General features: G+C 37.6%; 3 protein-coding genes and 2 long non-coding RNA genes across 6 annotated transcripts; 4 read left to right on the top strand and 1 right to left on the bottom strand.

The window, feature by feature from the left end:
* Positions 1-3764: 3764 nt before the first annotated feature.
* Positions 3765-41026, top strand: angpt4 (angiopoietin 4). Its single transcript, XM_079629505.1, has 9 exons — positions 3765-4486; positions 26704-26853; positions 27383-27504; positions 30038-30270; positions 34288-34400; positions 34526-34627; positions 35547-35713; positions 35830-35960; positions 38854-41026. The coding sequence occupies exons 1-9, from the start codon at positions 4181-4183 to the stop codon at positions 39012-39014; spliced, it is 1485 nt and encodes a 494-aa protein (XP_079485631.1). The 5' UTR covers positions 3765-4180; the 3' UTR covers positions 39015-41026.
* A 3057-nt stretch (positions 41027-44083) lies between these two features.
* On the top strand, positions 44084-48448 carry LOC307006581. Its single transcript, XR_013799495.1, has 3 exons — positions 44084-44187; positions 47721-47842; positions 48314-48448. It is a non-coding gene; the product is annotated as an uncharacterized lncRNA (long non-coding RNA).
* Positions 48449-56551: 8103 nt separating this feature from the next.
* On the top strand, positions 56552-61935 carry abraa (actin binding Rho activating protein a). The gene is made up of 2 exons (XM_079627682.1): positions 56552-57560; positions 60635-61935. Exons 1-2 carry the CDS (start codon positions 56958-56960, stop codon positions 61070-61072), a joined length of 1041 nt encoding a protein of 346 aa, XP_079483808.1. The 5' UTR covers positions 56552-56957; the 3' UTR covers positions 61073-61935.
* Positions 61936-66097: 4162 nt separating this feature from the next.
* On the top strand, positions 66098-77643 carry LOC307006580. Its single transcript, XR_013799494.1, has 3 exons — positions 66098-66176; positions 69371-69572; positions 74858-77643. It is a non-coding gene; the product is annotated as an uncharacterized lncRNA (long non-coding RNA).
* Positions 66163-114001, bottom strand: rims4 (regulating synaptic membrane exocytosis 4). 2 transcript variants are annotated; one of them, XM_079627684.1, is made up of 7 exons: positions 113925-114001; positions 104417-104518; positions 79041-79179; positions 70326-70438; positions 69414-69515; positions 68846-68985; positions 66163-67267 (listed from the first exon to the last, which is right to left on the bottom strand). In XM_079627684.1, exons 2-7 carry the CDS (start codon positions 104424-104426, stop codon positions 67049-67051), a joined length of 723 nt encoding a protein of 240 aa, XP_079483810.1. In that variant the 5' UTR covers positions 104427-104518; positions 113925-114001; the 3' UTR covers positions 66163-67048. The 2 variants fall into 2 exon arrangements, with proteins under 2 accessions (XP_079483810.1, XP_079483809.1); XM_079627683.1 differs by lacking the exons at positions 104417-104518; positions 113925-114001 and adding an exon at positions 100883-101574.
* Between the last annotated feature and the right edge of the window lie 6555 nt (positions 114002-120556).

The following is a 120556-nucleotide window of genomic DNA, read 5'->3' as shown; positions in this document are numbered from 1 at the left end:
ACCGTATAGGGGACAAAAGAAATATGTCCGAATTCACAGACTCATAAAAGAGTAGGGAATAAGTATCCTATTTAAAGGCAAAAATTGCATATGTTACATATGTCTTAAGATTTTAGATTTAAATTAATCATTTTTATTTCATTTATTAAATTAATTAATTAAATTGCAATTTAGAATACAAATAAATTATTAATTTGAAATAAAATTAAATGAAATTCTATTTAATTCATATAACTGCAGTACGTGTAGTTTTAAATCATACATTTCAAATGGGGAATTTCTTACCCATTAAATGATCTCAGTAATCAATATTTGTTTAAATGCCAAATGTAAAGTTGTCAATCTTCTGAAAATAACTTTATGTAAAGCAGAACAGCTTACATCCTCATCTGAACAATGCAGGGCCAGAGATCCTTCAGTCAGCAGAGACGCCAACCAATCACAGGACTCGATCATTGTTTGACAAATTGCTTTTGAGACATTTCATCACATTCTTGACCTGTATATCAACCCACTGAATTGACTTAATTGAATTTACTTGAATATATTTTCTGGGTGCGAAACACCAAATTAGGTTTATTTCTAAAAAAAATCTGGTTTCTATGTTTAATTTACCTTATATAACCACTCACAAATCACAAACCATTTACACAATTAATGCAATTAAATCATACAGTTTGAGGGATGACAGGGGCTCCATAAAAGGACAACACTGGAACTGTCCTGAAAGATGACCTTGAGTGAATTTTCAGGGCAGATGATTTCTGACAGGGAGCTGTTTTTCTCTGCCCTGGTCATTTCTGGTCTGAATTAGTCACTTTCTTTTGTTGTAAAACAAAAATTCTACATTAGGTAACTAAATCCAGTCTGGCCCTTACAAACCCGGCGGCCTTGACCGAATCAGGCCGACAGCCAAAGCAATGCTCACAGACACGGCTGTTGTTTTGTATAATGTGACATTTCCTGATTGAAGGGTAAGTGGGCGGCTGACACATAACATTAACTTTTGTTCAACATCAAGATTTTAGGTAAAAGTCATTTGAATGTGTAAGAGAAGATATATAATTTACATGATCTGTAATCTGGTTGTTCACAGGTGCCATTTGTGCTGTCTATGACTTATTAGTGATGCAATCAACAGGACACTGAATACTCGCATTATTTGATTATTGGTAGTTTAGTGTGAAAGGCAGAATTAAAAAAAGAAGAAAAAAAAAGCGTAATGTTAAGAGATTTATGGCGACACCAGAAATGGAAAATGGTAAACTTGTTATACATTTTGGCCGTTCATTTACACAACAACGGCATTTTGGGGCCCTGAAAATGCAATCTTTTGAAAACGGGTTTAAAAGTGCACGTTTTTGAAAACGGTACCGGTATCGTCTCTGTGTAAACTACAGAAACACAAATTTGTAAAAACGGTGACGTCATGTGCATGCATAATACTTGTTCAGTCAATAGAGCCTTTTACAAGCCCACGTGATCAAATAGTTGCGCGCGCATTTTGGCAACGGAAGTGGTGTTGTTTCCCACTGGCTCTAATGTGTTAGCAACTCCAAAAGTTTATCAAAACGGTTTCCCAGCATCAAAATGTCTGGTTGTTGCGTTTACGGTTGCACTAATCAATATTCCACCAAGGGGCTTAAGTTTTATAGGATTCCGACAGGATCACGGCCGTTTCAGAAGAACCGGCAGCGCCTGTGGCTGCTGGCGATTAAACGTGTTGATTGGAGCGAGGACATAATAAATTGGAGGGGTGCATAATAAAGCACCCACTTGACACTCTGCTGATTCTCGCCATACTTCCGTTGCCAATATGCGCGCGTATACGTTGCTACGTCATCATTGTGTACAAACAGTAAAAGGGTCTATAGACACCTGGTTTGTCTTTACAAAGTGACATCGCCAACTACTGGCCTGGCATGAATAATACAACATCTTTAATCGTTTTTGCGGATCTGTGTGAACGGGGATCGTTTTGACAACATTGTCGCCTGTAAAAAAACAAATAATTTATGTTATTAGTACATTGTTGTCGTGTAAACGTACCCTTATTTTAAATGTTTGGTTTTCATTGGCTTACCAGACAATTTTGCATTAGCAAATTAAAAAGCCATGCTTTTAGTGTCTATATGTATATATTTTTTCTAAAATGCTTTTCTAAAAAATGTTTGACCACATGGTTCAAACTTTCTTATATGACACTGAAAAGCCCATTTTCGATGATTGATAATAATAACAAAATAATTTTGTCCTTAATTTTCTGGCATGTTTACTTCAAACTTTTTTCAGTTTACCTAAATATTCCTGTGCTGTAACAAATAAATGACCCAATACTCTCAATCAATACAGCATGATCTAAAAGCTGCATGCATAAAATTATAAAACGATTTAAACAAAATATTTTTAATAGTTTTACATGGCATATAACATGTTACTCGGCATCCCAACCACCCAGTTTACTCTTATTAAACTACATAGCATTTAAAGGAGATTAAAATGTAGTCAATCCATCACAATTAAAAAAGGTCAGGATTACATACTGGAAATTGTACAAAAACCCTGATCCATACCTTAAAAAAGCCGTGTCAATCTTGCCAAGCACCTCACATAAAACTGAGTTGGAGGCTCAATAAAACACAGCTATCCTTGAGTGGAGGAGAGCTATGCGCAATGTGTGAAAACAAACATCAGATCAATCCGGCTGTGGTATTCCCAAAGGAAAGGTGAATAGCTACGTGTAAAGTTTCACCTTCAAAAAAGGGCCCTTAAGTTTCAGTAATTGTGAGGAGCATTCTGGCATTGGCCCTCTCTCTCTCTCGAGTGTTTCCCATGAGAATGATTTCAGTCGGGGCAAAGAGTCACTCAGTTTGACCTCTATCCCCGAGAGCACAGCCTCACCACAAACTGAACCAAAATAAGAATTATGTAAAAATAAACAAGTGGGTAAGGGGCATAGTGCATTAAAAAGTCTCATGAAAAGTAACATCAATCTGCGGACTGAAAAAAGCTTGCAAAACATTTTTATGTAATCAAAAAATGAAGTTGTGCTTGTACAACCACTTAAAATGACAAATTGCCGTTTCTGCTTCAGAATCCCATCTTTAAATATTGAAAATGTTATTCTGAATGACGGCAGATCAACTTACTGTTAAAGATTTTGGCTTAACTGTGAACCTTTTTAAACGTGCATCACTCATCTTCAAAGCCGGATTGTGCAAAATTCAGATTTAAAGAACTGGATCCCTTTCTATCTATCTATCTATCTATCTATCTATCTATCTATCTATCTATCTATCTATCTATCTATCTATCTATCTATCTATCTATCTATCTATCTATCTATCTATCTATCCATCTATCTATCTGTCTGTCAGCAAAGTTTTTTTTTATTTTATTCTTTGAAATTCACTTCTTTTTAATTACTTCCTAACATTTCGATTTTAATTGCACATCTGCATCTCTTTTGCTGCCTTTATTTATTTTCCGGAATTGAATTCGAATTCCAGGTCCATTTTTGAATGGTGCACAACTAGACCTCAAAATAATACTTTAGAAAGAATTTAGTTGTTAATGAGCAAAATCTGACCTATAATTAATTTTAGAACAGGGAGAAAAAAACTGTCTCTATCCTTCAGGCCGTGGGGGTGAGAAAATGCTGCGGAGGAGACGAGAGACAGAACGTGTGTTAATAGACCTCCCTCAGCCTCCCCCCTCTCCTCTACACACTCCCTCGCTCCCAGATAAGAGGACAGAACTCTCTCACTCCGGTCATTTCACACACCGCTCTGGGATAGGAAGGAAAGTTCTCCTCTTTTGTTTACTTTTCTCTCGTGTTAAGAGCCTACAGATTGGGAGACTCATTTAGACGGGCTGTCACCGTTTCTCCTTGAATTCTTTCATTGCCTTCTTATCAATCTGTTAGAGTCTGTTGTAGTTACTCAAGGGTCAGTGCCTGTGCCCAGTTCCTCGGGGGAAACCTCGTGGAAACCAGGAACTTCTCCAGCATCAAAGGTCCTGCAGCAAAGAACAAAGTCCGACTGTGAAGAAAAGAAGAGAAAAGAGTCAAAAAGCCTCTTCATCTCCATCCAACCATGTTTTCCTTCATCAAAAGAGCGTGAACTACAGAGTTGGCGCTTTCTCTTGACCGCAGGTGGCCTTTCCTTTTGCTCTCGCTGCCATGAGGCTTGCCAGAGGTGGTTGGCATTTGGCTCTGCTGCTGGCGTCGATTGGCCTGGTGAGTTCCGGAAACGGGAACGGTCAGGGGAGACGCGGAGGAGGCGAGAGGAGGAGAAAGCTTCACCGCGTGCAGCAGGGCCAGTGCAGCTACACCTTTATCCTTCCAGAGATGGAGAGCTGTCAGGGTGGAGCGGACCAGACCAGCGTGGTTCAGCGGGACTCTCCACCGGCGGACGGCGAATGGTCCTCTCAGAAGCTGCAGCATCTGGAGACGGCCATGGAAAACAACACGCAGTGGCTACAGAAGGTGAGAATGACTTCATAATGAGACACAGGTGCCATTACGTCCTTTACTTCCTCAAACCTGGCAGTATTTCAGTAGAGGTGTAATTCTGCCTTCAAGTCATTTTGGGAATGGTTGTATTTACGAGTTGCACGCATTTTTTAAAGCCTCAGGTATGAAGCATGCTGATTACAAAATCATGGCAGAAGCAATCGGTATTCATCATGATTACGTTTAAATTGTTAATGTTGTTTGTGCAATTTAGTTCACAGTTTGGCATTCTGACGATATAGAATAGTGGAAAACTTTGCAAGAAGTTTTTGAAGCGACAGGCTTGTGCAACAAAACTACACTTCCCAATCCCATCATTCTCTGTGGCAGCACTAGAACACTAAAATTCAAGATAATACATAAATTACTCTCCTCTGCTGGACTAGTGCCAAAAAAAGCTTCCTGTCTTTTAGGAAAAGGCAAAAACAAATATGAAGTAGACCAATATTATAAATCTTTTCAGACCTTGAACATCATAATTATGATTTTTAAACTCATAAGGGAACTTGGAGAACTTAAAGGCTGCATAAAACTGCATTGATGCATTGCAATCTGACAAGGAAAATTCAATGCATCAGAATGCAATGATTGATTATAATTAACAATATACAATGAATTCTGCATTCATTTCTTATCCAAAAATACAATTACGGAGCCTATCATTTATTGTTTAAAATGAAAAGTTAATTGTCTAAATAAAATAGTTTGAAAAGTAAATTAAAAAAGGTAAAAGGCAATTATCCCCTTAGTTGAATGTGTGTTTTCAGCATAATGAAATAATGACCAAGGTGCAGATTTCATGATGCATTGCATCATTTAATAAATGATCATAATCAAAATGAATACCGGTCAGAGCAAACATTTACACCCCTTCTTCAGATGTAAAATCCCGAAGCTCATTTATATTTAGATGGGTGAACTGTTAGGGTGCAGATGCTGGCCAAATGGCCAGATGTAGATGTTGGCCGAGTTGGTTTGAGAAGCTGAGCGATGCAAATACATTTATCAAAATAGAATGGAAAGAAAGATCTGCTTGAATACTCAATATTGTGCCGTTTCCAAAAACACAACCTGTTGAAAGCGACTCAGTCATTGGATTCCAAGACCTCCATTGCTTTTGGAACTGCCATGTGTGATTTCCATTAACAGTACTCTATTTGTAAATTCAGCTAAGTGCATTGACTAAGCACCGTTTCAAACATCAAAGTGAGCTTGCAAGAACTTTCACATCTGAATAAATAGATGAAACACTCATTTCGCTAATAATAGAGAAGTGGCAATTAAACAGGAGCCAGATGACAAAATCAGAGAAGCATTTGATCTGCATAAGTGACTGCCGAATGATGTATTACTCCATTCAAATGTGAAGAATGCAAGTCTTGATTGGCACTTCAAGGGAACTTTGCTCAGTGACATTAATTGAGCTAATGAATAGATGAAGTGCTGCGATGTAGAGTGAAAGTTTGCCAAGTGTGTGCATGTTTTGCATCTGTGTCTATGTGTTCAGTCCACCACCCAAGTTGACAATCAATACGGCTCAAAGGAAGACAGCTTGCACCTCTACAGGAAAGAGACGCGACCCTTGACTCTGTTTAAGAAGAGGTCAGATTGCGATAAGAGTCATTTAATTATAAACACTGGCTGCTTTCAGTGCATTCAAGCCTTTATGGATTAAATTGGTGGTAAATAACAAGGAGCATGAAATGCTTAAAAGCAGGCCTATATAATCAACTCAATAAAGCTCTCTTTTAATTCTCTCAAGATGCGAGTATAAAAATTATAACCAAATTTGCCAATTATGCATTTACACAGAGTGAGGTCTAAAAGTCTTAAGCAGAAAAAAATTGATAATTATGAAAGCTGTGAAATTCATGTTAATTTTTCACTGTAATATGTAATGGAGAAAATAATTCTAGCAGAAATATGCAAAAGAAGAGTTTTGACCCCACTGTATATAACTTAAATTTGAATGTAGAAATGTGCACACATGTAAATATGAATACTTACAGTAAAACTCTTTGTTAATGATCTATTTAAACAGGCCCCTCAATGTGCTGACTTGAGTGTTAGGTATTCTGCAAGCTTGTTATATCCTTTGAGGGCCTGGTACATGTGTTGTATAATTGGGCAAAATGTTTATGGAGGAGGAGTGTTTAGTTTACAGGCAAATGACTGAAACTAAACGGATATGCTCTCTTAGATTGCTCTTGCTGCTCACCCCTTACCTGATAACTGCATTCACAAGCAATGGGAGACATGCCATGTAGCCTATTTGACTCCATTAACTAGAAGGAGAGGGGAGGGCTGGTATATAGACTATAGGAGTATATGGAAAGCATGAGGAGCCATTTGAAGTCTTTGCTTATTTTTTGTGTAATGGCCGTGGACCAAAGATCTCCCTGGAAAAGAGTTCTTCAAAGGCCAAGGGATTAGCGATAGTACGTCCCATTTAGAGCAGCTTGAGATATGGCAAAACCCCAGACCCCTGTGAGTGGGAGCCGCACTGGATGCGGAATAACAAGAAAAAAACATTCTCAACTTCAATTCACAACTTTTTGACTTAATGCTTTGATTGGTATAGAAGAAGAAAAAAAGTTGTAAAAGAAATAGTTAATGTGAAGCTGAGAAAAACATCTTCATATAACAACATTTGTAAAATCATATGCACTTGTTTATTTGATCTAATTATGTGCATTAGGGGTGGAGATTTTGAGTGACTTATTCTGCATGTTACATCGCTATACCAGTAGGTGGCGACAAGCTGACTTGTTATCTTTCTGCCTTATCAGGCAATGACTTTGTAGGCGGCGTTTGTGCAAAAAGGTACCCCACGAAACTGATTTCAGACAGACTTCTGAGGCATCGTAACGGTTGAATGACCTACAGCAAAATAGAGCGAGTTTTGGTGATAACTAAGCAAATGTTTAATAACTACATTAGTAATTTCTCGCTGGAAATGACATCAGAAGTGGAAAACATTGGTCAAAAATGAACGTCTACACAAACTGACCACCAACGCAACTTTCAGACTCCATCTTTATTTCTTTAGCTGGAAGGATACGAAGCGAAGGATACATGCTGCCTTCAAAAATCAATCAGATGAAGGTATCTCAGGAGACAGGAAGTGAAGCTTAGCTAACATTGGATTCGGACGTGCCTTAATGCCTTTCTACCTTGGAATGCATCCTCTGAAGGCAGCCATTTTAAGCCCATGAGAGACCCAACTAATTCATTCAAAAACACAGATTCTTCTTTTAGAAACGTAACACTGCTGTGTGTTGCTAAGATGCTTTCTTCTGCTGGTTTGTTTAGAACTACATTCGTTGGAGGAGAAAAAATAAATGAATATAGTACTGAAATTAGTACTTTATTTTGGTAAGGATGCATTAAATTGATCAAAAGTAAATTTTTTGATAATAATAAGAAATGTTTCTTGAGCAGCTAATCAGCATATTAGAATGATTTCTGAAGGATCATGTATATAGTTTATATAGTTTTATGCTTAAATCAAATGCTTAAATCCCAACTCTCCTCAATGAGCTGCACGGTTTGAGGTATCATTCATGTCTGTAGCGCAAATTGTGCAGGACAAGTACGCACCAAAGTTTAATACTTATTGTTAGGGTTTGTTCAAATCCCTAACCCTAAGTTTGAGCAATAATAATTATGATGCTTGCCTAATTATTGGCAATACAACACGATGCCAATGGTCAGCAGGCCTCAGAACTGAAACAAGACCTGCAATTTGGTAATGGCTGTGCATTCATCACTCTGCAATCTATGCTCTTTTCCAAGGACGCTGAAAAAACAACATTTAGAGCCAAATGTACTTTAAACTGTTTGAGCAAAGGTGGCTCAATTATTACTTTGTAAAAGAGCCACTTAGAAAATGAAAGTTAGAAAGTAAATACTAAAAGAACGAAGACAACAACAGTAAAACTTCTCGGCATGTGACTGGCTTTAGTACGTGCTGTTCCTCCTAATGCAACACCACATTAACAAGCCTCCAGCGTCTTGGCTAATGTTTTTTTGTTTTGTTCTCTGGCCTATTGTGCATATCATTCCTCTACGGAGAACTGAGAGAGATCGACGGAGTGAAGGATCGCTGGAGGAGAGGATGGGAAAACACAAATCCTGCTGAGTTTATAATGTCTGGGCACTGTCTTTAATGATCCCGTAAAACACGGTTGCAGGGCTTCCTTGGGAGTCGAGCGAGGGCTGGACTGGTGATTACTCCCTCTATCAACGTGCCGAATCTGAGCCGTACACATCAAACGCTCACTCAGCACACATTATCCTGCGAAGAATGTTCTCGGAGAGCTCGAAATGAAAGTCTTACCCTTGCGGGAGACTCACAAATATGTTAGGGAATCTGATTGTTGCATTGATTGTGACCTAACTTTTAGTCCGCACTGAATTTAATGCCATTTTCGATTGGTTGTACGTTCACTCGAGTCTGCTGTAAAAATCTATGAACATTTTTGACAGCTATGAATGATTCCTCAAGCCAAATGCCTTCAAATTGCATACAAGTGTTTTAATATCCTCTTTGAACTCTAAACGTTCTGGATCTCTGCAGAAGTCCAGTGGCACAGTAAGACATTGAGTTCGGATAATGCGCACAACGGGAGTGATGTGTTAAATGTGTGTGTTCTTGTCTCTTATAAATGTCGTCTCTGTTTATGCATGCTCGTATATTGAGTTTGGCTCAGATCACAGCAGAAGGCTTCGCTTTGTTAAACAAACATTGTGCTCGTGTTTATCATTCTTGGGGAAGTGTCTTTGAGAGCAAAGAGAGATGCCGGGCTTGGAGAAGAGCTGGACGTGGGCTCGCTTGTGTTGCTTTCACTGACATCAGTCAACATTAGGAGATCTCCCCTGGAGCCAGAACTCCTACAGAGCGACAACAGCCTCGCTGATAGCGCTGAACTTTAACTTTACAGACGCTTTGGCAGTGGCATTGTATGCAGTCCATCTACTGAACACATTCAGCTGTCAGTATCAGTGACATGCTGCTACGATTGGAAAGCTTAGATTATAGTTTTGCTCCCTAATTGAAGCAACTAAGTAGATGTTTGCAGTTTCTATGAAATTGCGAGTGGTGTTTGCTTGATGCTATAGGGAGTTGCTATGCAGTTGTTATAGTATTTTCATCATAACAGTAACACTGGAAAATATAGTGACATTTACAAGAAATAAACTTGCAATTATGAGACATGAAACAAAATTAAAAAAAGTTAATTGTGACTTTTTTTTATATTGTTTCATGTCTCATAATTGCAAGTTTATTTCTTGTAAATGTCACTATATTTTCCAGAGCTTCCACAGGGTTTAATTGTCTGTAAGTAAACAGGACAAATAGCATGTTATTCAAAAAAGTTACTTGTTACTTTCAAGTAAATTCTTAAAGGGGTGGTTGAGTTGAGTATGATTTTACTTTTCTAACTTTAGTTAGCGTGTAATGTTTGAGCATAAACAACATCTGCAAAGTTACAACGCTCAAAGTTCAAAGCAAAGGAAGATATTTGCTTTTAAAGAAAAGGACTACAACAAACGGCTGGTAGCGACTACACAACATTCCTTCCGGGTTAGTGACATCAGCAACCCTAAAATGTACATAAGCCCCCCCGCCCCCGGGAACACGCAGTCCATGTTGAGAAGAGGAAGAGTTGTTGTATAAGAGTACATTTGTGAGTCAGCTCAAACTTTAGCATCCATCTTTTCTCATGCAGTAGAAAGTCACTCTGTGTGCATCTCACAACAGTTCCTATACGAGCGATTTATAGATTATCATGACAGAATATCCTAATTGAAGATCGTTAACTCCACATCAGTAACATAAACTCATCAACTAACCATTCAGAGACGTCCTGTTGCTTTTACATGTTGTCACTTCTTCTTGAGTCTCTCCATCATTGAATGACTCTGTTTTAACATTAAAGACAGAACAGTTTCTGTCATTTTAGTGTGTGTCTGCGTGAGGTAATCGCAGCTGCTAACACACACTAGCTCTTGAAACCCCGCCCTCTGCAGAAGCTCATTTGCATTTAAAGGGCCAGGCACAAAACGGTGCGTTTTTGCAAACCCTCGAAAAGTGACAACTTTAACATGCTATATTAAAATATCTTTGGGGTATTTTGTGCTAAAACTTCACACACACTCTGGGGACATCCGAGATTTATTTTACATCTTGTGAAAAGGGCATTTTACCACCCCTTTAACAACTGATAGACATGTTCTTATGATAAGATAATGTTAAATGTGTTTGGTGTTGCATTTGTAAGTGTGTGTGTGGTTTGAACTAGTGCGAGTCTCCTGGCTAAATTATGGAATATGGAAGCAAACAACAGCATAAGTGAAAAACAGTTCTTGGCTTGGCCGTCAGTCCTTGAATGTATCTTTACTATTCCCTTTTGCACAGCAGATGCCTTTCAGTGCAAAACAAGCCCTTCATCAAATAAAAAACTCATGTTTAAACTATGAATCATCTTTTGGCCTGTTCATCTTCTAAAACATCTTCTTAATCGATTATATTCTATTATGTTTTGAAGGCAAAACCATGGAACAGCGATAATTAGAACATACAGCAATTATTTCCTCGACATACTTTGATAAATTTTGTATCGCATGGATTTTGCTATGTGAATATTGAAATTATTATTCTACTTCATGGATTTTGTCATGGCATTTAATTACACAATCATGCTATAATATCATAATCTTAGGTCCTAATCACGCTTATATCCTGGAGTTTGTCTCAGTAATGATAAGGGACCGAAAGCAAACATTGTTGAAGTAAGCATGTTCTTTGTCTAGCATCACAAGTGTCCTGAGACATGAGGTTATGGGTTCTTGAGTCAGCACTTCTCATTCTTTGCTCTTGTGCATGCATCTAGATTCAACATTAAGCTACTCATGTAAAAGCTAAAAAAAAAAAAACGTATTTTTGCAGTTTTGGTTGGTAACACTAGACACACAAAAACTGAACACATAAAGCCAGGTGTACAGGGTAAGATTTTTGCTGGCGATTGTTGAGAACTTGTAATGTGTGCAAAGGCTCACAACTCCCAAGTGTCTAAACTCGCACAGTGTACACCTGGCTTAAGATGTACATGCAATGTAAAAAAGCCTGAGACTGCATTAAAAGTAAATATGTTACATAATAAAGTAACATGTTATGAATTAGAACTAATGCATTCTTTCATTTTAACCTGTTATAGTTAAAGGCTTTCCAGTAAGACTGAACCTCAAAAAACAGTTTCCATCCCACACCTGGAACTATAGCGGACTCTAATTCCAGAGCCGTGGCTCATTGGTCTTCTTTCAGTTCTGCAGATTACAGATGAGTGATTAGAGTCTTGTGGTTTGCTGTTTGTTCTTATGTGGCACAGGGTTTTGTCTTGGGTTGATCAAAGGCATTTTTTCTAAGTCAACTCATACTAACTGGTAGCAGCAATTTACCCCCACCACCACTGCATATGCAGTAGACTAAAACTGTGATAACTGTCTTCCTCAATTTACTTTAAAAACCTAAAAAGGCATACTAATAATAACAAAAGCACAAGATAATAAATGTGCATCCTGTTTTAGGGTCAAACATGGAGATAGATGCTTTCAACCTATTCTGTCCCCACTTGAGAACCCATTAGTGTTGCAACCCTCAACAAGCCCCTCCAAAAAAAGGAAAACCCTCAAGTACTGGACCATCTGTTGAGCTTTTCCTTGTGCTGAGTTACAGCTCTGTTCTTTTACACTGTCTTGTTACACTTCTGGGGGGTTTTTTCGTGTCGATGTGAAGGACTTTCATATAAAATTTCAGTTTGGGCAGGTTCAGCCAGAATTTCCAACGCCACATTACACAATTGCAATAATCCATTATATGGAATAAAATTGATGCTTTTACAAGAGATGCTACAGATGGGACTCTTATACCATTACTTTCTCCAAATATAGTTAAAAAAAACTCATACGTTTCCATGGCTGCTCATCAATAATAAACAAATGTGTAGATGGCTTTTCCATCTATCTACATCTATCTATCTATCTATCTATCTATCTATCTATCTATCTATCTATCTATCTATCTATCTATCTATCTATCTATCTATCTATCTATCTATCTATCTATCTATCTATCTATCTATCTATCTATCTATCTATCTATCTATCTATCTATCTATCTATCTATCTATCTTGCAAACGTACAAGACCACACTTAAAATCTGGAAATCTACTTTAAACCTTGAAATTAATGATGTAATTATGCTGGAAAAAAATATATAACATATATGTATATATAAAATCATATTAGTTTTTTTTATCACAATTAAAAAAATAATAAATTATTTGTATTACTTTGGTTTGAGCTGATTTATAAATACATTTATATAATTTATGAAATTATTGTATACAATGCTAAATTATACATGTATAATTATAAATTATTTTCATTTCTTTAATCAAAATGTAAAAAAAACCCATATTTTCATCAATATCAATTTCCACCCTATTTTTTGCTAATGACATACTCTTCTGTGACAACATATTAGAGGGAAATCAGCACAGCAAAATTCACAAACATAGTAAGTATTGGATCTGATAAATCCTGTGATGTTTTGTATTAGATGGTTTGTGTGTGCCACTCTAAAATAAAAGCCTATCTTGTTTCAATTCAGAAATCAGTTAAAAAAATATGGTGCCATCATATATATATATATATGATAACTGTCAATCCCTTCATCTCTTCAATTCCATCCTTGAACAAATCCAGTTAGTCTAGATGTTTAGACCAAATGACGCACATTTCTTAGCCATTTACCCAATCGGCCTTCAGTCTCGTGTCGTCCATGTGGATGTTCCTCGGCCCTGAGCATTAGCCCTGCGTTTGTTTGTTTATGCTAGCTCAGAGAAAGAGGAACCCCAGTCCTCGCTGCACAGCTGCACTCCCGTCTGCCACAGGGTCAACAGACACTCTCTGATTGGCTGCAGCTCCGTCTGAATTGCAAAGAAAACACGGTTGTCTTCCAGATGAGCATTTACTTTGATAAGCATAATTGATGGTAGAGTCTGGCTCAATCAAATATATTCTTAACCCTTCCACCTCAGAGTAATCATAGGCCTGAGATTAGAAAATACAAATTAAGCAGCAGTTTTTGGAGAGGCTTGTTTATAGCATTAGAAATTTGAATAGAATTGCATGATATGCTGATTAAATTAACGGAGTGTCTATTTACACTAAGTGCAAATAACCCGCCTTGTTGGCAGAGGCTATACACACTTCACCCACTGACGTCTGGTTGGGCCAGACAAAATTACGGAAGACGCTGGATCATCATTAGTAGCAATAGTGTAAGGGTAATGTGGGTAATGTGGCAGAAAGTTTTGACGTAAATCAACCCGAGTCCAATCCGCCTTTTGCCGAACTTGCTTTACTCATTTTTCCCCATCACATATCAGATCCGAAAGGCATTTCTTTTCAATAAAAATGAAGAAAATATTTGAAAAGTGGAAATAAAGTATCTAACGTGTTTAATAATAAAGTGTTTATCGGTTAGGGGTACTAAAACTAAACTGAAATAAATACAAAAAACCTAAAAATGAAACTCCAATAAAATTTTAATTTAAAAATGAAAAATAGAGGCTAATCTACAATATAAATAATACTAAAGTAACACTGGTCCATTGTGCTGTGGCAATTTGTGTGTCCATGATGATGCAAAGTGGGCTTTTGCACAAACAGAGCTTCATTTGTTTAGCTGAACATCATGCACTTCACACTCACATGATGAATTATTGCTTAAGCTATTAAAACAAACAAGTTCTCATCAATAGTAACTAACTTTAATGATTCAAACACTAACATTTCAATAACATTACACAAACAAACGTAAACTGAAAATACACTTTTCCTTGAATATAACAGAAACAATTGCACAACAGTCTGATAACAAGCATTAACAATGAACTAAGAATTTATTGCATCATAATCCACTGCCACAGTCCAATTTGTTAATGAATCGTTTCAATGAATCAGTTGATTCAGTTAAGAGACGTGAATGATTCATTCAAATAAGCAGTTCTCGGTTTTCAACCTTGTCTGATTGCATTACCAGAAATGGTGACTATACAATAAAAGTGTAAAATATGACATGATATGATATCCTCTAATTCCCTTTCTTGTATTCTAGTGAGTATGATGGATTACTTTCTTCCCTAAAGGTCTCATTGGTAGATCGCATTATCAGACTGTGTTGTAAAACATACATTAACTTTGACAGGCAAATCGTATATTTCACATCTTTTAGCACAACTCTGGATTTTGTATTTGCTTTCCATAATCTTTAAAGCCTCACCATCTGTGATGGGTTTACAGATAATAAAGCCATAACCAAATCCCTGTAATCGTAAATTTGGCTTACCACAAGCACTTTTTTGGCTTATTTATGAACTATAGTCCGAAGACGGAAGTTAATTCTGGTGTTTAATCCAAGAGGGAACAATTTCGCTATATGGGGAAGGAAATGTGAAAAAGAAAAAATATTGCTTTTTTCATGAGCTACATCATCTTCCACAACATATATCATATAATCCGTGTGGGGATTCTTTTTCAGTGACTCATCAATAGGGACTGTATTTATGAATCTCAATATTCAAGGCATATTTTGGCTGTGCCAGAAATCGCCCCCTATCTCCTTAAATAGGGCACTATTTTTGTAGTGGTGTCTCAAAGTGGCTGTAATCGAGTGCACTCATTCAATCCCATAACGCACCACAATAACAAGTGTACAAGTGATGTATGCTCATTGGCTAGAAAAAATACCCATTTTGCACTGTGAGGGTCGTGTCGAATGAATTTCGCCAGAAGATGAATCATCCATCCATCCAGTTTACAAATCGCTGGTCCAATGTGGGTACAGCATAATATAAGGTATGAATGATTTTTTAATTGATTATTAAAATGTTTAGTTAAGATTTATACATGCTAGTTTCCATAACAGAGTTCAAGATAAAACTTTTCACTACTACAGGAATGATTAGTAAACGGCAAGCACAAACTATGCAAAAGCGGCAGGCTTCCCAGCGCACTCACTGTCCGAATTCACTCTTTTTTATTCACTGCTTCAAGTGAACTATATTAGTGGAGTAGTGTAGAAAATAGTGAATGCGATTTCGAACACAGCTTTATTCTGTGACTGACTCACTTCATGAGTAAGTCATTGAATCGTTCTTTCAACTGATTCGTTCAAAATGATTCAGGAACAGAGTGCCCCTACCGTTTTTTGCTTATAGATGTGTAACGATTCAGGTTTATTTTAAACTAGTGTAGGCAGAGAAAAAACAGACAAAAATAACTGCCGATATTATGTGTAATATGTACTCAATTACCCAACTTGGTTATTGATATTACAGATAATGTGACCCGGGATTTGTCCCGGGATCGTTTGATTTTGGTTCATTCACACTGCCAGTGATTTTCCAGGATCTGTGAGTGCGTTCACACACACATCCCGGTAAGATCCCGTAAAGACACGTGACGTCAGGATGAGACGTGTAACGTACGTGTCGAAAACATGTACACTAACGCATCGCATACCGTTCCACAAAGCTGGCGAACGATCTCAGCTTCAGCGCGGATAGTAGGAGCTCCTGGTCTCTGCTTCGTTCCAGTTTGCAGACATTTTTCCGTTCTTTCTTTGTTAATGACGAACACAAACTTTCTAGAGTCGCGCGATTGCACGTCATCACTACGACGCACCGCTTACGGCATTGATCCTGGCTTTTGTTCACACAGGGCACGTTCCGGGACTGATCCCGGCAATGTTACTAGGTCCCCAACCTGGGATCGATCCCGGCATCAATCCCGGGACGTGTTTGCGTTCACACAGAAGGCACTCTAGCAATTTCGTGCCTATTTCCCTGGATCAACGCACTGTGTGAAAGGGGCTTTAGTAGACTGTCAGTAGACTGTCAGGTTAGGGTTAGGGTTAGTAGAATAAGTTGACGTGTAGTTGCCAAGTTACTTATAGTCAGTAGAATATCTGTTGGGGGACCAACAAAATAAAGTGTTAGAAAATATTAAGCAGACAGTCTACTAATAATCTAATGAGAGTTACCGTAGTTGACATGTAGCTGCAAAGTTACTTATAGTTAGTAGAATGTCTAAAGTGGACTATCGAAATAAAGTGTTACACTCAACTTTATTAACAGAAAAAAAAAATGCAATTAGACTTTTGATTTAAAACCTACTTCTCCTTCTCCATGTGACAACTAGCCCGTCTCTTTATACAGTATCAATTTGTAAATATTGTTTAGTCATCATGGTATCGGGTCGAGTATGTGTCAGGGAAGAATCTGTGCAAACGTCAGTGTTGTTGAAGTCTCCAGTGGCTGTGACAGTGGGGCGGCTCTCTGTAGCCATGCTGATTGAATTAGCAATAGGATGTTCTCAGACCCCGGGCTATTTTTGGAGCATTCAGTCCTGGAGAATAGAGGCAGGATCTTTGTTCTTTAAAAGCCTCTCTGTGTTTTCTGTTTGTGTAATTGGGTTGTAGTGTAAAGGGAAAATTGGAGATTTTCCAGACATATGTGTATGAACATACACACACAAACTCAACAGGGTTCCCCTTTGACATTAAGCCAAACACTTTAGCTATTGAGGGACATAACATCCCACTCTTTCCTTTTCTGAGTATCCGGTCTCTCTCTGGACGCTGCCTGTGTGATGAATGTTAATCATAATCCATACATGGTACAAAAACACGGTGCATTATTAATGACGAATGAGTATTGCTGTCGTCTGAGGAAACAACTTGTTGTCACATCATCACATGGTTTTGAGAGTATGTTAATACTGTTCACAAATGAATTGAGCATATTTAGCTGTCAGAAGGACAAGCTAGAAATATTCCTGTCCAGTCTGTTTGCTATGTGCACATTCCTGTCCCGTCACAGCACACTGTCATAATGGATTAGTGGCTCAATGCCACCATACACAGCCCGACCATCAACACAGTCATTCTTATGCACTGTTAATTCCCCATTTACAATAAACTGACACTCTGAGACCCTTTTGAAAAGATCTAGTCAAAGATGCCTATTGGAATTTCTATCATAATTTGGAACCAATCCTAAAGGGATTTCTCTTGCAGAATTTCAATGCAGCACACAACAAAACTAGGTCATTTAGGACACATAGTTCCCAATAGGAGTATTACATTTTGAATAGGATAAAATATTCCTGTAAAACATTACAAAACAATCTTTTATGATTTTAAAAGCTATGCATTCTCATGCATTTTTATGAACTTTAACAGTAAAGTTAGTAAAGTGTTAAATCAACCTAAAATGTGTGTGTGTACGGTAAATTACAACATTTATTTGATATTTTTTTTGTAATACTATTACAATTTAAAACAACAATTTTCTATTTGAATGTATTTGAAAATATCATGTATAATGTAAAGCTGAATTTTCAGCATCATTCCTCCAGTCTTCAGTGTCACATGATTCTTCAGAAATCAGTATAATATGATGATTTGCTGCTCAAGAAACATTTCTGATTTATTATCAATGTTGAAAACAGTTGTGCTGCTTAATGGTTTTGTGGAAACTGTGATACATTTTTTGATGAATAAAAAGATAAAAATGTATTTATTTGAAATAGACAAGTCTTTACTGTCACTTTTGATCAATTTAATGTGTCTTAAGTTAAAAAAAAGTATTAAGTTTATAAAAATATATATATTGAATGGTAGTGCATTAGCATTTGGCATACGTTTTTACTCACAGTGACTGCACACATTCAGTGTGTTTCTTCAGAATCGAACCTATATCATATCATAAATTAAGCTACAAAGGCCAGTATAGGATTTATTTGATTCTTAGAGGATTCAATCTCATTAGGATCATTAAGGATAATAGAAATTCCGCAAAGAATCCTGTCCTTCTAATTAAGACGTTTTTCAGACATCTGTGAGTAACGTTGCCTGATACCTCTCCAGTAACAGACCGTATGGACTCTGATGTGGATTGCATATGTGGCATAAAGAGAACAGTACGTGACCGTCTCAGACAGGTCAGTGGTGGGAAACCTGGGAAATGGGATGTACTCCAAATGCAAATCTGCTCAATTCATTGGGTCTCACTCTCATTTACTAATAATTGCATACAAGTGTTATTAATTATGTGCAATTTCAGTTTTCACAACAGGTGCATGCTGAATTATTTCAAGTGAGGGAGTCTGTGCTCTAATTGGGAGCAAGATCTCGGAGTAATTCAAGTGTACCATTCTCAAAATCAACAGAAACACAACAATCACCTTTTAAACCAGGGGTCAGAGGACCCCAGGGGCCACATGGGTGTTCTAGAGGCTCTGTGGAAAGGTCTAAAGAAAAACAGTGTAAAAATAAATAATATGATTAAATAACTATTTAGTTTAGATTAACTAAAGAAGATAAATAAATGGATTAAAAAATAAATAACAATACATCTAAATAACTGATACATCTACAGTACAGCAATATAGTCATAACTAAATATAATATAATAATAGTAATATAATAATAGTATAAGTGGGAAAAAAAACATAATAATATAACAAACTCAAAAAAATATTTCAGCCTGTTTTAAAGATTTACAAAAATCAATTGTAAAAAACAACTATGGACCAGAATGGACCATTTCACATTTATGTTATTTGTATTCATAAATTTAAAAATGATTACATTTATTAATACGAATCACATAAACTAAATGGTCCATTCCCTAGTTCCATTAAAATTGTATACAAAATGTTTTAATGAGCTCTAGTTTTTTACACTTATTTAAAATTCAAATTAATTCATAATATAAAAAATATTGAAAGGATTATTCATAATATGAATAATATGAAAACGATTATTCAATTCAATTTGATGGAATTTTACTATACAATTGGAATTCGTAAATCTTTAAAAAGGCTTTTTGTGTGTGTGTGTAGAAACGAGGAATAAGACCCGAATTCACGTGCCATGTCTGTATCAATTTAAATGATCAATGACTGACATTTGTGACATTATTTAGCTTTTGTACGGTGAGTGGGTGGAAAAATCAATATGCCTTTTTACTGAAGAGGCAAAATGTGAAGAGCGAGGCTCAACAGCGCAGACTTTGTTCATCTGTTTTTAGTTTAAAAGCGAGGTGTGTGTGAGGATTGTTGCAGGAATGATTGTTGCAGGAATGAACCCTGCGGGTTCTGCTCGTCTCGTTCAAGCCACTATTTAGTTCACTTGGTCCAAGTATTAACACAAACCTTCCACTCAGGAAGTCCTTGTGACTAAAGCAGTCCTGCTAAATTGAGCTCAAATCTAGTCATGTTAATCATGTTAGTCATGTTATTTGTTGCGCTCTTTGACCCTGAGTTTCTGTCTTAACACACAATGTCACACTAAGGCATGAAAGGTCACGTTTGTCCAGTCATGTTTGCGAGCAGTGAGGCATGCTGGGGTCTTAAAGTAGAAAGATAACATGATAAAAATTGAACCAGGCAGCACACAGGGGTCTGTATAAATATCTCCTCTTCCGAGCAATATTTCTCACACCTACAGATTTACTGAATCAGATCCATAAAAGGATGTTCAAAACTCTGTATCCCGGAATATTAATAAATTAAAAAAAAAAGCTCTGTAAGGAATATTTTCAGTTTTTCCCCAATAAAGCCTAGCAGGCTTTTTTTGTTGTTTTTTTGGATGGGATGTTGAGCAACTATGGCGGATATTAAAGCTTAGAAAGTGTCATATTATTTGTACAGAAACACAAATACTGATTATGGTATTAATAGCCTTTGTAAATTGTTGTCACGTGGTCTGATTTAGTTATAGTTAATTCAGCGAAAGGCTGAACTAATTATCATCTTTTAAATAATTTAGCATTTTTAGATCCAACACTAAAAAAAAAAGTGGTTCTTCAGCGGATCTTCAGGGGTTCTTTGCAGTGCTTATGGTGATATAGCACCACTAAGAACCTGTTAAGCCCAGTTTGGTTCTTCAGCGGTTCTTCAGCGGTTCTTTGGGGTGGTTAAGGTGCTCTTATGGTTCTACATAGCACCATTTGACAAAGGTGAGGTGCTATATGGCACTTAAAGTGGTTCCCCTATGTGATTACAAGCCGATGAACCACTTTTAGTGCTATTTAGCACCATTTTTGTTTAGAGTGAATTTTTGAATAATGTTTTGAATTGCATATTATTACACACCACTCCACACTCCATACATACACACCACACGGTGTCTGTGTCTACTATGCAAATGTTCTGTCTATAGAATATCTTAATTAAATTTGGCAAAATATACTGTATCCCACAGGACAATGTTTTCACTTTAACATTCCAGTTTATGATTGAACTGGAATCAGCCATTTTAATATATTTTTTCTTGACTCATTATTGGATTGGGCTTTCAAAAGTTTTTAGGATAACACTTTACAATTTCATTAGTTAACATTTAGTTATGAACGAAGAATGTACATACTTCTACAGCATTTTATTCATCTTAATTAATGATATATTCAACATCTAATTAAAATCAAATGTATTTGTTAACATTAGTTACAGTAATGCACTGTGAACTAACATGAACAATCAATGAACAGCTGGATTGTTATTAACTAACATGAACAAAGATTAACAAACACTGTAACAAATGTATTTCCATTGTTAGTTCTTCTTAGTTAATACATTAACTAATGTTAACAAATGAGACCTTATTGTAAAGTGTTACCATTTTAAAATAAAATTTTATTAAAATGCAAATTAATCATATTTATTGTCGATGTGATATCTATTCCAAAAGCTACAATTATTTGATTTAATTTATTTGATTTTAATTTATTCATTAAATTAATTAGATTCATTAAATTAATTTTGATTCATTAAATTAAATGTATTATTGGATACTACATTTAGTTTTACATACTTTTTACAGTAGGCAGTATACAGTGTGCTGTGTGTGTAAGTGAACACTGCACATACTGTACTAGCCTGTGTGTATGTATATGCATTCCGAAAATGTGCATACTGTGCACAATATCTATTGCAAAAGTAGCTAACAAAGCTCTCCAGTAAATATGTATAAGAACGTCACAGCTGAAGACAGACCCTTGACCACCTGTGCTTGAATCTGAGGTTTTCTGCTTGTCAAAACAGACAGTAAATTTACATATTTTTTATATATAAGACCGGAAAACCCTTCTTGTATAGACCACACAGATTTTATGGAAAAGATTCCAAGAGGACCCTTGACAGAACCGGCACTTTTCTCGACACGGCCTGTCAAAAATGTTTCTATATACAGTGTTCCACCGAATATCCTGCTAAAACGCATACAGAAGATCAGTATCACTATTATTATATAAAAGATGAAAATAATCAAGATTCACATTCCCGTTCACCCTCACAAAGAAAAACAGTTTCCCTCTGCAGGTCGTCTACACTGTCAGACCTAATTTGACATGATTTGTTGTCAAATCTGGTGCGGTGACCCCTAAAAGCACTTAAGTGAACAGTATGCACTACAGTTAAGGGTGAACAAAGGCTCTTCCTTTTTGAAATCCTCTGCCAAAATTAATAAAGCAAAAAACTGTAAAAAATATTTGATCTGTGTCAGACTTGTAGCTGAAACTTCACTGTGTAACTCGTCCTGCACCATTTGTGAATGATTCCTCAAATTGTGTGACTTCTTGTTTCTTTTCAAAGCGACCATGCAGGTCTAGTGTTTTTGCCTGGCAGATGATAAACTGCATGAAAATATCTTGCAAGATGGCACTCGAGCAATATCACATACTCTTTTGACTTGGACCAGTATGCAATCAACTATAGCAACAGCCTAGAAACTGCATAGCAACACCCTGGTAACCAGCCTCAACACTTTAGTATAGAGTTGACATCTTTTACAGGAAAATGCACCGCTCATTTTCTTCATTGTTGTGTTTTCACTGCATGGAAACAAAATGCACTTATTAAATGAATTAAAGATACATTCTATGAAAACAAGTTTTAATATTTGATGCAGTGTTGCTTCTCAAGTAAAGTTACCTCTACGACCTCTGACCCGACATATTGACGAATGCGGAATGCGAGACGTGGAATCCAGAGGATAAAACAAAACAAAACACCGGTCACAAATTAGAGGTCTAAAACTTGTGGGAGAAATGTGGGAGGAGCTTGAGTTTGTTGCCCAGCCCTATTTATTTGAACCTCTGTGAACCTATTTTTTTATATAATGTAATTGGCTGAAAGAAGAAAGTCATAAAGCCTACACCTAGGATGTTTTGATTATGGGATCATTTTCATGTTTGGGTGAACTAACCCTTTAAGGATATTAGGATTAAAAACAATCTTTGGGCTATTCAGGCCTATAGTAGTGGATGTCCAAGCGAATCCTGACAGGATCGGACTAAAATCTGATTGACATGCAGAATGCAGAATGACACTGGCTATTTCTGACTGTATTAAACCCTATTTATAATGACAGCAAAAAAACATGACACAATAAAACTAGAACATTCCCATTATAATTCATGAGGCTGTCTACACTACAGAGCGCTTTCTCACCGTAAACATGCGGTAAATCTCGGATTCCAAGAACGTTTGATGAGTGAACGCAATCAAATGTGTTAAAAAGGCTAAACATTGACAGCAATTTTCCAGTGTATTTGTGGTTTTAGTCTGTTACAGACAGTTACATGAAAGGGACATTTCAAAAAAAGGAAAATTATGTCATCATTTACGCACCCTCATGTCGTTCCAAAACCGCATGTCTCGAAAAAAGGAGAAATTTATAGCTCAATGTTCAACTGGTGAAAGTGAACGGTGACCACAGTGTCAAGCTAAACTTTCACTGAAAAATATCAGTCTATTCCTCACACAAAGCTGTCGTATGACTTCAGAAGACCTGAAATATAGTTCACACATCATACACCCTCAGAAAAAATGGTGTAAAAGCTGTCACTTACCCTATAAAAATGTTCTAATACTATTTAGTTCCCCATCAGTCGCTCACGTTCGACGTTACATACGCAACGGTAAAATGTACACTTTTGGTACCAATTAGGTACATTTGAGGTATACTAATATGACAGCTTTTGTACCTTTTGTCTTAGTGTATGGGTGTTTTTTATGATTCTTTTTGAAGTTTGCCATTCACTTTTTGAAGTGGCCATTCACTTGCATCGTGTAAAGAGCAGTGTGAACATTCTTCAAAAGCATTTTATTTCATGTCAGAAGAAAAAAGGTTTGAAATTGACATTATAGTGAGTAAATGGAGACGAAAATCTTCCTTTTTGGCTGAGCTATTTAGAAATATAAATTTCTAGCTTTTAATCACATTTTGGCTTTTGAGCATTTCTACAGTATCTTTTGAACGTGAACTACAGCAAATTTGTATGGTCCATTAGTTTTAACCAAACATTTTTCTTAGCATATTTCCATCTCTGTTTAGAAAGAGATTTGAGAATCCTCCTGTCTGTTATGCTCAATAATCCTCGTTAGGAAATGAATACCTTACAATAACCCACTGCATTCCACCAGCCAGCCATAAATAAATGATGTCGCTCGTGTCCTGGCTGGGAGGCTTTAGCGTGTCTATATAATAATAGCCATGCGGGAGGAAAAAGAAGAGAAGATTGAAAACGATACTAAACAGAATCAGAAGAAAGGAAGGTGTGAGGAAGCTGCTGATTGTTTGGACGAGGGGTCCGAGATGGCAGAGTCCGGATTAGAGGAGATTTAGTGGATGTGGAGGTGCAGACGTCCTGCAGGGAGAGATCTACATGCTCACATGTTTGCTTTGCTACTGCTTTAATGAGAAGGTTAATCTCTCTGTGTTCCTGTCATTCTCACTTTCTGAGATGTTCTGGTGGTAGAGATTGTGCGTTTAAACTGGTTCTTTGTTTTAGAAAGACAACAGAAAACAGACTTCACAACTCATTTTACTTCTATAATGATAAGAATTAATTTTGTCCATTAGGAATGGATTGCATCATGAAAAGTGGTGGCAGACCTGAACGTGATTGCCGAGGACTTTGACGTCACGCCGAAAAGGAAAGTTGTTTCAGAGGCAAAGCAAGTTATTACATTTTGATGAAAGATTACAAAGACAAACATTTTTTTTCTTTAAAATAACGTGCACTGATGAATCTTACGCAATAAGGCCAGGAACATGTTTAAGAAAGTAAATATAGAGTTTATTTTGACTTCATGTTGACCTAAGAGTGTAGCGTCTCTTGTTCTGTTGGTGAAAAGAAATTCTGAACAATGTTTATTTTGCTTATAAAACAGATATTGATACAATGTATCATTTATTATCAGTTATTCACTCAATTATTTAATCATTAAATAATAATTTAACGATATACTTTCTTTATTTATAGGTGAACAGTCAAACAAAAATACTTATTTTCATTATAAGAGGTTGTGAGTAAATACTTACTGGAATTTATGCTGTAATAATTTTTTTGGGAAATTATGCATTCTGTGTGAATCTTTAGAATATATCAAATCATGCAATATCATATGATAATCCTTTGTAATTTTTAGTTTTTGTGCTCAAGAAACATTTCTTATTATCAAAGTTGAAAACAGTTGTGCTGCTTAATATGTTTGTGGTACCTTAAAAGTTACTTAGAAAATCAATATTGATGGATTTATATGTAACACAAAACTATGACCCCCTTTTTCAAGGCTTGTAATTCAGTAGCCATTTGTCCTTGTGTAACCCATAATATATTCTAGAGGCTCAAAATCTGTTCTGTTAACAGAAAAGTTATAGGTTCAAACCCTCCAAGGGTTGATCCATGAACTGTTACCAATGTTCCCTTGAGCAAAACACTTAACCCCAGGTTGCTCCGTGAGTGTACTGTAAATCACTTTGTCAGCTAAATGACAAAATATACTTACTAGTTTTAAAGCAAACCGATGATTCATTGTCATTGTGAGAGGCCATCACGAAACACTTACTGGAATTCATGCTGTTGTTTTTGAAAATGATGTAATCTACATGAATCTTTATGAAGCAAACAACCCAACACAGTCTTTCTGAAATGATCACTTGTAAACATCTGCGGTGCGTATGAATGATCGTCCGTGTCGGGACTTCATGCAGATTGTCATGACTCAAACGCTAGTCAGCAAAAAGCAGCTCCAAAACGCTTTACCTTCACATTGGTGGTGACTTACAGAACATCCCAGGAAGCTCCAGTCAGAATGAGATGAAACATCTGGTTTTGGTTAATGCCTGTAAAGCTGATCCAACTGAATCCAGATCAGTGTTCCCAAGCTGGACTTGTCCTATGTGATTTTAATCCAAGGCAGGAAGCTCGGGTCAATTAATCGGTCAGGGCACACTGCGTCCCTGGGGAGTCAACAGCAACAGAAGAAAACCCAACCTTTTGCATTCTTGTTTACGTTAATTCATTTTTCTAAGCCAACCATCATGTCTTAATTATGACAATAACAAACAGAAGCATAAATGCCAGGGCATCGAGTGTGCTTTGGAGCGCTTGAAATTGAAATATCACAGTTTCTAACAGACAGTCTCATCGTTATTCTGACAGACCACATCAAGCACATGACTTTCCCTCAGGGTTTAACCTGTTTATTTCCATTGTGATAAAATGATCCTTCATTAGTCCTTCTCTCAGGGTCCATGCGGTCTTGGTGATTCCATATTTATTTGTGCAGAGCTCAGAGTCTTTTGGGACTTAGAGGGTCACTATACCGCACCTTTGCTTGGCACTGGATCTTCTCCCCGAGGAATTAAAACCCACTGGCTAGGGGGAAAAACACTGTGTTTGATAAACTCCAGCTCTTGAGTCCACACTGTGTGTGAGTGCTTCACAAAAGGGAGCATCGAGGACACATCACAGCCACAAAAGAGGGCCTCGTAAGCACCCTTCTCAAATCATGATATGACAAATGCAACTTTACGGTTACATGCAAACGAAGGCCATGACACTGGAAATCCACATGATACAGTGTGACTAGGCTATATGCAGAAGGATATAGCCTTGTTCATTCTTCTATTCACCGTACACATGGGAGCCGATGAAGTTTATGCATGTTTTCCTCCTCATTCTGTCAAGAACTTCTGACATGTATTGTGCTTTTAGGGTCAATCCAAAATTTTCTTTAAAAAATTTTTTTTTCCTTTGCTCAACAGTTAGAAAACGACATCCAGCAGAAGACGGGGATGGTGCATATTCAAGCGGATGCTGTCCATAACCAGACGGCCACTATGCTGGAGATCGGCACCAATCTGCTCACCCAGACCGCTGAGCAAACCAGAAAACTCACTGTGGTTGAGGCCAAGGTAACCACATTTCACATCGGAGAAATGCAGTAATGCACACTTCTTCAGTGTTATTAAATACAATGAGTGCATACATATACATACAACTAACTTTCAAAAGTTTGGAGTCAGTAGGATTAGTAGTATTAAGCAAGAATGAATTAAACTGATCAAAAGCGACAGTTAAGACGATTACAAAGTTACAAAAGTTTTACATTTCAAACAAATGCTTTTCTTTTGAAACTTCTATTTGTCGTCAAAGAATCCTGAAGAAAACTGTATAATGGATTCCACAAAAATATGAATCAGCACAACTGTTTTCAACATTGATAATAATTAAGAATGATTTCTGAAGGATCATGTGACACATTCAGCTTTGCATCACAGGAATAAATTAGATTTTAATAAAATATATTCAAACAGAAAACAGTTTTAAATTGTACTAAAATTTTCCAATATATTACTGTTGTATAAAAACACACATATATATATATTGTATATACGGTATATACTTTTCTGTTATTTTCCATTATTCTTTTCATCATTCCAGGTTTTGAACCAGACTTCAAGAATTGCAATTCAGTTATTAGAGAATTCATTGTCAACAAACAAACTGGAGAAGGAGCTCTTAACGCAGATTTCAGAAATCTCAAAACTTCGAGACAAGAACAGGTAAGACTTTAATTAATATATTTGTTTATTTCTCTTATTTCTTTCTTTCTGTTTCACAAAGCCCAAGAGCAATCTACACTAAAAAATGTAAATTAAATATTTTAGTCAAGTTAAAGAGATTATTTAAAGTTGCATTACGTAACTTTTTGGGGTTAAAAATTATCCAAAATATTTTTTTGAGCAAATACATAACCAGCCAGTGTTAAAAACTATCTGCTTGCCTTAGCTTGATTCAAAACGGTAAGCTTGTAATAATGTTTTTAATTCTAGTGGTACTGGTTGATTTCCGCGGGAAATTTGAGCATGTCTTTGCGTCATTACGTCACATCTGTACACATAAAGAAGGAGTCTAGGCCTGTAGGCTATATTGCGTGTGGGGATGTTGGAGGTGGAGATTTATAGCCTTTTCTCACAGCACTTGATATAATTAAACTTCAACTTTAAATTTAGTTGATCAGAACAAAAGTGGATGTTACTCACTTGTTCAATGACATTTTCTGGTGAATATTCTTATGTTGGTCATACTTCCAAAAAGTATAATCTGTGATTGGGAATGACAAAATCCACACCGGCGCGGTGACTGACAGCCGCACATTCCCCTCAAAACATTGGATTCATCCGCGCAGTGCCGTGCCGTGGCACAACCCATGTAAAATTGATAATTCTGCGAATAATTGCAGATTTCGAACAGAGATGGCGACAAAGAGGAAAAACTACGGACTGCAGCTTTAATGTGACTGCTTCAACCTAAACAATATACTGTATGTCAGTTGTTGCTCCTAAAAAGCAATGAGATGAAGAGAAATTAATGTATAGCTCTATACTCCTACTCTGTCAACAAGACACTATTTTATTTCTCCCGTGATATTGTAGTAGGAGAAACATCAAAGAAAAAATCCTTGAATGAATCATAACTGAGGACTTCATTATGTAATTGTGCTCATTACAACTCTAAACAATCACAGAGCAATAAGATCTTCCAGTGCAAGTCATTTTTAAGGGTCAGATTGCATCTGCAACTCCACGTTCGCACAGCGTAGAGCAACTTTTGTCTCGCTTGTTGTTCTCAAAACTATATTTTCCCATAGTCGGCCAGCTCTGAATGCACAGCAGGGGGAAAGGCTTTGTAAAAGGAAATAATCAGCCACTTAATTGATTGTTTGTAATGTTTAATAACTACGGAGTAAGCACAGCACACAAAGCAGACCCCAGGCAAGTTTCCTCTGCACACTTCCAGAGCGAGACAAAGGGTTTTCCCAGAAAGCTTTGTACTTGGCTCTCGCTAGATTAAACAGATAACGCTTGTTGTCATTCAACTTTGACGACTAATTGAACTGTGTTGCGAGTGATGTTTTGGTAGCTGCATGGGGGCATCAGACGTAATTATAGTGGACCGCTACGTTACAGACGAGCCAGAGCTATTCAATTCTTCATGTTTGCCAGTATGAGTGAGAACAGAGAGTTTTCGACCTTTCCAAGGCGACTTACAACTGTGCAAGTGAAAGTGTTCATAATTGCTCCCAGAATTGATGTGGGTTTAGCGAGGGTCAGCTTCATAGTATAATAGCAGCAAACAATTGTTTAGCATTGTGTACACATTACAAACCCTGGCAAGGGATTTCAACAGTCCTTGCCAATCGATTGTGCGAAAACTATTTGTGTAATCAATCATGAACAATTTATAAACATATAAGCATTGAGAACCACTAGCAACAAAAGCATGTTTAATGACTATATCTACTGTAATTTAACAAAGCAAGCGTTCAGTTACATGGCTCGATGGAGTTTTGATTTGCTTTCCAGTTATTTTCGGCCTCAAACCCTCGGGTGATGTGTTTTTTTTTTTTCAGCGTTCACACACTCACTCACTAAATCACTCACAGATTGAAGTCGGCAGGATTTTGCGGCGCTTTTGTAGCAGTGGCTCATTGTTGTGCGGCTGTAAATTGTTTTGACAGCAGGCTTGATCGATTCATGCATCTCCTCTGATCCAGACACTAAATCATGAATCTACATAAAGCTCAGCTAAGCACTGATGGAAATCTGTATCTCCATTTCCCAAAGGCCCAAAGTTCAGTAGACTTATTTCAGATGACACTGCAATCCGCTAGACAGTGGCAAGCACACCGCTAGAGTAACAATCTAACAATAGTTGGCCATTTCAAGATGATAATATCACACGCATGATATCATAATATAATCTTTTTTTTTTTTCAGACATTTCGCTAGGGTATTCTAAAAGTAATAGTTCTTATAGAAAAACTTCTTCTCACCAAAGCAAATGTTTTATGGTCAAGTTCATGTCTGTATGGGTTAAAGGCCAAAGTGTAATACTTAGATGTAAATGCTTCAAACAAACCCCTAATGGTAGCAAACACCATTCATTAGTTCAGAAATGTCCATCCTAATGTGAAAGTCCCAAGACATTCATTCCTGCTCTCTGTAGGAATTTTTCAGAAACATCTGGAGATACTTTAAAAAGGTTTCTATTGTGACTGAAGGTTTTTTAAGAATACATTATTGTTTTGACCAGTCGTTTGGAGAGCAAGGTCTTAGTCCTGGAGTCGCAGCAGAGGACAGAGTTGGAGGACATAAGGGAGGAGAAAGAGCGACTGCAGGACCTGGTGAAGAGACAGACAGCCGCCATTACGGCTCTGGAGAGACAGCTGAGAGCGTCCAGCAGCAACAACTCGGCCCTGCAAAGACAGCATCAGCAGCTCATGAAGTCCGTACACACACTTATTGGCATGGTGTCTTCTGGGACAGGTAAGAATCCACACCTTTAACAATATACTTTAACACATCATATGTAACTTTGATGTTTGTATTTGATTATCATCATAAATTGTGGAATATTATCTCATTATGTTAGTCTAGATTGTCTAGAGAAGTGCTGTTGGTTGGTTGTAGGCCTGTTTCATTTGAAAGTATGTCATAATACGGAAGCTAAAATGCATTTCGGAAACCATTTCATGTCGATTTTAATGTTTTGATTATCTAGTTTGTGGCATAGCTGGAGCATTTCTCTGACTGTGAGGAAAGGAAAACACTCGGTTAGAGTATAGAGAAGAGCTGCACGATTCTGGATAAATTGAGAATCACAATTTTTTTGCTTCAAACTGAGATCACGATTCTGAACAGACAATTAAACAAAATTACAAAAGTTCTGACAAAATATGAATTGCTTCAGTTTATTTAAAGGGGAGGTTGAATATGATTTCACTTTTCTAACTTTAGTTAGTGTGTAATGTTGCTGTTTGAGCATAAACAACATCTGCAAAGTTACAACGCTCAAAGTTCAAAGCAAAGGGAGATATTTGCTTTTAAAGAAATAGTTTAAGGACTACAACAAATGGCTGGTAGGGACTACACGACATTCCTCCCGGATTAGTGACATCACCAACCCTAAAATTAACATAAATCCCGCCCACAGGAACGAGATTTACAAATTATCAAGACAGAATATGCTAATCAATGACTAGAAGATAACTACACATAAGCTACACAAATTCATCAACTAACCATTCAGAAATGTTGTCACTTCTTGAGTCTCTCCATCTTTCTGAGTCCGGTTTGAACATAAAAGGCTAAAAGTTTTTGAAATTTTCAGTGCATGTCTGTGTGAGGTAAAAGGACACGAGCTGTTGAAGCTCCGCCCCCTGTGCCGGAAGCAGCAGCTCAATTTGCATTTAAAGGAACAGACACAAAACCGGTGTGTTTTTGCTCACCCTCAAAAAGGTACAACTTTAACATGCTAAAATATCTGTGGGGTATTTTGAGCTAAAACTTCACATACACACTCTGGGGACATAAGAGACTTATTTTACATCTTATGAAAAGGGCATTATACCACCCCTTTACTGTAATATGTTTAATCTGAATGAATTCTTTTGTTTTAAATGGTTTGAATGAATGATCCAATGACTCCCTCAAATTAATACTTCACTTGTTTCATTGATGAATCAGCGTTTTTAAACAAATCTCTTGAGTGAATGATTCAACATTTTGTACTTTGCCACCTACTGGTGTAACGATGTAATCAATACAATCTTTATTTTAAGCATCAAGTAACTTTCAAATAAGGGATGCTCTATTTTGATAGATACTGTAAACATCAGTGTTTATATCCGAACTATAAACTTTTATCCCAGTACTTCTGTGATAATATGAATATTTGTAACACAGAAATAATGATACCGTGTGGTTGAAAAGACTGTTTGGGAAGCTGTTTCATAAACATGACCACTGCTCTCTCTGGTCAGCGGCAGCGCCAACACAGATCTGAATGTTCTCTGTGATTTTGTCAAAGGTTTAATAGACACAGGCGGATCGTTGTCATTTAGGAATGAGATTGTGTGGGTGTTTGAATTGAGATCAAGCTCTAATGCAGCTCTAATGTAAGGTTAGTTGTCTGAGAATGATGGTCATGTCTGAATCTTGGGCTTACAACGGCTTTTAAATCTGGTGGCAGAATCTTAACATGACCTGAAAGTTCTGGTTAATTAACTGAGACACTAATGATAAATCGAGCAGCCGTGATTCATGGAGAGAGAGAGGATAAGCTCTCGCTAGTGATGTCTTTGGCAGCGTTCTCTCGTGTCTTGGATGAAGCTCACATGCGTCACAACACGCACTGATAAGCTAAATCAAGACTGCAGCATTTTATACGGACAGAATACATGTCAGTTTATAAATGTCTGTGGAGGTTCACTCGAAGAACCACATGTACCGAATTTTAAAAATAAACTCTCTCAGATGAACAAAAACATTGCGTTTAATGTTTAAATGACTCATCCCAAAACTTGACCACAATGGACTTTCTATTTGAAAAGTTGAGGTCATGTAATGAATATCAATCTGGTTCTTTTGACAAGAGAAACCACATCGTTTTATTGTGTCACACTGTGTGGCGAATCCACAAAACAACTTTGGCATGTGAATGATGTTCCAGCACCAAAACCCGCATCATACTTTATGACTACTAATCATCAGTAGTTCAACTTGACCAGGCGCTGAATGTGCTGGTTTAACGCAGCACTACACAGATTTACTGTTATTTAAAGTTATAGCCACCTTCTTTCTATGCTAATGAGGTCAATTTCAAATCAGTGTTATTTTACTATTTTATCATTAATATACTATTATACTATTATAGTATTTATTAATGTTTTCATTTTTGTATTTTTTTTGTGTGTGTTTGTCATTTTTATTCGTTTTTTACACATTTCTATTAATGTTTATTTCAGTTAAAGTTTTAGTACGTCCACTTAAACTGAACAGAAATGTATAAAGTTGTCTTAGCTACTAACTGCAATAAAATAAGTTATTTCAGTTAAAGGGTTATTTCACCCAAAATTAAACTACTGTCATTATTCACTCACCCTCATGTCGTTCCAAACCCATAAGACTTTCGTTCATCTTTGTAACACAAATGAAGATTTTTTTTTACGTAATCTGATTTCTGTCCCTCCATTGACAGCTTTGCAACTACCACTTTGCCGCTTTAAAAAGTTCATAAAGAGATCATAAAACTCATCCATATGAATTGAGCAGTTTAGTCCAAATATTTCCGAAGACACTCGATCGCTTTATATGATGAACAGATTTAATTTAGACAGATTTTATTAATGTATTCACATTTAAACATTGATTAGTGGACATAAACAGAAGCTCAACAGAACCTGCTTGACGTACAAGAACAAACCTCATTGGTTCTCGCACGTCAAGCGAACATGCTTGAGCTTCTGTTTGACACAACTGATGTGTGAGTTGATGAATGTTTATATGTGAATAAAAGCCTAAATTAAATCCGTTCATTATAAAGCGATTGAGTCTCTTTAGAAAATTTGGACTAAACTTCTAAATTCATAGAATTAGTTTTACGATCTCTTTGTGTCAAAGTGGTAGTTGTCAAAGGAGGGACATCCTGTAAAGATCTCAGATTTCATTGAAAAGATCTTCATTTGTGTTTAGAAGATGAACGAAAGTCTTACGGGTTTTGACATATTATTATATATTCATTTTTGGGTGAACTGTCCCTTTAATGTTTATTTTGTTTCAGTCACCGTAAGTGCAAAACACACACAAACATTTTTTTTAAGGCCTTGTCCACACGAACACGGGTATTTTTATAACCGTGACTTTTTGTACGCGGTTCGCCCATTCGTCCACACGGAAACGCAGTATCAGGTCACTGAAACCGAACATTTTTGAAAACCCCTGACAGGGTGAGGATTTTCAGAAACGCCGGTTGCACTGTTGTCGTGTAGACAGTAAAACCGGAGTTTTTGCCTTGGACGTCAAAGTGTGCGCCGTTATCCGCTGTGTTTGACGTCAGATTGTGCGTCGCTGACGGCTTCTGATTGGCCAACGTGGCTTTACGGTAAGGGTTATATCGCCGCCTGCTGGTGTGGAATGCTCTTGACGGCGCTTGATAGCGTGTTTTTGCGTTTTCATGTAGACGGAGATTTTTTCAAAAACGCAAGAGGAAAAACTCCGGTTATAAAAATACCCGTGTCCGTGTAGACATGGCCTAAATATATTTTTAATTTTAGTTAACGATAATAACATTGAAAACTGTTTTATGGGGCACAATCTCAGTAATCAGTAAATATTTTAGTTTATTATACTAAATATTGTATAGATGACACATGCAGGATTTACACAAGACTGTCCCATTTTGTCTATAATGGCTACGCCATAATGGCCTTTTGTTGGATGATTATCTTTCCTACCTTTAAATCAAATTCTGAACCCCAGTGTCACTGTATTTTTCCTTTACAGGCTTCTCGCCAAACGAGCAGCGCTTCCGAGACTGTGCCGAGGCCTATAAATCTGGTCACAACGCCAGCGGAGTCTATCACATTTACATCGGAGACATGACGGAGCCAACCAAGGTGTGGGATGCGTTCTTTCACAAGTATGGGGAATCAGTGTGATATATCTTGGCTGTGACATACAGAACGAGGAACAGTGCACATGTAAGAGAGTGAGACTGAGATGTATCATATGCTTCTGACAGGTCTTTTGTGATATGGTGACAAGTGGAGGTGGCTGGACAGTATTCCAACACAGAGCTAATGGAAGTGTGAACTTCCAGAAAAGCTGGAAAGAGTACAAACTGGTGAGTGGACATAAAGCCAAAAATCACATAACGTTTACATGTGACTGTAAAAACCTGTCAAGCAACCATACATTAGCAACCACCCAACACGCTAGCATCATGCCAGTACAGACAAATGTTACTCCTTACATTTGTAGACAATGAGGAAAATCTTTATTGATTGTGTTTAAAGAATATGATGATATTTAAGAAATGTTTTACTGCCTGTGCTGGGAAGACTTGATTAAAAGCTTGACATAATTCTGATGACACAGACTCAAAAACTGGCCAAAGCACAATGAAGCACAGAGTCTAAAATTGTACGTGACAGATTGGCGTCATTGGCAGTAGCCTTAATGTTTGGTGCATTGTGTATTTAATAGCGGCACATTTCGCTGATATTTTAAGTGCTTAAATATGCTGAAATGGATTTAAAACTGGCAGGTCTGTGAGACTGCAGTAGTGGAAATCAATACAGCAATTTTCTATCTTTATTGTTAATCTTGTGCCAAATGACCTCTATTTAAAAAGCTGGAAAGGATAAGTTCCTTTTCTGGGAAGCACGTAATAATAAAAGACTGACAGTGTACTGATTTATTTCTAGAAAACAAAACTGCCGACTTGTGTCTAATGCAGTGTTTGATTTAAAGTTGGATGTGTGATATTACTACTTGATATCTAACCATTAAGTGTTGTCCAATGATAAGAAGAGGAAGTGCAGAGAAGCAAAATGGCAACAGAGATGATCATTTACTTTTTGCGCAAGAAACTTTTACTCTTTGATGCATTTTACTTGCTTAAAGTGTTTATCATGAATTTGAATCATAGGCTGGAATTTTTTTGTGCAGTTAGTCCAGTTTTATTGCTTTCCCAAATAGGAAGTTTGGAATCCCAACTTTATAAGATGAATGATCAGTTTGGTTATATGTTGTTCCCACAGGGATTTGGTGATCTTAACGGAGAGCACTGGTTGGGTAATGAGGCTGTTCACCTGATCACCAGTCAAGCCCAGTATTCCCTCCGAGTGGAACTTAAGGACTGGGAGGAGAACGGTGCCTATGCACTGTATGACAAATTTCAGCTGGCCAGTGAAAAACAGCAGTACAGGTATCACCTGAATACTGTAACAATTCAGACTCATTTTAATGAGATATTTCAGATAATGTGATAATGTTCGGCAACATGTCTTAATCGTAATCTTGAACGTTTTTCTCTTTCTCCAGACTCTTGCTAGGGGGCTACAGCGGAACATCGGGACAGCAAAGTAGCTTAGCGTCAAACGGCACAGGCTTCAGCACTCGTGACGCTGACAATGACAAGTGCGTTTGCAAGTGCGCCCTCATGATGACCGGAGGTGAACTACTGCACATTATCTTACTCAAAAAAATAGATTTAAAATATTAAAGGGGTCATGAACTGGCTTTTTAAAAAAAAATGATATTGTTGTCTGAGGTCAACTTATGACGCTTAGTTTTTACATTCAAAAACATCAAAATGAATAAGTAATAAGCTATTTTCTACCCTGGTTTTGAGTCTAGCTCCTGAAACGCTCGGTTTTTATGGACGTGCCGCATTGGAGACTTAGAAGTATACGCCCACTGCTGTGATTGGATAACAGTTTTGCATATTATAATGAGTTTCATGTAATGTGCGAATCGGTGGGCGGGGGTAAACAGGCGGTGTTGAAGTAGCTGTCGATCTTCTTCTGCGGAGGTGGTGTTTGATACCCTTTGAAGTCATAGATCCCCATTTTGAAAAACCTGTCGTTCGCTGTGCCTGGTGTCAATAAATTATTTTTTCGACTAACAAGGAAGTTTTCAGTTCTGAAACTTACAGGATATTCTTATAGTACGATGACCTCTTATATGGCAAAAGCTCAAGGAAAATTTGATTTCTCAGTTCATCACCCCTTTAAATATGAACAGCATTATTGAATGCACTGATGCAATGTTGAGGAGTACTTATCAATCGATGTAGATCATTGATAATTAACCAGCTACCAGGCTGTAAGGACCTTTGAAATAACTGAAATAATTTGGCGAAGTGATATGTAACTGTAATGCGGTCAAGACCTGCCTGGAACTACTTTAGCCGTGCGTTTCCCTGAAAATAATGGTACACCTTAGAACGTTCAGTATGAATAAATAAAAAAGAACAGAGACTCTGCTTTTAAACAACAACATCAACAAAAACATTTTATTCTAGCTTCATGCATAATTTTTTCATCAACACTTGAATGTGGGTAAGCAACATTTCTAACAAAAAGCTGAGAAAATCGTTTTAGTCTGACGCTGGCTGCGTCCGAAATCGCATACTCTCTTGATAAGGTACTTATTTTGAATAAGTATTGACTTCGCGACCGCTAAAAAAGTACATTCTATATAGAATGAGTGCGTGTCGTATGAATGTAATCCAGATGTACTACATTCGCCATGTTGTCATTATCATGTGACCAACCAGCGTCAGTTATGTCGCTTCACTGCCATTCACAAATCTTCTCCCGTGGCCTCATGGGAAAGTAAAGTGTGCATGGTGTGCTGCACTCTTCAGAATCTCACTGGATGAAGTAGGTCATCCGAATACTTTTTGCCTACACTTTTATGAGTACTGTGTATTCAATACTTCTTTTGTCACACACTGTAGGGAAGTATGCGGTTTTGGATGCAATCCGAATCAGATTCAGAACGATGATCAAAACATTCAGTTGATCGAGTAGATCGAGTCATCAACACCCCAAAAGCTTCCTCAGTCATATACCTATTTGTGGGTTAGACATTTTTCTCAGGCAGTTTTGATTTATATGCTGCTGAATGTTTGATGATCACAAATTCTGGTTAACGCAGATATTCTTCTTCAACGGAAAAACTCATCAATGGCGAGGAAAGAGTTCATTTTCATTCATCGATTTGATGAAAACATCACCAGAATTGAACCAAGACCTTGATCTTAGATTATAAACAGTCATTTGACTTAAAATACTTGTTACATAAAGACTAATCTGATTGTAGATGGACACTCACCAGCGCTTTACATTCATATCTTCTCACTTCTCACATTTCTTCAATTGTGGCCTGGCTGGATCCCTCTGATCCTCTGCTAATCGAAGAAAACGCAACCCCGTCGCAATCTCGGAGAATTATGTAAAACACGTCCAGAGTTCAGACCTGCTTTCAACGCCCGCTATCCAAACAATTTACTCTATGGCTGCACTCGACTACAGATCCCACACCTCTGGGCTCCAAGATAAACAGCTTTTTAATAGCATGCATTGCGATTGATTTTGAAAGTTGTTGGAGTTAATTACAGTCGAACCGGCTGGAGACCTTCGAGTGACCTTTATGTTTGCATTTCAAATGGTAATCAAAAGATCGAAGATCTGTGCGGACGCTCCAAACTAAACATGCGTTGAGGGAGGCGATACTGATTTAATCAGGGTTAGATAGACAGTGTCCTCTCTGAAGAGTGAAAGTCTGGTTTTTATTGAAGAATCACAGTTTGCTTTGACAGGTCTTGCTGAGACATCGACCGCACAATGGGAATAACATAGTCTTTGAAACACTGACAGACTGCAGAGAGAAAAATAAAAAGACGTAATATAGAGGAGAGGAATGGGTCAGAGGGTTTGGTTGTTTTGAGATGTCATTTTTAAGCCTGTCATCATTTGCTCACCCTCATGCATTCCAAAACCCGTATGAGTTTCCTTCTTCTGTGGAATGCAAAATCAAATATTTTGTATAATCTCCAGGTTGCTTTTTTCATTAAGTGAAGGCATATTGTAAGTCTGTCAAGCTCCAAAAAGCAGCGTAAAAGTACTATAAAAATAGTCAAATCATGTACCTAAGACTTCTGAAGCCATTTGATTAATGTGAAAATTATAACAAAAACAGTTTTTAAATATTAAAAAAATGTATAGGCTTCATAAACAAAATTCCCAGGAGAATAAAACATGAATGTAAAATTAAGTAAATTAAGCCCCCTGATATTTTAGTATTATATCAATATTTTAAAAGTTTTATTAAGATTTTGTATTAGATTTTGTATTATTATTTTTTATTATAACATTTAGTCATTTGTTGTGAGCTTTTGAGATTATTTTAAACTAAACTAAACATTTAAGTTTTAATAGGCTTAATTTCAATACCAATGATAACCCTGATTATAAGACCCGTCTAAGCATTAAATTCAAAAATATTATACATTTGTTTAAAGTATTTATCTCAATCTCTTCTCATTTGTCATTCATTCAGGCTGGTGGTTTGATGCTTGTGGTCTGTCCAACCTTAATGGGATCTACTACACCGTGGGTCACAACATCCGCAAGCTCAATGGCATTAAGTGGCATCACTTCCGAGGACCCAGCTATTCACTCCAGTCTACTTCCATGATGATCCGGCCAGCTGATTTCTGACGTGAATGAAGCTTGTCATGGTGTCTGAATGACAGGACTTCGAGCAGCTTGCTTTGGAACATAGCAACGAGGTGGAGATCAAAATATAATTTAATGGATGAACAGTGATGAATGGAGCTGGAGCGGACAAAAAAAGTGATCAGACTGAGAATTCAGCTTCATTCCAAAATTCATGCCACAGTTCACCTTCTACACATGCAAACATGCTTCACCTTCACAGCTGAATTCCCGTGTCGCTCATAACCAAAAACATTCGCAATGATGGCCATGGCGACTTTCGTTGCACTCTCATGGTGTCAGAACATCATTTGTGGCGTGAAAAAATTCCAAAGGAATACCTTTCAAACTTAACAAAACTAAAGGCTCACGAGCCTCACTAGATTCCGGAACTGTTCTGGATGTTCCAGAGGAATACCTGAGGCTCCTTCATGTCTGAGAGGTTTTATACTATTTTGTAAAAGATAATAGCTGGTAACTACTTAGCAAGGCAGCTGACTAAGTAGGTAGACTACTGTTAAAAGTTTGGGGTTGGTATGATTTTTCTTTTTTTTTTAAAGAAAATGCCCACCAGGGCTGCATTTATTTGATAAAAAATATATACTAAACAGTTATATTTTGAAATATTATTTCAATTTTTAATAGCTGTTTTCTATTTGAATAAAATTGCAAATATAATTTATTCATGTGTTGCAAAGCTGAATTTTCAGCATCATTACTCCAGTCTTCAGTGTCACATGATCCTTCAGAAATCATTCTATATGCTGTATTGTTGTTTAAGAAGTGTTTTGTGTTGAAAACAGTTGTGTTGCTTCATATTTTTGTGGAAACCATGATACATTTTTTTCAGGATTCCTTAATTAAGTTCATTCGAACAGCATTTTTTAACAATATATATATATTTTACTAACCCCAAACTTTTGAACGGTAGTGTAGCTAACTAGTAAGACAACTAGTCTGTTGTCATTGCATCCTTTTGTGTGTATTTTTAATAACTGGATATTTTATTATATTTTGCATTTTTCTTTTTTGTGCCCGAAACATACTCTACACATACCTATGTGAACACAAACGCTTCTGGCTGCACAAGATCTGGCTGTCGTTGCATTCTGAAATGTGTCAGAACACAATTTAATATGCATCACATTCTTAGCATTGTTGTAAGGGTCACTTTAGCGGGCATTAGTGTTAACAGCCTTGCTTACTGTCTTGGCAGAGCAGGAGTTTAAAGAAAAACTTGCTTGGCAAGTGATTTGTATTTGCCATGTTTTTAGCTACTGAAGGTAACTCTATTGCCCTCTCGAGAACAGAAGTTTGTTACAGCGGTGTGTTGCATTAGTGTCCTTGCATAAAGGGTGTTTCTGGCCTTATAATAGTTGTACCTGTGTGATTTGTGATTTGTATGTAAGAGAAAGATACTATATTTTGTTTACTGATGTTCTGTGTGACCTGTTGTTTCCATTTCAAAAGTATATCGTGTTTTTTTTAGGAGGATGCACTTTAAGGAGCAAAGTACAAAGGTTAAACAACAGATCCGCTGATAGGAGTCGACTGTTCCTACAACTGTACAATATGAACCATGCTGTTAATTGCTGCTGTGGTCGTATATACATGAACATATTCTGAGCATAAACCTTTCAACATGCATTATTACCTTCTGACCATGAACCTTTCATCACATATCAATAACTGTTTGATAATAAACCCTTCAGATCAGTTCTGGAGTCAAACTGGATAACAGCTTTTCAACAGGTCGGATTTATTTTACTATCCTGTACAAGAAGTTGAAGACGCCAAAGGCTTTCCTGTCTTTTTGTGGTTCAGGCTTTGTGTTTTTATTTAACTAAAATTCAATTTTTCTGCCAAGAACAGCAGGAGCATATGGAAGACATTCCCCCTTGATCATTCTTCATTCGCTTTGTAAAAATGTCAATTTGTCATGTCAGATATTCCTTTTTTTTGTTTCATTTTGTTTTTTAAGAGGTCTACATGAGCAATAAACTGCTTCTTATATAGATGTTTGGTGCATTCTTTGGTCACATGTACTGTATTATATGATCTAATATTTCATGCATAATATTTATAGTATATGTATTGAATTATAGTGATTGATCTTTAATTAATAATCAAACTAGAGGTGTTGATTGCGTTATAATGGCATTACATGAACGTGTGTTAAATGTCAAACTCTCACTGTACTTGCAAGAAGATTCATGAAGGGAAACAGACAGGGGAAAATAAACGAGTCCCTGTCACATTTTTAAGAGCCTCCAAAAATAATTGGGTGCCGGTAGATCATGAAATATTAGCGAATTATGTACGATGCTTGGATATAAGTTTGTCATAATACAAGGATACCTCTAAATCAGCCGGCAGCCATATCACCCTGTAGTCCAAGACTGGTTGCCCACTGAAGCAGGGCTGAGTCTGGTTAGTACCTGGATGGGAGACTCCTGAGAAAACCAGGTTGCTGCTGGAAGAGGTGTAAGTGAGGCCAGCAGGGGGCGCTCACCCTGTGGTCTGTGTGGGTCCTAACGCCCCAGTAGAGTTATGGGGACACTATACTGTCAAAGAGCACCGTCCTTCAGATGAGATGTAAAACCGAGGTCCTGACTCTCTGTGGTCATTAAAAACAGGATGTCCTTCTAAAAGATTAGGGGTGTAACCCCGGCATTCTGGCCAAATTTGCCCCTTGGCCTCTGTCCATCATGGCTTCCTAATCATCCTCATATATATATGGTGCAGTTACAACATCTGCCAGCGGGGCAAACTGAACCACGCTAACCAGGACAATTAGCCTATATATTTTTAACAATTTAATTATCTACAGGATTTTACTGCTTTTATACAACACGACAAGTAGAAAGAATGAGATTCTTCTTGTGCGCATGCACTACTAACCCTTGCACTAGTGTACTAGTCAACCTAAACCGAGGCCAAGTCCAGATCAAGATCAGTGTGTGTAGAGACCAAGACCTGTGTCGAGTACTACAACACTAACTTGCACTACAACTATACGATCTGTTCATGTGCATTCCATGGTGCTGTGTTGTGGTGATGTTGTCATGGGGGAAAAAAGCTAATTATGCGTATTTAAAGGGATAGTTCACTTTGAAATAAAATTTTGGTATGTTTTAGCTTACCTCAAGGGCATCCAAGATGTAGGTGTCTTTGTTTCCGCAGTAATTTTTATATTTTTAGGTCAAACCGTTCTTGTCTGTAGTCATATAATGCAGGTCTATGGTCACCACCTCAAAGAGCATGCACAGAGAAGTCCAAATTAAACAATTACCCATCGTAAGTACACATTGATGGCCTGAGACACGAAACGAGCGGTTTGTGTGAGAAAACGAATAGTATTTATATAGTTTGTACCTCTTGTACACAACCACATCCAAGTGATCTGAGGGCGCGCGCGCTTCCGGGTGTGTGACGTGTGCGCGCGTTCTGGCTGCGGACTAATACTTATATACATATGTATAAATACTGTTCGTTTTCTCACACAAACCGCTCGTTTCGTGTCTTAGGCCATCAATGTGTACTTACGATGGGGAATTGTTTAATTTTGGACTTCTCTCTGCATGCTCTTTGAGGTGGTGACCATAGACCTGCATTATATGACTGACAGACAAGAACGGTTTGACCTACTATTGAAAAATTGAAACTACTCTGGAAACAAAGACACCTACATCTTGGATGCCCTGGCCTTGAGGTAAGCTAAAACATACCAAAATTTAATTTCGAAGTGAACTATCCCTTTAAGGTGTTTGGTGACCTGTGCACAAGAAGTGTAAGATGCTTGAGACAAGTCTTAATAGATGTACGTGCCACAAAAATGACCTAGACAAGCGTGCAAACAGAAGCCTATAGAAATTCTGTTCAATTCAAAAAGTAACTATAACCAAAACAAAGATTAGTCAACCTTGCCAACACCATTCAGTAGAAAAAAATGGTTATTGTTTTCATGCAGTTATTCTCTAGCTCCATCTGCTGACCAGCCCAGTCACATCAACTCTATGATATCAATGTAGCACACCTTATGCCTCAGGTCTACAGCATGACCTTTATAAATGATCATTCTAAATGTTTATGAAATATTTATCTATATCTATACCAGTTTAATATCAACATTTTTCAGGTCTGCATGGAGACTGTAGGTTGCACATTCAGGTCAGAGCAGTACTGCATGACAACTGAATGCGGCTCTTTTATATCATTCATTCTTTCTTGTTCCTTCTCTCTCTCTCCCTCCTTCTCTCCCTCTCTTCCTCCTCCGACCTCGATTCTGTCTCTCTCTTTTTTCTTTTTTTTTTGCTCTGCCCCTCCAGCTCTTGTTCCTCTGGAGAAGCTAGAGGGAAATCTAGGTTATGATGAAAACTCTCTTAGGCTATTGCGTGAAGCGTGTTGCAGTTGATTTCTGTTTAACTAATATTTATCTTAATAATCCATATATTTAACAAGATACCAAGATACAAGAGATCATCATTGTGAAGTGCCATAATGATGTTCTTGAGAAATCAGAAGGTCAGACTTCACCAGTAGGGGGCAGATGGGGACAGTGGTTTATTAGAATGGTGAAAATGACCAAAGATTACCAGGGTCACTGGTGTTGTGCAGTATGTTTTCATTTGTTTTCATCTTAATAAATTGCATAAAATACGCATAAGCATACAAATATTAAAGATAGAAATCATGTCTAACAATTAAGTGAACATAGATGTGAGTTTTAAATAATTGTGCTTTTTTTATCCTGGTTTGAGTTGATAGATACTGTAAATCTAACGCGAGAAGCTGCCAATTTTTAAAGGGGGGGGGGGGGGGGGGGGTATAATACCCTTTTGACAAGATGTAAAATAAGTCTCTGATGTCCCCAGAGTGAGTATGTGAAGTTTTAGCTCAAACTACCCCACATATATTTTTATATAGCTCCAGCATCTTAAAATTGTCACTTTTTGAGGGTGACCAAAAACGTTTTTTTTGTGTCTGTCCCTTTAAATGCAAATGAGCTGCTTCTTCCGCACAGGGGGCGGGGCTACAACAGTTTGTGTCTTTTTACCTCACACACACATGCACTGAAAATGTTAAACACTTTTAGCCTTTTTTGTTTAAACCGGAGTCAGACAAAGATGGAGAGACTCAAGAAGAAGTGACAACATGTAGACAACATTTCTGAATGGTTAGTTGATGAATTTATGTAGTTTATGTGTAGGCCTAGTTATCTTTTAGTCGATAGCATATTCTGTATTGGTAATAATCTATAAATCGTGTTCCGGGGACGGTTATGTCAGTTTTAGGGAGGAATGTCGTTTGTTGTAGTCTAAAAAGCACAAAAAAATTAATGGAAAAAAATATATATTTTAAATATCTCTCTTTGCTTTGAGTGTAGTGCAAACATTAGTGAGTATGAGTGGTTTGATTTTATGAGTTCTGTGATGTTAGTTTTTTCTCACTCTAATACTGCATTGCTGTCTGATAAAGTTACAGATATCAGCTTGATCATTTTAAAGTCGACATCCTAATCCAAGTTAAATTAAATAAGTAAAATTGTCTTGCTATTGTGCAAATAATCAAGTTTATGATTGATAAAGCTTGATCAGAGTGTTCAATAACATCTGAAAATGTACAGTAAATCACTTACAATTCACATCCACACTCTTAAAAAAAGAAAGGTTTGAAAATTGGCTTTAGCAAAAAAAAAAACCTTGTTTGGTTTCCCAAATAACATAGTAAATCCTTAAAATAATATTTTTTTTAAACATTTAAATAATCTGAAGAACATTTTCCACTATAAAGAACCTTTAGAATGTTAGATGTTAATGCCAATAAAGAAACATTTTAAGAGTGTCTTGTGCAACTCAAATATATACTTGTTAAAATGCTTATATTAATTCCTCCATGCAAAGTTGTGTTATTCGAGTTTACATGTTAATAATGGGGTTGAAATATTGCATGTAACCTTGCACAAACAATTTTAATGATCTCACTAGTCTTGTCAAACACATGTATATTTGAATTTTCCTGATTACACTTTAAATAGTGTGTATTTTAACATGTATAGGCTTCCATTGTAAGTGCATTACTGTAAATGTGATTCTTGCTTGTTTGTCAAAAGTATTTCCTGCTGTCAGTTGAGCTTAACTTGTATTGAGTGGGGAACATTTCTTTAAATGGTCAGTTCCCCCAAAAACAAAAAGTAATATTCTGTAATCATTCACTCACCCTCATGTCATTCCAAACCCGTAAGACTTTTGTCCATCTTCAGAACACAAATCGAGATCTTTTTAATTAAATCTGAGAGCTTTCTTTTCCTTCATTGTCAGCTATGCAACTACCACTGTGACGCTTCAAAAAGTTCATAAAGAGATTGTAAAACTAATCCATATGAATTGAGCGGTTTAGTCCAAATTTTCTGCAGACACACGATCGCTTTACAGTATATGATGAACAGATTTCATTTAGACTTTTATTCACATTTAAACATTGATCAGCGAACATAAACAGAAGCTCAACAGAACCAGCTTGACGCGTGAGAATGAACCCATGAACCTCATTGGTTCTTGCTGAAGCTCAAACACGCTGCGTTACACAAGATGAGAATGAACCCATGAACCTCATTGGTTCTCGCACGTCAAGCGAATATGCTTGCTTGAGCTTCTGTTTACTACAACTGATGTGTTGATGAATGTTTATATGTGAAAATTTGGACTGAACCGCTCAATTCATATAAATTAGTTGTGTCAAAGTGGTAGTTGCGTAGCTGTCAACGGAGGGACAGAAATCTCTCAGATTACATTAAAAATATCTTCATTTTGTGTTTCGAAGATGAACGAAAGTGTTTGGAATGACATGAGGGAGAGTGATTGATAACATAATTAAATTTTTGGGTGAACTAACCCTATAACCTTAATTTATTCAGGTAGCAACTAAATGAACGTAAGCAGAATTCAGAATCCAGTGTGCCATTAACATGGAAAATTGCCTGCAATGTTGGCATGTTAAACACTTTTCCAAAACAGTGGTTGGTAAAGCAGCTGTCCCGTCCCATCATTCCTAAAGCAGGGGGTCTGTGCATGCGCTCGGCTTCAGCTATTCTAGATTGATCGTAAACATTGTAGCTCAGGGGGGCTGAGGATACTGAGACTATGGTGCAGTTTGAATCTATTTTAGTGTGGTTTAATGTATCACTGCTGCTTTGATGTTAGTCTGTTTTCATGCATTCTTACACACTTGCTGATGCATAATTTTAGAGCTGGATAATGAAGTCTTTTATACCGTCTGCGTATGTATTCATTCTAGAATTTCACTTGTACATATATTTATATATTTTTATCTTGCTTGCAGTATCATTTCACACTTTATAAAAGTAAAAAAAAAATGGCAAAAATGTTTCAAATTACTGCAGAAAATACCATAATCTTGTTATTTAGACATGATAATATGTCTAATGTTCTTTGAAGTACCAAGTTTTGTATATTATTTGTTTGGATGGACACACACACACACACACACACACACACACACACACACACACACACACACACACACACACACACACACACACACACACACACACACACACACACACACACACACACACGCACACATGTCCAGTATAGCATACTATTTTATAAGTGAAGTTTCTTCTAAATGGATGTTATTGAAGCATCAGAGTGTATTTAGAAATGTGATGGGACTCTATCATCAATAACTTATTAGCACTTCTCCACTGAAAAACAGATTTATTAGGGTTGAATTATACATTAACCATATTAGGCGAATGTCATAACAAAAATGTTGGATATCTCACTATTTTTGAATACATTTTTGCCAATATCTACATTTCTTTATTTCTTCAGAACTGAATAGGAAAATCTGGATTGTTTGCTAATGAATATATATATATATAGATATGACGTGTAAGAGTGAATAAATGGATGGTATATTGAAATAGCGCTGATGTTCATGTGTGACACCAAAGCATTAAAACCGCATGACAGTGACAGAATGATGTGTACGTTACAGAGAGACGGTTGTGCACTACATTTGCCTTCATCATTGGGGCAAAGAAACGTGTGTTCATGTTTGCTTGTTTTTAAGTGGATCAGGATTATGGCTGACTGTTTATTTAAAAAAAACACAGAGTACTTGGTACCTTGGCATCTTCTGTTTGATCATGTAAATAGCAAAGTAGAGCACACATATAATTAAACTGAGGAACTCAAAATATGTTATGGACATATTTTTATATTAAATTATTTCATGCTGTGCTGTATTTTTCTATTAGTGTTTGTAGCTACATCTTATTAGGTAATACTAGACATTAATCTGTTTTTAAATTTAGCATTTGTCCCCCTCACCTTTCATTACATGTTTCCAATCTGCTGTCCACGAGGTTATAAAGTAAATATACGCAGGGACTATTACAGGCAAATCGATAAATCATTCAGATTATGCAGAGGCCTCTCTAGGGGCGACGTGACAGACTCACACTGTGTCTACAAACACAGACCCTGTGATCTCACACGCAAGTGAATCTCATGTCTGTCAAGAAGAACATGCTTGATCAAAAGAAAGAAATAAGAAAATATATTTTACATAAAGTGTGTGTGTGTGTGTGTGTTTACACTTCCACATTTTTAAAGGGTTCTTAACTGTATGCAATGAACTTATATTTGAATGTATTTTTCCTTTTCTGCTTTCATTTCACAGCTCAGGATAGTCACCGATGGGACTGTATTTGTTCATATGGTGCCATCAACCAATCAGCACTGTCCATGAAAAGATGACAGCATGCAGATCGTGGATTTTGAAGGATGTATGCAGCAGCCAAGGTAAACTTTTAAAAAGGCCAACAGATATCTTTCTCCAGACCTATTACAGACCTCCTTGTGCAAACTGGTAGGCTATATGCTTGTTTATACAGGTTTGAATTAACAATAGAAGGAGAAACAGTTATTTTATGCCTAGAAAATATACATAAAATACTTTATGCAAAAACGTGTCCAACGCGTTGAAGTGTGATGTAACAAACCTCCGTCCTCCGTATTCTCCCAATATATGTGTGTAGAAGATATATGTATAATGTTCAATAGCTATACCTTTTTTTTTTTTTTTTTTTGCATATTATTGTTGTTTTTGCTTATGATGGTGGTGTTAAGAGAGGTGATATTGGTAATACTATAGTATAATCATTAGCCAATCCTCTCTTTTCTTATATGAATAACAATGTTAAGTATAAATATTTAATTATTATACATATATTTTAAATAATATAAACGGTCTGGGTCGGGCGTCTGTTCTAGGTGCTGTTGGTGAGTCTGATTGACATGCCCTGTTGTCATGGTCATTACAATCTCAGTGGTTTGATTGACCCTTCCCTTACACTGCCTCTGGCCAAATCCCTCAATCATGTAAAATAATTTGGATTGATACCTGGGTTGGATATGGTGTCTCCGGCTGGGGAGCTAACCGGTGCACACCATGGTCCAAAAACCCCCCAAAAAAACCCTCCGTCCTCAAGGGGGCGATAGAGGTACCTTCAGATGTCTGTGCAGTTAAACTGGTTGTGTTGTTGCAGATCATTTCAAGAAAATAAAAATAACAATGTTCAAACTGCAGCATGACATTAGATGCTTTTGTATTACTTGTAGCTCTTTCCAGTAGATTGCTTTTGATCATTGAACATTGTGACAGGCTGCAGATTTTACAGAAGAGAATTTGTTTAGTTCTACACATGAAGAAATGGTTGTGAAAGGCGAAATCTGTTTGTAAAAGAAAAATCGCATGCGCGATATTCTGTCAAATCTCCTCAGACGTGTTCAACAAAGCCCAATCAGTGACTTCTGTGCGCATGCGGTCGGGGGTCGCGACACGCTCCCGAAGCAGACCTGATTGCATCTATTGATATGAGTAAGAACGGGAGAAAGAAAATCAGGAATGCAGTTGACAAAAAAGGGAATCAAGATTCAAAAAGAGAGGGGGGAAGATGGGAGGTGAGAAGGAAAAGTGGAGAGACAGGGTTTATTTTCAAGCATGTGCATCTTGAGCAGGTGCTGCTGCGTGCTGAGAGTGTCTGAGGACAGTTTGAGTATCTCATCTGAGTCATACTCACATATGACTCACAAACCACACCGGCCCTTATTAACATAGAGAGAGGAGGGACGTCTGGGTGTCGTTTAACACCTTTTGCAGTACCTGGTGACAGGCCCTTATGTAAGCTTTGTATTTCTGGTTTGTTAATTCAGACTCACTGGATGGCTAAATTAGGTGGTCAAATCTTCAAGAGCGCTCTGAGAATGCTGAAGCTCTTTCAAGAAAATAACTGCAGTTCCAAGCGCCAAGTCTTACTAAATGTTCCATGGTACAGTAATCGTATCAGATGATAATGTCAACTTTGGACTATGACTTATTTCATAGAGTTGCATTTTAATATTACCCTGTAAAAAGTGATCAGTTGACTTAACTTGAAAAAAAAAAAAGCGAGGAAACCCGTTGCTATAAAATTATTTCATACCCAAGTATTAACCTACCATTTTACAAATCCAAAACACCATGACCTTACAAAAAATACCATGGTATCAAATGCACTGATGTTTTTTTTTTTTTTTTTTTTGACATGTACAACCATGATAATTTCTGGACAATCTTGGGGTTATAAAAGTGAGCGTTTAAGATTTTGTTCAAAATATTTTCATGGATTTATATGGTTCCTCAAAGAATAGCATATTATCATGTTTGTTTGTTTTTTACGTTGTACTATGTCCCATAAATCCATGGTAACTCCATGGTACTCTGTGATACGTTTTGTTAGTGAAACTAGAATTAATCTAACTTGTGAATTGATATATTAATTTCATATGTCATACCAAAAAAAAAGGTTGAATTGGCGTAAAAGAAAGCAATGCCGCTATATTAGTGACAGCACGACAAGCTTGTCATACCAAAGCTGCTGACAAAGCACAGTAAAAATATTGTGGTGAATATATAGTTCAAGGGGACATTTTCTAGGTCAGGTTGTCTGTTAATAGAACAACGACTGAAATACAAAGTGACTTCAACTAGCGTATGTCATTCTAATATTATTGCTACCCGGTCCAGTAACCCACTTTTAATAGAGTCCATTCATCATGTTTATCAAAAAAATAAAATAAAAAATAAGTTCTGCAGTCTTAACTTTATCCTGAGGGATTGCTTATGATGAGACCATGTCCAAAAACATGTTGTAATACCATGGTACTTTTTTGCTAGCATTGGCTAACCACAATGTGTGAACATAAATAACCTGGGCTAATAATACACACGTGTCTTTCCTATACATTCAAAGCATTATTTAGTATGAAATATTACAAAATCCACCATGTTTTTGCTGGTTAGCATAAGCAGAGACAATTAGCGATACAGCTGCGTGCTAACTCTGAGCTAAAATGCAGGGTTGGCTTGTTTACGAGGATTGTGAGGACACTAATTGTCTCATCCAAGCTGGTTTCTAATGATACCCAAGCTGTCAAACCTCTACTGCGGCGTGCGCTAAAGCTAGTTGCGCTGACATGTAGTGCTGTCACTGAAAAGACTGACTACTGTGCAGGGCTAACGTCATTGTGTAGCACAGTGTTGATTAGCCCATTTCTCATGGTCTGTTAATGAGACGACTGCGTTAAAGAAGAAATGATTTCATATGCAGTTCAATCTTTGTGCTAATGCCCAAGCGAGATTAGACATGCATTCTGGTTATTGAGTTGAACGTCGGCTCGTTGTATTTATTATAAAGCACATTCATCGTAATGTGTTTTTCGATGCTAATAGCTTTATCATTTAAGTCACTGAATTGTTTACGTCTAGGACAACAGAGTCTTAATAGAGTTCTCAGTTATGTATCATTTCAATATGTAAATGCGGAGGTACAAATAAGATGCGAGACTTCAAATAACGAATACATTTCCGAAATTTCAGGATGATTGCAGATCATTTGGTCTTGGAAGAATCCAATAAGAAATGTTTGAGTTCATATTGAGATTTACATATTTTGGATTTGATGTTGAAATCTCTTCTGACACCATTTGTTCTTCATATAACCTTATTGTTGAGATTAACCCTTGTGCATTGTTCAAATTCCCATCCTTTCGTTATGTTCGTGGCTGAAAACAGCCACTACTTTAAACTGCTGTAAAAATTGATCAGATAAATATTTTTTTGCCATTTTTTTTGCATAAATCTATTAATCAACCTCAGTTCTGTTCAAAACTACTAAATGTTTTTAAAAAAAATCAAGAATTTAACTCTTTAATTGCCAAATTCATAAATTATGTCACTGATTTGGGAGGGGAAAAAACACAAAATTACTTATTTTCAATATAAAATTTGATTGTGGACTGGATTTTTTTTTACCTTTTATCACAGTCTTGGACATGTCAAGGATTAGAAACAACATTGGTTTTGATGCATTGATAGTTTTTGTGCAGCATCAGATTTTAACTTTTTCTCCCTCATTTACTGTTCGTGGCTGTTTTTGCCCCATTGACTTCCATTATAACCACATTTTTTGATTGCAAAGCCATGACACCATAAAATCATGCATTTTTGATTGTTGGTGGTTTTCCCTGTTGGGAAGAGGTAAAAATTTAAATTTTTACTGTTGATAACCAGGTGGCACCATTAACCCTTTAGATAGGCCTGTGCAAAAAAAAGCTTAGTTTCTGGCTTTTACATGGAGTTATATGGAGTATAATAGCATAATAAAGTGTGTGTGTGTGTGTGTGTGTGTGTGTGTGTGTGTGTGTGTGTGTGTGTGTGTGTGTGTGTGTGTGTGTGTGTGTGTGTGTGTGTGTGTGTGTGTGTGTGTGTGTGTGTGTGTGTGTGTGTGTGTGTGTGCTTTTGTTTATATTACATTGTGGGAACCAAATGTCCCCACAAGGATAGTAAAACCTGAAATCACCTCCATTGTGGGGACCAGCCAGCGGTCCCCATGAGGGGAACGGGTTAATAAACATACTAAATTATATTTTTTCGAAAATGTAAAAATGCAGAATGTCTCCTGTAAGGGGTAGGTTTAGGGATAGGGGCAGTGTAAGGGGATAGAATATACAGTTTGTACAGTATAAATTCCCATTTTTACCATTACGCCTATGGAATGTCCTCACAAGGATAGCAAAACCCCCTTGTGTGTGTGTGTGTGTGTGTGTGTGTGTGTGTGTGTGAGAGAACTTGATGCGTCTGAGAAAATCAAAATATGCACCTCAGCTCTCAGAACTACATGGAGTAAACAAAAACATAGTAAGTGTATTTATGCATCTGCCTTTTGATGGTGAGAAATGCAGACTAAACAAAAACTAAGCAAGTGGATTTGAACACTTGCATGCAAGCCTGCTGGTCATTTGATGGTGAGAAGAGCAGCAAGCAACATGAGAAAGGGCTTGACTTGTAGTGAAGTTTTAGAGATGATTCTGCAGCCGGACCCGTCCAGCGAGCTGCAGGATGTATTGTCTTCTCCCTCTGACACCACAGACTCAGGAGAGGCAGATCCTGATTTGGATGTGGCACCCTCATCATCCTCTCTAGCTTCCACTGAAGGCGAGGAGGATTCGGAGGATCCTGGATCTGGGTGGATTGGGAGAAACGGCGAAGTGTGGTTTTCCACCAACGCGGAGACAACTCCCTTTCTTCAGCCTGCCAGAGGCGTGACTTCATGGCCGACGCGCTATGCCATCGCAAGGGTCCAGAACATTGATTCTGTGTTCAATCTGTTTTTTACGGGCGCCGCACAATGAGAAACTGGACCGGGGTGGACTCCACAGATCTCCGTGCCTACATGGGGCTACTGATTTTGGCCGGCGTCTACAGGTCCAGAGGGGAGTCCACACGTTGCCTGTGGGATGGTCACAGTGGTCGTGCGATTTTTAGAGCCAGCATGTCCCTCTCAAGATTCAAGAAATCAGCAGAGCTCTGCGTTTTGGAGGTTGGTCATGCTGACAATGAGGTCAATAATCTCGTCGGCCCTGGAGTCGACTCTGGCAGGCTGAAGAAAGGGAGTTGTCTCCGCGTTGGTGGAAAACCACACTTCGCCGTTTCTCCCAATCCACCCAGATCCAGGATCCTCCGAATCCTCCTCGCCTTCAGTGGAAGCTAGAGAGGATGATGAGGGTGCCACATCCAAATCAGGATCTGCCTCTCCTGAGTCTGTGGTGTCAGAGGGAGAAGACAATACATCCTGCAGCTCGCTGGACGGGTCCGGCTGCAGAATCATCTCTAAAACTTCACTACAAGTCAAGCCCTTTCTCATGTTGCTTGCTGCTCTTCTCACCATCAAATGACCAGCAGGCTTGCATGCAAGTATTTAAATCCACTTGCCTAGTTTTTGTTTAGTCTGCATTTCTCACCATCAAAAGGCAGATGCATAAATACACTTACTTTGTTTTTGTTTACTCCATGTAGTTCTGAGAGCTGAGGTGCATATTTTGATTTTCTCAGACGCATCAAGGTGAGTTCTCTCTCTCTCACTCACTCACACACACACACACACACACACACACACACACACACACACACACACACACACACACACTTTATTTTGCTATTATACTCCATATAACTCCATGTAAAAGCCAGAAACTAAGCTTTTTTTTGCACAGGCCTATCTAAAGGGTTAATGGTGCCACCTGGTTATCAACAGTAAAAATTTACATTTTTACCTCTTCCCAACAGGGAAAACCACCAACAATCAAAAATGCATGATTTTATGGTGTCATGGCTTTGCAATCAAATAATGTGGTTATAATGGAAGTCAATGGGGCAAAAACAGCCACGAACAGTAAATGAGGGAGAAAAAGTTAAAATCTGATGCTGCACAAAAACTAACAATGCATCAAAACCAATGTTGTTTCTAATCTTTGACATGTCCAAGACTGTGATGAAAGGTTAAAAAAAATCCAGTCCACAATCACATTTTATATTGAAAATAAGTAATTTTGTGTTTTTTCCCCTCCCAAATCAGTTACATAATTTATGAATTTGGCAATTAAAGAGTTAAAATCTTGATTTTTTAAAAAACATTTAGTAGTTTTGAACAGGACTGAGGTTGATTAATAGATTTATGCAAAAAAAAATGGCAAAAAAATATTTATCTGATCAATTTTTACAGCAGTTTAAAGTAGTGGCTGTTTTCAGCCACGAACATAACGAAAGGGTAGTGAATTTGCCCAGAGTGTACTGTTGAGTTTTTGAAAATTTTCAAAGCATTTTCCTAAAATATGTGTAAAAATAAGCTTTGTCACCAAAAATCATTCCATTTGCTGAAACACGGAAAAAGTTATGGCCAAAATAAGACTCAAAAATACCCCATAGTGGCTGAAAACAGCCACAACAGCACATAAGGGTTAACAGTTGCAATATTAAAGCTATAACTGAGATATCAATATACCTCCTTTGTTATTTTCTTTCCAGAGGAAAGCCGTATGTCTCCGAATGAGTTAAATGTGAATTGTCTGAGGTTGTGAATGTCTTGATTTTGAGATGCTACATTGGGGAGTCAGTGAAGCTTTTAATATGCATTAATGTGAGTATGTTGAGCTGCATTGTGAGCCAGAAAGTGCATCCAGCTGGTGGTGTTAGCGGTGATATAAGTGACGGTTTCTTTCCTCGGTACACTCCTCCTCCGTATGTGAGTCACCAAAAGCCAGAGGAAGCAGGAAGAGACGAGAACAACACCCAAAATGACAGTCGCTTTATTTTTGTCCCCAAAGACTCAGGAATCTTGTGTGGGAGCTAAAAACAGGCAAAGACTTTATGAGGAGGAAATTTATCGCACATAGATTTCTTATAATCCATGAGCAATTAAGGTTTAGAATCACTTTGAGTTATATGGGGCCATGCATTTTATTATTACCATGCATGAGCAATAAATATCTCTTGCATATCGATATTGGAGACATTATTTATACTTTGTTGTTATTAAGCCTATTTATTTTACTCTCCTAACTACAGTATGCATGATTAAATGGCTTGCTGCATTTTATTACTGTAGCACAACACTATACACATTCTTCCCCCTGCCTGTGTGCAGTTCAGCAGCTTTCACGTTAACACTGCAACCTGAGTCTTAAACTGGTTCTCAACTGGTTTTGCTTTACATTACCAAGACTTTACATTACATTTTACAAATGAAAAAATGATCTTATCTAAGTACATAAAAATGTCTTTAAAATCAGTCATTGAAATCCATTAATAATATGAACTATGCAAAATAAGAAAAGTGCTTTGTGAATAACTCTCGAATATCGATTTTAGAGACATTATTTATCCTTAATGTTAACATTTATGTTTAAACGTTAATAAATCGGTTTAATTTACTATGCTGTTTATTTTACAAATAGTGACAAAGTACCAATATGATCGTCCAAAAGCAGGGCGAATTAAAGTTGATGGGACACTTTTTGCCATTGAGGTGACTGGGAAAAAGTGTCCTATTCAAGCTGAATTCACCCCTAAACAAAAATGTCTTTACACTCAGACATTGAAATGTATTATTACCATGAACTATGTAAAATTATTATCATGACCAAGGTGGCATAATATAATTGTCTCAGAAATATCGGTTTTATAATATTATTTATCCTTTAAATGTTAACTTTGCAGCACACCAGTTGAGAACTACCAGTTACACATTATTTCCCCTGACTGTGAGGTTCAGCAGTTTTTACATTAGCATGCTGTATAAAACAGTGTGGTCTGGGTCTGGGTCAAACTTTTGTCTTAGGGATTTTTAAAAACTCATTCAAACCCTCAGGGATACCAATTTCTGGTTTTGTGTCACATGGGCCTAACAGTATGCAAAATGATTAACATGACATGACCCAAACATTTTTTATTTTGTTTTCTAAATATCTCTCAAATAAAAATGATTACAAACATTGTTTACCTTTGCTGCAGATAAACCTATGTACGTAATGTAGTCTGGGTCTTTTTTTTTTATCTTGTTCATTTGACGATCAAGGAATCTGTATAACTTTTATCAAGTAGTTAAATTTGCTGCAAAATATGCAGTTTGATTAAATGCATTATGGGAAGTGTTTCTCCATCCGTTTAAACAATTGTAAAGCCTGTCTATTTTTACCATCCTAACTATGTATGATTATATGGCCAGTTGCATGTTATTATTTAAAATTAGCTCTCCGTGACCTTATCAGAAAACATTTGCTGCCCATTTTTTGGGTTGGAGCACACCAGTTATGAACCACTGCATTATTTCTGCAGTTCAGCAGTAATCTATAGATGTTTAATGGTTACCCTTATGAAAATGTCTAGCAGATTAATACTCCTAATCACCATTTTATCCGAGAAGCAGCATAAATGAAACAGAGTGTGAAACAGAGGATGTGCAAATCCAAGGCTCATCCTAAGTTTTCCCTCAGCACGACTCCTGCTTTAAATAGCTTGGCTTGCGGTTTAAGAACAGGCCTGTGTATCAATCAACAGAAGCGCGCACATGCACAATTCAACACCCGGTCTGCAAAAATAGATCATCACACAGAGTGCTGGCACGTTGTACAAAAATATGCCATGGCAGTGGAGAAGAGCAAGCATTTGTAGCCGTTTCATCAGGATCTGTAGATGTCTTTGAGCAGTTTTGGTGTTTGATGAGGTCATGGGTGCATCTAAAACAAGAGACACAGTCAGGTGGGCTGTCAGAGAGTTTTGCATGGTTGCACAGTTGGACAGAAGTGTTTTTGGTTGGTCATAACGTGGCCACCTGTTATTCCACTGGGGAAATTCCATTAGCATGTTTAGGGTCATGGTGATCACCGTGTGCATGTCACACCGCCCACCTCAGAGGACACTTCCTCTTCCCATTCATATAAAAGAGTGGTGACCACCAGTAGAGCCCAAACGGATTATAAACCCAGAGATCTCAACCTCGACAGCTTACCAAACCAGTAAAACACAAGAAGAAGCACCATGAGTACAGCTGCCGTTCAACAAAACCAGCCTTTAAGCAGAGCCGTCAGAAAGATCAAGACGGCTTCTGCGGTGAACAGCCTTGCTAAAAGCTGGCAAAGCTGGGCGAATAAACACACCGACCAACAAGACACGATCCCAAGCGGCTGGATGCCCGAAACTATCATCGAGGACGAGAAAGAAAAGCAGAAGGAGAAGAGTGAGATGAAACTCTTGGTCACTCCTCGTGTGGTATCGGTGAACAGCGAAGACTGTGCGGATGACCAGATCAAGACTGTATCCGTGACTAAAGCAATCACGCCAAAATGTAACGAATACGGAAAAGACCAAGTGAGCATCATCAAGGACAAGATCAACACCAATCAGCTAACCTCAGAGGACACCAAAAACTTCCTCGGCAACGAGTCTCCCACCAGGAGACGTTACTGTGGTTGGAAAGCTGGAACCTTTGCGAAGGCGCTCGGACAGAAAGAGGAAAGGACAATGGGATCCCGAAGTAGCAGTTTAGATGCAGAGGACAGTGGTCTTGGGGAGGAAGCGTCTCTGAGCGACACCAGTGATCAGAATGAGAATGAACCAAAGAAGCATGTCACCAGACACAAGGTAGGTTTATCTGTATGAATCAAGCTGATTATGGCGTGTGTTTTGGCAGTTAACCACTAACCCCGCCCACAATTTTAGCTTTAAATAACATATTAATAATTCTGATTCACATAGTAAAATGTTTGAGATTTTTATGCTTAAATCATCTACATGTAACGGTGGCTTTTAAAAATAGAATGACCTAGAATCTTTAATCAGAAATACAATGGAAACGCAAACATAAACACAAACAATAACCGACAAAGATTAAACTGAACAGAGACTATATATGCAGGGGATAATCTGGAACTAAATAAGATATAGCTGATTATAATAATTAGTTGCTATAGATTTAGCCTGTAAATAATAGACACAATCTATATATACTGTCATTGCAGCACAATGTTCCATCATAAACTCAGATATGTTTTGCTGCAATGGAATATATGTAAATAAAAACAGTGATGGATCATTTACATCTGACCTTCAAAAAGCAGCATGCTCACCCTCAACTTGATGAGTGAGATCCATCACAGCTGTCACCGTGGTATTTGATTCACCATCTTGCGTTTCACAAGACGCATTTGCACCGGTTCAAATGGCACCCTTGTGAAATAAGTGGCCCTTGGAGATATCATGGCAAATATTTGGCAGTAATGCTCAGACATGTCACACAGTAGTGTTATGTGACTGTCTGGTGACAAGCCAGGTGTCTGCACCTCAAACAAGACCTGGGGCCGTATTCACAAAGAATTTTAAGGCTAAAAGTAGCTCCTAACTGGCGAATTTAGGAGCAACTCCTAAAAATAATGGGCGTGTCACTCCTAACTTTAGGACTCCTAATTTTTTTCACTAAGAGTAATTCACGAAGCATTTTAGCCCTAAAAGTAGCACCTAAGTCTGGGACAGCTTAAAAGAAGTCGAGAGGACTCCTAACTCACTAAGACCTATTCACAAAGGATCTTAAAATCGCCGCGCGACACAGTGTGTTGGAGACAGCCAATGACACGGAGTTATTACAAAGATACCGCCTTAACCGTGAGGGAATAGCCTACTGATTGTTGTGGATCTTGTGAGGGATGCAATAACAGCGCCAACTAATCGCAACAACCCAATCAGTGCCGAATTGAAATGTTTGATAACACTTCGCTACCTGGCAACGGGGGAAATGCAATTGTGTAATGCCGACGATCTAGCGATATCCCAGCCATCGGTAATGCAGATCCATCCACCAAACCATCAATGCACTCTGTAGACCCCATATTATTCGACAGTTCATACGTTTTCCTGACATTCGCCAACTCCAAAGAAACAAAGCCTTTATGGATATTGCCGGTGTGGTCGGTGCTATAGACGGGACACATATTAAAATAATTGCACCACGTCAGGATGAGGACGTGTTTGTGAATAGAAAGAAAACCCACTCCATCAATACCCAGATTGTGTTCGATGCAAACTTCACAATTCTCGATGTTGTATCCCAGTGCCGAATTTCCCTTTTATTTTATTTTTATTTTTTTCAGCACCAATTGGGCCAGCAGCAGTAACTGATCCTGCGTCCAGTTGGGCTTTCTTTTCCGTTTTGGCGAGTTCATAATCCGCCGTCATTCAACTATTACATTACTTCAATAGGAGCAATATTTCCTTGCTTTAAGTAGTCTATTTAGGCTAATAGGATGTCTTAACCAAGCAAGTGTTAATGCAAGTGTCGTTTTTCATTATTAGGCAAGTGGCGGTTTTCATTAGGGTATTACGTAGGCTACCTTGATTTAATTTAATTTAATTCACAACTCTTTCTCTCTCTCTCTCTCTCTCTCTCTCTCTCTCTCTCTCTCTCTCTCTCTCTCTCTGCCTTTTTAGAATTACACTTCACTGGGGCCTGCACAAACATGTCATTATATATGCATTTCGATTACATTATTATTATTATTTTGTGTAGTAGGACACAGACATATTTAGATGTCGTAATTCCATGATTTGGTGCGTCTGTGTTATGTTCCGCATGATGGCCCTGTCATCTAACAACCAATCACCGTGATCATTGCGAGAAAGCTCGTGCATGATAATTGACGTCATCCATAGCAACGAAGACTCACTCTTAGTTTAGGAGTTGTCATTTTTCCTTACTAAGAGTAGGTCTGAAAGGCGTTGTGAATAACTTTTAAGAGAACACTCCTAGCTAAAATCTTTTAGTGCGATTTAGGAGTACTCCTAGTGGTAAGATAAAATGCTTTGTGAATACGGCCCCTGAATAATATATTATTGTCAACAGATGCGTTTTACAGTCAACAAGAAATCAGTATGTACTAGGGGCGGGCGATCTTCCCAAAATTTAATATCACGATCTTATGACAAACAATCACGATCTGAATCGCGATCTTTCCAATTTTAAGATGTACTATCAAGAATATCCAGACTGGAACAAGCTTATGGAATATTTAAAACACAGTATTGCATTAAAAAATCAGTTGTCAAAATAGTCATTAAACCCAGAGTTAAACTTTAAATCACTTTTTACTCACAACATGCTATGCGGCAACAAAGAATTCCATTCATTATGCTAAGCTAAGCTAGTGGCGGCGGTGCCAGACTAAGACAATGCATGCACTGAGACAAAAATGCATTTGCCCACCTATCTAAATGTAGGGGAGAGGTTGAATAACCCCTATTTCAAAAAACGGTGGCGTGTTCCTTTAATATAATGAAAAAAGTTTGTCCTTGTAATTCTGCTTTAAATTAATAACTTGAAATAATATCTGTGTTCGCTCAAAAAACATTTTCGTTCCCATGCGAAAATAACATTTCTCAGGGGAACGCAAAACATTTGTTAGAGAACGCAAAAGCATTGACATAATTTTCCCCACCAATCTCATATTTATTTCCATAACCACCAGGTTTCCAGGGGCTCCGTAAAAATCTAATGCAAATTATTAAAGATTTTAATATTTTTAATCATTTCATTTTCAGTATTGAAACTTTTTTATCCAAACTCATCCATTTTATTTTGCAGCATCTCTCTTTTTTGTATATAATTCTTTAAAACATACCATTGACTCTGTGGTTCTCAATAACATTGTAATTTCTGGTGCTTTCAGATTAAAATAACCACGATGACCGACCTGAAGAGCAGGTGGCAGCAGTTCGCTAAAGAACACATCGAGGGTCAGAAGCTCAACCCTTTCAGTGAAGAGTTTGACTTTGAGCATGCCATGGCTATTCGACTCCACAAGGGCGACACAGGATACGGCCGGCCCGTAGAGGGATCCAAGACAGCCCAGCGTGCCGATCGAGCCCAGAAACACATCCATCGTGAGATGGACGAGATGTGCTTTATCATTCGCGACATGGGCCAAAGCGATGAGGAGGGACTTCTCTGCATCTCATTCGGCCGCCTGTTTGACCGATACGTTAAAATCTCTGATAAAGTTGTAGGGATTTTGTTGCGCTGTCGCAAACACAAGATGGTGGACTTTGAGGGCGAGATGCTCTGGAAGGGCCAGGATGATGATGTTATAATCACTTTACTGGTTTGATGTTCTGGAAAGTTGGGGAGTAACTAACTAATAGTAACTTATTTTTTTTCCATTGGCATTACAGACTCAATTCTTTTCAAAATACTGTAGCTTTTCCACTAAAAACAAGTAGCCTAATGGTGTAGCATGTCAAAGTGTACATTGCTGTTTTTTTACGCATTGCAAAAGCTGCGCAAATTCAAACAAAGATTGTTTTGATGTTATTTTTTTCATTTGCACCAGATAAAAACGACTTTCAAAAGGAGAGCTTGAGTGTAGTTGAACTACTTTAAGAAGCTATCTAGTTTCAAATTAGCCTCTCTTACACTATTTATAATTTTATTTAGCAGGATGAAATAGCAGAACCTTGAGAACGTTCCAGAAATCTGATGAACTCTCTGAGATGAACATGTTGTGCTCTTGTGGTGCATGAGGCGTCAGGGTTTAGTTGTAGTGGTGAGACGGTGAACGAGCGGCACAAGAGAATGGACGGTTCTCCTCACGCTTCAGACACCAGGCGTCCTCTGAATGCTCACTCCAGCCTTGATCTCCAGACATGTTTTGGAAATAATCTCATGTTTCAGACAAATCATGTTTGGCCCTGTGAGAGCGAGGTTCGTTTTATTTTATGTTTTTGCACAATTATTAATTCCCATCTGAATATTTTGTTCATTTGCGTCTATTTTCAAACATCTGCTGTTGTTTTGTTGTCCACTGTTTGTCACTCATATTAATATCCTCTTTCAAAATGAAAGCATGATTGTCTTCTTACAGAAGGATTTGTTATAAATATTTGATTATGCAGTATAGAAAATAATTTATATGATGTGGAATTATTCTTCTGTCAGTTAAGGATGAAATAAAACCACAGAAAAACCATGAGAGGATGTCTATTTTTTCATTATTTGTAGGTTTGAATTGGCTTAAATATTTTTACATATTTTTGTGTTTACTTCATGCTTCAAATAAGTTGTGTGTATATATATATATAATTAAAAAATAATGTTAATATATGAATATATATTAATAAATAATATATTAATGCAAAATATTTATATATATATATTAATATATGATGTCTTATTAACATATTTGATTAATACATATATTATAATTATTATATAATATTTACAATAATAATGATTATTATTATAAAAATGTGATAAAAAATCGTTTAGGTTTATACGGTTGAGATTTGAGTTAGTCTTTTGTAATTTCAGTTAGCTAAATCTAATGAGGACATGCAATAGTGTGTGTGTGTGTGTGTGCGTGCGTGCGTGCGTGTGCGCGTGCGTGCGTGCGTGTGCGCGTGCGTGTGTGTGTTTCAGATATTCCCCAAGTTATGGGGACAAAATGCCCCACAATGATGGCAATAATTGAAAAGCTTGTCCTTGTGGGGACGTGTGTGTGTGTGGGATGTGTATAAATGAACCCTTTGTAATTACATCAAACAGGGACGAGATTATTCATCTGTCCCTTTGTTAGTGACAAATAGTGGCTAAACACACACACACACACACAGAGAATAATGAAACAGCCGTATCCCCTAAATACCAACATCCAGCTCAATTCCCAAATCAAGAGTGCTTGATCTAATTTTCCTCGATCTAACTCTTAAAAAGCCATTTGGTCTCCTGATAAAGACTTGAGTGAAACAGACAGACTGGGTAATACGACACTCGAGCAGTCAGAAATATCTGATTCTCTCTGACGTGCTCAATAAGCTCATCTTTATCTGTCAGTTGTCAAAGGTTATCAGATGTTTTCAGAGCAAGTCTTCTCTAAACCTTCAGGGAGACGCATCAGACGCACGCATGTTTTGTAAATCAGAGTGAGCTATTTATTCTTTATAACCATTTGCAACAGAGTAACAATACACTCAATTGTGCATTAATTAACAGTGACATTATTACGAATTCAAATTCATTATTTTACATATAATAAATAATAATAAGGAATAAACAAGTATCTCCACAAAGAAAAATATCACAGCATCCAATTTAGGAATATGTCGATTATTTTGCCACATCAACTTCAAGTATATTTGATATGGTAAATCGTTAATTAGTAACAAAAATATGTGGTGAAAAATGCGATGACGAAAGGCCATGACTATTAACCAGATTAAAATAAAATGAATTGCAAAAAGAAAGAGAAAGACAGAAAATTAGAGTTGCATACATAAAAACAGAATGACATTCTTGCATGCTCGTTTCTCCGCCGTACAATTGAATTGTGTTAAGACCTCTGGTTTACAAGTTAAGGCTTTACAAAAAGTATTCCTATTAATTCAACATGTGGAATGGAGATTATTAATTTTTTTATACTCTATAAATCACATTCTTTTACACATCTGGAGTGTATTTGCAGTTCAAAAGCTATTATGTAAATATTTCCAATCCAGTTTACAGTATCAGCAAGACCATCAAGCTGATAGAAACAGGAGAATTATGATGCTTAACCAAGTTATTACAGCCTAGAAAACTCAAATGTCAATATTGACATCCTTTGATGATTAACTGTTGTTTTGCCCACTAAATCCAATGTGTCTATTTACAATAAACAGACCAATAAAATGGAACATGTAGTTTTTTGCTATATAATCGATGCATATCAATATATATGGTATGGTTTATATTAAAAGTACACTATGTAACTTTTTTGTTGTTAAAAATTAACTAAATGTATCATAATGAGTTAATACATCATGAATGCGTCTTCCAAAACGACGTGTTTTTGTCTTACCCTGAATCACTATGGTAAGCCTATTTATATTTTTGATCTAGCGGGATGGTTTTCGAGGGAAATCACTGTCACTCACCCGTGTGTGTCTCGTCATATCCGTAAGAAAAGTTGCTCCGCCTACTTGTGTCTGGTGTGAGTCTGCCGACAGACTCGTGATAAAACCAGAATCAATAATGGCTTGGCTTGTCGGAGATGGCAAGAACTGAGGGATTTGAAATGTCGTAAAAGCGACGCGGAGATGGCATGTTTATTACTCAACAGGTGAGTAAGGTGTTTTATTGAACAGATAAATGCTCATATGTAGCTCTCTAACAGAGTTCATTGTAAAGCATTATCTTTTGTGAAGGCTCATTTCATTATGGTTGTTGTAGCGCTGTGCTGGAATTTATTTTTTTAAGGAAGTATAGCGTAAATAATGAATGGGTAACGCTAGCATCTTCAGCTATCAGCTTGAGATACCATCTATTTAAACTGGTTATATCTCTTTTACGCCCAGTAGTGAACGTCTTATGAACAGTATGATAACCATATTCATCCGCACAGTCACACAGAGCCGAAGCACAACCAAAACAATGTTCTTCCACAAAATGCATGCAGTTTTGTTTTTTAACCACTAGAGGCCCAAAAGTTACATAGTGTACCTTTAATATAGTGCTAATCACTACATTGCTAAATTTTTAAGCGTTTTTATGCTTTTCCATAATATTCATTTCTTTTATCATCAACACATCTTTGAATTGCACATTTTTTGGCACTAAATTCTTGAGGATCTCAGACATTCAGTGCTTCGTCTAAAATTGAGCATTTTCTATATTGCTACATGGATGCAGAAGTTTCTAATGTAATGCAGAGGAAAATCTGGCTTTACTCCCTGTAACAAACAAAGTGAGCAAAAATTGATTTAGTTATTGCTTTTTAAGACAATGAACATTTAATTCTTCAAAAAGAATGTGGCAGTGCTTTTAGATGGCCTTAACAACATGATTATGTTGAGGGTGTTTGAGGTATGTTTTTCAGCGGTAATTGAAATAATCACTCCCGAGATTTTCCAGAGAGGAATACGTCTTTTTAAAAAATCCTTTTGTCTAGTGGTAAATCGTGTATTTTCTTCACAAAAAGTCCTATTTTTATGCTGGACATAAAAATTCTTCTTTATGCAGAATGCTGTTTTCTTCCCTTTAGTTTTCTGTGCTAGCATGTAGGCCTATAAATGTTTTGCTTTCATCATTTCAGGACGTATGAAATGAAATCGTATCAGTATTATTTAATAATAAAGATGTCACACAGTATTTCTCTGTGCGGTGTAACAGTATTTGTTTGATCATTCGCTGCTACATGTTTGCTCGACTGCAGCGAAAACGCTCTATAATCCAATTCCATGCAAAATCTCATTAGATCGTGGCAAACTAAGATGCCTGTCATGCGTATGCTACTATCTAATGCTACAACCTTATCATTGCTACTAAAGATTCTGCATCCTGAAGTCACAAATAATATAATAATATAAAGAAGAAAATGGCTTATGCCAAACTAGCGATTGCTTGTAAGAAAGACATTTAAGATTATCAAGTGCAAAAAGAAATGATCTTTTTATAATTTGTGATAGACTGTTAAACATCGATCGGCCAGGGGTGCGTTTCCCGAAAGCATCGTTAGCCAACTATGGTTGCAAGTTTCGTTGTTATCAGCAGTTCAACGAGTCAGTGTTTCCCGAAACCATCGTTCCAACGAACATTCACAGACAACATCGCAACGTTGTGTGTTTGAAACGGCAGCTCTCGACCTGTGGTTAGAAGCCGAGTTTCATGTTTGCATGACTTAATAAATCTTTGTCTTTTAGTTTGTCAAGAGTTTTAAAGCACCGTTTCTGAAGAGTGTGCATGTGCATACATGCCCTAGTACGTAAGAACAAGCCTATGATTGAAGCTGGAAATAAAGCAAAATAACTGAGGAAGATGAGAACTAGTCCTCAGATGCCATGTCTGTAATTCATAGCAAAACATCTAGCATTAATTTGATCTCAAGCAGATTCATTAAAAGAGGTTATTACTCTACCACGTGCGGTTAAATGACACATTTGCGACAGTACGGTTTCGGTAAACAGTCTTGACTAGCTAGTTAAGTCGTTGTACGGGAAACGCGCCCCAGACCGATTCATTTGACAGAAATTTGGCTCTTTTTTTTTTTGTCCGGTTGGCCGATTTACAGAAGTGGTCAGTTTTAAAAATCAAAACTTTTTTCAAATATTTGTCATTTTGTGTACATGTCACTTGTTATTATACAATTAATTATATATGTGCATATCATGTCTGCTTTCTATCACCCTGCTCTCTAGATATCAGCCATTAAAAACCTCTTGGCCGCTACTGCAGTTATAACTGTAAGTATATCATTTACTGACATTTATTCCATAAGCACTCTATAATCCTATGTTACTTAAGTGTCTTGCACCCATACTATTGGGCCTAGTGTGGAAAAATGTACAGTGACATCAAATATTCCTCGACTGGAATATGTCACTGTTACCTCGGGAAAATATTGTGGACGATTAGCATCTGTCTTTTTAATTTGTGTCTGCCTAGATTATTGATTCACAAAGCATCTAGTCACTGAATATAGACACAGATAACCACAAATAAAGCCACTTCCTGGCAACATTGGCACTGTTCAGTAATGAGAAAGACGAAACAGAAAAAGATCCGTGTGCAAACCAAATCATGAAGCAAAAACGACTCTTTTCAAACTACACATATTGGATCTTTTTAAGACATGTATCTATTCCTGTATTGTTAATTACGCAAGATAATGAATGCAAACCCGCACTTTTTTACCGATACATTCTTCTTTCTATTGGATGTCATATTGCACAAACCCATCCGTTTCATCTAATAGGAATCAATCCATTGCAGCACCCACAAACATTGGCCTGTTTTCCGGAAATCAATTGAAAATTGAGGACGTTTCCTCTGAAAGACATACGGACCATCACAAGCTAATGTGTTGAAAGCTAAAGTAAAGCCCAGACGTTTGCTCTGCATTCTTTGACCGTCCTGAAGTCTTTTTCTCAGAGGCTGAAAAAGAGCATTTCCTCTGTGGCGGATTCTGGAATATTCCAGAAAGGCTTTTAGTTCTGAAGAAATTCTAGAACATTCCAGAGGCTTCCAGTGCCGCAGTCATGCACAACCAGCACGTTTAGGGCAGGGGCTTTGAGAGCCCTTCCAGAGAAAAATAAATCTAGTTGAGTTGTTGGTCTTAGGAGCGTTCACAGCACGGGCCCACGGTGCTCTCCAGAGAGAGCTGTGAGGAGTGTCGGATCAGCGGCGCCATTGTGGGATCCACCATAGAAGAGGTGGGGAAAAGCTTGTACCAGCCAATCACCATGTTTGTCAAATCCAGCTCCTCCAATAGGATGCGTGCCACGCCCATGAAGCATTTGCGATCCATCCGGCCGTAGTTTCCCCAAACAATGACCTGTTCATGAGAGATGGAAGTATTATTTATCATAATATGGAACAATCAACAGTACCTTTGACTATAATATTGTTAATTTAACATATAAATATAGTATTAAATTATTATATTTAAATATATATTTTTTTAAATGGTTAGTTCCATTAATCTGGGTAAATCTCGCAATTTGAAATGTATATAATCCTCATAATTCAGTCTCTATTCCGAATTGATCATAATTCATAATGATTTTTTTGTTTGTTCCATTAATCTGGGTGACTATCACAATTTGAAATGTATGTAATCCTCATAATTCATAATTTTTAATTGATCATGATTCATACGGATTTTTAGTTTGTTCCATTAATCTAACTTAATCTCACAATTTGAAATGTGTAATATTTTTCTAATTCATACATTTGAAATGTATATAATCCTCATAATTCATAAATTCATAATTCTCAATTTTGAATTGATCATGATTCATACAGATTTTTAGTTTGTTCCATTAATCTGAGTGAATCTCACAATTTGAAATGTGTAATATTTTTGTAATTTATACATTTGAAATGTATATGATCCTCATAATTTATTTTGAATTTATCAAAATGTGTTAGTTTCATTAATCTTATGTCCAGAAATATATGCCCAGATCACCCTAAAATGAAAAGCAATTGCATAAAGAAAAGAAAGCATATTTTAAAAACATTGATTTTTTTTTTAATGAAAATTGCTTTATTGTCGTAAAAATAACGTCACATTGCAAAAGTTCCTTAAGTAGGCTACATTTTCTTTAAGCAAAACAAGATTTCTTAGTTCTTTCTTTCGATGTTTGTGGTGTAATATAATGCAGGCATAATAGGTTTTGTGTGATTCATTCATCTTCAATAGCACAAAACTGAATAACTGAATTCCCAAATATGATAATGAATGTGTGAAAATTTGTAAAGAATAATCTCAAAAAAGGGAAGCAAGTGCATGGCCTACATCAATCTGCAAGTTCCCTTAGATTCGTTACATAATAGCGGAGGACGCCATACATCAGTGAATAAACACAAGCAAATGATGTGAAATTGCTATATAATATATATAATAGCAAATTGCTGTGACGGGATTTCATAAAAGCTGTCCTTGGAAAAATGTATAATTCGAAGAGATATGAAATGTTTCCCCTTATTCCTTCTCCACTACTACAAATTAAGCATTCACTACATTGCTTTTTCTTTGCCAGCTCTCTTCACAAGTGATAGAGAGAATGTATAAGAAATTATCATTCACTGATGTCAACGTCACCTAAAGAGAAATTACACCAAATTGGAAAAGACGTGGGTAAACTTTGCTGTAAATTAGAGCTTATAATTGCTTCTTTCTTTGTCATTTAAATAGTGCTTGACACCCGGTGCGTTAAGAAAGTAGGGTTAGTTTGCTGGTTTAATGTTGCAGTTCTATAAGGAAAGTAACACTACTTCTATTGCTCATACTAAGAGTTTAAGATTTGAACATCCCCTAACCCTAAATATTACTTTAGTCAAAAACCCCTATGACGAAGCATAGTATTATTGCGGTCAGTTTTGCACAAAAGGTAGAAATCTTGTTTACCTGTACAACCTTTCCCTGCGGACTCTCTGAAAAAACAAGGACTTGATTGTAAAGGGGATCTAGCGATTTACGAACAGACTTTGTCTTCTTTTTGGCAATGCAGACGCCATTTTCCAGAAGATACACTTTGATGTAGGCCGCTGAAAAGGAGAGAGGAAACAAAAATATAATAGTTCAAACCGCATCCTTGAAATCTGGAAGACACTGAAAATCACTTTGAATACCCTGAAGAGCCACCAATTTAGACTCTTTTCAATTTCCCTTCCTTTTTCAACACACACACACACACACACACACACACACACACACACACACACACACACACACACACACACACACACACACACACACACACACACACACACACACACACACACACACACACACTCCTGGATAATGAATGCTCAAATAAGAAGAGAACAATCACAGATTGGATCTTAGAGAAACTTGTGTATTTGAGAACCAATCTATAGAGATTTTCAGTCAGTTTGTCCTCTGGCTAAATGAATCTAATGGTTCTATCAGACTCATCCCTCAGTACGTCAGGTTCTGTCTGATGAAGAATCACCTGGAGGACCCTTAGATCCAGGCTTCATGATGAGTCCTCGAGCCTGGATGATCTCCACCTCCAGCTGCCCGTTCCTATCCATCAGTCCAATCTCTACATCTCCTGCAAAACATCAACACACACATTAAACAGTGTCAAGCGATACGTGGGGGAGGACAGGTAAAGTGACTTTACTTCTTCCTTTTTCAATAGCATTGTGTTGATCTTAGCAATTTTAATATTTTACTGACAAAAAAATCTTATTTATTGATTTTAAACTGATAGTTCCAGTCAATACAGCATTTCGGCTAAATGGCGGCTATAGTAACATAGATGCTCAGCGCACCCAAAGAACACGTTTTCTTATTATTTACACTACTCCAACAAAATCGGTCATCATAATTGATTTCTATCATTTTACAACACATTTGAGAACGAAATAAGCATTGGTTAGCTTTCAGTGACCATTTCTTGTAATTACATCCGGCATGATCGATATTACATTCTGTTTCAATTTCAGATTTAGCTTCTTTAATAAACTGTTTTTGTGAAAGGTTTATTGATTTTTTTTTTCATTATAATTTCTTAGAAGCATCAAGATGGAAAAGCATATTTATTTTTACACATCCTAATTTCCAAGTATTTAATTGAATATTTTGTTTAACAAACTATCTTTTGACAAGAAGCTCCGACAATTACCAACCACTTGAGCATTTGTCGATTTTTGCCAAATCTTCATAACTTTTGTTACACACACACATACACACACACACACACACACACACAATGCATCATTTTTATTGTAATTTTAACACAATAAAACTAAAATTGTGCATTTACAAATGTCTAAGAAAAGGGCATTTTCAATGTACCTGTAGTGCATTAAGAAGTGAGGTTGCATCTCCTCACTTCTTAATGCATAAATGCACTCACCCAATGAAGTTGTAGCTAGTGTCTGTCTCCCCACAAACTGAGCCGGTCCCATCCCATCCAGAAAGTCACTAAACTGAGCATCTGATGCCAAACACATTCCACTGTAGTTCAGACTAAAGGGAAGAAAACAGGGCAGTGTTACTGGGAACATTTGTATTCATTTTATTTAAAGTTTTATGTATACCATTTAATGAGTGCTGTGTTTAGTCGGCCACATATTTCGCTGGATAGAATATATATACTGGCGTGCCGTATTAAAATAAGTTGAGTGCAGAAATTTTTCAGTGCAATTTGTTCATTTTAAATTCAGCTTGCACTCTCTTTAAAGTCAAAAATATCTGGCTTTCAGAATTGATCAAATTTATCTGTTGCTTGTGATGGCTTTGAAGATGCTAATGAAATTTTCACATTAACCAAACATGTATGACAGACGTTAAGAGTTTTGCTTTATTCTGTGATGGCTGGACCGATAATGGCATGGCTCTGTGATGGGACGGGATCGGTGGACGGAAGGCACTTCTCTTTTATGTAATGAAGATAGACAGCCTTTAAGCCTGACAGTGAAGCTCTGCTTTGATAGTGAGAGTGCTCCACTGGAGCAAAGCCAACACAGACACATATAATCACGCTGCTTTCTGCTCCTATTTGAGATGTATGTGGCCAAAAAAATTCATTACTAACAGTATGTGTGTGTTTCTAGGAGATGAGCCCGATGCTCCATGTCATATTCACCCTCGTGACCCCTTGAAATAGGAGGTCTGGCCTTCATCTAATAGCACAACAGTGACTGCACACTTTTTCATGAGCTTTGGTGTCCGGAAATGTTTTTCTGATTACTTTTACCCCCAAAAACTCTTCCATAAATAATTCTAAGCCTTACAAAAAAAAAAAAAAAGCTCCAATACGAATAAACTGTATAAAATGTAAAGCAAAAATACAAAGGTACAGTACAAGACTAATGTGTACTTGATGTATTTTATGATTGAATAAACTAGTCTTAAATATACAAGTTAAACTGTATATACTTTGTATATGTTATACTATACTATTATACTACAGGAGTTTCTCTGTCCATAGGAACATATATATATATATGATAAAATGGTATATATAGTAAAAGTTATATATAAATATATATATATACACACACACAGTAAAGTATATACTTTGACAGTATATTAATAATATTATTAATTATTCATATACTGTCAAAGAAATGGCCATGTACCTGCTTGTCTCATTTGTAATGTTTCTCCTTTGCCAAGCTCCACAGTTTAAATTGACTTAATTTCAGCGATCTACACAAGTGAAGAAGCTCATATTTGCTCATCGTAGCTTGTTCATGTTTTTTCAGCAACAGAAGGTAGCCGCTTGTGCATGGATGAGATTAATTAGGCCCAATTTTTATAACAAGAGATCCATTTTGAAACAGATGGTGGTGAAAAAAGTGTTTTCTTCTGCAAGAAGAAAAGGTCACTTGGGCCAAAGAGGAGAAAGGGGTGATTATGTGAGCCCTGCGTAACCAGCCTGCTCTGTACATCTCTGCTGACACCAGGTGTGTGTACATGTGTGAAGATGTAATACCACATAGAAGTTGAAATAGGGCAAATTTAATGTGGCTGTTGTTGTGACTTCTCACTAAAACTGAGCCATTTGTAGGTTCATTCTCCTGAAAACACTGTGGCACTATTAAAACACTTTTGTTTTTATTTAAACTGTCCGACACAGCAGCATTGGAAACCTGTCTGAAAATAGTTATTATTTTTGTAGTTCTGCAAGAAATTACACATTTCACCTGTATTTAAATCAATTAAAAAAATAAATTGATATGCATTTTTAAAAGATATCCTTGATGGTCTTATATCACATTCTCCTTCAAGCCTCTTTTCAAACCCGTCTCTCCCTCCTTTCTCCATTCCCATTGCTCTGTGTTGGTTCTCAATAATCCTCCACACTAATGTGGACGGATTCATAATTAATTTTCTTTCTGCGGTTTGACCTCGATTCTCTCCGGCGCTCTGTCTCTTTTGCTTGCCATCTCCGCACAGGTCTATTTTTAAAATGCTTTTGGGAGGGTCCAGACAATCCTGATGCCTAATACTCAGACTGGGCATCCCAAGAGTCGCCATTTTCATCCGCTCTTCGTTCTCTTGCTCATTTTTCACTCTATCCTGTCTCTTTGTCCCATGTCAATATCTAGTTCATCATTTAGTCTCTCGTCTGGTGTTTCTATCCGCTCGTCTCTCTGATCTTTAAGGAATAGTCATCATTTACTCCCCCTGATGTCGTACCGGAACACTTTTGGAACACACACTGAGAATTTTTGAAGAATCTTCAGAATCTTCATATAACCACACCAACCATTGGAGAATCATAAAACAAGTATTTCAAACAACTTATTTTCACTATAATAATATTTAATATTTAATTCAAAATAAGTATTTATTTGTCTAATTTTCCAAATAAATATGAACAAATAATGTTACTTGAGAAGCAACACTTTTTAACTATAAATCTGCCAGTGCAGACAAAACACTTAAGATTTTATGCAATGTTGCGTCTCAAGGCAAGCTTGTTTCAAATATTGGTTGATTTACAGTGTCATTCAAAAGTTTTAGGGTCAGTAAGATTTTATTTTTAAGAAATTGACTTAACTTTTATTCTGTAAGGACGTGTTAAATTGTTAAAAAAAATATTATAATGATTGAACTCTATCAAAGAACCCTGAAAAAATTTCAAATTTTAATAATATTTCACAGTATTACTGTTTTTACTGTATTTTTAGCCGTGAGACTTATTTTAAAAAATATTAAACTGTCTTAGCTAACCCAAACTTTTGAATTCTAGTGTATTTTCTGGACAAGACAAAAATGTTTAAATAAATAAAAAGCTAGTATTTATGCAGTGTTGAAGCCATATGAGAACAGACCAAAAGTGTTTAAGTGCATCATAGCCTCAAAAACTACTAAGCTAGAGCAGCAAATATATGATGCCATATTGTTGTCATATTTTATTGCTGATTTATAATGTGTTATTTAAACAATCTTGACATAAGCTTTGATTTCCCCATTCAAGTAGACAGGATATGTGCGTTTACTGGAAATGGCAGAAGATGGCAGCCAAGTGAACTGATTATAAAAACAACTTTGAAGGCTTGGAATAAAGGAAGCACATAAATCTGGCTACTTTTTTGTGGTTTCATTCTTTTTAGAAACAAAAATTGACAGAAATGTGTGGAATAGGCTGCATGATGATTCTTCAAAACATCTTTTGTGTTTCACAGAAGACATTCATACAGGTTTGGGATAACATGATGGTGAGTAAATGATGACAGAATGCTCATTTTTGGACAAACTATTCCTTTCCCCCTCTCCTCTCTCTCATGTGACATTTCATCATTCTATCTTGCAAAAAGGAGAGTCATTATTACTCACTGGTCCCTGTGTGCACTGGCGTCAGCAGAAGCCATCAGTAAACACACATACATTACTACAAACACTTCGGAGAGTGACAAATACACCTATCACCGCTCCACATATTACACGCCGCATTCTTGATGTCACTGGAATAAACATTTGTCTGTGTTATGTGTTAATCATGGCGTCTCAGCGCACTGCTTTCAATTGCTTTATATATCACTGTCTCCGCGCTGTTCTTCTGGCACTCATTGCATGCAAACTTTTTAAACAGATGCTCCATTCTTGCATGCAGGAGTATGTACAAGAGTTAATGTTGACTAGAAGAAGGTGAAAAGTATGTAGGGAATGTTTAAGCATCTAAAAAAAGAGCGCAGCTTATCTTTGAATGTGGTGGAGATTGAGAATGGAGATGATCATCTGTTCAATTACAGTTATTTCTCTCAGTTTAGCCGGTTCCTTTTACCTGCATTTTGAGAATTTATAGAATGTAGAACTCGACATCACAGTCCTTGCTGACTAAACAGTGGCCCCAAAAAGATTTTGGACACTTAAAAATGCAGTAAGCGATTTCTGAGAAACACTGTTGATATTTGAAATCAACCCACACAAACACACCCCTCCCTTCATTGCTCCGCCCCCACAATGCAGGAACGTGCAATGCAAGAGTGGATGTCCCTTATCATAGCTGAAGCCAAGCAAATGAATGCTTAGCGAAAAATAAAGCAAAGACGACGAACAAACGACAAAAAAGGAACATACAGTACACAAGAGTATATGTAAGCGTCGTATATGTATATGTAAAGAGTTGGTTGTTAGTCGCCAGCAGCTCAAGAAAAACAATGACACTGAAAACTGTTACTACAGCTAACATTACACAACAGTTTATCTTGGTTCTGAGTAACAAAGCAAAACCAATATTACTCAGAACAGAAACAACTCAACCTCTGCGTCCGTTTTCAGGCCTTCCCGCTCGGGTCTCTCCAGCACTGGAAAGCTTTTCTAATCTTAACGTCATTTCTAAAGCTCTTGCCTGATCATAACCCTTCTTTTTCCAGTGATATTTATCTAACCTTTTCACTTTTGTAATGTCTCACAGCATCTCTCTTTCTACAGCCTTTCTTCAAACCTCCCTCTTTCTCACTCTCTCCTCCCACATCATGGGTGGACACGCCCCTACTGCTGATTGGCTTACTCGCTCTCCTCCTCCATCATGAGTGGGCACGCCCCCTACTGCTGATTGGCTCACTCTCCTCCTCCATCATGGGTGGACACGCCCCCTACTGCTGATTGGCTCACTCTCCTCCTCCATCATGGGTGGACACGCCCCCTACTGCTGATTAGCTTCAAGTGTGTTGCGGTGCTCGGTCCGATCCCCTTTCAACCACATTTTTCAGAAATCGCTTACTGTACCTTTAAGTCACGCTTAAAAATGCATGAATGTCATTGCATATGGAATATCTAAGTGGCATTTAGCACACACTTTTTAAGCAAAACATTTTTAAATGATAAAACAATATATATATATGGTTCATAATTAAGTATTTTGACACTTTTTGGTTGTCAAACGTCAAACCTGTGGTAACTTTGTTAAAACACCTGTGCATTCACACTGATCGTTTCCGACAAAATGCAGTATGTATCAAATATGATTTTATTCAGGACATCTCATATGATCATATTTTTGGTCCATGCACCATGCAGTTCTGCTTTTGGAGTTATAATTAGAGCACTTTCTGCTTTCTAGGGCATTTTGACAGGTCCATTACATAAATGTCACTCATGTGACCTCTTTCAAACTTCCTGCTCCCCAAAAGATGACTTTACTGATAAAAGTGGGAGTTCAGGCAAGATATTCTGATCTTTGTAAATGTAACTGAGAAAGTGCATCAGTGTTTAATTTAGATTCATGCTATTTTTGTTTTAATAACACAAAAGCACAAGAATATATGCTTCTACATCTGTATAACAGCTGCATAGAATACTACATTTAGATTTTTACTTTTTGTAATTCAGTTCAATTTCACTTTATTGTTGGAATTTCTTCAAAAAATTGTCTTGCATCCCACAGCGTTTACATTAATCCACATTAATCCTCTTCCACATCAATTAATAAGTCACAATACAATACATAACAGTAAATGCATGACTTGTAGTGCACCAATTTTGCCCTTTCTATTTTTCAGAAGTCCGAGGCCTACATAGACCCCCAACTCTGATTTATTAATTTATTAATGCGCTGTAAAATTTTAATATTTTCAATGTTTTTATAAATGTACTCTTCATAATGTTTTATAACTTTTTATATCATGTTTTATAACTTTTAAAGTGTTTAAGGGCAAAAAGCCCAACTTTATCTAGCCTAAGAGGCAAGTTACAAATATTATCTAATGGAAACAGTATAAAATTTACACTAGATACTGAATAAATATTACAGAAACTTCCACAGAAGTCTATCAAAAAATACCATTGAATCAAATCAACCTTGCGCTATGATGACTGTTGTTTGTCAGACCGCAGACTGTCGGCGGGTGTTTATTTACAATATGTTTTACTCCATTATGTATTCATGAGAACCATAAGATGCAATGTAATATGGTAAAATATCTTCAGCAGTGGCAGCCAAAGCTGTAATCCACATGCTCCATAAACTGTGGCGTAATCCAGCTGAAATTTACTCCCATGACGGCGCTGCACAGGAAGAGTGCTCAACTGCATTACGTAAGGTTTGTGGAGAGTTTGTGTCTGTTTGTGAATTTCTAATAGATCTCTGGGTACTGGACATGGAGTTTGAGGGGAAATTTATGCAAAAGCGACCGTCGGTTGAGCACAACATAATTGCTATTTTTATGTAACTGAACATACTGTTTTGAAGTGAACTACAGAAGCACATTTCAGAAGTTGTTGTCAAAAATGAGTGGTTCTTTTTTGTGTGATAGTTTTGCCTAAACATCATATCATCTACTTTAGCATTTGACAACCACAAAGTGTCCAAATACTTTTTTTAGTCTTCATTTTGAACCAAATATCTATTTCTTAATCATCATGTTTTGTTTGAAAAGTAAAATAAATAACAATATCTTTTGTGATCTAATGCAATGACAATCATACATGTCTTACTTTTTTGGCCCTGGTGTGTCTACCTACAATTTTCACTCAAAACTTGCTCGTAAATTTCACAGATAATTACAAAGAATTGGCAAGTAACGCATAGAATTAAATGTGAAATTTCGAAGTAGAAAGAATTAAATATATTTCCTTGTAAAACGTACACTAATAATCTTTGATTTACAACTTTGAAAAATCTCTTTACCGTGCAGAATTGGTCGATAATCAGTTTGTTTAATGAGATAAAATGACAAAACTGTAGCTCATCTAGACTAGGCAGCAAAGCATATTTGTCTGAACTAGCCCAAACCTGCAAATATCTTCTCCATTTATGTATCCAAACTTTCTGGCACATTGGAACTGAAGTTAAACAGCTATTGTCCTCCACAGAGCTAAAATAAGACTACATCGCGCAAAACCCCAAACCCGTGGCTTTGATGTGACACACCAGACGGTGTCCAGATCTGAAATGAGTTTACAGTACGTCTACACAGAATTCTGGATTTCATTCAGAAATGGAGAAAAGGTTTATGAGAAAGGGGTTTATATGGTTGGTTATGTAACTTATGGGAATACCTCAAACTCGTTTTATTTATTGCTTGATATAGCAGATATAAGCACAATCTCCTGACAGTAAAGACACTTTTAATGCTTTTCTTGTGTTATTGGATGAGCATCTCTGTTTCTAAAGGAATGTAATGCAATAACATATGCAGTGTATCCCAAATCAATAAAATGGGAACGTGAGACTTTTGATTCCTTTATAACAGTGATTGCAATCTAAGGGCATTTAGGTCCAGAGGGTACATGTAATGATTCTGATTTTGATTTGTTAAACTGAGAAAACAGAAACTTATTATATAGTAACTCAAGGTTTTTTTAGCTGGAAAAAGAAAGCACAATTTTGTCTGTAGCTGAATATAAACAAAGGCTGTGTACAGAAGTAGATTTGGGTTTTTTCTGCACTTTTCATATTTTTATCCCACTTTTATACCATCAAATGCACCCAATCAAACAAACAATCGATAACAAACTGAAAGCGGTTGCAAAATAACAGATTCTTGTTCAGTTTGAGAGGCATCTTCTTTGTGAGTGTTTTTTTACCCTCAGTAATTGATGTAGTTTAAAAGTGAGTCATTGTCATATGGTTATTTTTTACGATATTAAAGATAATGCTAAATAATATCAAGTATAATAAGAGCTGAAATGGACACATGAAGAACATTTAAAGTGGAAAGGAATCAGTCAGTTAAGTTTACATTATTTAGTAAACTGATTTCCACTTTAACATCCATGGAACTTTTCCATTGCACATTGCAGTTTTTTTTTTTTTTAGTTTATTAAAATGTTCTTCACACTAAGACATTTTTATTTTATTTTAAGAACTGTTCACTGAAAGGTTCTTTGGGGATCCAAAAATGTCATTGCAGCAAAAACCTTAGGGTTCTTGACTCCATTTTCAAGAATGCTTAATGACAAAAAGGTTCTATATAAGGAGAAATGTCTCAAAAGATTGCATAATTTTTCTAGTGATAAAGTATGTTTACGAGCTGCTTAATTAATAACATTTAATGAAAAGTTAAAAATTTATTAAAACTAATTCCTAAAAGGTTCTACATATGAAACGCATGTCGGAACCCTTTAAGTTTCTATATAGAACTTTTTATTCTAAGAGTTTGTATATATGTGACCCTGGACCACAAAACCAGTACTAAGTCGCACGGGTATATTTGTGGCAATAGCCAACAAAACACTATATGGGTCAAAATTATTGATTTTTCTTTTATGCCAAAAATCATTAGGATATTACGTAAAGATCATGTTCCATGAAGGTATTTTGTCAATTTCCTACCGTAAATATATAAAACATTTATTTTTGTGAGTGAATGCAGCACAATCGTGAACATAAATGCACAACTTTAAAGGAGATTTTCTCAATGTTTCGATTTTTTTGCACCCTCAGATTCCAGATTTTCATATAGTTGTATCTCGACCAAATATTGTCCTATCCTAACGAACCATACATCAATGGAAAGCTTATTTATTCAGCCTTCATATGATGTATAAATCTCAATTTCAAAAAATTGACCCATGTGACTGGTTTTGTGGTCCAGGGTCACACATGTGCTGTTGGTTGTGTGTCGGGCTTTACTGATTTGACTATAGAGGTACATTGATTTCTAATACTCACTTCCCTTCTGAGCCGTAGCTGTTCATGCTGTCCTCGATGGACTCGTGGCTCGCCTGCCGGACCGTCCGACTGGGCATCTCTACAGCCAGCCCTGTCTCTGTACTCCTCTGAATGCTCTTTAACCTGCGGCCCTCGGGGTCTGAAACAAGGAAAGAAAGGTAAGTTCACCAAACCAACGTTTAATTCATATGTTTTTCTTTATATTTTTAGCTTGTTGCCTACTGGCTGAAGTCTCTTTGATTTTAAGTTCCTCCTTCAATGTAAGTTTGTGGGATTTGTGCATTTCATCACACCTCTCACCCTCAAGGTACATGATTTAATGTATCATTCCTGTATGTAGGACAAACAGTTTTAAATTGTATTAGAGCTTCATGATTCTGGATAATTTAAGAATCAAAGTTTGTTTGTTTAAAATAGAGATCACGATTCTCCTACGATTCAGAGTAGACAAATAAACAATTTAATGTAATTTACTAGAGGTTCTGACAAAATGTAAATTGCTGCAGTCCATTTAAAAAATACATTTAATTAATTAGATTTAATTACTTTTTAAAAAATCGCTTTGAATGAATGATTAAATGACTCACTCATAAAGACTTCACTTGTTTCATTACTGGATGTATTGGTGTTTTTGAATGAATCCCTTGAATTAATGATTCAATGACATACATTTTTAGCAGTCACTTGTCGCCACCTACTGGTGTAACGATGCAATTAAAACAGTCTTTATTTGAACGTCAAGTTTCTTACAAAAGGTGATTTACTCTATTTTGTTCACTTCCGTAGAAATCAGTGTTTATATCCGAACTATAAACTTTTATCCCAGTACGTCTGTGATAATATGAATATTTGTAACAGTAATAACAATACCGTGTCGCCAGAAAGACTGTTTGGGAAACTGTTTCATGCCTCAACATGACCAGATCGGACTTGTCAAAGGTTTCGAATCGTTGTCATTTAGGAATGAGGTCGAGTGTAAAATGCTCTAATATGTATGGTTATGGTTTTTTCCTTAGCAAGCACCACAAATGATTGTGAAATATCTCTGTCTGAGCAAAGTATTTCTGTCTGAGCAGTATAAGGCACTGGAAAAAGCAAGTTATATCAAATCCTCTCCATATCATAGCGAATGAAATGTTGTGATAACATTGCTGCCAGGTAGAGCACTGGTTGTATTAAAAATAAATCCTTTAGAAAATATAATCTTCTTGTATAATTCAAGTGTGTAGTGGTGCCTTATTGAACTCCGATGGCTTAGAGAACAGATTCACAAAGCCTGAACTTTTCCTAGTAAAGGTGAAGGGGATCAGCCGCGGACTGATCGCTTTACTAGCCCATGACCTCATGAATATATTTCTATTCAGAAAATGATTTTTTCAGAGTAATTTCGAAGCTGGATGTCATTTCATAATGTTTTTTTTCCCCCTATTCCCTATTCCCCATGCATCAAGATAAAACATGACCCATTTTACTTCCATAGACTAACCTATTTATGAGTGGTATAGATGGCGAACCTGATTTCACCAAGTACAACATCTTTGTTGATCCTCAAACAACATTCCAATCAACCAATCAGATTTGAGGAACAAGCTTACAGTTTATGTCAAGTTTAGGCTTACAACCAGGGTTAGATGGCTCTACATCAGTGTTATTTATCTATCATTTCCCATTGATTTTAGGGAGAACTTGTGGGTAGGGTTAGGTTTAGGGGTACGGATAAGGTTAAGACTAAATCTTCAGACAGAAATGTTGTTCCAGGATCACGTCTGTCTTGGCAAAATCACTGTGACCTGTATGAATATTCAATGAGGTTGAATCCCTCAAAAGAGGGATTTTTGATGTCCAAATTTGATTTTATAGAGTCATCACTGATAACACGTTATCCATTGAAACGTGTTCTATCTGCATGGACACGCTCACTCTATAGTGATGGGAATCCGGCCATTTTCACAGCTTTTTTCCTGGCCGTGAAGCACATGACCTAGTTAGGCGGTTCCTAAAAATACAGTCCTCTTTTGTCTCTTCCTGCGTTTCTGGTGCGGTCGGCACATGCTAACTAGCATGTCATCGTAACCTTCCAAAACAGAACATCGTGTATCAGGAAACGCACTAGAAATGCCAGGGTTGCTATGGGAGACAAGAGCAGTGTGCTTCAATGGATCTCTCACTCTCTCTTTCTCTCTTGCAGTGTTTATTTAGTGAACATGCTTGAAACAATGATTTAATCTTTTCTCAAAAAAAGTCACATTTCAGGAAATGTGTGGACAAAAACCTGATTTTTAGATGTACATTGTACATGCAACTGCCACCACGATCCTAGGGTCTTCAGTGTGGCCTCCAGGGTGTTGCTAGGATGTTCTGAGCGGTTAGAAGTTTTGAACATGCTGCTATGTGGCTGCTTGGGAGTTCATTGGTGGTTTTCAGGGCAGTTGTTAAGTGGTTTCTAGAATGTTCAGGGATTTGTACGCTGGTGTTTAGGGAGTTCTAAGTGGTTGCTAGGGAGTTTGGTGGATTCTAAGGTGTTGTTAAGTGGTTTCCAGGATGTTCTGGGTGGTTGCTAGGTGGTTGCTAGGGATTTGTTTGTTGGTGTCTAGGGAGTTCCAAGTGGATAGCCAGGGCGTTGTTTGGTGATTTTTCTCAGTATGAGCAAAAATGAATTGGCTCTAAATTTGGACATTTATAATATCTTGTGTAAGTGTGATGTTTCTGATCCCTGGACATCTCTCATCGACGCTTGCAATTACAAGTAGGTCTCCCCGACAACAACAGATAAAGTATCTCATTTCATCAGTATGGCCAACACCCATTAATCAATGTGGCATTCATGAATTTACTGCAAAAAAGAAAGAAATAAGAGGCTTTTCTAACAAGCCCTTTTAGTTGCTATCTCAGCTTGCTTGTGGTTTATGGCCTACACTTGTCAGTTGACAGAGTGTTTAGATTTATAATTTGATTAAAGAAACAAAGAGGCTTATAGAAAACCTATTATCAGACTTAAGACTACATCTTCAGTAAAGACCTACTGCTAAAGCAGAGTGATATGTGAATTAAAAAGTGAATAGTTGCATCGTTTGCTTAATTAAAGGAATAGTTAATTTGTCATTTACTCACCTTCATGTCATTCTAAACCTTTTTTTTTCGTGAGAAACAACAAACAAGAGCATTTCAAGCTCCAAAAAGGACACAAAAGCACCATAAAAGTATATTTCTCATCACTTGTGATACTTTTATGGCGTTTTGGAGCTGGAAAAGAGCATCAAGAAAGTTTCCTTTTGTTGCACAGCAAAAAAAATAAAAAAATAATTTGAATATTTGGGTGAACTGTCTCTTTAAGAGCACGTTGTGTTAATGCTAATGGACTGCATACTTCTCAGATTCAGATGAACAGGAATAGGATGATCTTAACTTCGGTTTGATTTCAACATAGCTTGCTGAAGATCATTAAGGCAGTCATTGACTGTCATCTAAATGAGCATGTCAGATTTCTATTTTGTCCATGCTATCGATCATGCCATTACCTCTCGTTACCTCAGCCTGCCTTAATTACCTATTAACTCTTTGATAAATCAGTAGCACTAGAGGCCTATTGATCTACAGTGATGTTGATAGATGCCTGGTTGGAGGCTATAACCTCTGTGCTTTCTAATCACATGCAAAATCTAACACTACTACTGTTGTAAAGTGGGATATCCACACCTTTCTTTCTTTCTTTCTTTCTTTCTTTCTTTCTTTCTTTCTTTCTTTCTTTCTTTCTTTCTTTCTTTCTTTCTTTCAAAGCTTTTCAGTTCAAAGCACAGGTTTTTTATACAACTACTTGTTAATGGAAGTTGTTGATTCTCACAAAACCTGTCAATTACGTCTTATTTCGTTTATATTACTGCAAAGGAATTTCATATTATTTCATTTCATTTTATTTTTTTACATTTATATATATATATATATATATTTAAAAAAAAATTCAGGACATATTTTTACCTTAAAAGGTTCTCATTTTGAGTTTTTATGTTCAATTCCCTGTCAACAAAAATATTTCACTATATTAAAGAACCATTGAGAATAATCACTGTAAAAAAAAATGTTGGTTTAACTTAAAAACGCAAGTTACCTTGTTGCCTTAAAATTTTTAGTCCGTTGTAATACATTTTTTGAGTTAATACAATGAAGAATAATAGTTTAATAAACAGAAACTCAAAATAGTATGTTATCTTCACACATTAGTTATCGAAGTTGATTTGACAAAAGATAAAAAGTTGTAATAACAAATCATGAAAATATTTTTTTACAGTGATTGGACTTTGGATAATTGGACAAAAATCAAAAACAACTTCCAGATGCATTATGGGAAATCTATGCAGTATGGAAAATGGGGCAAAACATTGAGATCAGAATGCAAAAATTTAAATCAAATTAAAATAAATAAATATTTCTTGTAAATATTTACTCTGAAGTCATTTTTTTAATGCTCCATTTATGAATGTGTTAAAATCCTTTTAAAAGCCCCAAATACACAAGTATTAAGCATGTGCTGGTTTGAGAGCCCATCTGTTTAATCTCAGTGGAGGGTCGGATCATACACAGATGCGTCCGTCTCAGCCAAAAATGATGCCAAATATTTACTCATATACTGGCATAATTCAGCTCTGACGTTTTCCATACAGGCTAAAAGAGAAGTGAGCTTCAGGAGACAGGGATCCAAGCTATAAATGGATGCAAGGGGGGTAATGACCTCAGAAGGTCATTTATCAGAAGCAAATATATGAGAGTTATATTAATATACCTGAGATATTTCTGGGATTTTATGAGTTTGATTTTTCATACTGGAGCTTCAGTAACTGCAGACCCGACACAAGACTCTGTTCACGGCGGACATTAGATTAAAACATCTGTCTTGTGTTTTATAAATTAGTATTTATTTTTAATTATAGTTTTATATATTTTCATTATTTGATTAGCAATGAACTGAAAAATAAAGTAGCACTGTTAAAGGTTCCTAATTTATTTTATATGCATCAAAAGTAATATATATTTTTTTCATAATATACATTGCGCATCACCTCATTTCTCAAAGAGTCTGAAAATGGTTTGCTCGAAGATTCTAAACCCCTCCTTTCTGAGAGCTACTCTGCTCTGATTGGTCAGATGGCTCAGTCTGTTGTGATTGGTCAACATCTATATTAATATACCTGATATATTCTTGGGATTTTATTTGATTTGTCATACTGGAGCTGCAGTAACTGCAGACCAGACACAAGACTCTGTTCACGGCGGACATTAGATTAAAACATTTGTCTTGTGTTTCATAATTTGAGTATTTTATCATTGTTGATGGTTTAAATTATAGAATAGAATAGAAAAATTTATCTTTATTAACATCATTTATATTTTTTCATTATTTGATTAGCAATGAACTGAAAAGTAATATAATTTTTTCTCATAATATACATTGCGCATCACCTCATTTCTCAAAGAGTCTGAAAACGGTTTGCTACTCTGCTCTGATTGGTCAGATGGCTTAGTCTGTTGTGATTGGTCAACAGCTTACAGCGCGTGTTGGAAACTAAACGTCCATTACCATATCTGAATTTCAGCTCCAGGGGCTTCCTCAGCACTTGATAGCACTCAGCACAGTGGTACAGTAACAATGGTGTCATGTTTTTAGTCCTCATCTTTTTGAGGTGGAGGCAACATGGATTCGCAACGCTGAAAACATCGTCTTCTCGACGTGTCGACAACATGAACCAAACTCTTCCAGTCTCAGCTACAACTACAGTGTTTGAGGGCGGGGCAAAGTAGATGTTGTTTGTGGGCAGATTAGTTATTATGCAATTATGCAAATTAGTTTGTTACATATGTTACAGGAAGTGAATTTGTCATGCACTTTAAACTTTTCAGACCGTTTACATTCACAGCTATATTATACTCTACATTAATATCAGAAAAAGCATAATAAAGGCACTTTAATACACTCAAAAAGTAATTTCTCAGTATACCTTAGACTGGAGAGATTAAATGATGAAATTAAGTGTTAATATTTATGTTCTTGGGCAAGATGCAAATGTGATGTCCTATTTGAAATTCTGTTTGGGTTTTAAATGAGTGTGTTGTAGTTTTGGAGGTTACCGTTGTGTGGGGAAGAGTGCCACTTGTGTTTAGGTTGAGGACGTGTATGTACAGAATCATAATTATTGGAGTTTATTTAATTCTGTTAGACTTGTGCTAATGAAGGTATTTGAATACTAATACTCTAATGAGAGTTAGTTGACATGCAGTTACTTGTCAACAGAATCTTCAAAAGGGACCATCAAAATAAAGTGTTACCGTAACTCTTTGCCTTTACTGTCAATGTATTCATTTCTTTAAAAATACTTTCTTATACTATTTTAAAATAGCCTTTTATTATTAAATGTTTTGCCCTTTTGAGCATATGTTGCATCTGTGGACTTTTTTCTGCCACCATTTGTTTTATGTTGTAATTATTTGGCAGAACAATACCATCACAATAAAGTGCTTTTGAAATTGAGTGTAAAGATAACAGGAGGTAACCGAGATCCGGGTTGTGAGTGACATAAAAGCCGGACTCAAACTCATATTGCCTGCATGAGCACCACTACCACTAAGTCACAGCTCAACACTTAATTGACTTTCAGAACAGCATGTTCATTCAGAATGTAGGCCACCGGATGCTGGTTCAGATACTTCAGTCATAATAACGTGTAGGCGGCAATAACTGAGCAAGTGCGTGTCGACATTGTGTGAAGCTTCAAACAGGCTCGTTCTGCAGAGAGACTTAATGCTCCAAAACAGACGCACACGCTGTGATTTACTACACAAGTCAACAGCCTCTTAAACTGATGTGCTCTCTGAACGCTTCTGCCAAGCGGCGTATTAAAAACAAATGCATGTTTGGTTAGGATTTTCAATTATGATCTTCATTTGTAACATTGGATGCACACCTGTTATTTCATTATTCCATCATTATGCAGATATACTTGTCATTATGGTATTATATCGACTCTAATTCTAAATGAATTGATTATGAAGGATGCACTCCCTGCTAGTACGTAATGTAATTATTTTTATTTTGTATCCATTGATCTATGATGATGAATCTTACGAAAGCCTGTCAAGAACATATTGGATCGCCCCAAATATAAAAAAAATATATATAATGTAAGTTATGTTTTAAATCATATATTATTTATATAGTAAGTTATATTTTGAATAAAGAAAATTAAGCCTAACAATTCTGTATCACAGTAATTAGATTCAGAATAATAGTTATAATGTCAAAACAATTATAATAATGTCACCATCCAAAAAAGAGCTTTTCATTTCTTTATTTCATTTTTGGCCTTTTTGTTAGCATCCGTTGCATTCTTTTTTCTTTTTTTTACGTAGTTTTATTCATATTTTGGAATAGATTTTATTTTTATATTTTTATTTTACTGTTAATTTTAGTTTAATGCCGTTTTGTTATGTGCTTTTGTCATTTTATTATTATTTTTTTGTAGTTTAAATATTGATATTTAGGCTTAATTTATTTTTATTTCAGTTTTTACTTATTTCCAGTTAACATTTTAAGGCAACAATTCTAATTTTTATTCAGTTAACAGAAATGCTTTTAATAGTTTTAGTTAACGTACCTTTCATTATTTCATAATCATTATTACACCCCAAGCTTAAAAAAAGGTGATAATATTTTAAATAAAAAAAGTTATGTTTTATATTATATTATGTTATAGTTTGCATAAAGAATATTAAGCATATTACAGTAATGAGGTTCAAATTAGATTTACTATTTAGAATAATAGTCATATTGTCAAGAATATGTCTTATTAGGCTTTAATTTTCTTTTTTGAAATGTGAAATGTGGCCTGGACCGGTTTTTGTGAGATTCACTCACAACCATAATGATTATTGATGATCAAGATACAAGTCAGTAACATGATTCTTCCAGACTGTAGTAAAGGACACGACAGCAGGTAAATGTGAGCATTTGTGCACAACCATCTGTTGTTGCTCCCGCACGTCAGTGTATCGCTGTGCTTTCCGACTGCATATGCCAACACAACGGGTGCAGAGCAAACGCACCTGTACGCTACACCATCACAGGTCAAAAGAGAGATCAATCAGTGCTGCTGCACGCAAATATAATACATGTAACATCCTTCAAATCAATTTACCGGCAGAGCAAAATGCATCATTTATTTTTTAAGTGCAAGTGCATATTTATTTATTGATTTTGCTGTGTAGTGATTATATTTTGTTCTTTATTTTTATTTTTTTAGTTAAAGTTTTAGTAAATTTGTTGTGTTTTTGTAATTTATAATAGTTTTTTTTTTTGTCTATAGTTTTTATTTCAGTTTTAGTTTTTTTTAGCACATGGTTAACCTAAATGTAAAAGAGAAACGCCATGTTTATTTGATATTTTTTCAGTTAAAGTTTAATTAATGTCAAGTGACATGTGGTTTTAGTTTTAGTTTCAGTCTATAATAACCCTGTTTCTGCAAAACTGATTCAAAATATAATTAAAACTATAACATTATCTCAATGATACTAAAGTAACACACAGAAATAATACAATTAATATTCAAGCATAAGCCTCAATAAATTATTATTATATTTATTTTTTAAATATTTTATAGCCATTTTGTGTACGATCTTAAAATATCGACTAATGATTGAAATTTGATCTTTGTAGAAATGTCAGCATTAAACTATTTTATATAGCACCTTGTAATCAAAGTAATTTAACTTTTAAACACATTGTGATAAAATGCTGCAGTGGTGACCTTATTAAAACCTTTTAAAATAGAAAAGGCATCTGATTATATGCTGAAAGTATTTCCTTTTATATATTTATGATTTTTATGTATATGCGTCAGAATTAGAACAAAGAATATTTAGCATATATGAGATGCTGTTAACAGGAACAATGAATGATGATTATGTTATGAGTCAGAATAGGCATCAGTGTGAAACAGGGAATTTGATTATCTGATTGGACAGACTGTTGTCTTCACATTGGCATCATGTGATAGATTTCTCACCCTGGCTGACTTTTTTCTCTTTTCCACTTGGGAAAAAAACAACAGATTGCTTTCTCACCTGTGCATGATTGCTGGGAATCGAACTTTACTTCAGCAGCCATTGATTTAAGTCACTACACAGACACACACCGGCGCATATGGACTGATGTGAATCCACTACTGCACACTTATCACACTGACATTTTCTAAATAATTGAACTTGTGCATTGGAAACAGACATCCAATCTCTACCATAAAAAAAATAGTTTCGTGGCATTTTCAAAAGAGCATAACATTTGATAAAGTGATGCCACTTCAGATTGTCTTTAACCAGACCCACTTGAATGAGCCCCGATTGAGTCTGAAGATATTTTTGCAACGCAAGTGGTTCTTTATCATGCAAACCTTTGCTCAGATGTTCAGCGTGGTTTTTGGTGCCTTGCTAGAGTGTTGCTCACTGCCTCGAGTCAAACTGTCACGAACACCCACAGGAACAGGTAGATCCAAAAGCAGTATTGTTTATTAAAGGGTAATCCGTACTCACAACAGTCCAGGCAAGGGTCGAAATCAAAGGCAATCCAAAAACACAAGACATGAACAGTAACAGGCAGGAACAGAAGTGTGGGGACATTAAACAAGGACTCTGTGACAAACACTGAAACAGACAGGGTATATATACACACAAGTGCAAACAAGGTGACGAGAGACAGCTGAAGGAATTGAACAATCAGTGACAGACAGGATTATGGGAAGTGTAGTGAAAATGCCTAGACACCGTGAAAACTGAGACCTCTAATGTTAAACCCAGGGAACCACCAGACACTGTGACATAACCTCCCCTCTACGGAGCGGCTACCAGACGCTCCAAGACCACAAGAAACAAACAAAACAAGAGTCCAGGCGGGAGGAGGAAAGGTGGAGGATCAGGGGGTGGGATGGGGGACCAGGTCCATGGAGGGGAACAGGAACAAGGGGGAATGGCTTAAGCGCCGGCCAGGGCGAAACAGACAATCCATCGGGCGGCCAGGGCGAAGCAGACAGTCCATCGGGCGGCCAGGGCGGTGAAGACCCCTCGGGCGGCCACGGCGGTGAAGACCCCTCGGGCGGCCACGGCGGTGAAGACCCCTCGGGCGGCCACGGCGGAGACGACCAGGGTGAAGACGACCACTCGGGCGGCCATGGCGGAGACGACCAGTGTGAAGCCGACCACTCGGGCGGCCATGGCGGAGACGACCAGGGTGAAGCCGACCACTCGGGCGGCCATGGCGGTGAAGACCAAGGCGGAACAGAGACAGACCCTGGCCCAGGAACTGCAACAGACACCACCGGCTCAGGAACTGGAACAGACACCACCGGCTCAGGAACAGTCACAGACACCACCGGCTCAGGAACTGCAACAGACACCACCGGCTCAGGAACTGCAACAGGCACCACCGGCTCAGGAACTGCAACAGACACCACCGGCTCAGGAACTGCAACAGACACCACCGGCTCAGGAACTGCAACAGACACCACCGGCTCAGGAACTGCAACAGACACCACCGGCTCAGGAACTGCAACAGACACCGCCGGCTCAGGAACTGCAACAGACACCGCCGGCTCAGGAACTGCAACAGACACCGCCGGCTCAGGAACTGCAACAGACACCGCCGGCTCAGGAACTGCAACAGACACCGCCGGCTCAGGAACTGCACCAGACACCGCCGGCTCAGGAACTGCACCAGACACCGCCGGCTCAGGAACTGCACCAGACACCGCCGGCTCAGGAACTGCACCAGACACCGCCGGCTCAGGAACTGCAACAGACACCGCCGGCTCAGGAACTGCAACAGACACCGCCGGCTCAGGAACTGCAACAGACACCGCCGGCTCAGGAACTGCAACAGACACCGCCGGCTCAGGAACTGCAACAGACACCGCCGGCTCAGGAACTGCAACAGACACCGGCTCCGGCTCTGGAACAGCAGACACCGGCTCCGGCTCTGGAACAGCAGACACTGGCTCCGGCTCTGGAACAGCAGACACTGGCTCCGGCTCTGGAACAGCAGACACTGGCTCCGGCTCTGGAACAGCAGACACTGGCTCCGGCTCTGGAACAGCAGACACTGGCTCCGGCTCTGGAACAGCAGACACTGGCTCCGGCTCTGGAACAGCAGACACTGGCTCCGGCTCTGGAACAGCAGACACTGGCTCCGGCTCTGGAACAGCAGACACTGGCTCCGGCTCTGGAACAGCAGACACTGGCTCCGGCTCTGGAACAGCAGACACTGGCTCCGGCTCTGGAACAGCAGACACTGGCTCCGGCTCTGGAACAGCAGACACTGGCTCCGGCTCTGGAACAGCAGACACTGGCTCCGGCTCTGGAACAGCAGACACTGGCTCCGGCTCTGGAACAGCAGACACTGGCTCCGGCCCTGGAACAGCAGACACTGGCTCCGGCCCTGGAACAGCAGACACTGGCTCCGGCCCTGGAACAGCAGACACTGGCTCCGGCCCTGGAACAGCAGACACTGGCTCCGGCTCTGGAACAGCAGACACTGGCTCCGGCTCTGGAACAGCAGACACTGGCTCCGGCTCTGGAACAGCAGACACTGGCTCCGGCTCTGGAACAGCAGACGTGAAGTGGACAGTCTCTGGAACGGCAGACATCCTGTGCCTCCTCCACGCATGCAGTACCGCCACCGCATAAAAGAGGAAGACAGCCTTCTTTGCCATGGCAGGACTGATGGGAACAGCCTCCGGCACAGGAACCGTCTCTGCATCGGCAGACGTGACGTGGACAGTCTCTGGATCGGCAGAAGTGACGACGTGGACAGTCTCTGGATCGGCAGACGTGACGTGGACGGTCTCTGGATCGGCAGACATCCTGTGCCTCCTCCACGCATGCAGTACCACCACTGCATAAAGGAGGAAGACCGCTCTCTTGGCCATGGCAGGACTGATGGTGGTCTGCTCCAAGACGATCTCAGGGATGACGGTGGCCTGCTCGGAGGGGATGGCCTCCGGGACGACAGCGGGCTGCTCGGAGGGGACGGCCTCCGGGACGACAGCGGGCTGCTCGGAGGGGACGGCCTCCGGGACGACAGCGGGCTGCTCGGAGACGACCGCCTCCGGGACGACAGCGGGCTGCTCGGAGACGACCTCCGAGTTCTTAGGGAGACTGGAGGACTTCCTCCTCCTCCGCCTTTTCTGACAGCGAAGTGCCGGTTCTGGACTGGACGGAAACTGCGGCGAACAGATCTCTGGACTGGAATTCACCAGCCCATGGTCAAAGAAGGGCCAGAGTGAGGAATGGTGTCGAGATTCCTCTCGACCGCCTCCTCCATTGCGGCCTCCACGGGTCCCCCGAAATCTGACCAATCTGGTCCCCTCAAAAAATTGTCTCTTCTCCCGCTCGGTGGCTGGGGAAGAGATATTTAAAAACATACCGCTGGATCTATGTTTGTGACGGAGTCCTTCTGTCACGAACACCCACAGGAACAGGTAGATCCAAAAGCAGTATTGTTTATTAAAGGGTAATCCGTACTCACAACAGTCCAGGCAAGGGTCGAAATCAAAGGCAATCCAAAAACACAAGACATGAACAGTAACAGGCAGGAACAGAAGTGTGGGGACATTAAACAAGGACTCTGTGACAAACACTGAAACAGACAGGGTATATATACACACAAGTGCAAACAAGGTGACGAGAGACAGCTGAAGGAATTGAACAATCAGTGACAGACAGGATTATGGGAAGTGTAGTGAAAATGCCTAGACACCGTGAAAACTGAGACCTCTAATGTTAAACCCAGGGAACCACCAGACACTGTGACACAAACAACCCAAGCACAAGTCTCTGTGCTTCCAGGAATATTCTGGTTTCTAGAAATGCTTCAATGCAAGTCTATAGTAAATTTGCCAGAAAATACACTGGAACGCTACTGATAGCACACCTCTCCTTAAAGGTATAGGGATTTTATTTCATAAACACTTTTTGTTATACTGGTATCTCTTCACATCCTGGCAGCAATCAATAATAGAAGTGGTCTAAATATTAAAACATGTACATCCTCTGTGGACGTCTAAGGACCAAAAAATGTTCGTCCAATCATTACATTCGGTCTGAATGCAATGATAGGATGTCCTGCCTGCCTGTCTATATGTATTTCCACACCTCCGCACACCTGCTTGCACAGACATCACATGTCATCAGCGCGTTCAATGAGGCTCTGCAGAGTTGAAGACAGAGTCACAGAGCGCCGCAAACAAACAGCCGCTTTTACAGTTCCTCCTGAACCAAACAATGAATTTACGCTGCGCTCACTCCATATTGAGACACGAGGTAAATTAACGCCGATTCTCATCTTGTGACGCTTTGCAGACTCTGCTGCACGTTCAAGTGTTTTGAAGGAGACCTGGCTTTGGAGACGCTCTGAAGGGAGGGTGGGATCTCATGTTTTCAAAGCTAGCTCGCTATTGCTAGCCTCTCTGAAATAGCTCCCCCTACCTTTAATAAGCTGTGTAGATTTGTAGCCTAAAAATGTATAATGCACCAAAATAGTTTTACTATTAGTCAACTCCTCAAGTAAACATCCATTTTTTCTTTTTTGTCTGTTATAAGATTTTGATTTGGTAACACGTTGCACAATGAAGACTGGACGCTTTTTTTATTGCCAATGTGTTAACAGCTTGTAACGAAACTTCAAAAACGAGACCTTTCCTGACTTGTCTATGAAAGCCTGTAGACTGATTTGTATGTGAAGGACTCTGGACGTTTTTGCCGGTGTAGTGCCAAATTCGGTGACCCACTGAATTAAGTGACCTACCGTAGTAAGCACTGTAGTGATGGTAGAGTTAGGATTGGGATTAGATGTAGGTTGGGTTAGCTCAATACAGTGCCTACTAAGGTCACAGAATTCGGCAGCTGGGGTGCGTCTCAATCAGTTCCCTAGTTCAGTAGTCAGGGCACTGATCAGGGAGTCTGACATTTTAAGGGCTGTCTCAATCGGAAAATCCTTCCAGTGCGCTGAAACTTTGGCTCCCTAAAAAGTCCCACAATGCACCGACAAAACCAGGGAGCTTTGATGCTCACTATGTTCCAGTAGTTATGTTGTAGTCATGTCACCATCAGTGTCCCAATGTAGCGAGCCAGGGTCCTTACTGTCATTTCCAGTGCCTGGATTTGTGTACTGATAGGGAGCTGATTGAGACGCACCCTGGGAAATCCAAAGGATGTGATGATTACGCACGCCCCCGAGAGCCTCTTTCTTTTACATTTTCCATGACACGTCTCACATAGCCAGATCTAAAGTCTCAAATATACTTTATAATCAAGCTATCATAACAGTGTCATTTTAATTAGGCCTACCTCATCTGTCGACATGAAGCCTGGGAATCGCAGAGCTGGTACAAACATATCGTCATCGCTACGATCAGATGCTTTCTTAACTGGTGTTTTCTCATCGCTGTCATTTTTGTTGTTCGTTTAGTTTGTTATTGAGTGTAAAGCGTGCAGCACATATTTACATATTCATCTAAACGTCACTAACAGCATCATGGGCGGTGTAGGGATTCTCGTAATCAGTATATCCCTGCAAAGGTATTTCCAACTTCTTTTTACTTCTAAGGGAAGAACGAAAAATAACTTTGTCGTGGGTCTGGAATCACGTTCAGTCTCTTGTGTGCAAGAGCAATAACTTGCTGGTGTCGCTAATAACATACAATCTCTATCCCTATAAACATATAAAAGTTTTTATTGGATTTTTACGGTTGTGTACATAGATGAAAACATTCAGTGTACAGACCATTCATTTAAGACTGTCATAAGAACTAGTATGAACAACTAAGTTAGTTAGTGGTAATCACTCTTACTTTTCAGTATCAAATTAGACCAATCTACGTTTTAATGTAACTGACTAAAAAGTTATGAAGTGTCTAAAAAAAAAAACCATTTTGATGACTCACTTGTAAGAATCGTCTAAGCAGTTTATGCAACGTGTGTATTCCCTCAGCATGAAGGTAATATCTTACTGATTTATGAATGAACCGTTCGTTTTAAAATCTTCTTTTCTACTGACATGTGTTATGACATCCGCCTCAAACTTTACAATGCTCATGATAACTTTCATTAACTCTACAATAAGTAAATCCACTTCACCAGCTAATTACTCTTCGACAGCGATGCCATAGAAATATACAGAGCTACCGCAATAATAGAAGTTCAAACACAAAATTATGTGCGCTTGTTTCTCTGACGCACAAGTGTGACTCGGATTTTAACATATAAATATCTTCACCCATCATCCTTCACCTGGTTTTAAAACCAAAGACATGCTGGTAATCAATGTCACCATTAAATCTCATGAGCGCGGACACACATGCACATTGGAGACGGATGCTACGAGTATCAATCATCCTGACCTCCTTCTATCTTTTCCTCTGTCCTTGATTCACTACGCTCTTATGCAACACAGAATGTGCGCCTGCCGCCATATGACATCTCACTGATGGCGTGTGTGTGTTTGTTTGCGAGTTATTTTGAGCAGCAGCATCAATGCAAGACCTGTCAGTGTAGGAGGGTTAATAAGCCTCGAGACTTCAGAGCGTTTCGCTTTTCCTCGGTTGAGATTTGTTCCTGTGCTGGTGGAGGGGGGGAGCGAGACATGTTGTGCTTTGGGATTTTTGGTACACATTGCATCAAACAGCGTTAACAGCAAACAGGATATGAAAGATGAAGTCTGAATGCGCCAAGACAAGCGGTGGGAGGCAACGTTGGGTCTGATGATGTGTGTCGCAAAGGCTTCGGGCCCTTCTTGTCGACATGGCTGGAGAGCGAGTGTGTTATATAGGTGTTGATCCCCCTTGTGTGGCTGTTAGATTAAATCTGAACACAGAATGAAGAAAAAAGTATGGGTGAGGGCAGACTGAACATTGAAACTTTTACTTTAGCCGCGTTTCCACCGCAGGAACTTTCCCCAGGAACTAGGAACTTTGGGCTGGTACTCGGTGTGTTTGCACCAAATTGTTCCGGGTAATTTCGGTGGAAACACGGCTTTTGAGTGGTTTAAGTTTGAAAGGACAATAACTAATATGCAAATAAACGTACCAGATTAAGTAATTTCTCAATTATTTCCATGATCACACTGCACATATATTTGTATTTTACCACGAAAAATCCTTAATTTTGTGTGTTGCTTTTAACAATGCTACAAATGTTCTTTTTTTTCCTTTTGCTTAGGCGGGTTATTCTAGATCAAAAAGATTCAAGCAAGTTTTTTTTACCCACACTGAACGTGAAAAGCCACGAAACTGTATAACCCATATCAAAAATATTATGCAAAATAAGTGTACCAGAAGTCGTAGTTCAATTATGTCTGTGATAACACAGAACTTATATTTGTATTTTACCTTAAAAAATCCCCCAAATGTGTCTTTTTAGCTTCTTTTTTTCTATGCAGGTTTTTCTAGATGATTTCTTCGAGATATTTGCAGTTTGATGTCATTTCCTGACCAGATGGGATGCAACAAAAGTTTCAAGTAATTTGATTTTTTTCACCCTCACTGGAAGCAAAAATGCTGCAAAGCAACAACGTGAAATCCACATAACCCATCTGTCACTTAATGACTCACCTGTTCAAAGCCACCTATGTGCCTTTTATTGAATTACATTTTATAGTGGTCTATTTTTTTTAGCATCGAAAAGATAGAATACCATAAAATTCAATAATACAAATACCAAAAAGCCTAGAGCCTTTTAATAAAAAACTTACAATAAAATATAATAATTAGAAAAAAAATATAATACATATAATTCAGTCACATTTAAGAACAGGCAAATACTACATTGCAAAATAAATAAAAAGCTTTATAAAATGGATAGTTCCGGTCCTTGATTCTGATTGGTTGAGCCATGTTCAAAGTAAGGAATAGAATAGAATGAGGCATTTATATAGCGCTTTCATATGTACTACTGTACACCTAAAGCGCTTTACAATCATGTCAGGGTCTCTCCTCAACCACCACCAGTGTGAGCATCCACTGGATGATGCGACGGCAGCCACAGTACAAGTGCGCTCACCACACATCAGCTACAGGTGGAGAGAGAGAATGATAGAGCCAATTCAATGGATGGGGAGTATGGACTTTATGCACAGCTGCACTACTTCCTGAACTTTAGCCAGCTCCTTTGTTTCCTGTCTGCCATTATTGGACAAACTGATTAATCCAGGTGTGCCTGATCGACAACAATAATCAGACACACCTGGATTAATCAGTTTGTCCAATAATGGCAGACAGGAAACAAAGGAGCTGCTAAAGTTCAGGAAGTAGTGCAGCTGTGCATAAAGTCCATTAGGAGGCCATGATTGGTAAGGGCCAATCCAGGACACCGGGGTTACACCCCTACTCTTTACGATAAATGCCATGGGATTTTTAATGACCACAGAGAGTCAGGACCTCGGTTTTACATCTTATCCGAAGGAGTGCTCTTTGACAGTATAGTGTCCCCATCAGTATACTGGGGCGTTAGGACCCACACAGACCACAGGGTGAGCGCCCCCTACTGGCCTCACTAACACCTCTACCAGCAGCAACCTGGTTTTCTCAGGAGTCTCCCATCCAGGTACTAACCAGACTCAGCCTTGCTTAGCTTCAGTGGGCAACCAGTCTTGGGGTACAGGGTGATATGGATGATAATTGATGACGGGCCGTTTAATTATTTGAAAAATAATGCACACCCGAGGTGGTAATGCATAAGACTAATTTCTTGCGCATCTTTTCCCAAGCTCAGTGCTAATTCCAAAACATAATTTGAGAGCTAGTAACGGAGATTTGAGCTACTCATAGCATACTAATGCAGAGACAGAGAGAGAGAGAGAGAGAGAGAGAGAGAGAGAGAGAGAGAGAGAGAGCGTGTGTGAATTACCCGAGTCTGTGCATGTCAACAGTGTTCGGCAGCAGTGTCTCTAATAATAGCGAAACTGTAAGTTTATCTTCTCCAAGAACAATGTGTAGCTTTGTGTAGTTTTTAAGTTGTTAAACTATTTTATTGACAAAATTGTCAGAGCAACGCTGACAACACGTTCCTGTGTCTATACTATGTGTGAGTGTTCGAGTGGGCGAGAGAATGGGAGAAAGAGAGTGTGCTTGCTTTACGTACATAAAATACGTACATTTTATCCTATTATTTACAATATTTATTTGCTTGGTCAGTGTCGTTGTGGGTTTTGGTTCTTTTGTTGTTGTTGTCTGTCAGGACCTTGAAATAACTGAAATCATTTGGCGAAGTGATATGTAACTGTAATGCGGTCAAGACCTGCCTGGAACTACTTTAGCCGTGCGTTTCCCTGAAAATAATTGCACGCCTTAGAATGTTTGTCAACCAATCAGATTCAAGCATTCAACAGCCAACAGCCAACCAATGGTAGTAAATTACTCTTATGGCGTTAGTCTATCTTGTGTTGTGCCTGGTTAGGACATGTGTTGGTTTGGGTGCATTATGATAGAACAAAGACGAGAACACAGCTGTCTAGTTAAAGAGTGAATTGTAGTCATTAATGGCTCATTATTTAAAAGATCTATTAGCCTGCAGACTGCAATTGCCTCTCTGATAGCTTCGGTTTTATACAACTGTTTCAATATGAGCCTTTTGAGAAAGCATCATGTTTATGTATTGCAATATCACCCTTGAATTCCTAAAGTATCAGATCAGTTGCAGAACTTAAGATGTGAAAACAACACAACCAAAAGACCCTTCAGCAGTTCTCTGACATGGACTGACAAAGACATCATTAACTCCCCTCGTTCTTCTGATAAATGTATCCGTCTGAAGAGCATTAATATCATGCGGTAGTTCATTTTTTTCCCACTAGATAATTTAGCTTCTATATTTGTGGTCAGAAATGTCCCGGGGTTTGAGCAGTGAGTAATGGGTGTTATTACGAAATCACTAGCGAGTTCATTTGTTCAGCATTTTCTCCTCCTTTTGAAGAAAACTTTTGTGTCAATCTTCATGTTGATAAACAACAGGTTTAAATGATGGCAAACAGACCCAAATAGTGTTTCAAATATCAAAAATCAAAGAAAACCAGTCTTATTTGTTACAAATCACCACTGCATTTGCAGTCATCTGACGTTCAGCAATAGGTGTTAAACTAAAGCACTTGCAATGTGTTGTTTGTGTTCCAGTAATTAGCATATTCATTAGTGCGATTTGCATTGATTAAGTTGATTTATGCAAGTATGTATCAGCATAAAAAGGAGATGCGATGAGCTGATTAGTTAAATGACAGGCCTATATGTCTAAAACCAATAGAATACACTAATAATTCAAACGCAAGACAGCAGAGGTTGGACGAATGCAGTACAGCGTATAATTTGATGCGTATAATTCAATTTAAATTTATCTCAATTATCATGTATGCAATATTTTATAGACTAATATTTTAGGGTGTGTCCACTCTTGTAGTTCGGTTCGCTTTGTTTCGTGGGTCCAAACCAAAAAAACTGAAATATTTTGTTCTGGTCCGCTTAGCGTTCACATTAGCATTTTAACACCTAACCTAAAGATACCGAACCTAAAGGCACAGGGATATGGTCACGACCTGATTGGTCGGCTTTTATTATGTATATTTAGCGACGGAACTTATTGAACATCAAAAACAATGCTGTGTTGGGCTAAATGCGCTCGTTGTACGTGTGTATCTGATGGTATTTAGACCAGCTGAGAACTTGTGAAGAGCTTATAAATGTGTAAAGGAGTCAAAACAGCGTCAGGAATCCTCCGTCACACACACAAACACAGATCTGTCAGGAGACGCGGTTCTGATGTCTGTACTGAACTGTGATGGACAACATCATGACTATAACGAGAAAAAAACAGGTATTCCTGAGACTTCTGTCCTTTTAAGGATGACATCTTGTGACATCATGTCCTGTTTTTGGTTTGTTTACATGTCTTTGGTCCGTATTGCGTTCATATTTAATTCGAACCGCACCAGAGTTTGTTTGTAAGCGGAGCGAGACTCGTCTTTTCAGTGTTCTCGGTCTGCTTGTTAAGTGGCACCAGGGTTCAGATGGCAGCGTTCACACTTATTCAAATGAACCGGACTAACAGAACAATCGCACCAGGGTTCGTTTTAATCCAACCAAACATGCCAAGTGTGAACACACCCTTAGAGTAAAGTGAAAATTGAAGATACATATGAGTGCATGTTACCAGTGCTATAAGTGTGCACTGTTTTTGTAGCGTGTGTGTGTTTGTTTGAGTGTGATGCGCACATGTTGAACGAAGAAGATCATCAGCTAGGCACAATCTTTTCATGTCAACACTAGTCTCTCTCCTGCAGAGTAATCTGTAATCAGGGCGAGGGGAGAGAGAGAAAGTGAGCATGGGTGGGTGTGTGGATGTCGCGGATAGGCGGCGGCTGTGTAAAAGGTTTTTTGGGTGAGTGGACAGCAAACAAGGAAATGAGGGTGATCAAGAAAGGAGGAGAGCACACAGGGGCAGCGAGAGAGATTTATAGCATGCCTTGACTAAAAGCACTTGGGAAATTATGCAAAATTGCAAACCCAAAACACTCAGCAAGTAGCACACCGAGCAGTCGGAATATTTCTAATGAGCGCTAAATTAACGCCATGATGTCTGGTGATGGATTCGAGACAGACATTAACCTGCAATCAGACGTTCTTTGAAATGAGCCACAGCCGTACCTAGAGAAGATCACAGCTATATTAGCATTTGAGTGTCAACGCTGTGATTAAATGCCTTCATTAATAAAAACCTCTGATTAGAATACCGGCTGAAGGAAGCGTTTTGTGTGTGCATATGCATGTATTCATCATAAGTATAATTTTTTTACCATTTCAGATTTAAGATACGGATTTCAAACGCCACTCAAGTAAGCAATCACACCGTTTTCTTTATTGCAAATGCAAAATGAGCAAGTTGACACGGCCATACACCCAAACCACGCATGTGGCCACATATTTCAAGAGTTTGAGCAAACAACCCAAGACTGGCAAAGAAACTGAGCGTCATTTTGTACAAAATGAAATGCTGCACTAATGACCCAAATGAGTCACAAAACCACAGAATAACCATTATTATCTAGGATATATGGGTTGAAGACACTCAACTTGTGATTTAAGACACTTTTATCCAAAGCGTACTATCTGGAGTATGTGATGTGTTGCTTAAAGAGATAGCTTAACTATCATTTACTCACCCTCATGTCATTTCAAACCCGTATGACCTCTTTTGTTCTGTTGAACACAAAAGAAGATATTTTCAAAATGTATCTTTTTTTTTTCTTGTCCAACACTCTTTAAAATAGTTTATAATTCATACAGGTTTGAAATGATGAAATAATGTGCATCTCTCATCTATCAAATACAAGCTCGTGGCAATTTGTAACTATTGTACATTTTGGCGAATTGGTGGATAATTCATACAATTTCATTCATATGTTTTTACGACCTGCCTACGCCCCACTGACGGATATGTATAGGGGTGGACCTTCATGCTTACATTTTTCTAAAACTTGTATGTTTCCATATGAATCAAATTCATACACAGAATCGGCACCTTGTAAAATAGTTACATTTTCTCAAGAGATCAGGCTGGAACTATCCCTCATAAAAGTCTTGTGGGGTTCGAACCCATAACCTCATTTCGCTTCCAGCTCAGATCTTGAACCACAAAGCCACATTTTCTTAACCAGTAGCCAACCGATAACCTCAAAATCTCGACCCTAACCCTAACCCTAACTTCCAGGTGTCACAGTTTGGAAACAGCAAACCCACATCCTCGGACACACATGTACATCCACTCACCGCCATCGTCCTCATCGAAGGAGTTCATGCAGGGGAAGTAGATGGCCAGGGCCTCAAAGGACGCGGACAGGCTGATGCGACTCTGTGAGCGCTCCATGTAAAGGCCCGGCGTGGGTGCCGGCGCCGTGTCCGCAGGCTTGGGCAGGCGTGCCTGGGCATTCTTCACGCGGAGCACGGCACGCGGCGTCTTGGCTAACTTTCACCGGCCCCTTCGCCAGCCACGAACAAGAGAGAAAAACAAACCCCAAAGCACCCTCGTACGTCCCTGTGGACCTGGTTTGGGTTCAAGAATCCTGTGGAGATATAATGTCCAGACTTCTTTTGGTGTCTGCAAAGTCCTTGTTTTGTTTTGTTTCTGTCCAGGTCTTCAGGACAGAGAATTAGGACGGATGGAGTCTCATCTCAGAAGCTGATGTCTCAGAGCTGTCCTGGATCTGCTTCAGAGAACATGATCTGTTGCTTTTCTGTCTAGCTGATCCCTCACCGGGCTGTGCACTGGATAGATGGATGGATGGATGGATAGCATATAATGCCGTGTGAGAGAGAGAGGAGGATAAATGGAGAGAGAGAGAAAGAGAGAGATAGAGAGAGAGAGAGAGAGGAGAGATGGGATTGAAGAGACAGACGGAGAGAGAGAGAGAGACAGACGGGGAGAAAAGGTTCTTACTATTCTTGCAGTCTGAGGCTGATTCACTTCATTCAGCGCTGAGCTCTTTGTGGAGACAAAAAGGGGGAGGAGGCACCCAAGAGCTGTTGCTGGGATTCAGGATACTGGCCAATCACAGGTCAGATGTCTGGATATGGGCGTGGCCACAGTCTACAGGCACAATAACTGTGAATATCTTTCATCCGTTCACAGACATCGACCGGCTTGCTCTCTCTTTTGCTATCACGGTGAAGTGGAAGCTGGTAGATTTCAGACATGGTTTGATTGCCATGTGTTTTTGCAAGAGTAAATCACACGCATTTACAAAAAACTGCAACAGTTGACTATTTATTAAGATGTATCAAATCAATAATGTTTTGAATATGAATGTCAAAATAAGTACTCTAACACCCCCCCCCCCCCCCCCCAAAAAAAAGAGGATTTTACAGATCAAAGAGTATTTTTTTTTACTGAATAATTCATATAAAAGTTTTTATTGACAATAATACATTTAAATAATAAATTATGTTAATACAAATTTTTTACTCATCCACCAATTAGTAGATTTATTTTATTTTTGCACTTAATTCACACACACACACACACACACACACACACACAATCTTATTTGCTTACTAGTTTTAGTTGTCAACTAAAATTATTCATTTTAGTTTATTTAAGCTTGCTTTCATTAAAGTAAGAAAAAATATTTGATGAAAAACTTGCCTATAAGTAGCTGAAATAAAATAAGTTGAAGTACTAACGTTACGAAAGCTAAAATTGAAATAAAACAAAGCTAAATAGAAAAACAGAAACGAATAAAACTGACAAAAGCACATCATTTTAATATAAAAGCTAATTCAAACTATTAATAAATACTATAATTTTATATAAATAATAAAATAACAAAAAGAACTGATCGTTTGAACTTGTGTTGTGAGTTATTTATATTAACACCCTTTCCTATGTTTGATGTGAATAGACTTAAGAAATATGGTTTTAAACAGAACGGGTTCTTCGGCTTGTAACAATAGCAGAACCCTTTTTATTAATTTCCATAAAGAATCATGCCTTGTAAGTGCAACTTAATGGTGTTATAAAGAACCTTTTTAAATTCTTGTTCAATTCTGTTAATATTATGCTTGCTACCCCACTATCTTCATGGTCTTAATATACCTAGCCTCTATGGTTTTTACATTAAAAATTCCAGTGCTAAAACAAGTTATTAGCTGAATACACAAAAGTGGTAATTGACACTGAACATGAATATACATAAAGAATAGAAAAAAACAATGAAATAGTGAATAGTTCCAGTGAAATATCTTCATTGTGCTCTATGTGAAATTTGCAGGTTTGCCTGTTTTATGCTACCTTTCATTTGTTTTTCACCATCCATGAACAGGCCTGTTGCATTTGAATCAATCATTGTATGTTGTGGATTGAAGTAAATAGCAACAAAATGACAGTAAAACCACCACATTTGTTAGAGAATAAACCTCTGATGATTGGCAATTTAAACATTGCCATTGACAGCACCCGCGGGCTTCAGCTGTATACCTTTAAGAAGCGAAATAAAAGAATGACACTGCTAGCTGAGAACAGTCATCTTCTGTTAAAGACGCAGTCGTGTGTGTGTGTGTGTGTGTGTGTGTGTGTGTGTGTGTGTGTGTGTGTGTGTGTGTGTGTCTGTGTGTGTGTGTGTGTGTGTGTGTGTGCTGAAAATGTCACCTGTGCCACCTCAATGAACAATCACAACTCTACTGCAAATAATAAACGCAGAAGCATCACTCATAGTTATGAACGCCTCATAACCGATGCTGACGATCTCTGCCGCTCTCAAAGTGCATCCTGTCAGTTTTTGAATAGATTTATGTATGGTTTAGCCTCAGCAGGGTTGCCAAAGTTCACCAGATTGTATGATAACCCTCATTTATTTCCTTTTTTATTTTATTTTAAGACAAATTTGACAAATGACAAAAGCACATAACAAAATAACCACAATTTTTAAATAAAAATAAAAGCTAATTGTATTATAATATTAATAATAAATCATGCTAAAATAACATTGCCTTGGAGTATCAAGTATTGAGTGAAAAAAAAGCACTCTTTTTTTTTTAAGACCCAGCGTGAAGCACTTTTTGTTTTTTTAAACACCTGAGCCATTTACTGCATGACCTACCAGGAACTGTGAAGAGTGACAAATGGAAATATATTTAACAGCTATAATTTATTTCTAGTAATACAAAACAGGACGTCTTCTTAACATCTTTGGGGAAAATGTAAGGGCGATAAGTGCCATTCTGTAGTTCTGTAAATAAAACAACTGTGCTTCCAATACCGATCAATCTCATTCAGTAAACAAAACTCCACTCAAACTTCTACAAATCATTACAGAGAAAGGTTTTGGTCCATGAACTTGAACCTGAACCCACAAGAGGCCTGAAGAAACAGTGTAACAAAATTGCACAAAAATGCATTGCTTCAAATTATTTGTTTTATTACTGATCTGCATGATTTATGTGGGACAGGATTTGAGGTCGAAATAACCGGAATGTGCGTGCGTGCGTGTGTGTGTGTGTGTGTGTGTGTGTGTGTGTGTGTTCTTGTATATATGGTTTATGAGAACACAAATTGTGTATAATGACATCGGTATTAGAACATAAACCAAATGGCTTAAAATTCATTGAAATTTAAAAAATGGCAAACGTTTTCTGTGATGGGTAGGGTTAGTGTAAGGGGATAGAATAGACCGTATAAAAAAACGTGTATGTGTGTGTGTGTGTGTGTGTGTGTGTGTGTGTGTGTGTGTGTGTGTGTGTGTGTGTGTGTTAAGACTCGTATCGTAGCCAATGGCAGTTGAGTTGGTTCTTGTTCAGTGCTTCACTGACCTTTTGCCATGTTGTTCCTCCTGCCAGCAGGACCCAGGGGAAAGGGGCCGTCTCACGGTGATGACATCTTAAGTGCGAGACATCAATGAAACCTGACAGATGCTGGGAGTAAAAGTGAACACAAGTTTGTGTTAGAAGGAGACAACATACGTGAGGAAGAGAGAGAGAGTCAAATTAGGGCAGGATTGTTCTCTCCCTCCGAGAAACAAACAACGTGTACTTGCAACAGTTGACACCCCTTCTGCAGAAACCCATTCTCATGGTGTGATTTTCCAAAAGAGAATTACCATTGTAATGTGTTTCTGTGATGGCCAGAAACCCTCTTGCTCTATTATATGATCATTTAAAGTGCACTCCAGATATAAAGTAACACAACGGACACTGGTTGGTCACATGATAATGACAACATGGCGTATGTAGTATGTCTGGATTACATTCATACTACACACACTACTTTTTTAGCAGTCGTGAAATAAATACTTATTCAAAATAAGTACCTAGTCAAGAGAGTACGTGATTTTGGATGCAGCCAATAGCTTAGTAGACACTTGAACTCAGGAGTTACTTCACTGAATCCTTGAGCGGTTACTAAATCAACCGAATCAGAATATTATAACTTCTAGTTATAGAATATTACACAGCCTATGGATGGTTGGAATGTTTGTCATATAATTTATCAACAATTAAAGCAAATAGGGTCAATTTTGACATAATGATTTGATTTTTTTTTTTTTGCAGCCTCTATAGGTGATTTGGGAATGTTTCAACATGTTTCTTTCTGGTCAGTCATATTGTTTTGGAGCCAATTAATGATATATGATGTCATAATCACGATAGGGTATTATATTTTCCTGTATGTTAATTTTGTTCAGTTGATGCCTGCCTGCGGAAGCAATGGCTTTTCCTGCTAGGAGAGTACACAACATATGGGATTAGAGACTTAACAGCAGGTGACAACAGCATCTTTATTTATTTTTCAGCGCACTGGCCTCCTGTACAAACACATCCTCCACTATTATCCTGTCAGAATGTATATTTAAAAAGAAAACTTTTAACTTATTTATCTCAAATGCAGACTAGTTTAGTATCTTGGTGAATCTGAGCACATTGTTGAGATCTTTTCGAAACTCTACTTAACACTAGAACGGCCATGACGGTCATTTTGACCGTTTTGAATTTTATATCTGCAATAACTTTGTTGAAAAAATTAATTTAATTAAATTAAAAATAAATAAAATAAAAAAGACCCCCCCCCCCCTAAAAGTGTCTGAATTTTCATTTAAAATGTTTTTCATATAAATTACACATAAGGCAAAAAAAACAAAAAAACATATTACCTTTTTCGGCCATAGACAGTCACTGACCGCACTGAATTTCGCGATATTCTTTTGTTACATTTCCCGCGGTTGATCTTTGTCTCTCTCACTGTCAACAGGTCAGTAGCGGTCCTGAGTGTTTGCATATATGCTAATATCTACAAACAAAAAGTATATTAGATTCAATTTGTTGAACAGAAATAGGCTGATAATACCTGACTACGTTATCTAAGTATTTACGTATAGATATTCTCTATTATATACGAGGTATTAGACTATTTTCTCTGTTATTATATTACAATAAAATGTTTTATAATTAAATAAGATACTTTTAGTTGTTATTATCTTGTTCTGAGTTATGTTGAATAGATATAGCCTATCTGTTGTGAATATGCGATAATTACGGTAGGCTACTAATGATATTATTATTTATAAATGTATAATTAAACTTGTTTAAATGTACAGTTTGGTGTTTTGTTTTTAAAAGATATCCTAATACAATAAATGTATTGATATCTCAATTGGGTATTTATCATTAAAGATATAGGGCCCTATTTTAACGATCTGAAACGCAAGTGTCAAAGCGCAAAGCGCAAGTAACTTTGTGGGCGGATCCCGGCGCTGTTGCTATTTTCCCGGCGGGATAAATACTTATAAATACTTAAATACTTGCGCCTGGCGCAAATCTAAAAGGGGTTGGTCTGAAGTAGCTTCATTATTCATAGGTCTGGTTTGGGCGTAACGTGAAATAAACCAATCAGAGTGTCCTCTCACATTCCCTTTAAGAGCAGGCGCGCTTGTTCCATGGTGGATCGCTATTATAACGGCGGATTTGCCAGGCGCACGCCAGGAGCGGTTCACAGCCAAAGAGACCGATGTTCTCGTCAGGGCCGTAAAACACAGAGAAGTGACATTGGGGATGATGGGAGATAACACAGTCTCACCCCAAAACGTCACATACTGACGGGTCTTGACCATACGGCAACATACGACGAAAAGGGTACCCTTTAACGTCCATGTGTGACGATTCGGGTATGGTTGGGTTTAGGTATGCGTTAGGGTAGTAATGTATGATTTGCAAAAATGAAAACTGCTGCGTCTGTTTATAATTATTAGAGAATCAAAGTGGATGCGCGTTAACACGCTACATTATGGCCAAGCACGCGCCCTTAAAATACCATATCACTAATGCGCAACGCGCCACTGTCTTTAGACTGTTTTTTTCCTGGTCAGTTGCGCAATTGCTTTCTAAAACTGGAAAATAGCACCAGGGCAGTTTTGCGCCGGAACACGCCTCCTCTTTGCGCTGAACCGCCCCCGCGAGCGCAAGTTCATTCCCTAATTTACCGACGTGCGTCTGTGGAGGGAAAAGTCCGCTGTGCGCGGGTGCAAAATAGGAATGATACATGCGTCGGTGTTCAAAGTCAATTGCGCTGGGTGCAAGATAGGACCCATAGAGTTTGGAATCTAGCGGTCAAAATGGCGGCTTGTGGCAGTTCTAGTAGTTATGGAATTCTGGCACTCCCATGTTAAAAATAAAGGTTTCAAAAGGGGGCTTTTGCAGTGATGTATTTTTCAAATCTACAGAAACTTTTTCCACTCTAAAGAACCTTTAGTGGAATGGAAAGCTTCCATAGATGTCAAAGGTCCTTCATGGAACCATCAGTGCCACTACAACGCCTAGGAGAAACAACTGAGATATTAAAGAGATTAAATAGATCTCGGTTGCGGTATTTCTTTCCTGTGGAGCGCCGCAGTGTGGATGGCCTATATATTTTCTGGTCCAATTGTCTGCATTTTTTTATTAACATACTGTCTTACTCTGAAGGCAACTTGTAAAAGTGGAGCTCAACTGACATCCAGGTCAAGCTGATGTGGGCCATAACACTTTTAATTTTGCAGACTCATTGTCAGCCACCAGCATCTCAGTCCAGAGCGGGGGCCCATGGTTTGCCAAAGCTTTTCAAACTTTAATTACTTAATAGTACTCCGATAAAGGTAATTACAGTAAATATATGATTATTTGATTAAAAAAAAGAGGTCTTTGCTGTGAAAAGTGCCACACACACACAAACCCAAGTGATTGTCTGGTTCTTTTTTGGGGCATGTCGTATTGAAGCTTTGCTTGATCACATCATTTTACCAACCAAGCAAAAACACTCAGTCTATCACAGTATTGCAAAATCCACTTATCGGATTTACAAAGCGCTGTGTCCCAGGGCCAATCCCTCTAACAGCTTTTAATATCAACATAGTGCCACACGTTTATCTCTCTTTCTCTGTCTCTCACCGTCTCTCTTGTTTTCCTAATATGCTGACTTCCCCTTTCGTTTTGGCATTTAGCTTCAGTTTATGACAAATATTTGTTGTAATGCCACGTGGGTCGCCACAAAATTTCTGATTTACACATACACGCAAACCTACTGAGGTAAGAACTGGGATTAATTCCACAGATTTATGTAATTCCCTGGTGAGCCTGCTTCTGGCATCTTAAAGGGATAGTTCACCCAAAAGTTTTTTTTTATCACTATATTATTTATATTACAACTATATACTAAAACGTATCATATTGATTTTAGCCAAATATTTTTGTGCCAAACTTGCATTAGTCGTGTCTATCTAAAAAAAGACTTTGGTAATCTGGAGCTGTTGATTTGATAGACATGAACCCACAATCATGACCATGGCTGACTGATGCCCGTAAACATGAAACAGACGGACAGGAAGAGAAAGCAAGAGACCAACCTCGATAGTCCGTCTCTGGCTGTGTGACATTTAGAGCTGTACATTTAGAGGTAATTTCAGGTGTTTAATGTATATGCACACAGCAGGAGGTGTAATGGCACAGATCATCTCATCCAAGATGCCAAACTGAACCAATTCATGGTTAATGAATTATCCCAAATTGAAAGCTATTCTTAGCCAGTCTGCCTACTAGAACATACTACCGCAGCTCACATCAAGTCCAGCTTTTTTAATACAAAAGTCAAGAAAATATGTTTTTCTGATATCCTTAAAATCCAAATCAAACCAAATCTGATGCATTTTGACAGCATCCATTAAAATTACACCCTCTTTAGTAAATGGGCTGCCATTAAAATAATGGTTGTCAGCGTCCCGATGTCTCAACAGATAAAACCCTCTTAGACTGTCACTGTCAGTTTTTTTTTTTTTTCTTGTTTCATCTCCAGATTTTTACTAAAACTGTTACATGCTGACTTCTTGATAACTTATGTATTCTAATTTCTTTATTATGGACAAATATTTTGGTTGTCCATAATTTTTGGTGGTCAAAAAAAATGACCATGTTTTTTTTGTTTTTTGCATTTTTGTTAATAAAGCTGATTATATATAATAATATATAAATGGAAAAAAAATAACACTGGAAATGACGATTGATGGGCAGTTCATACTTTTTTTGCTTCATTTTCTTTATTTAATTCATGAAATAAATTCCATAAATAATGTGAATATTATAATAATAAATATTGAAATGTTTGTTTATTTCAATCTTAGTTTAGTTTGGTTTTTTAATGTGACTTCATATAGAACAAATTTAAAAGTTGAAAAAAAAGGTTGTTCTTTATAGTTCTTTTTAATTATAAAACCATTATCTCTATTTCTTAGTCCACCAAACCTTTTGCTTTTCTTCCTTATTTTTCCAGATGTTTATTATGCAACAGCTTTTTTGTTTAGACCCGGATCATTTCAGTAACTGAAACACTGCTTAATTCAGAATCCTGTTGGCTTTACCATGATTTTTTATGATAATCCTCTAATCTTGTTACGTTGATGGCTGTGTGAGTTGAGCAACATGCACAGATGTAATCTCACCCGTTTACTCCTGGTGTCTGTTATTTGCGTAGTTTCCTAGGCTGCTGATAGTCTGAATGCTGCATCTCATAAAAGGAGCTGCAGAGCCACACACTGATTTACTCTTATATGTAAAATTTTAGCAGTTCCTGCTCTAAAAACGGTCCCACTTTTAGGACACTACCTTTGGTTGCCGCACGAGAGAGTCCCCTTCGAGTCGGCCTATTTAAACACGTCCTACACTGAACTCAGACTGGGTTATACAACAGTCTGGAGTGAGTTATATATGTGCAACAAAACACTGATAACTATCAGCTTATTGTGAAGCCAGACAATGCAAACAACACTGAACCTCACTGACTTCCATCGTATGGACAAAAAGAACACTTTGTATAAACACAAAAAAAGAAAGTGATACCGGTTTAGAACGAAATGGGGGTGAATAAATGATGACAGAAGTTAAAGTTGCCCCTATTATGCTATTTTAAAGGTTCCTAGTTTTCATATATTATACATTGCACATCACATTCTCAAAGAGTCCGAAAACGGTTTTGTTCTAAACCCCTCTTTACCGAGAGCATACTCTTCTCTGATTGGTCAGATGGTTCAGTCTGTTGTGATTGGTCTAGCGCTTACTGCGAGTGTTGGAGGCTTCCTCAGCATTTAATACACAGTGTAAACCATAACGATGGCTTAATTTTTTCCCTTATCAATCACAGTATGAGTCCTCATAGTTTTGAACTGGAGGCAAAGTGAATTCGCAACGCTGAAAACAGCGTATTCAATCTCGACGTGTCGACAACATGAACCAAACTCTTCCAGTCTCAGCTACAACTACCGTAATTGAGGGCGGGGCAAAGTAGATGTCATTTGTGGGCAGCCAATTAGGACAATAGGCTAGAATTATGCAAATGTATTGTTACATAGGTATGTAACAGGAAGTGAGACTGGAATCGCTGACGACTCGTTACAGTTCTGATTTGATTCTTTCTTTCAGGAGACAATACCTTTATTTGTCGTGCACTTTGATCTTTAAAATTGTGCAGACATTTTTACATTCACAAACATCTATACAACACTCTACATTAAAGGTAGGTAATATCTGAAAAAGCATAATATGGGCACTTTAAGGTTTAGCATGTATATTATGTCCAGTGTCGCCAACTATTTTCAATGGAAAGTAGCTAAAGCCTGCTCAAAAACTCGCTAAATGTTGTTAGATGATGCAATGCGTTTTCTCTCCTGATCCATGCTCACATACTGTATTATAATATAATATATTGGCAAATGTCCAAGCTGTTCTCATTTACATATTCTGTCAGACGACGGAGTGACTGACATGTTAACCAGCAGCCCAAAAAGTCACTAGATTTGTCCCTAGTCGCTTTTTTGAAAAAAGTCGATAATGGGGTCTGAAAAGTCACTAAGTTGGCAACACTGATTAGGCTATGTCCAAGTGCACAGGTGTGATGTATTAATATGAGTGAATCTGTACAGAAATGGACACAGCGTGTTCTGTCATAATGTTGAGCAAAATCAGTCTTAGTCGAGCTCTAATGCGAGTCGCTCCAAAATAGGCCGAGACCACCTGTGTGTTTACATGTGCAATCAGTGCGCCCCTCGCTGAGACACACCGCGCCACAGGACAGCGGCAGCAGCTTTCACATCCTGTGGATAACACATTTGTGAAGCGAGCTGACTTCACTCTCGCGTTCTGGTTCAACTTTGGATCAGTAATTTAGTTTCAACAAGACTCAGAATGCAAGTTGGACCCAAGAAAGTACCGAAATATTTTTTTTTCATAGTAATATTAGTAAATGACCATTAACACATTGATAAATAAATATTAATATGAATTAATTAATTAAAATGTATATAGAAAATAAATTGATTAATGTTAACTTTGAAAGACTTTTGAACAACTCAACAGGCTTTTCTTTATTGTTTAACTGAGTTTGGTTTCGAAATGCATGCCGAATTTCAATGATTTGAGGGAGCAGAACATGGCCCTTAAAATCGTCCTAATTTCTCCCCAGTTACAGCGACCCTGCAGTCTGGGCCATGGGTCACCACCCAACAGTTGAGAATATACCTGATTAGCACATCTGGTTTAATGGCACAGAGTTATTGCTGTCTTCAGGTTTTTTACACATTAAGTGTGTACAACATGCACATTTGAAATGCATTTAGTCAACCATTAAAATCTTCATATGTAGTATGGCTTAGTTTAGAACGGCATACTACTATACTACTCATATTATTTCTGCTATATCTTTATATGTCAGAAATAGCAAGAGTAATATGTTCAGAATCAAATAACTGCCTATTGCTTACTGCATATTGCATAGTATGTGTAACGGAGGCAAGCAAGTAAGTGCTGGGCGAGTAAACCTAACTCCCCTGGTCTCAAGAGGCTGCGGTCTTTAGCGCCGTTGTTAGTGTGCCCGTCCGCCTCTCAAACCAGAGATCCCGCTCGGAGTTAGGACCGTTTAAAAAAAAAAAGTATGCGAAACAGAATACATTATGCAATGATTGCTGTCACATGACCTTATTACGTACATGTTTATTTAGTGAGTGGCATCTAAAACAGTTATTTTAAATTATTCATCCTTTTGATTCTAATCTTGTGCAAAATGTATTAAAAATGATTTATGCTTTAGCAGATATTATTGGCCACACTGGAAGTGGAGGGTCAAGTTGAGTGCATTGCATTGTGGGATACAGCATCCCAAGCAGTCTCCTCTATTATATACTCACATTGTAGTAAATGTCGAAAAATGTACACAGAAATAGTGGACCTTTATATATTGTTAACTATTAAAAATCTTTTCGGTAATTGAAATAAAGCTGAAATAAAAATATAAATTATTAAATGAAAAAACTTAACTTAAAGAACGTAGATGAAAATGAGAAATGTTGCCTAACTATTAATAAATACTATAATAACTAATACTAAAATAACACTGAGAAAGGAGTAGCCTTTCCAAAAATATGCTGAAAATGTTTCTACCCTCATAGTGTGTCCCAAAGATCAGCGCCCACAAACATAGAGGGAACAGTTGTGTCTGTCCTAATAATAATCAATTAATAAAGGGCTGAGGATGGATAAATTACATGAGCATTGTTTTTTTAAATGTTTCCCCTCTCTCTCTGCCATTACCTTCAACATTTACAGAGGTCATCACCTTGCAATCAGGTATCTGGTGTGTGTGTGTGTTTCTTGTCATCAAACAGCGCAAAGTAATTAAATAGGTACCCAGGAGACACAATTCTCGAGCAGAACGAAATGAGGATGTCTCTGCCGATGTGTCCTTGTGACATCTTTGGTGGAACGGTAGAAGGAAGCGAGCGAGCGAGAGAGGGAGAAGTACGGCTGCATCTGGATGTTGAACACTTGCTGATGTTGTGGGATTTGGGAGAGGAGCTAACATAAATCATTCCGGTGTAATTTGCGCTTACACTGGCTGTCTACAGTAAAGGTCGAGCACTCTCTCTCTGTCTCGCTCTTCATGTTGGTTATAGTGAAAAGCAAAGTAGGGAGGAGAAACTGTGGTTTCGTTTGTTGCTGTCTGAGGTGCAAATGTTTTAGTCTGGTATCATTTGACAATGGTTCGCCTTTGAGAGCCGCTGTCCTCCTCCAGCACCACTCTCATCAGCACCATCTTTACCCCTTCACATCTCTAGAAACTTCTTCAGAAGCTGCTCTTTGTTCATTTTTTTATTTGTTTGATTTTATTTTCTTTCTTTTTTTTCTTGGCCCAATTATTCCTTTGCTCTTGTGTTTCACAAATGTTGATAGATTGAATTTATTAGAAATATATAATTTATTTTTAAAATATTATATAGATTATATTATATCTATCTATCTATCTATCAATCTATCTATCTATCTATCTATCTATCTATCTATCTATCTATCTATCTATCTATCTATCTATCTATCTATCGTTGATCTCAAAATAAATTAACTATAGCGCCCCTTGAGGTAATGCTGAGAATGCAGTGTGTACGTTGAGTTATGAGCTATTTTTTTTTACAGTCTATGGTTATGAGTTGATTTACGCGGAAACCACGCTTGCATTGAAACTTTGCATCATGGGCATAGAAGTGTGACATCCGAGCTTGGTCAGTCCCAATTTAAATTTAAATGTAACTTTTCTATAGTAAACCTACATATTCACACTGTGACTACAGAGAGCAGCAATGGCAACGATACATCCATAGCCTAGACTGCAAAATGATAGATCACACGCAGATTAGGCTACTTAAGGGCTGAGCTGAGCTGGGTCTGTTTTGCGTTAAACTTAGCAATAAATAAAAAACGTTGAAATGCTTTATAAGGCTTTTATAAAGCAAACAAAAAGTTAAAAGTTACTCACCCTCTGCTTCAAATCTGTTCTAGCCTACTCTGTTATCCGCCAAAATGCAGATTCGTCACGTGACAACTTCTTGCTCAAATGAGATTAGGGGAGACGTTTGGATTTATTAATTATTTACAAAATAGAAAATACCAATTCAAAATGTATTAAAATACTTCAATTATTTATTATTTATTGTCTTTACTTTAGAGTTGAAAATATAATTTATTTGTAAAAATATAGCTTTCATTCCCATTCAAATTCAAAGATGGCGCTGCTGTGAATAAGTTCTATGGTTTACATATGTGTACTTTAGTATGTTTTGGGCCTGACACACACACAAATGCAGCATATTGTGATTTTGTTTCGGTTTAGAAGTAGAAAGCAGTAACAATGGATTAACGTGAACTTTGTATGCTATTTGTCCACTGATAATTTGCTTGGACCATAGACTGTAAAAAAAGATAGGTCTGGAACTACAGGAAATATATCTTCACCAAATGGCTATGTTTACAGTAATGACTGAATTGGAACAACTGGTTTGCACACACACACACACACACACACACATACACACACACACACACACACACACACACACACAAACACACACACACACAAACATATTCACCCTCAAAATGCATATTACTCACAGACTGCACATCTCCACAGAATCATGTATCAGACTGACCTAGAAAACAGGAAAGCCATCATCATCCTCTGCCGCCTCTACAAAGAGCTCAAAGGAATGTAGCCACCACCTGCCTTTGACACAAGCTAAGCACATTATTATCATAGAGCTCCATTGGTTATATATATATATATATATATATATATATATATATATATATATATATATATATATATATATATATATATATAGCCTATATATATATATATGTAATTGTTACTGTTGATAATGTTCAGCAGTATCAGAAAAAATTAGGCTATAGAGGAAGATGCATTGCAGTACAAGTGTTATTCACAGCAGATGCTATATGTCTCACAAACACCTGCTAAGGCCACCCTCTCCTGTTCCCGTTGTAACCTCATTTGTTGGTGCCTGCTCACCTACTGGGTTGGTTTTGAGCACATCCAAGGACACCGATGCATGCAGGCTGTATCTATTTACCAGCGACTACCAGAGAGAGAGAAGCAAATAACGCAGCCAGCTGTTTACCACCGAGGGCCCAGTACCTGCTGGTATATATGTGAATTAATTTTACCAGGACATGCTGAGTCAGAAAGCAATTTACAGATGACGTCCCACCACCATATATCTCTGGGAGGGCTGCAGGGCAGCTTGTCTTATGGGATAAGCATTGACGATTTAGATCAAAGATGGATATGTATAAATAAATTCTCCATATTGCCTTTAGGGGCTGCTGAATATTTCATTTTGTATATATTATTCTTTGCATTGCAAAATCAAAATTGTGGTTTTGATAACAAATTGAATGGGAAATTGTACTATCATCACTATGTGATTAATGTAGATTTATAAATTACAATACTCCGTCATTTACTGCTGACATGTGATGAGTAAAACCACAAAAGAGAAATTGCTAAAGCAAGAATTTTTTTTTTGCATAACTTAATGACTATTGATTTCAGTTGCTAAAAAACTTCTTAAATTCCTGTTTAGATTTTTTTTTCAGAATAACATGCACAGATTAAGTAATCTGATTCTTATATCTGACAAATGCAAGTGCATAGACTTATTATGTGATGACTTGTGCAGAAACTCTCTGTTCTGTTCCTCACTGCAGTTGCCAACCACAAGTTCTTGGCACTCGTTTTAAGAGTGCCATCGGTTTCCTCCAGTACACATCAACCTAGATTGCTGAAAATGGAGCACCCTGCTGCCAGTTAATATAGAAATTGGGGCTCTGAGGACGTTGCCGTCTCTTTCATGTCTGATATCCTCGGCTAATCATTAAAACCTGGAGGATAAAGGACAGGCTAAGTGTGTCAAGTGTGTCACTGGTTCACATCCTGAGACGGTAATGGTAAACAGAGAGAGGCAGTAACTATGCTAGACCTAGACTGAACCTGAAGTACAGGCCCATTACTTAATTGAAATCAATCAAATACTTTATAGACTGTAAAGAAACATCAGAGGAGATGCAATTAAGGAAAACTAATGATTTCATTTGTGCTAAGGAGGTTCTTCAGACTAACGCCTGTTTTTTAATACTCATGGTCACTTATCGATCAACTTTAATTGTTTTTAAGTCAGATCTTCCATAGCATTTCATGCTCACCCTTTCCCCCTGTAAAATCCTGAAGAGCAACTAATGCCACAACACTCTGATCTTCAGATTAAAAAAATACAAGCATGTGAAAGCATTATGTACATATCCATTTCAAAATATTTTTTTTAAATTGTAAATAAAACAAAGATTATTGGAGTACATTTTACAAGAGAATACATTTCATTTTTTCTACATCAAAATTTCCCATTTAATTTGAGGTTACTTGCCATTTCTTTGTATTTATTTGTGAAATGTACTAGTAATTTTGAGGGGGAAAATGTCAAATTAAAAACTAATTTGCTGTTTTTGTTTATTTTGTGAAGCAACTATTGAGTTGCTCCCTTTGTTGCAGCTGCAGGTGTAAAGGATTATGAGAAATACAAAGTTCTGTCATTAAACACAAGATGGCGCAGGCTGATTTGTCCTTAACTCAAAAGGCCTTCAATCACGTCTTTCTCTATAGGGCACAGATGATTGGTTCCTGTAACATCAGCAGCCAATGAGCTCGCTGCTCAACCTTCAAATACTGGTCAGCATTTTCTGTAGCAGTTGCAGCATGCTTTCAGAAACCCTCCAGCTTCCCCAGCTCCACCTGTATAGATGTACTGAGTAATTCAAATACCGGTATGCTGTATTGTACAACGGCAGTATCATGCCAAACAATCCGAGAGTTGTCAGAAACGGTAAAAAAACAAAAAGAATCAGTAACATATGCCAAAAAAAGCAATATGCTTTGACTGAAATGTAAGCTATTAATCAGCAATGCGCTAACATCGACCCTGGCAACCAATCAGAACACTCAGGCAACTGCATAGCAACAAGTTTAGCATTAGCAGGCACAATTCACTTTTCTTCAGAAAATCTAGTTTCTCATCCACGTTCCATGCCAAGATGATATATGTCATTCTGCTGTGCTTTGAATTGTTTGGCTGTCAGTAATTTGTGTTAATTTCTAACAAGGGGGTGATTGGAAGCTAAAAATGGCTTGCTAGCATAAAAGCTATGTGCTAGTATAGTTCTGTTCTCTCTCCATGCATGCATGCATAGTAAAGAATCTCCACCTCTCTCCATTGTGTAGCTGAACAATTCATGTCTGCTATTGTCCAAGATTATTATGTTCGCTCTCCAGCATGAGAGGAAAACAGTGTGTCTTCTGAGGCTTGAATACAACCAAGAGGAAAAAAGACTCAAGTGAAAAGTCTGCTTAGACCACTAGTATCATCCACAATAGGCCTAGTTCATAACTGGATTTGTACTTCTTCTAAGGAAAATGTAAGTGTTATTTGACTGTGCAAAGCCACTGCCACAATGCTATGGTGTTGTGAATGGGTGCCAGGATGTTGCTAAGTGGATGTTAAGGTATTCAGAGTGGATTTAGTGCATTATTATGTGGTTGCCAGAGAAACTAGCGTGCAGCCATCTTTAGAATTTTGTCTTTGAACTTCGTTTTTGCGGTAGCTCATGTTTATGGCATCGCTGTTGAAGAGTAACTAGCTGGTCAAGTGGATTTAGTAGAGTTAATGAAAGTTATCATGAGCATTGTAAAGTTTGAGGCATATGTCATATCAAATGTCAGTAGACCAGGAAGATTTTAAAACGAGAGGGTCATTCATAAATCAGCAAGATATTACCTTTATGCGAACCCTTGCTGATATTACCTATATCGAACACAACGAGCGGCATGCGGAAAAGGAGCGGGGCTACATGAGTGAACACACACACACACACACACACACACACACACACACACATATATATTAGATTTGAACTACATTTAGGCTTGAACTCAAACTTGAATGAAAATTAAGATAAAAATATAAAAATAAGAGATGTCAGATAGGATATATTTGTATTAAAACACAACCATGGAAACATTTACAAGGCCAAAGGTCATCTTAGAATATATCATATCAAATGTCAGTAAACCAGGAAGATTTTAAATGAGAGGTTCATTCATAAATCAGCAAGATATTACCTTTATGATGTGGAAATGCAAACCGGAAGACAAGACAGAACACACACACACACACACACACACACACACACACACACACATATTATACAGTATATATACATTTAGGCTTGCCTTGAACTCAAACTTGAATGAAAATTAAGATTAAAAATATAAAAATAAAAGCGATGTCAGATAGGATATATTCAGTCTGCTGCATTTGTATTAAAGCATGGAAACATTTACAAGGCCAAAGGTCATCTTAGAAGGGTCAAAGGTGAGAAAAGATATCTGACCTTCAATCAATTACTACATCATTAACTTTAGAATCTACTGTTACCTGATTTTGGAAAAAAAAGTCAATATAAATATAATAATATATAGGTAATACTTTAACACGGGTTTGTGTTCCTAACCCTATAGCTTTTGTGTAGAGCTTTCATTAACAACAGTAACAACAGCACATAGAGGCGCACTTTGTCTTTGATTTATGAGTAGGTGACAAAGTCAGCATCAACACATCCTTCCATTGCTTAACAAATAAATCTGCTTGAACATGCCTTAAGCAGGTCTGTGTAGATTTCCCTGGAGACTCGAAGCTATTGATATTATTCTCAAGTCCCTTCAGGGAACTCCGACTCGTCACTGTACAGCAGCCAGCCTCTTCTGTGCTGGATTATTATTATAAGGTTTCCATGCATTAGGCTTTCAAAAGAACTGTTTCCCCCTCATTTATATAATTTATACATCTACTAATTTTAGACATTTGGCTTCAGAATGTGTTGTTGATGGTATTTAAAAGATAAGCTTCAATTATTAATGAGCGTTCATAATAATAAAGAGCTATTTTAAAAATGACCATGTTCAGTTATTCCATGCTGTCTTTTTCACTCATCTGGGTTGCTGTCTCAAAATAACCCATCCTCATTTTGGGTCTGAGTCATATATGATATTGCGTCGCTGGAACATTCTTTCACATTGCAGTATCTGTTTAATTGAATTGAATTTTTTCTTTTTTTTTGAAATACAGGAGGAAATAAATCTGGTTATTCATGCATCAAATTTGGTTGCTAGTTGTAGGCCTACGAGCGGATGACTGAGAATGTTGCAATTTCTCAAATGCATGCATAAAATTACAAAGAGGACATTGTTCGCAAAAAAATATGCATTAAGGTTTACTTGCGTGCTTGTGATTTACCTCAGTGTGAAAGGTTAAAGGTCATCTCGATCATTGCAATTCTAAATTAATGAAGTGAATGATTAATTGATTGCCTGATAGAAACTTTTTTTTCTGCAGATAATCAATCACAAAATCATTATTATTATTGATTATATGATCCATTATTATTGATAAGCTTTTGAATGCAGGTCTTACATCATGTCATGTGCTTGAAAACAATCCCAGCTACAGGGACTCATTTTTGTCAGGGAAACAAATTTTTTCAGTAACATTAAAACATTCGTTCAGAGTGCGGTCTTTCATAACTCTCTCAAAATATTAGCATAAAAACATTACATCATCATTTTAGTTGGAAATCGTTTAACATTTTTTAAATGTTACTATTTGTTGCACATTCACACATTCAAAAGAAACAGTGGCACTTTATTTTACAGTACGTGCACTTACAGTGTAGTTACATAAGAAAGTAGCGGTTAATAAGGTAGCTATGGGTTAAGTTTAGTTTTTTAGGGGAACAGGACTGTAAAATCAAGTACTACCAAAGTAACGTTCCCATAATGTTTGCAAAATTATATAATGAAATGTTCCCTGACGTTCACATAAAAACATTTTTTTAACATAAAAAATGTACGCTTTGAATGATTTAGAAATAATGTTTTCATAAATTAATTGGAACATTTTCTAAATGTTCTGAGAATATTTTTTTCTAAGATGCATACATTATATATTTTTAAAATCTGTCAAATACAAGATTGCAGCTTAAATTCAAAAGGTGTTTATTTTGATTAGACATATCAAAGCTCTAGCTGAGGAACACAATACAGAAATATCTTCAACATAATTTTCATATATCATCAGACTTGATTATTATGCATGATGCGATAGCATGCCATGGATGAATGCAAGTATTAACAAATGAAAAGGTTATGTGTCTTCTGTCTTGACATCATACATCTATTAAAAAAATGACCAAGATACTAACAAAAGATACTACCATTAAGCAGTAGTTGCATTGAAATTCCTCCTGGAGGAACTTTTTTGAATATTTTTCAAGGGTCAAATTGCTGCTATGTAGATTGTGATCTTAGAAATGCTTTCATTTCGAATTCACTTCTACTTTGGGGTTAAACTGGCAAACTTTATTCTGTCTGAGAATGTATTTGTAGAATGTAACATTTTGTTTAACAAAAGCAACTATACCAGACTGACCTGCTGTAGAGAGATCTACACTACACCCTACTGGTGACTTCTGTGTATGACAAGATCT

The sequence above is a fragment of the Phoxinus phoxinus genome (genome assembly GCF_949152265.1).
Source record: "Phoxinus phoxinus genome assembly, chromosome: 11".
NCBI lineage: Eukaryota > Metazoa > Chordata > Actinopteri > Cypriniformes > Leuciscidae > Phoxinus > Phoxinus phoxinus.
Note: the sequence above shows the minus strand (reverse complement) of the source record. Positions and strands in the feature narration are given on the sequence as shown.

Bases quoted from the DNA above. Each gene is read 5' to 3' on its own strand.
- angpt4 (XM_079629505.1), top strand. From the start codon at position 4,181: ATGAGGCTTGCCAGAGGTGGTTGGCATTTGGCTCTGCTGCTGGCGTCG. The intron at 27,505-30,037 runs GTAAGACTTTAA...TGTTTTGACCAG, and splicing joins AAACTTCGAGACAAGAACAG to TCGTTTGGAGAGCAAGGTCT. The intron at 35,961-38,853 runs GTGAACTACTGC...TCATTCATTCAG, and splicing joins CGCCCTCATGATGACCGGAG to GCTGGTGGTTTGATGCTTGT.
- abraa (XM_079627682.1), top strand. From the start codon at position 56,958: ATGAGTACAGCTGCCGTTCAACAAAACCAGCCTTTAAGCAGAGCCGTC. The intron at 57,561-60,634 runs GTAGGTTTATCT...TGGTGCTTTCAG, and splicing joins AGCATGTCACCAGACACAAG to ATTAAAATAACCACGATGAC.
- rims4 (XM_079627683.1), bottom strand. From the start codon at position 100,979: ATGGAGCGCTCACAGAGTCGCATCAGCCTGTCCGCGTCCTTTGAGGCC. The intron at 70,439-79,040 runs GTGAGTATTAGA...TCTTCCCTTTAG, and splicing joins AGCTACGGCTCAGAAGGGAA to TCTGAACTACAGTGGAATGT. The intron at 69,516-70,325 runs GTGAGTGCATTT...GATGTTTTGCAG, and splicing joins ACTAGCTACAACTTCATTGG to GAGATGTAGAGATTGGACTG.